At 32.8% G+C, this 117,991-nt stretch overlaps 2 protein-coding genes and 2 long non-coding RNA genes across 5 annotated transcripts; 1 reads left to right on the top strand and 3 right to left on the bottom strand.

The window, feature by feature from the left end:
* Window positions 1–37,633: 37,633 nt before the first annotated feature.
* Window positions 37,634–40,438, top strand: LOC126884485 (uncharacterized). The gene is made up of 3 exons (XR_007698062.1): window positions 37,634–38,066; window positions 38,166–38,416; window positions 39,183–40,438. It is a non-coding gene; the product is annotated as an uncharacterized LOC126884485 (long non-coding RNA).
* A 5,108-nt stretch (window positions 40,439–45,546) lies between these two features.
* LOC126884471 (zinc finger protein 493-like) lies at window positions 45,547–74,572 on the bottom strand. The gene is made up of 2 exons (XM_050650406.1): window positions 74,046–74,572; window positions 45,547–49,434 (listed from the first exon to the last, which is right to left on the bottom strand). The coding sequence occupies exons 1-2, from the start codon at window positions 74,278–74,280 to the stop codon at window positions 47,018–47,020; spliced, it is 2,652 nt and encodes an 883-aa protein (XP_050506363.1). The 5' UTR covers window positions 74,281–74,572; the 3' UTR covers window positions 45,547–47,017.
* Window positions 74,573–76,227: 1,655 nt separating this feature from the next.
* On the bottom strand, window positions 76,228–91,720 carry LOC126884478 (60S ribosomal protein L31). Of its 2 annotated transcripts, none has more exons than XM_050650419.1 (3): window positions 91,416–91,720; window positions 90,923–91,152; window positions 76,228–76,401 (listed from the first exon to the last, which is right to left on the bottom strand). In XM_050650419.1, the coding sequence occupies exons 2-3, from the start codon at window positions 91,144–91,146 to the stop codon at window positions 76,251–76,253; spliced, it is 375 nt and encodes a 124-aa protein (XP_050506376.1). In that variant the 5' UTR covers window positions 91,147–91,152; window positions 91,416–91,720; the 3' UTR covers window positions 76,228–76,250. The 2 variants fall into 2 exon arrangements, with proteins under 2 accessions (XP_050506376.1, XP_050506377.1); XM_050650420.1 differs by lacking the exon at window positions 91,416–91,720 and adding an exon at window positions 91,325–91,399.
* A 16,408-nt stretch (window positions 91,721–108,128) lies between these two features.
* LOC126884482 (uncharacterized) lies at window positions 108,129–111,888 on the bottom strand. Its single transcript, XR_007698059.1, has 2 exons — window positions 111,644–111,888; window positions 108,129–108,410 (listed from the first exon to the last, which is right to left on the bottom strand). It is a non-coding gene; the product is annotated as an uncharacterized LOC126884482 (long non-coding RNA).
* Window positions 111,889–117,991: the final 6,103 nt, after the last annotated feature.

Raw genomic sequence — 117,991 nt, 5'->3', positions numbered from 1 at the left:
ACAGGGAATTCCGAATTTCAAGGAAAGAACAGTATGATTGTTACACCCGGTATAAAATGATATTTACCTGAGTAGCAACATTATTATTACAGAGATATTGTTAAAGAATAAAGCTATAACGTACTAAAAAATCACTCAAGTCGGACAACAGGTTTAGGAAATTCGAGAAATCTAACGTGTATAATTCATCGAGTGAGTCGATTTTTTTGCTCGCAAGGGTATAATTACAAAATATTGAAGAACAAAGGATTTTTATTAAATCATCAAAATTAATATGCACTGTCCAAAATATAATTGTTTACGTTTCGTAATAATTAACTAAATTAGCCGGCCACACATGTTTGTATACAATAACAATTCGTTAATATGATATACTACTGAGTGTCCAGAAACTCTCCCGACAAACGAAGACCGGAGATTTTTCAGATAATTTTAAGACAATTTAACCCAATTCACCTAGTCCGAAAATGCTTATTAAGGGAGCCTAGAGCTCCTTGAAAATGGGATCTTGAAATTAGTTTTTCCTAAATATCTCAAGAACGCTTCTATTTAGAAAAACGAAAACTGGTACGTTTTTTTATCTTCCAGAGATAAATTGATTTCCTCAATTGCAAAATTCTAGTACCGGTCATATGCGTCCGTTTCGGGTAGGTCAACAGTTATTTTATCGCATAACTTTTTTATATTTAATTTTTAAGCATTTTTGACACTTTCTAATTAAATTATGAGGTATTCTAGTACAACAAGTTACTCTTGTTTTAAGTCGGTAAAATAATAGGTGTACATTTTTAAGCATTTTTGACACTTTATGATTAAATTATGAGGTATTCTAGTACAAGTTACTCTTGTTTTAAGTCGGTAAAATACTAGGTGTATTTTACCGACTTAAAACAAGAGTAACTTGTTGTACTAGAATACCTCATAATTTAATCATAAAGTGTCAAAAATGCTTAAATATGAAATGTAAAAAAGTTATGCGATAAAATAACTTATAAAAACAAACTGTTGACCTACCCAAAACGGACGCATATGACCGGTACTAGAATTTTGCAATTGAGGAAATCAATTTATCTCTGGAAGATAAAAAAACGTACCAGTTTTCGTTTTTCTAAATAGTTTTTCCTTTTAATTTTTTTTTCAATTTCCACAAACGAAAAATTTTCAAATCGATTTTTCTAGAAAATGGTGCATCCTAATGACTTAAGGTAAGAGCACCTTTTAGTACAATACCTCACAATTTAATAATCCAGTGTCAGAAATGCTTAAGAATTAAAGACAAAAAAGTTATGTGATACGCCTATGACCGGTACTAGAAATTCGCAATTGATGGAATCGATTTATCTCTGGAAGATAGATATGCGTACCAGTTTTAGTTTTTCTAAATAGAAGCGTTCAGAAGGTATTTTACAAAAACTAATTACATGACGCCATCTTTAAAGAGCTCTAGCTCCCTTAGGAAACGTTTTCTGACTAGGTGAATTGGGTTAAACTGTCTTAAAATTATCTGAGAAATCTCCGGAGAAGCTCTGACTGAATATAACAAAGCTCTAAAGAAAGCCAAAAGAGAATCATGGAGGAAGCACTGCGAGGAGATAGAACAGACTGCAGAAGTGGCTAGACTCCAAAAGGTTCACTCGAAAGAACCTAAGAGCAATATCGCCACCCTCCAGATAGTCAGGCGACTACACACATACCAGTGAGAAGACGCTGAGGGAACTCTTGTTCACTTCCCTGGGTCAGTAACCAGAATGTCACCGGAAGTTCTACAGCAAGAAGGACCAGTTACCATGAAATAATATAGAAATAGGGGAAGCTGGAGAGCTGCAAAAGAGATGGTGACACCATACAAAATAAAATGGCAGTAAGTTCATTTAAACCATATAAATCACCGGGAACGGACGGGATTTATCCTGTACTTTTGCAAAAAGGTAGAGAAACAATGTACAAGCAAATGTGTACAATACTTCGTGCAAGTATTGCGCTCTGGTATGTGTATGTACCAGTTGCTTGGAGGTCAACAAGGGTAGCATTCATTAAAAAGCCTGTGAAGGGTGGACATATGACTGCAAAGTCCCTTAGACCAATAAATAAGTCTGATGTTTTTTTACTAAAGACATTGGAAAAACTGGTAGATAGACATATTAGAGATGGAATATTGGTTGAAAGACCAATAGAACAAGACCAATAAGCATATATGCCAGGTGTATCAACAGAAATAGCACTGCACCATCTAGTAACAGAGGGTGGAATATGTTCTGGAAAACAAAGAGGTGATGTTGGGAGCCTTTCTCGACATAGAGGGAGCCTTCAACAACACTTCATTCGATGCTATCACTCAGGCCATCCGTCTGAAAGGAGTGGATGAAATAAGATGCCGGTGGATAAAATGCATGCTTAAAAACCGCGTGGTATATTCAACACTGATGGGCGAGACCATGTCAGCACGGGTTGCCAGAGGATGCTCACAGTGAGGTGTATTATCTCCGTTAGTGTGGAATCTGGTTATGGACGGACTGATTGGAACGCTCGACAGGAAAATATATAATGCCCTGGGCTATGCAGATGATTTTGTCATTCTGGCATAGGGCTTATAGTCCCTTCTTTAACGTTAAAATATTGCAAAACCTCTAAATTTTAAAGAACCGCTTGAATTGACATGAAATTTGGCATACACATAGCTAACAACTCAAAGAAAAAAAGTGATATTGTGCCGATATGTGCTTTTGCCCTGGGGGTGGTTTTCACCCCCTCTTGGGGGTGAAAAAATATTCGTCCAAAGAAAGTCAGGAAATGGATAAACTAGCTAATTTTAAGCAACTTTTGTTCTATAGAGTTTTTCACTAAGTCAATACTTTTCGAGTTATTTGGCAGTGAATATGTTCATTTTTTCAACAAAATAACCACGCTTTTAGACGGTTTTTCGCAAATAACTCAAATAGTACGTATTTTGTCGAAAAAACATTCTTAGCAAAAATATAGCTTGTAAAAAATTAAAAAAAAAATGGTGTATATATCACGTCTCTACACCTAGTAGAAGCAGAGTTATAGCTAATGAAAAATAGCTTCATATTCGTCAAATTCCAAATGGAATGCTTTAACGTGAAATAACCAAAAATGAAGCACATTTCGGAAAAAACTCATTTCAACTTATTTAAAGTGTTTAAAAAAAGCTTCATTTTTGTTTTATAAAAAAAATTTCTATCATCAAAATTAAACAAGTTACGCTCAAAATAAAGTTACTCCCTTTTGGTTTTGTTAAAAAAATCGAGAAAATCACCCCCTAATTAGTATCTTAAATGAACTTAATCGTTACGACTTCACAAGTTTCTTGACTCGTGTATATATTGTTTATATGATCTGTAAGTTTCATCGGTTCAAAGTCCTTATTATTGAAAGGGCTGTAGTTAAAAGGGGTTGAACGAGTCACTGATCACGAACGTATGCAAATTTAGAAACACCAAATCTTAATCAATTTTTGTCTAACAGAAAAACAAAAAAATACATGATATTCAGAAAAGCAAATCTGACTTTTTTTGTTTTTCGAGATTTTTGGTATCTCTAACAATTTTTAAGTTATTTTGAAAAAAAGCATATTTTTCAAAATTAAAATTTTTAAAAATTTTACTTTGAAACCAATTTTTTTCAAAAATAAGCACTTTGAATTGATGAAACTTACAGATCATATAAACACAACATAAGTAAAGTAATTTGTGGAGCGGTAACGATTAATTTCATTTAAGTTGCTAATTAGGGGGTGGTCTTCTCGATTTTTTTTTGCAAAAACAAAAGGGACCAACTTTATTTTGAGCGTAACTTGCTTAAATTTAATGCTTGAAACTTTTTGTAAAAACAGAAATAAAGCATTTTTTAAACACTTTAACAAAGTTAAAATGGGTCTTCCCCAAAAAGTGCTTAATTTTTTGAATATTTCACGTCGAAATATTCTATTTGAAATTTGGTGAATATGAATCTATTTTTCATTGGCTATAACTCCGGTTCTACGAGATCCAGAGACCTAACGCGTACACAATTTTGTTTACTTTTTTATATGCTATATTTTTGCTAAGAACGTTTTTTTCGACAAAATACTTACTTTTTGAGTTATTTGCGAAAAAGCGTCTAAAAATGTGGTTATTTTGTTGAAAAATGAACATATTCACTCGCAAATAACTCGAAAAGTGTTGACTTGGCGAAAAAGCTCTATAGAACAGAAGTTACTTAAAATTAGTCAGTTTACCCATTTCCGAACTTATTTTGGACATATGTTTTTTCACCCCCAAGAGGGGGTGAAAGTCACCCCCAGGACAAAAGCACACATCGGCACAATATCACTTTTTTCTTTGACATATAAGCTATACGTATGCCAAATTTCATGTCAATCCAAGCGGTTCTTTAAAATTTAGAGCAAAAACCGTGAAAGAATGGACTATTAGTTCAATACTGTAACGGGTAACAGGGTCTTTCAAGGCGACAGACTGAGTAAAACACAGGTTAAAAACAAAGTAAATATATTTAAGATAATTATATACAGTTCAAAATAAATAAAATAACATAATTATATCTTCTGCAAAGGAAAAATAACAATTATGCTTATTACTGTCATTCGAACATAACAGAAATATTAAAACGATACAATACAGAACACAACATATACACAATAACAATATCGCTACGCGGAATCAACATATCTACACATTCAGACCCAGAGACATCGCATTTCAATGCGATAACATTGAACAGTGACACAGTCACCCGTCCATCGTTACTACCGCTAACTGCGGTAAGGGTTACGGTGGAACGCCACGTCAATACTGTGGCGTCTATCTAGGCATAGGACCACCTCAACCCGGTGCATCTCTGCCATCGAGCTATTGCTAATTCAATACGTAAGCAACAACTGATTCTATGATTCTCCTGGCTCGTCTTAAATACTCTCGATACCACTTCTCCTTCGGTTTCGCCCAGCGGTGGTGGTATGAAGAGGGGATGCGCCAACACGGATACTCCTACGGTCTTCTCTGGTCGACCGGCCCATCGCCCGCTGTGGCATCATATCATTACAACACAACGGTCAGGAATAATATGCAACAGGCCCTGAACGTAGTATCAAAATGGACAAATGAGGTTGGATTGTCAGTAAGCCCTCACAAATCCCAAATAGTACCCTTCACCAGAAGGAGAAAGTTAGAGGGAATAGGACGTGTGAATCTCATGGGGATTTCCCTAAAGGTTAGAGGGAGGCAAAATATCTCGGAGTCATAATAGACTCAAGGCTTACCTGGAATCAACACTTAGAACGAATAATCAAAAGAGCGATGGCCACTATAATGGTGACCAGACGCACACATAGCAGAACATGGGGACTTAAAACGGACATGATGTATTGGATATACAACATGATGGTAAAGTCCACAATAACGTATGCAGCATTGGTCTGGTGGCCAAAGGTGAAGAAGAGAAATGCTATAGAGAAGTTAGGCAAGATACAAAGGCTTGTCTGTCTCAGCATAACAGGTGCAATGAGAGGCACACCAACTCCAGCAATGGAAGACTTACTAGACCTTCCTCCCTTACACATCATAGTGAAGGGCGAGGCAAGGATGGGGTTACATAGACTGCAGGGAAATCAAAGCAAAATTACAGTGGGTAAAGGACACTGCAGCATCAAAGATATATGCGGGGATCCGATATGGGAGATGATAACGGACCATTCTATCCCCAAACATAAAATGGAAATACTTTTCCAGGTGGAAATACACTCCAGAGAGGTATGCGAAGATCCTGGCAGATATCTGAAGTATGAGGGCCACACCTGGTATACAGATGGGTCCAAGACAGAAGATGGTTCGGGATCAGGAGTATATAGTGAGGATAGGAACTATAACGGTTCCATCCCACTAGGAGAATATACCTCTGTATTTCAGGCAGAGGCATATGCAATCCTGCACTGTGCACGGATAAACAGATTGAGGACTTAATACATATGCTTATACTAATAAGAGAATCAATATCTGTTCAGACAGCAAAGCGGCCTTGAGGGCTTTAAAGAACCCAAAGATAACCTCAAGGCTTGTATGGGAATGCTGCGAAGAACTTGACACCCTGGCAGAACATAATGAGGTAAAACTCATTTGGGTGCTTGGACATCAAGGGATCGTTGGCAATGAGAAAGCTGACAAACTTGCTAGACGAGGATCAGCAACAAGATACTTCGGTCCAGAACCGGTACTGGTAGTGCCCAAAAGCACAATCAGAGACCGATTAAGAGGCTGGATACGAAGACAGCACAAAGAATACTGGGAAGAAATTCCCACGCAAAAGCATGCGAAGAGATTTATACCTCAGACATGCGCAAAAAGAGCTGAAAAACTGTTCAAAATGAACAGGAATCAGGTCAAAATCACTACAGGTGTCCTAACTGGACACTTTCCAGTAAAAGGACACCTACACACGATAGGACTATATAATTGAGATCTCAGTTGCAGACTATGCAACAGCAATAGAGAGACCGAGACAGTCAGACATTTATTGTGCTATTGCGAGACTCTGGACCGCAAGAGACAAGCAATATATGGATACTGCAGACCAAGTCCGAAAGTATATGGCACTAACCCAATGGACCTTTACAGGCACTACTATATTGGATTGGGTGTCATGAGAACAAATGGAAGAAAGCACAATAAGATGAAAACCTTCAGTGCGACCGGGGTGCATGCACGAACGGCTTCCAGGAAAAAAATAACTGGCGCTCTAACGCGGAACCTCAACTTGTGAACGGACTCCAACTCCAAAATAGGACTATTGCTCGACTCTTGTGCAATCTACATTGTGGGAATAGTGTGTCTTCCAGATATTGCAGTCAAAATCGTGGAAACAGTGTCTTCCAGATATTGCAGTCAAGACGAAATTAATTATTATGTATAGTAGGGTGGTGCGAAAAAAGTCAAGTTGATAATCCAGTATCGCTATAATGCGTAAAAGTTGCGAATGGTAATTACAAGAAAAACAAAACAAAAATTATTCAAACCGGAATTTATCTACCGATCTCGCAACGGTCCTAAAGATTATGAAAAAAATGAAATTACATATACCTTTTTTTCGGAAATTTTTATTTATTCTCCATGTACATTTTATTTATCGCTATAGTAAAATTTATTTACAGTTTGCATGTTTGAGTAATAAAAACAATAGTTTTACGTACCTAACGAATATCTTCCGATCCCGCAAGGTCAATCAAAATCTATAAAAATTTGAAATTATTGATGATTTTGATAAATTAAAAAACATTTAGTTATCTCATTTTTCTGTTACATTGTGAAGCTCTTCGCCTGTTTATATATTGTATAATAATATTTAAACGACCCAGAACTCACAACAAGAAGGTGGTTGCACTTTTTACTTCACCCACACCCTTCTCTCCATACAACCAATGAGTGTGTGGGTTTTACATTATTTACGTAGTACATTTCTTTTTCATTTGTTTGTATCCAGCTTTTAAACGTCAACTTTGAATTTTGATTTGGTGGTAAAATCTGGCAGCATGGACCTTGATTTAAGTATTGCCTTGATGAATCCATCTCTTGATTGGGCCCCACATACATTAGACGATACTTCCGTGACCAACTCTACGTACCTAGACAGCTTGCGTATGACAGGGATGGTTTTGTACATTCCAGTCTGGCGTGTTGCCTGATATAATGTAGGAACTTATATCTTCATTTGAAACGCTTTGAAGAACTGGTGGAGAAGATAGTTTTGCAACATTCCCATCTAATATTTCAGTGTAGTCCTGTGCTTCAAAATTTAAAGTTGGAGGGATGAAATTTCTAATACGTTTGCCCTTGGCATTAGTCTATCCGACTTTTAACACTCTCCTTAGCCCTAGCTCTCTAATGTGTTTCCTTTCTCCCTACTACTTGAAATTTTGAAGCACGGGACTAAACTGAAATAATAGACTGGAACATAATGTTGCAAAACTATTGCAGACTGTTGCAAAACCATCTTCTCCACCACTTCTTCGAAGTGTCAAATGAAGATATAAGTTCTTGCATTATATCGGGCGACATACCAGACTAGAATGTACAAAACTATCCCTGACATAGGCAAGCTGATGAGAGGTGCCTAAAGTTGGTCACGGAAGCATCGTCTAATGCAGGGAAGGCCAACCCATGGATCGCGACCCCTAGGTCAGTCGATCGATGGCAAGAAAAAATTATCTACCTACCTATCTATTCCAGTCCTAAATATTACAAAAATTCCTAGTCAGTAGATCCCAGAGAATTAGAAAGGCAGACAGTAGATGTCGAGTCCGATTAAGTTGGTCACCCCTGGTCTAATGTATGTGGGCCCCAATCAAGAGATGGATTCATAAGGGCAACACTTAAATCAAGGTCCATGCTGGCAGATTCTACCACCAAATCACAACACAAAGTTGACGTTTAAAAGCTGGATACAAACATGAAAAAAAATTTACTATGTAAATAATGTAAAAATCACACTCATTGGTTGGTTGGAGAGAAGGGTGTGTGTGGAGCTAGAAGTACAACCACCTCCTCGTTGTGAGTTCTGGGTTGTTTAAGTATTGTCATACAATATATAAACAAGCGAAAAACTTCACAATGTAGGAGAAAAATGAGATAACTAAATGTTTTTTAATTTATCAAAATCATCGAAAAATTCAAATATTTATACATTTTGATTGACCTTGCTGGATCGGAAGATATTCGTTAGATGCGTAAAACTGTTGTTTTTATTACTTAACCATGCAAACTGTAAATAAATTTTACTATAGCGATAAATTAAACGTACATGGAGGATAAATAAAAATTTCCGAAGAAAAGGTAAAATTTCATTTTTTTCATAAACTTTAGGCCCGTTTCGGGATCGGAAGATAAAGTCCGATTTTAATAACTTTTGTTTTTCTTATAATTACCAATCGCAACTTTTCCCTACTATAGCGATACGGGATTATCAATTTGACTTTTTTCGCACCACCCTAATGTATAGGTTAATGAGAAAACTTCAGACAGAAAAACTGTAAGTATGGGCTCTATTAGTCTAGGTAACTGGTGGCGCAACTAGTGGGCCCACCAAATTGTGAGCACGGGCAACTGGTGGCCGAGAATAGCCACCAGCAAAAATAATAAAATGAATTGGAATTGGAAAAATAATCAAATGCAATTGGAAACTTGTTTGTTATCAATTTTACGAAAAAAAGTTATTCTTCATAAAATGCTCTTAATAGTATAAAATATAAGATGCAACCATCAGATTCAAATTTTGTGAATTTTATACGAGGTATGTCAAAAAAGATGAATTTCGCTCAAGAGTAAAGTATCCTTATATTAAACAATATCGAAAAATGTTTTATAAAAAGCTGTTCGGAATTAAAAGCTATGTTTGAATATGCAATTACATTCTTCTAATTGAAATATTGTGAACTGTAAAGGAACTTTACTCTTGGACGAAATTCATATTTTTTAACATACCTCGTATAGAATTGATAAAAGTTTATATATTATGATTGCATCTTATATTTTAGACCATATAAAGCTTTTTGTAAAAAATAACTTTTTTCGTAAAATTAATAATAAAATACTTATAGATATTTGTAATAAAATGATGTTGGGTATCCGTAATTTAAAAAAAATTGCATTTTTTTTTTCAATTAGAATGATGTAATAAAATTAATGCGTCCCAAAACATAGTTTTTTTAATTCTTAACAACTTTTCATAATAACAATTTTCGATGTTATGAAATCTAAAGGTACTTTACATACAATATTTTTGACATACCTCGTATAACATAGACTATGCAGAGCGTTTTATAAAGAATATTTTTTTCGTAAAATTGATAAGAAAAAAGTTTCCCATATGGTTCCAAGTTACACAGACATACTGTACCTATATATAAAAGTTCAATTTTTTTAAATTTTCCAATTATAGTGGAGTCAATGAAGGTTTTCACCTCCGATTTCGTTGAACCTCCATCGATTTTCATGAAAATTGGTAAGTATGTAGAGGATACCTCAAGAAACAAAGGTGACATGGTGCCAACTTGCGCTTTTACCCTGGGGAAGGATGCCACCCCTTCTCGGGGGTGGAAATTATTTTATTAAAATTAATACCACTAATCGATAGAGGGACAAATTATAAGTAAAATTTGTTATATAAAGTTCTTTCAATAAATCAATAGTTTTTGAGTTATTAAAGATCAAAAGTTTTGATTTTTCCTGAAAAAAATCCATGTTTTAAAGCAGTTTTTCATAAATAACTCAAAAACCATAAGTTTCTTCAAAAAAGTTGTTATTACCAAAATCGAAGATAATATAAAAATAAATAAGCTCCTTATTCGAACAATCCTTTATTACATACACAAAGTGAGTTATATGCAATTGAATGTATATTTTTTTTCCGCGAGTACTCAAATCTTAGTATTCAAGCTTAAATAACAGGAAAACGATGCACTTTGTTAAATATAGATATTAAACATTTTAATAGTACTTAAAGGTTACTATCAAAAAGCTATATAAGAAGTCGATAGCATCAAAATTAAGCAAGTTATGATAAAAATAAGAGGACCCTTTCAGATTTTTTAGGGAAGAATGAAAAATGAAACATACGTCATTTCCACAAAAATTAAAATTTATAGTAACCCTTTTAAAACTTTATTTATTTTAACATGAGTAATAACTTCAACAATTTTGACCGGTTTAGAATGCATATTTTTGAAAAAAAAATACGATTAAAAAAAATTAGAATTTTTAAAATTTTCGTGAATTTTATGTTCTTTTGATAATAACTCAAAAAATACTCGTTATACTTGAAAAATGGTAGAAAATAAAATTTTAGTTTTAACTTCATTTAAGCTTTTTCTTTTTTTAATATTTTTTTACGACAAAAAATTACCGAGATAGAAACATTTAAAACCTAAATTTTACTGCGAGAACCATGTAACCGGGGCCCTTTCACCTTGTATTTAAAAAAAAAATAAAGGATTTAGAAAATTATGATTAATACAGTATTATAGAACTTTTACTTAGCTTGGTAATGGTTTTTGGATAAATCTCATATTTCAAAATTTAATGGAGTTATTTTAAAAAAACCAATAACATTTTCTTTGAAAAAATTTTATAGCGGAGATTTTGTATGTATACAGGTTGTGGGAAGTCCAATTAGTCGTTTGTTGTAGGAGATACGAAAAAAGTTTATTTAGGTGAGATTGGGGCATAGATAATATCAGAATTTAAATACATTTCCAAATATACAGGGCCACCCATATTGGCAGGGTGAAACAAAATTATCTTTTGTTTAATGGAACACCCTGTATATTTTTACATTTTTGGATTCTCCTCTATGTTTTATTTCTTAAAATATCAGGTTTTGTGATGTTATACGAAGTAGTTTAAAAGATAATTACGTTTTTATTTTCAAATTTCATAGCAATATTCACCCCCTGTATAATTGTAGTGATTTGACATCAGAAAATCAATTTATGTTCAAGTGATTTTTAATATAATCTATTATTGTTAAAAATTATTAATCTAGCAAAACGTTTAATTTTAGCTAATACAGGGTTGGTCGAAACTGAATGAGTGTTTTCTCAAAGTTTGAGAGTATGAGTTTTCTCAAACGGAGCAGCCTGTAATGCCTGTAATGAGCATTGTAATGAAATGTTATTGTATGGCACTTTATTATTTCCCACCCTGCCAGTGAGAACTGAATTTATTTTTGAAATCCCTAATTTTATGTCTTTAATTATTTTAAATATTGTAAACGATTAAAAAACAATCAAATTAAATTGAAATGAATAACGCAGTGTATATCTTCCACATTTACTTCATATTTAACGTAGCCTGTACCATAACATTGCACAGATTATTATCCCTGTATAGCAACGATATACCATGAATGTGAATTCATACTTGAGAAATGTCCTATATCCAGTCTCACAAAAAAAAGTGATTCCTCAAACATAATATATATGCAGACAAAATCAGCCAAAGTGATTTGCGATATCTCATTAAAGGCCCTACCAAGTTGGTTTTGTTGAATATAGCATGGAAGCAGTGATAAGCGTATTTTTCGTAGTAGCTATAGTATGTTGTTTTATATTATGTATTGCCTATATTAAATTAGTTTTATTATGTTTCGTTTATCTAAAAAAATGTAAAACAAACAAAAATTCTGTTTTTCTTGTAGTTGTTTTTTCGTAAAGATCTTGTTTTATATTGTAGTAAATTGAATTTAGTTTTAGTATGTTCCGTTTGTTTGTATAATTATATTTAATTAGATTTGGTTGAATTACTAAAATAAATAAATTTTCAATTATATTTTATGTATTTGTGGAAAAGGAAACCTAGCATTAGCGGCCACATTTCTATAACGGCCAATTGTTTTCTATTTTTAGTGGCCGTTATTGTCAGGTTTTACTGTACCAATAATATTTTATTAAATTATGAAATATTATTTAAATAAAAAATTTATAAACTTGATAAAAGAAAGTTTGCTTAGAATTTACTCCTCTATCTAATTATGGGGTTATTTTTAATAAAATAGTGTTCACCCATGAGAAGGGGTAACATCCACCCCCAGGATAAAAGCGCAATATTGGTACCACATCATTTTTGTTTCTTGAGATATCCTCTAACTACTTACCAATTTTCATGAAAATTGATGGAGGTTCAACGAAATCAGGGGTGAAAACCTTCAGTGACTGCCTTTTTGGAAATATAAAAGATTAATTTTTTTCGTGATTGTCGATTTGCTAATTTTCTGATTTTTGGTTGCTATAAAGGTTTAAAAAATTAATAAAAATTATAAATCATGCACATAAATGTAAAAAAATATTTATTTTACTTAATTAAACGAGATTGCTTGAGCCAGAATGCTGAAATCTGCATTTTTATCATTAAAAAAAAAAGGTGGATTTCACCCCTAAAATGCAGAAAGCGCAACTTGGTGCCATATCACTTTTGTTTTTTGAAGTATCCTCTAACTAATCAACAATTTTCATGAAAATCGATGAAGGTTCAAAGAAATCGTGGGTGAAAACATTCAGTGACTACACTTTCAGAAATATAGAAGAATAAGGTTTTCGTGATTTTCGACTTGTTAATTTTCGGATTTTTGGTTGCTATAAGGTTTGAAAAATTAAAAAAAAATGTAATTCATGCACATAAATATAAAAAAAATATTTATTTTTCTTAATTAAACGAGATTACTTGCGCCATAATGCGGAAATCTGTATTTTTTACAATTTAAAAGGTAGGGGTGTATTACACCCCTAAAATGCAAAAGCGCAAGTTGATGCTATATATCTTTTATTGCTTGAGGTATCCTCTAACTACTTACCGATTTTCATGAAAATCGATGAAGGTTCAACAAAATAGGAAGTGAAAACTTACAGTGACTGCACTTTCAGAAATCTAAAAAATAATTTTTAAAAAAGGGGTGTATTTCACCCCTATAATGCAAAAAGCGCAAGTTGGCACTATGTCACCTTTGGTCCTTGAGGTATCCTTTAACCACTCACCAATTTTTATGAAAATCGATGGAGGTTCAACGAAATCTGAGGTAATAACTCATATCCACCTTCATTGACTCCACTATTAACTTTACATTCGGATTCAGCATAATTAAAAACAAAATAGAAACATTTTTCATCAAGGTAAAGTGAATTCACCGATATTTCTAAAATATAAAAAGAGCTTTTATTGTTTAAACAATGAATAAACAATTAACGGCTAAATGTGCGAGAAGAACTTTTTAATATTGCATATTTATAAATCAACAAAAAAGGTTTTAGAAAAATATACGCTTGTTAATAGAAAATATAGAAGTTAATAGAAAAGAAATACGAAGCACTCGATTACAATACAAATGAACTAGTGGTGGCCGATTAGGCCGATACCAGTTGCTCAGTCTAATAGGTTCCATATAACATAATGCCCCGGCTTGGTGGCGCCACCAGACCCGGTTACCCGGCTGGTGGACTGGTTCGGCCACCAGATCGACAACAATTTCTGGTGGCGCAACCAGTTGCCGTAGTCTAATAGGTCTCATTTACTTAAATGCCCCGTGACGTCATGAGTCACTGGTGGAGCAACTTGGTGGCGTCACCAGTTGCCTAATATAATAGCGGCCTATACCTACATATTTTATGCATAAATATTTCCTCCGGTCAAAGTGCCCACAAGTAGTTACTAGCCCTTCAAGACTCAAGACAATTCTACAGCGGAGACAGTTACACTTAACAGTCGACCAGGGCCCTGATTCTAAATCAAATTTCGACACTAAACAAGTCGCTTTCAATATGGCGACGGTTGAAATGCGATTGTGCGAGCCTTGTGGATTTTAGTTGAACTAACGAAGTGACGGCATGAAATAGCGACTATCGAAATTAATAGCGACTTTAAAAAGGGTGTTGATATTATAATTTCGACTGTCGAAATTATTTGACACGGAGATGAATGATTGGCCAAAAGCGAGGTTAGGTTTAGTTTAGATGTGTTTTGTTTATTTCTTGCAAGGAAAACTAAAGCAAAAGGTATTATAATATAGCTGGGTTTAATTGAAATTTGCTTGTTTTGAGGAATTAGATAGAATAGTATTAAATTAGAAATATAATAATTGAGAATGTCCACAACATGAATCATCAACTCAATGAAAGATGTAAATAATCTGGGAAAATTAGTAAAAAACAAGAAAAATTAATTACCAGCTATTTTATTGCTGGACATGCTGAAATCAAATCTTAAGACTTCCTATATTAGTAATATAGCTGTGCAAAGTCCACAGAAAGTGTGCTATTTTGTTTATAAACAAATTAGTGCTCCGAAATCTTTTTTTATTATTGCTCTATAACTCCGAAAATTTTAACTTTAAACCAAAACACTCACATAAAAATTGACAGTAATTCTGCACATTGATAATTTATTCCAATTTCCTTCGACGGAAATTTTCCTCGGAAAATTCGGGTTTTCCAAACAAAATCTTTAATTTTCAACTAAAATTTGAGGGAAGTAATTATTTATCAATAATTAAATAATTTGGTGACAGTGACATAAATCTTTTTTGTTATAAGTGTCTTGAAGATATGAAAATTTGTATGTACAAAGAGGACCGGAATTAAAAGGTATCTAATGGTTCAAAGATTAAAATCCTGTTGTTTATAACTCTGTCGCAAATGCCGGTCAAATTTGACCGGTTATACCTGGAATCACTCCTCGCAATTCAATTTGTTTTTCTTCGTAAAGGACACAGAAGCCGTGCCCTTTTCAACAGCGTTTAATAACTTAATTTAATTAAATCTAATATTTTCTGAGGGGTTCTATTTGTTTATAAGCCAAAAAATTGTTTCTTTATAACATTCCTGAGACCGCTCAAATGGTCCAATTTCAATCCTGTAAGGAACGTTGAATAGGTATAGTGCTTTTTTATACGAAAATCATAGTTATTCTGGTGTATCATAATCTTTCTGGTTATTATTTCGACCGAAATTTTTTAATTAACATTTTAATTATTGCTAAACTATTGGTTAGATTGTCGCCGGTCTCCTGATATACAGAGAGGGGCTAAATTATGGAATAAATTCATTTTCTCTAAAATGGACGATTTTAGAGAAAAATCCCGAAACAGGTCGATTTTTATTTTTAAATTAAATTTCTTGGCATATATTTCAAACTAGTGACGTCATCCATCCGAGCGTGATGACGTAATCGATTATTTTTTTTAAATAGGAATAGGGGTTCGTGTTGTAGCTCATTTACAAAGGCGTTCAATTATCTATTCAGTATTATAAACATTAATATCATTATTTATACAGAGAGGCCAAAAAAATTTTTGAATTAAATTAATTGACGCAAGAAGAAGAATGCATGTAATTTATTTAACTCAAAATACATTCTATTGCTGTCAGAAAATAAAAAAAAATGTTTATTTTGCAAATAAACATTGCTTTTAGCTTAAATTAAATGTTCAAACTGCCAATAGGTAGGAGGGAGGCTGTTTGTGATTTAATTTAAGCGAAAAGAAATGCTTATTTGTGAAATAAACCTTTTCTTCTATTTTCTGACAGCAGTACAATGTATTTTGAGTTAAATAAATTACATACATTCTTTTTGCGCCAATTAATTTAATTCAAAAATTTTTTTTGGCAACCCTGTATGAATACCTAATGATAATAATGTTTATATTACTGAATAGAGAATTGAACGCCCTTTCAAATGACCTACCACACGACCCCTATTCCCATTAACAAAATTATCGATTACGTCATCACGCTCAGATGGATGACGTCACTAGTAAGAAATATATGCCAAAAAATTGTAATTTAAAAATAAAAATCGACCTCTTTCGGGATTTTGCTCCAAAATCGTCCGTTTTAAAGAAATGAATTTATTCCATAATTTAGCCCCTCTGTATAATCTACTATAATAAATCTTTCATGTCATCAATTATTTAATTATTGATAAATAATTAGGTACTTCCCTAAAATTTTAATTGAAAATTGCAGATTTTTTGGGAAAACTCGGATTTTCTGAGTAAAATTTTTGTTGAAGGAAATCGGAAAAAAAAATAACTTTGTGCAGAACTAAATTACGGTGAATTTTTATTTGAGTGTTTTTGGCTCAAAGGAAAAATTTTAGGAGTTACAGACCACTAATTGAAAAATAAAGAAGATTTAGAAGTGCTAATTTGTTTATAAATAAAATAACACACTTTCTGCGGACTTGTCATACCCCATATTACTAATAAAGTAACGCATAAATTCGTTATTTCGTAAAGTGGTTACTTTAAGGAAAATTCCCGAAACACGTCGATTTTTATTTTTAAATTACGGTTTTTTGGCATATATATCATACTAGTGAAGTCATCCATCTGGGCGTGATGACTTAATCGATGATTTTTTTAAATGAGAATAGGGGTCATATTATAGCTCATTTAAAAGGGTATTCAATTCTCTATCCAAGAATATAAACATTAACATAATTATTTATACAGTGTGTTCAAAAAACATTTTTTAATTAAAATAAGTGAGACAAAAAGAAGAATATAATGTAATTATTTAATTCAAAATACATTTTACTACTGTCAGTAAACAGAAAAAAATTTTATTTGACAAATAAACATTGATTTTCGCTTAAACGAAATGTTCAAACTGCCAAGCGACAGGTGGGTGGCAGCTTTAACATTGAATTTAAGCAAAAAACAATATTTATTTCTCAAATAAACATTTTTTTCCTGTTTTCTGACAACAGTAAAACGTATTTTGAATTAAATAAATTACGTACATTCTTCTTTTTGTTTCAATTATTTTAATTAAAAAAATGTTTTTTGAACACCTTGTATAAATAATTAGGTAAATGTTTATATTAGTGAATAGAGAATTGAATACCCTTTCAAATGAGCTATCACATGACCATTCTCATTTAAAAAAATCATCGATTACGTCATCGCGCCCAGATGGATGACGTCACTAGTATGATATATATGCCAAAAAATCTGAATCTAAAAATAAAAATCGACCCGTTTCAGGATTTTTCATTAATGTCGCTGGTTTACGAAATAATGAATTTATGCGTTACTTTATGGACGCACTGTATATGCAATCTTAAGATTCGATTTTAGCAATAAAATAGCTGGTAAATAATTTTTCCCAAAAATGGCATTTTTTCGATAATTTTCCCAGACTATCAACAAGTTCCAATAAACGGGAGCGCCAACCCAAATTCTGAGCAGTCTCAACATGATAAGATTAATATCCCCAGTTGTAACTAATATCGAAATGAATAAGAATCGCTATATTCTGCGGCTGTCATGGCGGTGTCGAAATGAAATTGCGACTGTCGAAATGAATTAGAATCAGGGCCCAGTTCCAAAAACTTTTGCGAAAAGTGGCAGTGACTACTCAACCACCGCCCGTACAACAAACCGTTAACTTATCAAAATGCTGTTCGCGATTCGACAGATCTAAAAATTCGGACGTAAACGCTTTTCTAGACGCGGTCACTATCTTTAAAGAATGTTCGCAGGTATCGGATGAAAATGCGTTGAAAGTAATTCCAATGCTATTGGACGGTTTTGCCGCAAAGTGGTACCAACTACGGTTAATTCGTGGAATGATATCGTGCAACTTCTACGCACTACATTCGGTCCACAAAAGCTCGCATATCGCGTATATAAAGAACTTTTTGAGAATGAGCAAGACTCACATACCGCTAGTGATATATTTATTTGTAGATTGATTAGTAGAACTATCTGCAAATACGCTAATAGAATCTGTGCAACCAGACATGGTTTACGGTTTGCTTCATAAAAGAATTCGCGAAAAAGTCCCTCGTGACAAAGTAACAACTTTTAACGAATAACTGAAACACGGTTACTCGAAGAACCTTTTGATTATGATACCCAGTTAACTGTTAACTAACAGATACCTTTAAATTTAAACAAATTAAAGATACTAAGAAAGTACGATGTGCCTATTGTAAAAACCCAGGTCATGTAAAGGACAAATGTAGGAAATTAGCAGCGGTAAAAGCAAAAGACACTGATTCCAACAAAGCTAACTTACCGAAAACGTCACGTTTTACAAAACCTCAGTCTGTTAATGCGCCGACGCAGAATTCTATTGCATGCTATCGATGTACTCCAGGTTACGTTTTAATCAACTATCCTAAATGTTCTAAAAATGTTCAACCACCCTCCGTTTCTTCTTCTGTCACTTCCGAGTTTCTGTTAGCTGAAATTGACAATAACAATCATGTCTTGAATTTTCAACCTTCACAATCCAAACCTATAGTTCAGATTAATGTTGAAGGCTACCATCGTCATTGTTATTTAGATTCTGGTGCTAATGTAGCATTGCAGGTTCGATGCTAAGAGACATTCTTTTGAAAGATAAAACGCCTTTCACAACGAAAACAATGCAAATGACTCTTGCGGATAGTCGAACAAATTCAGTCAATGTGCTTTTATTTAACATTTCTATTATATTACAAAATAGATCACATTCTATCACATTGATTTCTGTACCTGAACACATTCAAAGTAGAACGTTGCTAGGTGCCGACTTTCTAAAGAAAGCAAACATAATTTTAGACATACCACGTAACTCTTGGTCTTATAGTGATATATATCAGAGTATCGTTATCCTTTCTCACGTGACCCCCCTCACGGTAATACTTGTACATTTAACAGTATTAGTATGGTTCACTTAGAAATTTCCCTTTATACTCCCGAAAAGAATACACTTATGTTTCTAAGAAAATGCGGATGTATTCGAACGAAGTCTTGAATCTACCCCATTTGCTGAACACAGGATCACCCTCACAGATGATAACCCCATAGCTGTTCCACCATACAGAATTTTGGATATTAAAAAGGAACAACTACGTCACGAATTAGACTAGCTATTGGAAGATGGTACAATAGAGGAATGCTAGTCCCCATACGAGGCCCCTGTTGTTTTGGTGCCCTAAAAGAACGGCGCTGTTAGTGACAGTTAAGTTGGATTTACAGTTTGACGTAGCGTAGACGCAACAGAGACGTAAGAAACGGACTGGAAATGTAAGAAAATAATATGTCAATTTAAAATTCGACGTAGCGGAATTTTTGCGCATGAGTAGAAAGAGTAAACAATGGCTTAATTAGGCATTCCAAATCACGTGATATAATATGGCTGCTGGATGGCGAAACTGTCATCCATAGGCGTATCCAATGTTTAAACCACTTCATATTTAATTTGCTATCACAATTTCACAAATTTCGCTACACAATTAACAAAAAGACAAAACCAAACAGGATATTCTTTACAAATTTGTCAATATTCAATGTAAACATTAGATACGCCATGACCACCCCCCTTAACTATGTCTATGGTCATGTCAGTTTAGCCATCCACCGGCCACCACTGACAGTTCATTGGAATCCCTAATTCTAATTCAACAACATAGCCTATGAATTATATACGAACAGTAAACAAACTTTGTGTTTATTTATTTATACTTATACTCTGTGAGCTCGTACGTAGAGGGGATATTTATAAATTCGTGAGCGCCAGTAGTGACAAGTCTGTAAACGTTTACCGGAAATTTGACATAAATGTCAAAGTGATTAATTTTAAATTAAAATTAAAAACATTAATTATAAAAAATATTAGTTGATCAAAGCTGTGGTTTATATTTTTACCTTAAATATACTTACGTTTTAAATACTGAATTTGCGTTTTTTAATGTTCTGTAATATGTAAAATTATAAATTAATCTTGGCGCCATCTACATGATAATTGTGAAAGTATCCGAAGTAAGAAATTAATATTTTATCAATAGAACGTCAAAATGATTAGCAAAATCTTAAAAAAAATCTATTACAATTTAATTACTTTTTAGCGTTGTAAATATTAAGCGATAACAATTAAATAATACATTTAAAAATAACCGGTGAAAGTTGAATTAGTAACCGCTAGGAGCGACACCAGCGAAGCTCAGAGCGTATACCATCTGTTTTGTGTGTTACATGGATTAGGAAATAAATGAAGGTATGCTCCTTGGTGCCGCATGCCGTGGGATTTCCAACTATTTTGTTTCATTTCCTGGTCTTTAAAATGTTTATTGGATTTACGTATCGTATAATATGTGTGGATAACCCCGAATTAGGCTAATAAACAACTCATATTTATCTGAAATATTGAAATGACTCTATGATATATATTTATTAAATTAATAACTTAACATCCATTGTATTAACAAATAATTAACAAAATTCGAATATGTTGATAAACAACTTTAACTTTACAAAATTGATGAGGGCGTGTCCACTTTGGGTGACATAACAAAATTATTCCTTTTGATTGGCCAGACGTAAGAAACGCACTGTAAAAGATGAAAGTTGGTGAACTCTTCCGTTCCGTTACGTTTCTCTTACGTTCCGTCAGGCGCTTGCATTCATTTATAAACACGAGTACACAAAATTCGGTGTTGATCTTTTGCAGTGCGTCTACGTCTACGCTACGTCAAACTATAAATCCAACTTTAATTATCGACGTTTAAACGCTGTGACCCGAGCTGATAAGTACCCTCTTCCCCAAATCGAAGATATTTTACATGCATCCAAAGAAACCAAATTCATGAGTATCCTGGATCTAAAATCTGGCTATCACCAAGTATCTGTGCGCCCTTCTGATCGTGACAAAACTGCTTTTGTCTGTCCTTTTGGCACTTTCCGATATACCAAAATGCCCTTTGGTCTCTGTAATAGCCCCTCTACTTTCCAAAGGCTCATAGACAAATTCCGTTCTGACATGCAGAACCTAAATATTTATGCTTATCTGAATGACATAATCAATAATCATCCTTTCCTCTGCCTTTGAAGACCATCTAAAAGACGTACTTCAAGTATTCGACCGATTAAGGCTCTTCAAGCTATTTTTAAATCGTGATAAATGCTCGTTCGCATATCCAGAAGTGCATTACTTGGGTCACATAATTTCATCTCAAGGTATTCGCCCAAACGATGATAAAGTTTCAGCCATACTACAGATGCCTCCACCTACCAATGTGACCCAACTTCTTAGATTTCTCCAAACCTGCTCATGGTTTCACCGCGAGAACTTTTCCCATGTTGCTAAACCATTATTAAATCTGACCAAAAAGAAAACAAAATGGAATTGGGACAAGAGCAAACCGAGGCTTTTGATCTCCTAAAATCTTTGCTGTTCCGCTCCCATTCTAAGACAAGCGGATAGTAGCCTTCCCCATGTCCTTCGAACCGATTCGAAAAGCTATGCTCCAAGGAAGACCGATGGAACAAAATTCTCATAAATTGGAGACCGTGGCAATATAAACGAAGCAGAGGAAGACCACAAATGAGATGGGCAGATGATGTCAAGAAGCACGTGGGCTCTAGGTGGATAACTGTAGCGACAGACAGAGAAGAATGGAAAAGGATTGGGGAGGCCTATGTCCAAAGATGGACCGAAGAAGGCTAATTAGATAGATAGATGCTCTGAGGGTATGTTTACTACAGGGGGAGGGTGAAGACGATAGACCCGTCGATTACGCTTCTAGACTACTGACACCCGCCGAAAAAAATTACAGCACCACCGAGCGTGAGGCTCTTGCGGTTGTTTGGACTGTCAAACGATTTAGAGGTTATCTAGAAGGCGCTACCACCACAGTACAAAGTGACCATCAAGCGTTAAAATGGTCGATGTCGTTGAAGTCACCTACAGGTAGATTGACCAGATGGGCCCTAGAGTTAATTACATTTGATTTAAAGATCGAATACATTAAAAGCAAGAAGAATGTCATCGCTGACACATTATCGACACCATCTCGTGACGATTCACTAATGGCCTCAGAAATTAACTATGTCCCTATACAGGATGATTGATTAGTGGGGTAAAGCTCAAAAGATCCGCTACAGTAATAGATAGCAATAAAAGTTAATAACAAAAATTTTAGCCACCTTTGAGCTTCACATTACAAAATTAATTAGAATGTTACAGGGTGTTCGAAAACACAGTGGCAGACCAAACTTATGTTTTTTTAAATGGAACACCCTATATTTTATTTTAAATTCGAAATCCTGTTAACTTCTCCATTACAAAAATATAAAGGTTTGTTATGTTATACAGGGTATTTACAAAGTTATAACCAATTTTATATGAAAATCGTAACAAGTTCAACTCCCTGTATAAACCTTCTTCTTCTTAAAGTCCGTCTCCTATCGGAGGTTGGAAATCATCACAGCTATTCTTATTTTACTGGCGACCGCCCTAAATAGGTCGATGGAACTGCAGCCGAACCATTCCCTCAGATTTCTTAACCAAGATATTCTGCGTCTACCTGTATAAATAAAAATAAGCAAAACAGCAATGGTTTATTAATGCCATATTTTTTTACGTATTGTCAAAATTTTCAACAATGACTGATATTGCTAATTTTCTTTATATCAAATACAGGGTGAGTAAAAACGCAAGTACATTATTTTCTTAGTAATTTTAAATGGATGGTTTTGTACCATAGGACGTCCTCGGTACGTGCCAGGACCTGAAACGTACGTCTTCAGGACATACGAATGTCCCGGTGGTTCGTCCCGGGTACGTCCCAGGGATTTAATTGTGCTGTTTGGGTTTCTCCTTTGTGCGATCTAAAATGTCTTTTCAAATGATTTTTTTCACTAAACTGCTTAAAACAAATTTCACACTTGTACGGTTTTTCTCCAGTGTGCGTTCTCAAATGTCTTTTCAAATGACTTGTAGTAATAAACTGCTTAAAACAAATTTTACACTTGTGGGGTTTTTCTCCAGTGTGCACTCTCAAATGTGTTTTCAAATTACATGCTTCACTAAACTGCTTAAAACAAATGTCACACTTATGAAGTTTTTCACCAGTGTTTACTCTCTCTCCAGTGTGCACCATCAAATGTTTTTGTAAATTAATTGCTTGATTAAACTGCTTACCACAAATTTCACACTGGTGCGGTCTTTCTCCAGTGTGTAGTCTCAAATGTATTTTCAAATTACATGCTTGATTAAACTGCTTAAAACAAATTTCACACTTGTGAGATTTTTCTTCAGTGTGCATTATCAAATGTAGTTTTAAATTCTGTGGACGGTTAAACTGCTTACAACAAATTTCACACTTGTACGGTTTTTCTCCAGTGTGAACTCTCAAATGTGTTTTCAAATGATATGCTTTACTAAACAGCTTAAAACAAATTTCACATTTGTGAGGTCTTGGTCTAGTCCCAAATTTCATATTTTGATTTAATGTTTTTCCCTGAGCGTGTTGACCTGCAAATTTTCCTTTATGAGATGAATGTGATGTTTCCATAATTTTCACTTTAATATTCCCCTGCGGACAACCTAAAATACAAACAAACTATAAACATTTTACTGGAACGAAAAATTATTACAGAAATATACTAGAATGTAATAAATAAAATAATATTGCGACGCTCCCAAGCCGGTCCTGTCTTTTCGGATACTTCGAATTAGCCGACAGCGAGTTGACCCTTTGCAAAGGCGAGGCAAAAAAACTTTTGTTTACCTGTTTTTAATTAAGTCTGTAAACATTATAAAACCTTTAGATGTTTCTAGAGAACTCTCGACTAACTGTATATCGTGGGCTTACAACCAAAAGGAAATAAAAGCAGCTTTACATCAAGGCTATGCAAGTCCGTCTTGCATAGCATGAGACTTGCCTAGCTTGACCTTTTTACATCAGAGCTATTTCTGTGCAATTTTTGATACCACTTTCATTGTTGCCAACAAAAGAAATATACCAAAACATTAACTTTAGATATTTCACTGGGAAATTTCAGTTCAACATTAAATATATGAAAGTATAGATCACAAATTATTTATTAGTTTCAATAAATACCATTTAAATTTACACAATAAGGTTAAGTTTTATTCTAAAATGTAAATTTTGTTATATTGGCGACATGAAATTCGACAACTTGCATCAAAATAGCATGAAAAATAGAATATGTTTTAATTTTTCGTCTAGCACAGGAATGGACCGTGATAGTGTGACGTCAAAAAGGTTTCCAAACAAATCAAACGTTTGACGTCTGTCAATTGATTATACACGTGATTTGTGTAATCATTTTTAATTTTATTTTAACAATCACCTGCACATTTTTTCTAAAGATACAATCCTTGTTAGTCATATCAACCATATTGTTTTTAATTTTATAAATTTCCCTACACAAAATCAAGGATTTACATACTACCATTGATTATAAATATTCCTCTTATAAACTTATTAATCAATGATACTACATAGTACTTACTGCGTTTCTTCAGGATCTTAACCAGTCCCATTTGGAAATATGGTGGGAAATATACTATGAGCATTGATTACAATCACGGGTACCCAACACATTACCATTTTGTAAAAATTAAACATCCTACAAGCAATATATTCCAATTATAAAAACGAAAACAAACACCACGTGTGAATTTTTGACAGATTTTTGCTTTGTTTGGAAACCATTCCAGAGTAGCCAACATTGATTTGACGTCACGACTATCACAGTCCATTGCATGGAAATAGCGCGTGGGCATGCGCAGTTGTATGATCTGTCTTGCACGGCTCTTGCCTAGCATGTAATAGCATAATGTAAAACTGTCTTAAGTCAAAATTTTAACTTTTGAGATAAATGGATTTGAACACTAACGATAATTCAAACAGACATAATAAGCTATTTGAAATAATATTAAATATTTGATGATTATTTTAAGAGTATTTATAATATTAAATATTTGAAGATTATTGTAAGAGTATTTCAAATAGCTTATTGTATGTATGAATTATCATTATATTGTTCAAACTTTCAAATCCATATATCTCAAAAGTTTAAATTTTGACTTAGTGCCTTTTGGTTGTAAGTCCACCCCACGATATGATATAAATAGAGACGATTTTGAATTAGTTATTTAGTCATTGATAAAACCGTATCGCGTAATTTTGAATGTCGTATTTTTGGATGTACCTACATCTTTTTCGCGGGATTTTTGACTTATGGTAGGGGAGCAAAGTATGCTAAATGTGCAGTCACTCGAGCGCTTTGGAGACCTATTGTGTTGTGAAGAGTAGGTCCTAAAACCAAAAAAAGTTAAGTAACATTTTCCATTTTAGTGGGCGCTTGCCATTTTTTAATTTAATTTTCCATTTCCAACAATCGTTTTTTCCGATTATAGCGCGATCTATGCATAATTCGAAAAAATGTTTCGAATAAAACTTACTTATTTTTTTGTAAGGAATCCAAATCTGCAATAAAAATGGGGGCTCCTATTTAAGATTTTAAAGTAACCCCACTACCGTGGGGGGTCGTGTTTGGTGCCATTCGATAGATTTTTTAAAAATATTAAATAAGTGAATTTTACAGTTTTTCGAATCGATGTTCATTTCGCGAAATATCGCAGGATTCGTATTTAAAATATTAAATTTACCCCCCACCCCTCTCCGTGGGAAGTCGTGTTTGGTATCATTCGATAGATTTTTTAAAAATATTGAGCATATATTTTTTAGTTTTTCGAACTGTCATTCATTTCGCGAAATATTCGCTTTTTTCTTGTGAAACCCATTTCCTTACGCCCGGCTCAAATCGTCAGATTTTTGAAATATACACTCTTTTGCATGTACTTAACTTACCTTATCTTAATCTGAAAATTTCGAGTTTTTTAAGGATAGATTTTTTTTTCGGGCCCCCCTTAACGAACTCCCCTGTGTTAAGAGCCAATATATGGTAGAGGTACATCTGCAGGGTACCAGGTTTCTCCCCATATGATAATCTGACGCGCTCGAGTAACTGCAAAAATCCCCGTTTGGGCTCCCCTACCATTATTTATTTTCAAATTAACCAATTTACAATAGTTCATGCATTTACTATTTATCATTATACAAATTTATTATATTACAAAAGTAGCCTCCTTTCTGATGCAACACTGCTTTTTGAACATCTGTCAGATACGAAGGCTGAGATTGAAAGTCCATCTGTCACAAACGCCCCCCAGAAAAGTAAATTCCTAATTACACAATACTACACCAACATCCATATTTACTTCAATAAAAACAAGATCAAATATAGCATAATACATCCAAAAAACTGAAAACTATAATATTCCTTACGATAAATCAAACAGGAGGGTACCAAAGGAGAAAAAGCTCATCACCGAGTATGGTTGAAAAAGTGAAGAATTTGGCACACATATTCGTATCGTAATATAGTAAAGAATGGCGGTACATAGCCCAATTTGAAAAATATGTTTCTATAATTAAATAAAATATTACAAAAACGAGTCTGTACCGCCATTAAGAAGAACAAAAAAATATGCTTTCTTCAAATAAACTTTTTTATCCAATGCCTAGATTTTGTGTCACATTGGAATTACTAAAATTCGATTATCTATAACAAGAAATCGAACTTGACTGACTTGGCAACATTTAGCGCGCCTATGAGTATAATAATTATTAGTGTTAAACTAAATTCGCTCAGCCGCGATTCATTTTGACACATTCATAGTAGGAAACATACAACACAAAAATCCCTATCTTTTACACTATTAACTGCTCAAATCAACTTGACCTATTAACTCATACAACTTTGTGGAATTTATTTCCTTAAAATATTTTTTTGTACAATAAATAATTTTCTCATTTGTTATCAATACATTATAATGGTGTAAATAAATAATTATATTGCTTGGCGCGTAAGGTTTATGTTATTTATATCTGTTTAGTATTAATAATATTGGTTATGAGCAGCTATGATTGGTCGTGTAGTAATTTCCAGTCACGTCTAACAACCTAACTTCCCAAAAAATTACTAAAATCACTAGACACATATCTCAGTTTAGCGAATTTAGTATATCCCAATATTGGGTCTTCATTGTTGACAGTATAGTGTCACTGTCACTGTCGTATTGCCGACGAACTGTTGCCGCATTATTAAAAGTTCGCAAAACTTTTGAAAAAAAAACTAAATTGATGACGCGCTGATGTAGCCTCTTAAAAAGTTTTATTATTATAGAACTTCAGTATTGTTGTGAAAAAGGAACTAAAAACAGAATGAAACAAAATCCAAACAAGGTAACAAGAAGAACTCTGAACAGTCCTACTGCGACGTTGCCGTGCCTCCAAAAAAGTTAAAGAAACAAGTACGAAGTAACAAAATTGAAATATTGTCAATTAATACTGGGACGGTGATAACAAGCAGCTTTTCGACTTCGCAGCAAGTTTTTGATTGGAAGTTGGCCTTTTTTCGCGCTGTCACGAGACAGAAATGGAGATACAGTAGAAGTGGAAACTTTTTTCGCGGTGTCACGAGACAGAAATGGAGATGCAGTAAAAGTGAAACAGTTTCCGAGAAATGATGCTTATTAGAACGCCAATAAAATTAAGGAAGAGGAAAAGAGAAACAGGTTAAACAAACTCTAACATGAAGTAAAACCACTTTTATGTGATAGGTATAATTACTAAAATTTTAAAAATCCCAATGGATTGAATAAAACATGTTCATTCAGAACGTTTTCGGACCTATCAGTCCATCATCAGTGAATCTAAAATAGAATAAGTAATCCCACTATTAAAATTTAAAAGATGGTTGAAATTTTGAAAGTTAAAAAATTGTGGTTAGGATTACTTACTCATATATACTTGCTAACTAGGCCCAGAACCAAACAATGGTTGTAATTATAATTCAATCTGCATTATAGTATTGTAAAATTGAAAATGCTAAACGCCGATGTAAAAAGATAACCTCTGGGAACATGGTGAAACTCTAAACGAGAACCTTAACCAACCATCTTGGGCCAACGAGGTCTGCCAAGTGTCAAAAGTTTGTAAGGAACTACTTGTAGTGACAGTGACAATAAAGGAAAAGGTAGTCGACTTTCAAAAGGTAATGATCCAAAACAATGATATTATAAAGATTTTAATATCTGAAAATGTCTGTTATTTAAATCTATTGTTTTTAAAAAGGAAAAGACAAATGTGTTTTACAGAATTTAGAATTTAAAATAATTTATAAATAAATGTTGACTAAAAATTGACTATTATAAAATTAAACTGATCAAATTAATTAAAAAGGAGAATGTGAACTGATTAGTAATAATGATAAAGATAAAACAGATGGTGATGAGAGAAGAAAAATTAAATTTTGAATTGGTATACATTATGCAGAAAATTAAAATATAAGCAAACTTCATGTGAACCTTGTATTGATGGTTGAATATATATATTGAATGAAAATATTTTTATTTAAATGTGAAGAAAATTGTTAAAATAATAAATTGGACTTACAGATACCTATAATCAATCTTATAGTAGATATGTATGATTAAAAAGTTGTATTTATTATGAAACATTTTTAACAGTTGAGAATCTCAACGTGCTCAATATTTTTCAAAAATCTATCGAATGGTACCAAACACGACCCTCCACGAAGGTGGGGTTACTTTAAAATCTTAAATACATTTTTATTGCAGATTTGGATTCCTTACGTAAATAAGTAACTTTTATTCGAGACATTTTTTCGAATTATGGACAGATGGCGCAATAAACTAAAAAAACGATTGTTGGAAATGGAAAATTAAATTAAAAATGGAAAGTCCCCACTAAAATGGAAAACTTTACTTAACTTTTTTTGTTTTAGGACCTACTTTTCATAACCCAATAGGTCCCCATAACGCTTGAGTGACTGCACATTTAGTGTAGCTTCCCTACCAATAGTTATTCTTATGTATCATGATTATTATAGCGACCGTAAATTGTTAATTAACAATTTAATTGTTGCTAAACTGTTCATTCAATTTCCATCGGCACCTGGAATTATAATCTATATTAAAAAAGGCTTTATGTCACTAAGTTATTTAATTATTGATAAATAATTACTTACCTAAAATTTTAGTTGAAAATTAAAGATTTTGTTGGGACTACCCGCATTTTCCGAAGAAAATTTTAGTCTAAGTAAATCGGAAAAAACATGTCTTTATGCATAATTTACTTATGGTGAATTTTTATTTGGGTGTTTTTGGTGTAAAGTTAAAATCTTTGGATTTATAGAGAAATAATTGAAAAAAAAAGATTAGGGGCGCGATTTTGTTTATAAAAAAGTAGCACACTATCTGTGGACTTTGCATATCTATATTATTAATATATGTATAGGATTATAAGATTCGATTCTAGCAATAAAATTGATGGTAAATAACTTTTCCCAAAAATGGCCTATTCTCCGATAATCTGCCCAGACTATACTGGGACAGTGATAACAAGCAGCTTTTCGACAAGTTTTTGATTGGAAGTTGGCCTTTTTTTGCGGTGTCACGAGACGGAAATGGAGATGCAGTGAAAGTGGATTTTTTTTTCCAAAAAATGATAAGATGCTTATTAGGACGCCAATAAAATTAAGGAAGAGGAAAAGAGAAATAGGTTACTACCAATGACAGAAGATACAAAATAATAAAGTAAATATTGAACTATATGAATTAAGACACGAGCAAAAATAATTTAAGCTTATTGTCCAGCGTTCGTCCTTGTATGTTGTTTTAATTCATACACTGTGTTAAACGGTTTAAAAGAAATTTCACGCTTGTAAGGTTGTTCTCCAGTGTGCAATCTCATATGCAGCTTCATATTAACTGCTTGGGAAATTTCTTAAAACAAATAACACAATTTTAAGAAAAATATTTAAAACAAATTTCACACTTGTTAACTTTTTCTCCAGTGTATGTCCTCAAATATTTTTCAATTGACTTGCAGTCAGTACCGGATTTACCAATCTTTCACCCTACGCTAGTTAAAAATGCTGCCCCCCCCCCCAAGTTAATTAGGTAAATAGAAACAAGACTCCAAAACTATATTTTTGTAGATCAGTATAATCATTACATTACTTTTCGTCGAGATTTCATCGATGCAAATGATTTGATACTCAATCGTTGTTGTCAAATCAGATTCTATTGTCAACATTGTCAAGGAATCGAGTCTGTTCCATGCTTGATCTTATAGTTATTAAGGTATCAAAAGTATTATAAGGATAATAACGCTTGAGGTCAATGGTGTATAGACCGAGGGCCTTCGGCCCGAGGTATATACGTTGACCGAAAGCGTTATTATTATAATACCCGTGGTGCCTTCAACGTTTAACGTCCGACTAAATTCTTCTTTATATGCAAAAAATTTGAATGAATTTTTAATTAATTAGTTTTCAAATAAGTACATTTACCAGAAATAGTCGTAACGTAATTGTGGTAACCATAGTTTTACTTACGCTCGGTTTCATAATCAGTTAAAGTGGACTTTAAATTTTAAGTTGGTACCTTTATCAATGGAATTCATATGGGTAAATGTGAGCGGCCGTGGAGTAACGGCATATTCGCTGGCCTCATACGCCAGTGCACGTGGGTTCGAGCTCTGCCAAAGACAAACCATTTTCATTTCCAATAATGACACGAGCCGTCTCACCGTGCCTCGGAGAGCACGTAAAGCCGTCGGTCCCCCTGGGCTTGTGTACATCGGCACTAGTTACTTGAAGCAGGGTTAAAGATGTAAATGGCGCCGGAACTGTCCGAAAGGATCTACCCGGCAAAAATGCCATACGATATTATTATTATTAATATATGGGTAAATGTCAACGTTAAAGTGAACTTTACTTTAGTTAATGTTCACTTTAAAGTTGATTATGAAACCGGCGTTAGAGTTTTATTTGTCAACTTGACAGTATTTAACTCATTATTTAAATTTAATAGGCCCTAGGGCGTTATTTTTCAATAACACGTAATATCGTACTTAATAGACTTCGAAATAATGTCATTATTTGTGAAATAATAGACCAGTCGGACATTAAGTACGTTTTTAAACGTTTAAGTATTAAAAAGGAATGCTCCGCCAAGCAAACTGTGACAGCAATGGAAACAAATATGCGCAAGACGATTTCGACGTTAGGAAAAACGAATTATCCCAGCTTCCAAATTATGAAATTATTCCAGCTTCCAAATTATGAGCCCGAATATAATATAATAGCATATTTGGAGAGCTTTTAATAATTCGGAGAAATGTAAACCTTCTTGTGGAAAGGAATCTTCCAGATCGTCCTGATAGCATGTTGTAGGTACTCACTTTTTATTAACTTTTCGGGGGAACTTTATTTGATGGTAAAAAAGATTCTAAATTTTTTGAAAATATTTTCATGTGGTTCATATCTTTTTTTCAATTCTATCGTAACTCTGTCAAGTGTAGAAAAATGTTTCTGCCTTTAATTGTTCCCTGCCAGTCAGAATGGTGTCACCATCCCTATTTTCATCTGGAAAAAGTTTACGTCTTCGATTTCGTTGTCGACTATTATCGTAATTTTCGTCCAGTGTTTGGAAGTTGGGTGTACTGTGCATATAAAGTGTTGTCCAACGTCTTGTACAAAAGACTCCTTCCCTACACCGAACAACTAGTGGGAGGATATCAGTGCGGTTTCCGTCCTAATAAATTAACAACGGATCAGATATTTACAGTGAGGCAGATTCTTGAAAAACCCCTAGAGTTCGGCGTCGACACCCACCACATTCGTGGACTTCAAAGCCGCATACGACTCAGTTAATAGAGGTAAACTTCTATTTGCTATGGTAGAATTTCAAATACCTCTTCATCTTGTCCAATTAAGTGAACTTACACTCACAGGAGCAGAGAGCATGGTAAAAATCCAAAACGATTTCTCTAGACCCTTCCATTGCAAAAATGGAAGGTAGATGGACTATGGTGTCTCTTATTTAACCTGGCATTAGAAAAAAGAATTCAAGAGTCCCAGATTAATACGAATGGTACTATCTTTAACAAATCAGTACAAACTGTCGGATACGCAGATGACATAGACATCATAGGTAGGTCCACAGAATCTCTGACTGAAGCATTTCGGTCGTTAAGAGCATCTGCACAGAGAATGGGACTAAATATAAATGTTCAAAAGACCAAATGTATTGCACTAGGTCAAGCAACCCGACACCTACAAGAATAATAATTGACGACCTAGAACTGGAAGGTGTCGACACCTTCATATACTTAGGCTCGCTGCTAACTAAAGATAACAATGTCAGTGAAGAAATTAACAGAAGAATAGTGCTCGCCAGTGTTACTATGGCCATTGATTAATAACTACCTATGGCTTAAGAAGACAGATGGCCTCAAAAATACCTAGAAAAATTAAATTGACTGTCTATAAAACACTAATAAGACCAGTGCTAATATATGGTTCAGAAACTTGGTCACTTACACAGAATGACCAAGAACTGCTCAAAAGTTTTGTGCGAAAAATCCTAAGACGGATATATGGATGCATAAAAACAAGGTTTGTGGCGCAGGCGTTACAATCTTGAGTTGTATAGAAGTTTTGGAAAACCTGACGTTGTAAAATTCATTAAACATTGTCGAGCGGCATAATTTTACAACGGTAACAGACGGCATAGGTAAAATAGGGAACTTGCATAAAATTTTAAATTCGAAAAAAATGTTATAAATCACAACGGAACAACATAATTTAAAACATGTATCAAAGATAAAAAAGTTGTTTTTGTGTTCCGTTTGGCCTCTAAAGACGATTCTAGATTCAAATTATTGCAGCTAGCCCAAAACGCGTTGTGACGTCATATGATTATATGTTTACATTATACACCAACAAAGTAAACAAAATTGTATATAATTTAAAATTAGACATTATAAACGTTAGTAGAAAATACGTTTGAACTATAGTATTTTTACTACAAAAGCAAAATTACGTAGGTCAAAATTTTTGACGTATGAGCACTGTCAAAACATTAGAATGTGACTTTTCATCATGGCCACGTTTATGTCATTAAGTCGGATTTATAGTTTGACGTAGCGTAGACGTAGACGTAACGTAGACGCACTGGAAAAGATCAACACCGAATTTTGTGTACTCCTGTTTATAAATGAACGCAAGCGCCTGACGGAACATAAGAGAAACGTAACATAACGGAAGAGATGACCAACTTTCATCTTTTACAGTGCGTTTCTTACGTCTGGCCAATCAAAATTAAGAATTTTGTTCTGTCACCCAAAGTGGACACGCCCTCATCAATTTTGTAAAGATAAAGTTGTTTATCAACATATTTGAATTTTGTTAATTATTTGAATACAATGGATGTTAAGTTATTAATTTAATAAAAATATATCATAGAGTTATTTCAATATTTCAGATAAATATGAGTTGTTTATTAGCCTAATTCGGGGTTATATACACATATTATACGATAGGTAAATCCAATAAACATTTTAAAGATAAGAAATGAAACAAAATAGTTGGAAATCCCACGGCATGCGGCACCAAGGAGCATATCTTCGTTTATTTCCTAATCCATGTAACACACAAAACAGATAAATATTATAATAATAATAAATAGTAGTATAAGTATAAATAAATAAACACAAAGTTTGTTTATTACTGTTCGCATAATTTATAGGCTATGTTGTTGAATTAGAATTAAGTCATTGTTTACTCTTTCTACTCATGCGCAAAAATTCCGCTACGTCGAACTATAAATTGACATAATATTTTCTTACGTTTCCAGTCCGTTTCTTACGTCTCCGTTGCGTCTACGTCTACGCTACGTCAAACTATAAATCCAACTTTACTTGTCAGAGATATTTTTCTTTGTTTTTGTTTACTATAAAAATAATATCTATAATTATTTATTCTAATTAATGATGTCAATTATTGGTGTTCGTTACTTGCCGAAATATATTAATTAGCATAATATAGTATTGCCGAAATATATTAATCATATACCAAAATATTTGTTAAGTTGGATTTATAGTTTGACGTAGCGTAGACGTAGACGCAACGGAGACGGAAGAAACGGACTGGAAACGTAAGAAAATAATATGCCAATTTGTAACTCGACGTAGCGGAATTTTTGCGCATGAGTAGAAAGAATGACTTAATTTAAATTTAACAACATAACCCATGCTATAAATTATACGAACCGTAAACAAACTTTATGTTTATTTATTTATACTATTATTTATTATAATATATAGGTATCCGTTTTGGTGTTACATAGATTAGGAAATACACGAAGGTATGCTCCTTAGTGCCGTGGTATTTCCAACTATTTTGTTTCATTTCCTAGTCTTTAAAATGTTTAACGTTTACTGGATTTACGTATATGTGTGGATAACCCAGAATTAGACTAATAAACAACTCATATTTATCTGAAATATTGAAACTACACCATGATTTATTTTTATTAAATTAATAACTTAATTGTAACAAATAATTAACAAAATTCGAATGTTAATAAACACCTTAACCTTACAAAATGGATGAGGGCGTGTCCACTTTGGGCTTTGGGTGACAGAACAAAATTCTTGATTTTGATTGGCCAGACATAAGAAACGCACTGTAAAAGATGAAAGTTAAGTTGGATTTATAGTTTGACGTAGCGTAGACGTAGACGCAACGTAGACGTAAGAAACGCACTGGAGACGGAAGAAAATATTATGTCAATTTATAGATCGACGTAGCGGAATTCTTGCGCATGAGTAGAAAGAGTAAGCAATGACTTAATTAGGCATTCCAAATCACGTGATATAATATGGCTGCTGGATGGCGAAACTGTCATCCATAGGCGTATCCAATATTTAAACCACTTCATATTTAATTTGCTATCAAAATTTCACAAATTTCGGTACACAATTAACAAAAAAACAAAACCAAACAGGATATTCTTTACAAATTTGTCAATATTCAATGTAAACATTAGATACGCCATGACCACCCCCCTTAACTATGTCTATGGCCATGTCAGTTTAGCCATCCACCGACCACCACTGACAGTTCTTGGAATCCCTAATTATAATTCAACAACATAGCCTATAAATTATACGAACAGTAAACAAACTTTGTGTTTATTTATTTATACTTATACTATTATTTATTATAATATTTATCTGTTTTGTGTGTTACATGGATTAGGAAATAAACGAAGGTATGCTCTTTGGTGCCGCATGCCGTGGGATTTCCAACTATTTTGTTTCATTTCCTGGTCTTTAAAATGTTTATTGGATTTACCTATCGTATAATATGTGTGGATAACCACGAATTAGGCTAATAAACAACTCATATTTATCTGAAATATTGAAATGACTCTATGATATATTTTTATTAAATTAATAACTTAACATCCATTGTATTAACAAATAATTAACAAAATTCGAATATGTTGACAAACAACATTTTACACAACACAAGGGATGAGGGGGCGGATCCACTTTGAGTGACAGAACAAAATTCTGCCTTATGATTGGCCAGACGGAAGAAACGCACTGTAAAAGATGAAAGTTGGTCATCTCTTCCGTTACGTTACGTTTCTCTTACACTCCGTCAGGCGCTTGCGTTCATTTATAAACACGAGTACACAAAATTCGGTGTTGATCTTTTCCAGTGCGTCTCCGTTGCGTCTACGTCTACGCTACGTCAAACTATAAATCCAACTTTAGTGAACTCTTCCGTTACGTTACGTTTCTCTTACGTTCCTTCAGGCGCTTGCGTTCATTTATAAACAAGAGTACACAAAACTCGGTGTTGAACTTTTCCAGTGCGTCTACGTTACGTCTACGTCTACGCTACGTCAAACTATAAATCCAACTTTAATGTTAACGAAAATAATGATATTCCATAACATCAACTCTAGAATTGAAATTTGTGGAGCACAGCTAAAATACGACACCAACACGGAACTGCCCGATCTTGTATAAGCGTCCACATGGTATTTAAATAAGAAAAGCGTAATCGCGATTACATTGAGAATTTTAAAATTATATTAATTAAATAACCAAAAACATTTATTATTATCAATAATATAAATTTTCTAAAACAATTATTTAAGTTCAATATTCCAAAAAATAATAATTTTAGTTAAATATTTTAGACATTCCTACACTACTCATACATTCAAACGCAAATGACAGTTCAGTGTTGCTGGTTGCGGTCAATTATGCTGTATGCTGTGAGCTGTGAAATAATCTATTTTAATGATTATACCTACACTATGATAATATTGTTGCTAATTAATTGCCGAATATTTCGGCAAGTAATGAAAACCAATTGACATCATTAATTAGAATAAATAATTATTAATATTATTTTTATAGTTAATAAAAACAAAGCAAAATATCTCTGACAAGTAATGACATAAACGTGGCCATGATGAAAAGTCACATTCTAATGTTTTGACAGTGCTCATACGTCAAAAATTCTGACCTATGTAATCTTGCTTTTGTAGTAAAAATACTATATTTTAAATCCATAGAAAACTTGTACTATTAGAAAATAGCACTAAACAACACTTATGGTGTTTTCTTTTATTTTTCATAGTAAAACTTCTTTCCTTTCCTTCAAAAACTGTATCAAACTCCAATCTCAACAAACTGGTATATATTATTACAATGACATACGATAAATGTCATTAGAATATAAATATTTTCCCTTATTCCGCGACGATGAGCTGGCCAAATACCCAAGTAGGTGGAGGCCAATAAACTAAAGAAGAGGAAAAGAATACACCTAAATGTAACCATAAATATAAATATAACCATAAAGTTAAACTATGTGAGGTCACGGGTCGTTTGAACTATTTTAAAATACAGAAGACTATAAACTTGTACTTCTAAGTTATTATGAATTTTTGAAGCGTGAAATTTTGGAAATCTCATTTTTAAACAAAACTGAACACTATTATGTAATAAAAAAAATTGTGTAAGTTCCCTATTGTACCTGTTATATAGTTTCTTAAAAATTCCTTAATCCAAAGGGAAATATTTGTTAATTTTAAGATAATATGTTATATTATAGATATTATATTTTTATGTTTATTATTGAAATAAATAAATAAGAATATTCGGTAATTTGTTCTTGTACGGATTTACAAAAATTAATAGAAACCGCTTTTACGTGGCCCCTCTTTTCTATCGTAAATTATTGAAATTACTGCAACAATAGACTTGGAAATAGTGGTCGTAAACAAATTATAGGAAGAGTAGCATTGTATTGTATTTCAATTGGAAACATTTCATCCACATTTAGTTGTTGGGTGTTTGTCAATATGTGTATACCTAAAAATAATTATGAGTAATAATGATCCCAGGCAACCAAGTGACGTCAACAACGTCGAGGAAACGTCAGTATTTGGTGGAATATATACACGTAGTTGAACATTACGTCATATCGACGTCTTTTGTAGGTGATTTTAAATACGTAAGATTAATGACGTTAAAATACGTTTAAAAGACGTTTTCATTTCAGCCAGCCCAAGTCTGACGTCACGAAATTGGGAGGAGCTTGGAGCTTAAAAGTTACAAAACTAGGGTTATGTTTGTATCATCGTTGTCGTTTGTCGTTTCATTTCATTGTTTGTTTGTCCTAGTATTTTGCCTTTTTTGGATTCATTTGGATTTTGTTGGCTGTTTTGTGTAAATTTTATAAATTTACCACAATGCAAAGAGATTATTAAAGGAAATTATTAATGGAAACTCCGCAGATGTTTTAGAAAGGTAGGCGAAACAATTTTTTATTTACTATTCATTTTCCCTGATATTTATCAATAATGATGAATTTTGCAAGCAATAACATTATTTCTTTCCTTGTTTTAGATATTCATTGAAGCTGAAAATAATTGGAGATTTAGATCCATATACAATTCAGTCATCAGAATTGGATTTTACAGTGCATTCCATAAATTACTGTTATAATGCTATTATAGATAGACTGGTAGAGTCTCACAGTTACTGCTTTAAGCAGCAGATGAAAGCATACAAAAGCCTTCAGGCACATAAAAGCCTTCACAACTGGATTTGTTTTGAAACATTGATGTTTTGATGATTTCTATATTATTGTTGGAAAGGTAAGTCTTTATTTTATTTATTCACCATTAAGAAATATATGGATAACAGTATTAGTGTCTTTCGGATAAATGGGTTTTAAATATTAGATTTATTTACGTTTATATATCTGTATGAAACCAGACATATTGTCCTAATTTGTAAACTGTGTAACTCCATATTTCTCTGAAAATGAGTTATTACTGCCATTTATTTGAAAAAATCCCTACTCGTTTAAAAAAGGATGCACATGCATATTTTTACCAGAAGAGTAAATAGTGACATCTTCGTATACACTGTATCTCCCTTGCAGCAAATTTAGTACGAAAAATATGTATCTCCCCAGTTTGTCATACCACACGATTGACCTCACTGTTTAGAAAGTGATATTTTCAAGAAAGAGTTGGTGGTAAATAATATTAATACACTCATTAAACAATATAGGTACAAATGTTAGTACCTATCTATAAAATATTCCATTTTAGCATTCTATCTTTTAAAATGGGAGATACATAGTATTCGCATTAGTCATATTTAGAGAAATAATTTTTTGTGCCTCTGTAAAATTTGGATAAATGGAGTTACACAGTTTACAGATTAGGTCGACGACATGTAATTGCTATGATAGAAAAGAGAATAATAAACAGTCATGATCGTTTGTTCTAAAATTATATTATATGAATATCTGATTTTAAAATATTCTCAATCATTGTAAAGAACGCAAATACTCGAATGAAAATAAATTTTTGTACTTGAAGCATTCCCACAAAGATAAAATATTTTTTTTAGGTGAAAAATTCCCAAAAAGCTAATGCTAAACCGCTAGATGCTTCGGTGAATAGCCAGTTCCAATGGCATAGCAAATGCACATTGTATGTGTATGGCCAGTAATATTGAAATTTGCAGCCATATTGCAGCAATCTTATTTGCAGCTGAGTATGCCCACAGCAAGACAGAAGAAGAAGAACCCAATGCATGTACAGATGTTACAGCTATGTACATTCTCAGGTGAAAAACTAATGAGTTTTCAAGCTGTTCGGTCAGAGTGCTTGTTGCGCTCTCTAAACGAACTGAAATATAAGACGGCTTTGGCTTCATGTTGCAGTGATATGAAAATGGTTAGTCATTTTTAATTATAATGTACTTCTTCATCATGAGTATTTATGTATAGGGCTTTTCATTCACAGTCATTTGTTTCGAGCTTCTGTCATGTGTCACATAATATTAATATTATATCTACGTCATACGTTATTGGTATATATCAATGATACACACCAAAGACATATGGCATAGATATATTAATATTATGTGACACATGACACATGCTCGAAACAAATGACAGTCGATAAAAAGCCCTATTAGTCTTTTAAGTGTGTATTATCAGATATCACATGTAAATTGTTTTTATCATGTTAATTTGGTCATTACAGTCCCTTAATCAAAAAATATATTTTTCAGGTGTCTGTGGATCTTTTTGTATGCAAAAATTTGTAATAATTATTTGAAATCATTTTGAGGATTATTAGAGTATGGAAATATATGTGAGAACACATACTATTATAGTTTTGTCCTATTTTTTATCATTCAATAGTCTTCTTAAAATTTATAAATATAAAGCAGATAGTTTTCATTGAAATTCAATATATTGGGTCTTATTTGTATGTATTCATTTTTGACTAAAGGTACGATTCCGATAACGACTGCAGACAGCAACTGCAAACATCAGTTGCAGTTCTCGGCGTTATGGACGTTACTACTATGCACTATTTATCTGTATGAGACTTATTCCGACATCTGACTGCAACTGCTGTCTGGCAGAACGTCAGTTGCTAATAATTATGCAAATTATTAGTGCAAAATAATGACGTCTGTCATGGTGACAACTGTAACTGCCATCTGCAGTCATTGTCGGAATCGTACCTTTAAAGTGTGTGGTATAATTATAATAATTATATATATTATATAACTTAAATGGTTTAAACTTAAGTTTGTTATTACATTGTGACTTAAATGTTTAATTTGTTAATAAATGATTTATTAGTTTATATGTTGTTTCACTTTTGACACAGTAAATACTTATAATATAAAAAGTGAAAATTCTATGTATGTTATATATGTTGCATTGAGGATATTATAATTCTATGCATGTTAACAAACCTTCCATTTGGTTTTACTTAAATGTAAAAATTGCAATACTAACAATGCCCATACGAATAATTGAATGGGCCTGCCGAATAACGTTGTAAGCGCCACATGGTTTGTTTTTGAGAAGTCAAAGAAAGAGTTTTAATATTGTGATGATGGTGAGTTTATACATTTTAAGGGTTAGTAATACAGTTTTTAAATACAAAATACAAACTGTATTACTCACCTTTAAAATGTATAAACTCACCATTATCACAATATAAAACTTTTTCTTTGACTTCTCAAAAACAAACCATGTGGTGGACCCATTCAATTATTGTGTATTTCTAAAACCATAAAATGAAAATTAAATCTAAAAAACGACGCAAAATCGACGTAAAAACTACGTTTTTCATATCACGTATTTAAAACGTGATAAAAATGACGTGATTTATGGTGGGACATATTCACGTGATCTTCGACGTCGAAAAAACGTGATAAACTGACGTCGTTTGGTGATAATAATGACGTTTTTTCAACGTTTTTTAAACGTTATTTGGTTGCCTGGGATTCTACGTCTCGTTTACCGAAATGCCGACAAAAGAGGTAGGTATGCATATAATCAACGAAGAGAACTTGTGTGAGATGTGTAATATGGAGTCTCTGTCACTAATACGTGCAGCGATGTTTCGTGATCGTTCCACGACCATGATAAGATTTATAAGATTTGACAACGAAAATATCAGAAAATAACGCAAAAAAGCTGATAAGGCTGCACTCATACGAGATATCTGGACAATGCTGAATAAAAATATGCAACAAGGCTACAAACCACCCCAATGCATAACCATAGATGAACAATTGTTTCCGTTTAGAGGCCGTACAATATTTACACAATTATAATATCTTCCAAACCCACTAAATATGGTGTTTTGGGTTTGTAATGCATCAAACACCTTATCCCATACAAATTTACCTTTATATTTGAAAAACAGCATATGGTTACCGACAAGTTAACATTGGCGAAGGAACAGTTTTGGATCTGGTCACGTCTTATAAAGGTTCTGGGCGAAATGCTACCACAGATAACTTTTTACCAGTTTTGAACTCGCTAAAATCTAGAATTCATGTCACATGACGTTAGTGAGCTCAGTTAAAAAAATAAAGAGATTTCTACCCACCATTATGGAAAGAAGCAAGCAGAGCTGTTTTTTCCATAAATCTTGATGCTACTGTAGGCTCTTATTTGATTACGTATTAGAGTAATGAGTTATTGAATTAGAGAAATGATTACGTATTAGAGTAAAACTAAAGGGGGGTTGATACCATGGACAAAATGCTGGGTGAATGTACGCTCAAGCGTCGAACATTGAGTTGGTACTTGGCCTTTTTATAATATGATTGACGCCACTGGCTTAGCATCCTACATTATATCGAGAGCACAATCCATTACAAAAAACAAAGGACCAACGCAACAAGTTTTTGAAGGATCTTTCTAAAGAAACGAACGGAAAAAACAACCTAAAACGAGAAAAAGTTGTGACGAACATTCTTTGTCTAAAACGACATGTATGTATGTGTTGCGAAAATCCACACTTACATTCATTTTTGTATATTGGTTTAAATAAACTATCATTTAAATACAAAATATGTTGATTTTTTATAACCATTATTTAATTAAAATATAAAAGGTACAAATGTACCTATGCCGTCGTTTATCAGGGTAAAAACAATTTAAACCCCCTACTGGGAAATGAATAAAGATTTTTTTGTTACATTTCGCTCACATAATCTACTGGATATGTGTAGAGATAACACAAAAGTTTAAGTCTCTATCTCTTTAACAAATAAAATTATCACAATTTGAAAACTCGAAAGTTACAATAAATGTATGTACCTATGCCGCCCGACGAAGGTAACACGCCTTAGATGGATAGGTCATGTAATCAGGCGAGAGGAAGATGCCATAGTCAGAAAAGATTTTGACCGAAGAGGGCCGATAGGATGACAACGAACAAGAGGAAGACCGAGACTTAGGTACCAAGACAACTTAGAAAATTATTTAAAATCTATTGAAATTAGAGCATGGAGAAGAGTTGCCTGAGACAGGGGCGAATGGAGGATTGCTCTGAAGAAGGCTTTGGCTCATAAAGAGCTGTAACGTCACTGATGATGTGATGATGATGAAGGTGTTTATTCAGTGTGTATTTTCTAATTACATGCTTGACTAAATTGCTTAAAACAAATGTCACACTTGTGAGGTTTTTCTCCAGTGCGAAGTCTCAAATGTGTTTTTAAACTACTTGCTTGGTTACACTGCTTACAAATTTCACACTTGTACAGTTTTTCTTCGGTGTGCACCCTCAAATGTGCTTTCAATTGCCATGCTTGACTAAACTGCTTAAAATAAATTTCACACTTGTGAGATTTTTCTTCAGTGTGCATTCTCAAATGTTGTGCTTAACTGCTTTAACCCGGTACCTGCCACGTGGGGTGCTACCAGCACCCCATAACACATTTTAATCAAATATTTGGTATTTCAAGTTTGGTAACCGTGCTGTGCGTCATAGTAGCTTTCTATAATATTATATAGCAGGAGTGGCCAAGCTCCATGATAGTCAGAGCCACTTTTCACAAGGTAAAATTTTTCGCGAGCCGCAATTAAAAACATATTCAAAAAGTATGAAAAGAAAATATGTACAATGTTTTTTAACAGATCCCTTATTTATTGAAAACAGAAATAAAATTATGAAATATTAAAACTTAATTACATTTGTTTTCCTTATTCTTCTTCTCGTTGTCCTTATGCCCAATAAGAGAGTCGAACTTTGCTATCACCTATCCATCTTTTACCCATTTCGTCCACGCCTTCTGGTCTCCTGCCATGTCCTTCACCTGTTGCGCTGTTTTCCATCTCTTGGTCCCGATTTCCTGGATTTGTTCCATCCACCCCTTTCTAGGCCTGCTCCTTCTTCTTTTCCCCGGTCTCTTGGCATCTGTCACCTTCTTTACTAGTCTATTCTCGATCATTCTAGTTATATGTCCAAACCAATTCAAGTTTCTTTTTCATTTTTTTTTCTCTATTGGTTCCTGTCTTAACATGTTTGTAATGTTTTCGTTCCTTTCCCTGTCCAAAATTTGTTTTCCTTCTTTTGGTAATTCTTTAAAATTTGGTGAATAATTTGTTATAGCACTTCTCAGTAATTCTTTCAGATGCTGGTTAGTTAATATTGATATGTGTTAGGATTTCACGAATTTTAAAATGGACTTAAATTGTCCACACAAGTACGTTGTTCCTAATATGGAAATAATTCGACAAGCATCCTTTTTTAACTTAGGATATGTACTTCGATTTTGGTACAAATTTCCAAAATTCGGTAATCGGCGTCGAATTATAATTTTATTTTCGAGCTTGATCTTCTTGCGTCTCTATTAATTTTAATTCTCCAAATGTTGTTTGGGTCATATATTGGTAATAAAAAAGTCACCTTATCGACTATGTTTATTTCAAATGAATTCAAAAAAAAAATGAAAAGACGATTTAAAATATTTTAAGTTTTGAAATCCATTTTGGAGTTCGGTCAATATTCCTTCTGATTTTCTTATTTACTCGTTAAGTTTTTCTAGTTTAATATTAACAACTTTTTAAGTCTATACAAATCAGTGTGGAGTGGGTTGATTACTGACTTTTATGTCGCGCCACTCTTAATGTTCTTTAGCGCAGTTTTCGATGTGTCGTATCACTCTTAGCTTGGATGGAAATGAAATTTGTTACAGAGTTGCATTTGGTCTTTCATATTTGTTGTCAGTAATTTAAAAGACATTCTGAAACACATATAAGGAACGATACTATTTTTTTTAAATAGTAACACAGAAGTGAAACGGACCTCGGGTACATTTATCGAGAGCCACAAGTAATTCTTCAAAGAGCCGCATGTGGCTCGCGAGCCGCAGTTTGGCCACCCCTGTTATATAGCATAGACGTGTTAGTGTTTGAGGTGGTTATTTAGTGTCATTCTGAACTTGTAGCTCTAAAGTCGAATTGGGGTGTCATCATCTGGCAATTTAAGTTTTAATTTTTTTATATTTTTGATAAACAGGTCAAATTTACATTTTGTATTGAAATAACTGATTTAAATTATTATTAATATAGACTCTATACTCACTAAATATACCAAATCTTAATTATTTTAGATATTTTACTTGACTTCATTTATTATGGCTTGATACTTGCTAATTTCCTTATAACACCTTTTTCATTTTATCTTTTAACTTTTATAACATATTAGTGGCTAATAAGTTAATAAAACATGTTTTATTATATTCTTGTGTTACTCAACACATTATTTTGTTTTTTAAACAAGCAGATCACAGAAAATTTTTAAGGGGTGCTGTGAGCACCCCACGTGGCAGTTGACGCCTTGCAAAGCAACGTGGCAGGTGCCGGGTTAAACAAATTTCACACTTGTACGGTTTCTCTAAAGCGTGTACTCTCAAATGTATTTTCAAATTACTTGTAGTAAATTACTTAAATCAAGTGTCACATTTATGAGGTTTTTCTCCAGTGTGCACCATCAAATGTTTTTTTTTCTTTATTTAATGTTTATTAGGCAATCTGTTATAACATATACCAATAGGCACATTTTATCTGTGAAATAATGACATGAAGAGATTGTGATCAGTGCCACACATCTCTATAGGGTTAATATTAAATTACTGTATATACAGTTGAGTCCGCGAGTCTTTACCCGTGCGTAATTAATACCTGGCGAGATAAAACACATACTTTTTATCTAGCATCATTCTCTTCCACGCATGAAATTAATGACAAACCGCTGCGGCCTGTTATTAAGTAAAAACACATGTTATTTTTATGAACAATCTATGACTCAGTGCATTGAAAAGACATAGGTACAGAGAAAGACGATCGGGGATGTTTTCACATATTTTAAGTACAATTTCTGACGTTTTGGTTTGTTTACTTTTGTGGCTGTAAGTTTGTTGAATTTTTTGTTGTTATTTTGTCAAATTTTTGCATTTTGAAGTTTTTTATAGTATACAAACAGTTCAACAGTTGTTTTCACAACTAATTTTATATTGGAGTTAAAAATTTTATGATAAGTTTGTTATTTTACGATAAATTTTGACAACCTACAAATAACCTCATTGTTGACACATGCTTGTGTTTATTGTTCCACCAAAGTGAATAAAATAGCAAAAAGAAAATATGTTATTGAATTTTTTTATAAATTGTTTATTTATTTATTAATCAATGATAATAAAAGAATCTATTAAGCTACTTCAAATGTAGCTGTAATTATGCACCAAAATTTTAAATCAAAACTTAAATTTGACATTCTATTTATTTGATAACGTCAAATTTTATACTATAACCCGTGATCGGAATAATACCCACTTTCTGTCACTTCTACTGTTGCGTTTAGTAAATTTCCGACTTATTTCGTATGCTTTAAATGATGACGCACGGGTAAAGACTCGCAGACTCAACTGTACAAATATTAACTTAGCTATTGTAACAATATTAATGTCTGTGCGGTAAATCTAATGGTGTCAGTCTTTTTAACCGTTTTGTTTCCTGACTGTTGTCTAACAAATTAATTGCAAGCACATTTGCGTGGCTTTCAAGACGTACGACTTATTTTGCACTTAACACCACTATCACTTCACTGACGGTTTTCGTTTCCAGATCATTGTAAATATCCCTGTTAGTAACAAACCACGGAGCATCGATTATTATTGAACGTAACACCTTGGACTGGAATCTCTCAATTATTATGGATACACTCGACTTGGATGCTGTTCCCCAGAGCTGCAGACCATACGCCCAGACTGATTTGAATATTGAGTTGTAGACTAGCAGTTTATTTCTTGTTGTGAGCTTAGACTTCCGCCCTAGAAGTTTACTGAATTTTATGCTCAGTTGTTTCCGTTTGTTCCATATATGGGTTCTCCAGGTTAATCCCCTGTCCATGTGCACACCCTGATATTTTACAGAGGTAACTAAGGGAATTACCGTATTATTTATTGTTACTGTAAGTGATTCACTGTGACATTTTGAAAAAACAATATGGTTTGATTTTTGTTCATTTAAATTAATTCTCCAATTTTGTCCCCATGTATTTATTTGATTTTTGTGTACTGCTAGGACTGCAGTATCGTCCGCAAAGGTGGTGGTTGTTGTATCACGATTTGTGGCTAAGTCGGTTGTGTAAACCAGACACAGTTGTGGTCCCAGAACGCTTCCTTGCGGTACCCCTGATCTTATGGGATATAGTTTTGTATAGGTTGGCTCAAACTTCACTCGAAAATATCTTTCTGATAAATACGATTTCAGGAGTGTATATAATTCCTCTGGTAAGTTCTTTTTCACTTTATACAAAAGTCCTTGATGCCAAAGTTTATCAAAAGCCTACCTAACATCGAGGAATGCTGCTGAACAGTAACTTTTTTCTTCGAATGTTTTATTTATCAACCAAACATTAAGAGTTGCCAGAGACAGAGGCGAATGAAGGATTGTTCTGAAGCAGGCTTTGGCTCATAAAGAGCTCTAACGCCACTGATGATGATGATGGAGGTGTTTCTCCAGTGTGTATTTTCAAATGTTTTTTCAAATTACATGCTTGACTAAATTGCTTAAAACAAATGTCACACTTGTGAGGTTTTTCTCCAGTGTGCACTCTCAAATGTCTTTTCAAATCACTTGCTTGGTTAAACTGCTTGCAACAAATTTCACATTTATGAGGTCTTTCTCCAGTGTGCGTTGGCAAATGTGTTTTCAAACTACTTTTATCGGTAAATTGCTTAAAACAAATTTCACACTTGTAAAGTGTTTCGCCAGTGTGTATTCTCAAATGTGTTTTCAAATTACATGCTTGACTAAATTGCTTAGAGCAAATGTCACACTTGTGAAGTTTTTCTCCAGTGTGTATTCTCAAATGTGTTTTTAAACTACTTGATTGGCTAAACTGCTTTAAACAAATTTCACACTTGTACGGTTTTTCTAAAGCGTGCCCTCTCAAATGTGGTTTCAAACTACTTTCATCGGTAAACTGCTTAAAACAAATTTCACACTTGTAAGGTGTTTCTCCAGTGTGTATTCTCAAATGTGTTTTCAAATTACATGCTTGACTAAATTGCTTAAAGCAAATGTCACACTTGTGAGGTTTTTCTCCAGTGTGTACTCTCAAATGTCTTTTTAAACTAGTTGCTTGGTTAAACTGCTTACAACAAATTTCACACTTGTACGGTTTTTCTAAAGGGTGCACTCTCAAATGTGTTTTCAAATTACTTTTATCGGTAAACTGAGTAAAATCAACTTCACACTTGTAAGGTGTTTCTCCAGTGTGTATTATCAAATGTGCTTTCAAATTACATGCTTGACTAAATTGCCTGAAGCAAATGTCACACTTGTGAGGTTTTTCTCCAGTGTGCACTCTCAAATGTGTTTTTAAACTACTTGTTTGGTTAAATTGCTTACAACAAATTTCACACTTGTACTTGTACAGTTTTTCTTCGGTGTGCACCCTCAAATGTGTTTTCAATTGCCATGCTTGACTAAACTGTTTAAAACAAATTTCACATTTGTGAGATTTTTCTTCAGTGTGCATTCTCAAATGTTGTTTTAAATAATTTGGTGAGCTTAACTGCTTTAAACAAATTTCACACTTGTACTGTTTTTCTAAAGCATGCACTCTCAAATGTGAATTCAAATTACTTTTATCGGTAAACTGCTTAAAACAAATTTCACACTTGTAAGGTGTTTCTCCAGTGTGTATTCTCAAATGTATTCTCAAATTATATGCTACACTAAATTGCTTGAAGCAAATGTCACATTTGTGAGGTTTTTCTCCAGTGTGTACTCTCAAATGATTTTGTAATGTAATTGCCAGAGCAAACTGCTTACAACAAATTTCACACTTGTATGGTTTTTCTCCAGTGTGAACTTTCAAATGTGTTTTCAAGTGACATGCTTGACTAAACTGCTTAAAACAAATTTCACACTCGTGAAGTTTTTCTCCAGTGTGTACTCTCACATGTTGTTTTAAATAACCTGCTTGGTTAAACTGCTTAAAACAAATTTCACACTTGTACGGTTTTTCTCCAGTGTGTGTTCTCAAATGGATTTTTAACTGACCTTTAGTAATAAACCGCTTAAAACAAATTTCACACTTGTACAGTTTTTCTCCAGCGTGTATTCTCAAATGTCTCTTCAAATGAGATGCCTCACTAAATTGTTTAAAACAAATGTCACACTTGTGAGGTTTCTCTCCAGTATGTACTCTCAAATGATTTTGTAAACTATTTGCGTAGTTAAACTGCTTACAACACAGTTCACACTTATACGGTTTTTCTTCAGTGTGCACTCTCAAATGTTCTTTCAAATGTGATGCTGTAATTAACTGTTTAAAACAAATTTCACACTTGTGAGATTTTTCTCCAGTGTGCATTATCAAATGTTGTTTTAAATACCTTCCAGTCGTAAACTGCTTCAAACAAATGTCACACTTGTACTGTATTTCTCCAGTATGTATTCTTAAATGATTGTTCAAAATATTCTGTCGCGAAAACCGCTTAAAACAAATTTCACATTTATGAGGTCTTTCTACAGCGTGCGTTGGCAAATGTTGTTTTAAACACATTCTAGTGGTAAACTGCTTTAAACAAATACCACACTTGTACGGTTTTTCTCCAGTGTGAACTCTCAAATGTGTTTTCAAATGACATGTTTTACTAAACTGCTTAAAACAAATTTCACACTTGTGAGATCTTTGTCCAGCTCCAAATTTCATATTTTTATTTAATATTTTTCCTTCAGCTTGTTGAGCTGTATATTTTCCTTTATGAGATGAATGTAATGTTTCCATAATTTCCACTTTAATTTTCCCCTGTGCGCAACCTAAAATACAAACAAAGTATAAACATTTTACTGGAAGTGAAAATTATAGCAGGAATACAGGAATGTAGTAAATAGCTGAAATTCCTTTATGAAACCCTCTATTTTATCTGCATGTTTATGCCCCCGGCATTCTAGATCGCTGAAATGTTAGATCGCCAGTAGTTGTGATTTGATCTGTCGCGGACTGGTTTGTGTGTGTGTACGCGACGGAAGGTCGACCATGTAGATGATTCATTTAATTAATATCTTGGGAATCGGGTTTCTCACGTTTCTTATCTCTTTCAATGTTTTCGTTAATAGTATACCGTGAAATGTGTATTATGCACATTCCATCAAAATCTTCATTCAACAAATCTAATAATATACATAATTTTAATTAATAAAAGCTAGGTAAATTTACTTATGCGTTTAATTTTAAAATAGATTTTTTCACTTCCTGAAAAAGTGAAATTTGACCTTGTCTGCTTTCGTCCGCCGACGACAATTATGGGTTAAGGGGTGGGCGCAAAATCTTGGTCCAATGCTATTTAAATGCATTATTTTTTATTTCGAATCCCGAGAAAACTAATAAATATTGTTGAAAGATTTAAACTCAAAATTAAAGTTTACATTATTACCGAGGGCCGAAAGTCCCTTAGAATAAACAAAAAAATTATTTTGAATGAAATATTCAAAACTAAAAATCACACCAAATTTTCTCTTTTGTTTCATCCCTGTAACTTATTAAAATAAACATTATATCAGATACTTTCGGCTTCGGTAATAATGTAATCTTAAAATGAATGCATTTTAATAACATTGTACCAAGATTCTGCGCCTACCTCCTTACACACTGCATTAAAGTTACCAAATTTTTAACTCTTTCCGGCTTTTAACATGTCTTCCTGCCATGGAACAACCTGGTCTGTTAAAATACTCTGGTGTATTTTTGACGATATTAGTTTTTGCAACACCGCAAAATTTACAGCAGATATTCTCAAATAATTTTTAAAATCATCAGGCTTCCTTTGTCTTATTCACGGAGTAAAGATATGTGTTCGTATTTTCTCTCTCCTTCATTCAATTTTTAATCCACTTTGATCAATTTAATTGGTAATTCCACCATACACAACCCGAGATTCTTTTCTTTTTTCTTCATTTTTCACTTTTTTCTTTTTGTTCATTTTAGATGACAGTTTATTCCGAACGATACAAAATATCTCTAGATATTTTATATACGCATAAAATATCCAACGTCCAGTCCAGTAAATTGTGACGATAAATTGCTATAATTTATTGATTTTTTTAAAGCTGTTTAGACGCTGCGATATTGATTATAAACTGAAACAACTCGATAGTTACAATAAATTGATGCAATCCGATAGCAACTCCAATTCCGATAAATCGCTGCGATGTACCGTTTACACACAACGATAAATTGAAACAAATCGATCGATATCGATAAATTGCACGGATTTATCGCGGTGTCTAAAAGCTGCCCTTATCAGCGTTTAGACCCTGCATATTGTCCCTTCGCATATAGGTAGGTACTGTGATAAAAATGAAAGACGGAACATTTACGTTTCTGTAAACGTAGGTATAGATCGTTCAGTCCAATCTGATCAGATTAGATTTATAATAGTAACGTAGTAATTTTTGTAATGGTCATGCTGCACCTGCTAAAGTGATGCATCCCGGCCGTGCACAATTTTTGTAACAAACAAGTAGGCACATAATTATTTATTATTACTTGTTTGTTACAAAAATTGTGTATGGCCAGGACAAGTTCAGAGTCGTTTGCGTATATCTGAAATCTCCCGGCGTTGCCAGAATACATTAAAATACATAATTCCAACAGTGCATGACCCTCTTCTTCTTCTTTCTAGCATGATCGATCATGCTAGTAGGCTACTGCCTGTTCATTGCCATCAAGTCTTCCACGGATGATGAGGTATAAGGTCCAGCATTCTTACCATCGTTTTGATGGTCTACCCTAAGGTCTTTTACCTACTGGGTTATTCGTTTTTGAGCTTTTAACGAGTCTGCTGTCATCCATTCTCTTTATATGTTTGTTCCAATATCTTCGTCTCTGTCTGACCCACCTTCCTATGTCCTGTATTCCACAGTTTTGTCTGATATCTTCACTTCTTATTCTGTCACGTAGAGTTTTGCCTTGTATACTTCTTAGCGTTCTCATTTCAACTGTTCTCATTTGTAACGTTCTATTTGTGTCTGGTCCTGTTTCTGCCGCATATGTTAGAATAGGTTTTATTTTTGTTTTGTATATTTTGACTTTGCTTTCAGTATTTAGATATTTGTTCTTTTATATTTTTTTCAGGCATCCCAAGATTTTAGCTGCTTTCATTGTTTGTTCTCTGACCTCTTTTGAAAAATTTTCATGACCATTACAAAAATTAAAGTAAACATTGAACAGTTCATCTTTCTAAGTTTATTTTACCATTAGATCTTTCTCCTAACAGATTAATGCTCGTTAACAACACTAAATGTCTACTACTGTTTTTTTATTATGTTGAGAAGCTACCAAGTCATTAATAATTAGAGCTAACATCTTGTTTTCCGACTTTTTGGCAATTGCTTAGTTTTATAAATATAATATTTATGATTATCAAGTAGCTATCATCAGACAGTGGAAAAATATACGTTTCTGTGCTATGCCACTCCACCTATCAGTGATGTAAATTTTCGTTACTTTTGAATATTTGTAGATAATGATTCGTTACTTTAACTATCAATACCCGGTACTTGATCGCTACCCGATACTAGATCTAAAGTTTTTGATGCATGCATTATTCCGATATTAACATATGGGGCACAAACATGGACAATCACAAAAAAGAATATGAACATACTCAGAGTCACTTAACATGCGATGGAAAGAGCAATGCTTGGCATATCACTTAAGGACAGGAAAACAAACACATGGATAAGACAGAAAACCAAAGTCCCCAAAAAAATACTTGTTACCGAAAGTAACAAGTATTTCTAACAACGAAGAATCGGTACTTTGGGTATTGGACAAATACCAGTTGCTTTGTAACGGGCACGTACTTTTTTACATCAAGATACATGAAATGTTGATGACATAAAAATTTGAATGCTACTTTAAAAAATGAAAAACATAATGCCATGAGGTTTTGAAACTGTTTTCTTGTGGTATGGGTATGATGATTTACAAAGATTTTGAGAAACAGGTTCTTACTCAACAAGACCTGTACAGGGAAGATCAAGATCAACAAACTCCATGGAAGATCAGTTTCTTCGATTTCAAGAGCGGAAAGGTTATTACCACAGATTTGACTAGGAGACTAGTAGATGTTCGTGGTAGCATAATTTCACTTAACACCGTACTTCAAAGTCTAAGCGAACAAAATTTATCATCTTATGTGCGTGCCACTGACAGGCCCTTTATTGAATGCAGCTCATTATGTAAGACAACACTTGTAATTATGTAGTGCTCATGTAGATTGGGATAAGGAAGATTGATGTTAAATGATTAAATGTTCTGCTTATAGACGAATCTTGTTTTACGAGATATGTACCTGATGAACGTCAAAGAGTATTGGAGAACACTATGTCCAGTGTGGCTTAACTCCTATACTTCATCCGACTTCAAGTTAAGCGCGAGGCCATTGTGATCGGTGGGTGTGTAGAGTGTAGTGACGTCGCAGCTTGTCATTAGTTAGAAATTAATTTCCTCTCGCTTAGCTTGGAGTCGAATGAAGTATAGAGTACAGTTTGGTGGTGGAGGTATAATGGTATGGGAAGTAGTCTTTGGAAGCACATACAGAGTTTATGTTAAGAGCAGGTGGCCTTAATGCTGATAGGAACATTAGGGAATGTCTGGAAGAACATGTGTTAACTTATATGCAGTTTGTAGTTGAACATTTTCTCCGAATGCATGATATTGCTCGGTTATACATAGCCAGGATAATGCAATGCTTTACACATGTTGGCATTCGGGTATTCAGGGTCCACGTGGACCCCAGGCTTAACAAGCGATATACTACACTATTTTCCAATTTATCATTCAGAAATAAGTTTTACAGTTTTATTATTATACATTAAAATCCAAATAAACAAAAAACAAATGGCAATTAACTGAAGTTAGATCATAAAGAACAGATAGTACATTCTTTCACGGTTTTTGCTCTAAATTTTAAAGAACCGCGTGAATTGACATGAAATTTGGCATACGCATAACTTACATGTCAAAGAAAAAAAGTGATATTGTGCCGATGTGTGCTTTTGCCCTGGGGGTGACTTTCACCCCCTCTTGGGGGGTGAAAAAATATATGTCCAAAATAAGTCCGGAAATGGATAAACTGACTAATTTTAAGTAACTTTTGTTCTATAGAGCTTTTTCGCCAAGTCAACACTTTTCGAGTTATTTTAGAGTGAATATGTTCATTTTTCAACAAAATAACCACATTTTTAGACAGTTTTTCGCAAATAACTCAAAAAGTAAGTATTTTGCCGAAAAAAACGTTCTTAGCAAAAATATAGCCTGTAAAAAAGTAAAAAAAAATGGTGTACACGTGAGGTCTCTGGACCTCGTAGAACCAGAGTTATAGCCAATGAAAAATAGGTTCATATTCGCCAAATTTCAAATAGAATATTTCGACGTGAAATATCCAAAAAATTAAGCACTTTTTGAGGAAACCCATTATAACTTTTTTAAAGTGTTTAAAAAAAGCTTTATTTCTGTTTTTATAAAAATTTTCTAGCACCAAATTTAAGCAAGTTACGCTCAAAATAAAGTTGGTCCCTTTTGTTTTGGCAAAAAAAAATCGGGAAGACCACCCCCTAATTAGCAACTTAAATAAAATTAGTCGTTACCACTCCACAAATTATTTTACATATGTTGTGTTTATATGATCTGTAAGTTTCATCGATTCAAAGTGCTTATTTTTGAAAAAAATTTGGTTTCAAAGTAAAATTTTCAAAAATTTTAATTTTGAAAAATATGCTTTTTTTCAAAATAACTTAAAAATTGTTAGAACCCAAAAATCTCAAAAAACAAAAAATCAGCATTGCTTTGATTTATAAGACAAAAATTTATTAAGGTTTGGCGTTTCTAAATTTGCATACATTCGTGATCAGTGACTCGTTCAACCCCTTTTAACTACAGCCCTTTCAAAAATAAGGACTTTGAACCGATGAAACTTACAGATCATATAAACAATACATACACGAGTCAAGAAACTTGTGAAATCGTAATAGACGAAGCAACGAAGCATTAAACCTAGGAATTTTGTGCAGTAAGATGAATCGTCATGCAACTTTTTGTATTCGATTAGAGAGAGTGTCAGGCAACTTTGTGAACTAAATTCATCTAGGGCAAAAATTTTTGTGCATAAGAAAATGCATTTTAAAACTGCATCTCGAAGAGGTGAAAATGAAAAATTTAGAACTTGGGGAATATTGACGGAAATGAGTTGAATTTTTATACTCCGGGGTTTTGTGGATCGCTGAGTACGAATTTCATATCGGCGATGGTCTCCAAGGTACCTGGTGTCCACGGTGGAACTCGTCGCCTAGAGTTTTACGTTATAATCATTAAAAATCAGTCAATATCAATTACTCTGAGGGTTTTGGGGATCGCTGAACAAGAGTTTTATGTGGTCGATGGTCTCCAAGATACCTGGTGCCCAGGGTGGAGCTCGTAGTCTGGAGTATTATGTTATAATTATTCCAAATCATTTAAAACCATTGCGAGGGGAGTTTTGGGGCCGCTGAGCACGAATTTCATAACGGCGATGGTCTCCTGTGTACCTGGTGCCCAGGGTGGAACTCGTCCCCTGGAGTTTTATGTTATAATCATTCAAAATCAGTCAATAACCATTACTCTGAGGATTTTGGGGGTCACTGAACAATAATCTCATGTGTTCGATGGTCTCCAAGGTACCTGGTGCCCGAAGTGGAACTCGTCGTCTAGAGTTTTATGTTATAATTGTTACAAATCATTTAAAACCATTACTCGGGGAATTTTGGGGGTCGCTGAACATGAATTTCATGACGGTGATGGTCTCCAAGGTACCTGGTGCCCAGGGTGGAACTAGTCGCCTGAAGTTTTATGGTATAATAATACAAAATCAGTCAATAACCATTACTATGAAGGTTTTAGGGGTCGTTGGGCATCAATTTCATGTTGGCGATGGTCTTCAAGGTAGGTATACAATAATTTTAAAAATACGTGTTAAATTAAATGTAAGTGCACGTATTCATAATCAATTTATTTGTATAATATAATGAAAAAATTAATAAAAAAGTAAAATAAAATAAAAAATATATTTACTTACTTGAAGTTACACAAATTTCTCTCTTCCGCAATTTCGAAAACCAAAATTATAAAACAGCGCAGCTATAGACTGTAGATAATGAAAATTCCTTTAATACCAATCTTAAACAGCTTGATATTATAATATTATTATTTATTCTGTAATTAACAAAGCTAATAAGTATAAAATATATGACTTTTTCAAAACACCATTAAAAACTTACTTTGCTTTAAATATGGTATCACTTTTTAGATGTTTTTATAATTAATTAAATTTTTTTAAAAGAACAGAACTACATAAAAGTTTAGCTTGGAAGTATTCACAATATACTATGCTTTGTTTTTAAACCAGGAGCAGTAAAATAAAAAGACAGATTCACACCCAAGAAAGTCACTAGAAAAATTACCATATACATTTTTTTTTTTTGGTTGATCATATCGGCCTTAGACGGTAATCCATCAACATTATATTATACTAATACGTCGCTAAAGAGTTCTAAAAACCACTGTTTTTTTTTTATATAAAAGCAAACTAGAAATCTAAAAATTAAAATAATACCGCAGAAAACACAAAAAATCGCTGATATAACTTAATTACCCTTGAAATGCCAATTATGTCAAAATTTCATAAATGTCATTAGTGTCAAAACTTAACGACAACTGCTTTAAAAGCGACAAAATTTCAAAATAATTTTTAAATAGGTAATTTTTTAGGATATATTATAAAAGTGTTTAAAGAAAAATTATTAATGAAAAATATATTTAGCGACCCCCAAAACACCGAAGTAATGGATATTTGCTGATTTTGAATGAATATAACATAAAACTGCAGGCGACGAGTTCCACCCTAGGCACCAGGTACTTTGGAGACTATCGGCGACATGAAATTCCTACTCAGAGACCCCAAAAACCCCCGAGTGATGGTTATTGACTGGTTTTGAATGGTTACAACATAAAACTCCAGACGACGAGTTTCACCCTGGGCACCAGGTAACTTAGAGACCATCGCCGACATTAAATTCGTACTAAGCGACCCCCAAAACCCCCAGATTAATGGTTTTTCACTGATTTTGAATAATTATGACATAAAACTCCAGGCGACGAGTTGCACCCTGGGAACCAGGTACCTTGGAGACCACCGCCAACATTAAATTGTGTTTAGCGACTCCAAAAACCACCCGAGTAATGGTTATTGACTGATTTTGAATGGTTATAACATAAAACGCTAGGCAACGAGTTCCAACCCTTGGCACCAGGTACCTTGGGCACCATCGCCGACATGAAATTCGTACTCAGGGACCCTCAAAACCACCAGAGTAATAGTTTTTGACTAATTTTGAATAATTATAACTAAAAACTCCTGGCGACTAGTTCCACTTTAGGCACCAGGTATCTTGGAGACCACCGCCGACATTAAATTCGTACGCAGCGACCCCCAAAACCCCCAGGGTAATAATTTTTGGCTGATTTTGGATAATTATAACTAAAAACTCTAGGCGACGAGTTCCACCCTGGGCACCAGGTATCTTGGATGCCATCGCCAACATTAAATTCGTGGCCGGCGACCCCAAAAACCCCCCGACTAATGGATATTGACTGATTTTTAATGATTATAACATAAAACTCTAGGCGACGAGTTCCACCCGCACCAGGTACCTTGGAGACCATCGCCGATATGAAATTCGTGCTCAGCGATCCCCAAAACCCGCGAGTATACAAATTCAACTCATTTCCGTCAATATTTCCTAACTTCTAAATTTTTCATTTTCACCTCTTCGAGATGCACTTTTAAAATGCATTTTCTTATGCACAAAAATTTTTGCCCTAGATGAATTTAGTTCACAAAGTTGCCTGACACTCTCTCTAATCGAATGCAAAAAGTTCCATGACGATTCATCTAACTGCACAAAATTCCTAGGTTTTACCTAGGAATAGGTAACCGTATATACGCGCAAAAGTTTTCTTGCCTCATATACGGAGGTTTTTGGGCATTGCGCTTCCGTTTAACACTTCTGCGCATCTATGCATTTCCCGACTTTTGTGGTAAACAAGTTCGTTATGAATATACAAGCACACAAGATAAACGTTTTATTAATTATTTATAAAAAAATATAACGTTTCCTGCTCTGGAGTACATTTTGATGTAAGTGAATATATGCGTCTCCCGTATATGGGGCACGGCACGTTTAAAAACTCCCGTCGCCAAAGGGTTAAAGATATAGCTAGTAAAGTTATATACAAAGTTAGATCATAATGGGCGGACCGGGGTATAGACAGACCCCAACTTAAAAATATAAAGTTTGAACACAAACCAGCTCCTAAACATTGACGTTTACTTCATGATTGATCAAAGAAATGAATAATTTGTAGATAGATGAGAGGTCAACACTTAAAATTACACATATGTACAGATATAGGCTTGATTGATAAATACCTATACAAATATATATTTTATCAATCAACGATTTTAGCAACAAATTATGTAAAGGGGTCCAAAAGGAACCCGTTCAGTCCTATGAAGGTTAAAAGAAGAATGGACAAGTTTATCTGGTGTTATAACCCGTTTTAGGGTGTTTGTAGGTTACAACCTTTTACCTTTTATTGGTTGCGTTCGGACGACCACAGCGGCTGACTGTCAGCAGAAATCGGCTGAGTGGTTGTATCCAGCGCTGATAGGGAAAACTTAGTAAATCTCTCAGCGGCTGACTTCCAGCGGTGTTGTCTAAACTCTAAACGCTACTGCTGGCTCAGCTGTCCAGCCGCCGTGGTCGTCCGAACGCACCCACTCTCTCTCTCTCTCTTGGACCATCACTCCTAATGGAGTGCATTTGCGTTTCTTGGCCGATGGTGTAAGATGGCTGGTGGCCAGCTCAGCGCCATCATATTATTATTAACCCATTAACGCCCAAGTTTTTTTGTTTTCAAATTTAAAAATTTTACTTATACATTAGTATAACAATAACATAGTTATACAATTATCAGTAACAGTAATCTTGTTCTTAATCAGGAAATATTCATGAAATTAATTCCTATCTTTGCATTTTTGAATTATGACCCGTCCTATATATAGGACGATGGGCGTTAGGGTTATCATAATTCAAGGTATGTTTGAATTAGTTTCAAGCTTACGAGAATTAAATTTTTTATTTATATCTAATAAAAGCAAGTTTATTTTTTATGATACTGTATTAAACACTTTTTACATAATGTTACAGTACATTTTCCACAGTATGTTAGTAGTTTGGCTCTACAATTTTCTCATGCAGTGTCCTTATCTTTAAGGCTGTATGACACTATGCATTTTCTTGTATCATTTCTAATATCGTTTCTGATATCGTTTCTTGTATACATTTTCTTGTATCATTTCTTGTACGTACATTTGTGTCCTGTATGACACTATGCAAGTTCTTGTATCGAAAACTGTATGAAATTCGGCACGTGATTGGTCGAAATTTTGTTTATCACCCTGTCACGTTACATTGGTATGGTAGTACTGCGTCTACAGCTGATTTTAAGGATTTTATAAAATTTATAAACTTTTAAAAACAAATATTTTAATGTTATAATAACTAGAATTTTTACGTTGACTGTTGATTATTTGTGTTTTTTATTTTGTTTTGATATTTGTGCTAAAATATTTGCATTATAATTATCTTCAGTTTGATCCAAATTGGAACTATTGTATTTTCCTCTATTAAAAAATTATGCAATATGAAACCCAAAGTTATTCTAAATATATGGTTATTAGTAGAACAGTAGTCCATACCAAACGGTATATTAAGTATCAATAAAATATTTATAAATAATACCTACAAAACACAAATAAATTCATCAAGACATAAATCATATGATCTCATTTTCAGCCGCCATTATGACATTTAGAAGTTTTACCAGCAGGTTTTACGTTTTTGCTCTTTGCGCAGAAATTGGCGCAGTTATTGTACAAGAATCTGTGCCTGACACAAATTCTTGTATCGTTTCTGATATCGTTTCTTGTATCTGTGTATGACACTATACATTTTTTTGACATATCAGAAACGATATTAGAAATGATACAAGAAAATGCATAGTGTCATACAGCCTTTACATCCATAAAAACTTTTGCTGATAATGGACTTGGTCTTCTTATAAAGTAACGTTTACACGTATCCAGTAACTGGCGCCAGTCTCACTGGAATGCGAGTGCTTGACTAAGACAGCGCTGGATAGGTTCGTTTACACGTATCCAGTAACTGGCGCCAATCTCACTGGCACTCTTATTAAAAATCCTAATACGGCCACTGAAACCACAAGTACGACAGCGCCATCGACTGGAACGCTGTGTTTACACGTGTCTACAACTACTGGCACGGGGTTAGAGAGGACGCGGACGAGTGCCACTGGCACGAAAAATAGACCAGCCTTCTATTCGAGACAACGCTGGCAGACAGCGCTGGACTGGAACAAAAAAGCGTTTACATGATGCCAGCACTGTCGTTCCAGTGCGACTGGCGCCAGTTACTGGATACATGTAAACGCGCCTTAATACTTCTTGATCTAAAAGTCAATTTTAGGTAGAGAACTGCTGCAGATCGACGGAAATCTAATAAAGTAATATTTTGACTTATTGACTCGTTTGTAAAGAAGCCATGCATCTACTAATGCCATATCAATCAGTCAATCATTAAATATTGGCCAATACCACTTCTTGGCTGATACTACTGATTTTAGTGGTATATTTTCCAACAAACCATTCGTATGGATCCACACCTGTCATGTAGTTATTATAATTTTTTGACCCTTGTGGTTGATAAATTAAACGTTTTCTTTTGAGCTTGCGATTCCATCTACTAGCTTGTGCAAGAGGTTCTACACTCACCGGCACAAAATTCCGCCACCCATAATTTTTGATTAAGTTTGACAATTTATATCTTTATTATTTTCAAGATTTTTGCACCAGTTTGTAGGTACATGTATTGATATCGTTTGGTATTATTCAGGTAACAAAAATTTTTGCTTGCATGGCATTATACAGGGGTGAATGGAAGCGATGTATTTTCTACCTAACTTTAAAAAATTCTGTGGAAAAATGGAAGAGGTAATTTTGTTTTATAGTCCTGTCATATTATCCAAGAGGCAAAAAAATAGCCTGTTGGTGACACAACCCCCTCTAGGCTGAAACCAAATTTTTTGAGTAATATGGACATCTATAATAATAACCTATATATTTCCTGCAGCCGATTTTGATGATATACATAGTTATAAACAAATGAAGATCAAAAACGGTAAATTTTCGCTTTTTTCGTCTATTACTAAGAAAATAGTCATTTTAAACAAATTTGAGAGTAAGAAACTCATAAACGGTATAAAAAACTTCAATATGGCGTTTGCTTAATATGTCTATCCTTATTGGTTGCTTAGAAAATTGCAAAATAAATCATAAATTTTGAGTTTTTATAAATATTTATAACTTATGTAAAAATTAACTTAAAACCTTCTTATTCCACGGAATGCTGAGATTTATGGTGCTTAATTCATACCCTAAATTTCGAAGAAATTGGTCATATAGTTTAAAAGGTATTTAATTTGTTTATCCCAAATTTATTTTTTTTGCAACACTGTAAGTCAGAAAATGATGAAGCTACAGTAATACTTTGGATAGTTTATGGAAGAAGGAAATTTACAGTATTAATTTAATTAAAAAAAATTACAAAAAATAATTACAAATATTGCAAAATTATTTTGCAAAAACATGTGAATTAAAAAAATGGGGGGGCTAACTTTGTCCCTAATTGTCCTAGGACAGTTGTTTTTCTTTCTAAATGTGTATAAAAATTCAGTCTTTCTAAATATGAAAAAATAATTTTTCTACAGGTAACGGTTAAAAAGTTATTCTAATTGTTTATAAGTAAGCAAAAAATCGACATGTTTTTTCAAAATAATTTTACACTGTTTAAAATTATTTTTTGTCATTTATTTTTAATAATGGTAATAGTATAAATGTTCTTCTTTCATAAACTGTCCGAAGTATGATTGCAGCCTCATAATTTTCTGACTTGTAGTGTTGCAAAAAAAAATGAATTTGGGATAAACAAATTAAATAACTTTTAAACTATTTGACCAATTTAGTCCTGTCGCCAGGGGGGGTACAACGGCCTCGTTAATTCAGATGGACTTACCCAAGTTTTTTTTATGTATTTTGACCCGTAGAACCCGAATTTTTTGGGTAACAGTTGATCCGGATGTCGATAAGATTGTTATAGACCAAGAACTTGAGGAATCAAATAACAGCGATTTTTGGCAAAACAAAACAATATTTTGTATTTTTTGGGTCATTTTAAGCAAAAAATATTTCTACAAGTTTTTTAGTAGGATGCACAGTTTTCGAGATAAACGCGGTTGAACTTTCAAAAAATCGAAAAACTGCAATTTTTAAACCCGAATAACTTTTGATTAAAAAATAAAATAGCAATTCTGCTTAGCGCCTTTGAAAGTTCAAGTCAAATTATGTCGGTTTTGATTATTTGCATTGCTAAAAATTTATTGTGTTATTGTTAAACAAAGCTACAAACAACTAGTGCGTGAGTGATGTTTCTATGATTTCTCATTTAAAATCGAACGAGTAGGTAGAATAGGTACTAGTGCAATCAAGACTATTTCTACGTTACATGCGTTAAAACGCATGTAAAAGCACGGGAAACCCTACGTGTTTATAGCTTTGTTAAACAATAAAAAAATAAATTTTTACCAACGCAAATAATCAAAACCGATATAATTTGACTTAAACTTTCAAATGCGGTAAGCAGACTTGCTATTTTATTTTTTAGTCAAAAGTTATTCGGGTTCAAAAATTGCAATTTTTCGATTTTTTTAAAGTTCAACCGCGTTTATCTCGAAAACTGTGCATCCTACGAAAAAACTTGTAGAAATATTTTTTACTTAAAATGGCCCAAAAAATACAAAATATTGTTTTGTTTTGCCAAAAATCGCTGTTATTTGATTCCTCAAGTTCTTGGTCTATAACAATCTTATCGACATCCGGATCAACTGTTACCCAAAAAATTCGTGTTCTACGGGTCAAAATACATAAAAAAAACTTGAGTAAGTCCATCTGAATTAACGAGGCCGTTGTACCCCCCCTGGCGACAGGACTAATTGCTTTGAAATTTAATATATAATTTAAGTACAAGAAGTATCAGCATTCCGTGTAATAAGAAGGTTCTAAGTTAATTTTTACATAAGTTATGAATATTTTTAAAAACTCAAAATTTATGATTTATTTTGCAATTTTTTAAGCAACCAATAAGGATGGACATATTCAGCGAACGCCATATTGAAGTTTTTTATACGATTTATGAGTTTCTTACACTCAAATTTGTTTAAAGTGCTTAACTTTTTGGTAATAGACGAAAAAAGCGAAAATTTAGCGTTTTTTGATCTTCATTTGTTTATAACTATGTATATCATCAAAATCGGCTGCAGGAAACATATAGGTTAATAATATAGATGTCCATACTACTCAAAAAATTTGGTTTCGGCCTGGAGGGGGATGTGTCACGAGAAAAATCTTATTTCTCTGGACTATTTCTGAATTATCCGAATATCTCTTTTTTTGTTAGAGCTGTACCATTTTTTGTAAATAAAAGCACTGATTGACTCATAAAATAGAGGTGGTAGAGAGAATGGCCCGAATGCAGCCCAGATCTCAATCCAATTGAGAATTTATGGGTTGAATCAAAAAAAGTTATTCGCCGTCATCCTAGGCCTCCAGAAAATTTTGTTTAGTTATGGTCCTGGTAGAGGAATATCGGGCTATTCCCCAGGCAAGGATAACACATCTTATTTATTCGATGCCAAACAGGGCCTCGATTTTTGACTCTTCGCTTCGTTATCGAACGTATTCGCTTCGTATACTAAACAGATACGAAACGAATACGTTCGATAACGAAGCGAAGGGTCAAAAATCGAGGCCCAGATGGCAAGCAGTCGTTGCTGCAAGAGGTGGACATACCCGCTATTGAATTGTTTTGTTTTGTTGTTAATTTTGTTTTGTTTTGTTAATTTTAGTGCGCTTGACAATTTTAATTAAATAAACCTTCAAAGCAAGTTTTTAAAATAGGCAAAATAAGCCGTCCAATTTTTCCACAGAATTTTTTAAAATTAGGAGAAAATACAACGCTTCCATTCACCCCCGTATAACGCCATCTAAGCAAAAATTTTTTGTTACTGGAATAATAACAAACGACGTCAATACGTGTACCTACTAGGTCTGGATCCCGCGTATGAAAAAAAAGTTGATTAATAGCAAGCTGAAAATTTGTTAATAGCTTAAGGGTGTCTAGTCGAATAAACTTTGATATGTGTGAACACTGGAACAGGGGCAGTTTTAATTGTGGAACAGTTTAAAAATTTGGAACGGTCACAGCACGAAAACGGCACATTTATTTTGTCCGACAGAACAGACTTAAACTCTTCGAACAGAGATTAAACTCTCATGCAAAAATCAGACTGGTATTTATCACCAAATGGGCGTTTTAATGAGTGGAACATGTAGAATATGTCAAATGACAGGAATTATGACAGGTAATAAATAGCAGTCTGATTTTTTCATGAGAGTTTAATCTCTGTTCGGAGAGTTTAAGTCTGTTCTGTCGGACAAAATAAATGTGCCGTTTTCGTGCTGTGACCGTTCCAAATTTTTAACCTGTTCCACAATTAAAACTTCCCCTGTTTCAGTGTTCCCATATATCAAAGTTTATTCGACTAGACACCATTAAGCTATTAACAAATTTTCAGCTTGCTATTAATCAACTTTTTTTTCATACGCGGGATCCAGACCTATACAAACTGATGCAATAATCTTGAAAATCGGAGTATAAATCATAAAGTTATAGATTGTCAAACTTAATCAAAAATTTTGGGTGGCGGAATTTTGTGCCGGTAAGTGTATATTGTCAAAATTAGATGCTATAGTAACACACTTTATTATCGTTCCATTTTACAAAAAGTATGTCTCCATTTACATCAAACTGAAAGTCATATAAATCACGAGCTTCTTTAGTAAGGGGTTTCTTATCTTGTATAGGACACTTCGATAATCTACTTTCCCACAAGGTTTCTGTTGCTCAGTATCCACATTTCTGGAAATTAATAATTAACAGATCTCTGCTGGTAAATAAATTATCAAAACTCCTAGTGACTTGTAAGTTCAGCAATGCAATCTAACATATCAAGTACTATTCTTGATCCTAAGGTCCTAAACCGTTATGATCATGTTTAGCGATTGTTTTGGCAGTATAAAAGTCAAAATTATAACAATATTCACTACTTCCAGCAACTACTAAAGAGTAAAATATTGACCAAACAAACAAAAACGAATAGGTATATTATACATATTCTTCTTATAGAAGAATAATATATACTTAATGACAAAAAATAATACTAAATAGGGAAATTCAAACGGAAGAAATAAAAAGAAGAAAAAAGTTAGCATGGGCAGCATTCAGCAAACTGAACTATATACAGTAGAACCCCGATTATCCGTGCTCCTCGGGACCGGACGTGACACGGTTAATTGAAAAGCATGGATAATCCAAACAGTTATTTCTTATACAGAGAGCACGTAAAGGTTGGAATAAATTCATTTTCTCGAGAATGGACAATTTTGGAAAAAAATCCCGAAACAGGTCGATTTTTGTTTTTAAATTACGACTTTTTGGCATATATATCATACTAGTGACGTCACCCATTTGGGCGTGATGACGTCATCGATGATTTTTTTAAATAAGAATAGGGGTCGTGTTGTAGCTCATTTGAAAGGTAAGTCAATTCTCTATTCAGTAATATAAAAATTAACATAATTATTTATACAGGGTGTCCAAAAACAACTTTTTTAATTAAATTTATTGGCATAAAAAGAAGAATCTGTGTAATTTATTTAATTCAAAATACATTTTACTGCTATCATAAAACAGGAAAAATGTTTATTTGACAAATAAATATTGTTTTTTGCAAATTCAATATTAAAGCAGCCACCCACCTGCGTCTTGACAATTTGAACATTTAATTTAAGCGAAAAGCAATGTTTTTTTTTCAAATAAACATTTTTTTATATTTTCTGAAAGCAGTAAAATGTATTTTGAATTAAATAAATTACACATATTCTTCTTTTTATGTCAATAGATTTAATTCAAAAAAAATTTTTCGACACCCTGTATAAATAATTATGTTAATGTTTATATTACTGAATAGATAATTGAATTACCTTTCAAATGAGCTATCACACAACCCCATTATTATTTAAAAAAATCATCGATGACGTCATTACGCCCAAATGGGTGACGTCACTAGTATGGTATATATGCCAAAAAGTCGTAATTTAAAAATAAAAATTGAGCTGTTTCGGGATTTTTTTCCAAAATCGTCCATTTTCGAGAAAATGAATTTATTCCAACCTTTACGTGCTCACTGTATATTATAATATAGGGTATCCCACGAACATACGCCTGTTTTGGATTATTGCGACAACGAATATTTTACTGTGCAACTAGAAGTATGAAAGTAAATTGGTCTAATATTTATTCCAATAAAAAGGATCTATTGTTAGATAATTATTTCAGTTTAGATGTATAGATGTTTAGATAGAAGCAAAAATTTACTGTGAAATTTAATCCAAAAATAGCAAAATTTTTTACGAAAAGCTGATACAAATAAATATGTATTGAGTTATGAACTTAAAAGAATTGAACCTAGTGGAGGTGTTTTAGCGATAGTAACTCATAGATTGACATTCTATTGATTGTTTCCCACCTTTAGACGAATCGGACGAGTTTGAGAAATGCCACTGTCACAGTGACAGTTTAGTTGACATACTCCTCTGATACGTCTAAAGGTGGGAAAAAATCAATATATCAATTTATATGTTACTTTCGCTAAATTTAACAACTCTACTAGTTTTATTTCTTTTGATTCCACAATTTAATGTTTTCCATCTTTTGCACTATTTTGCTAGTTATTAGCGCGCTCATCACTGTATATCGCTGACTGATTTTTATTTTAAGGCCGTCCGTATAGAGGAGCTGTCCGGCGAAGAGAGGTGTCCGTCAAGAGAGAGTTTAGTGTAGTCTAGTGTGTTTGTTTATTGAATCCAAATATGCCGAGGCGTGTTTTAGATGTAGATAACTTTATATTTAATGTACTTGCTTATTTTACTGCTGAGAAAAACCAACGGGGGCCCCCTGCGACCAGTTCAATCCGTACATAAACGTGTGTGTGATGAACTCTGTATTAGCGAAAAAAAAACTACAGTCAGTTTTGCAAAAAGAAAAACGTGGACAAAGTGAACAAAATGCCGCACAATGTAAATCTCGCCGTTGCCCAAAGACTGTAGATCTTCCCGAAGGTTGCAAATTTGAAATCCGTGAGACAATATATAAAATGCGTGAAAGGAAAGAACATGTCTCTTTAGATTCAGCGCTAGAGAAATTAAAAGAAAGAAAAACATTTGAAATTTCTAGAACAAGTCTCTGGAGAGTTTTGAGACAGATTGGCTTTAAGTTCAAAAAGGAAGACAATAGAAAGGCTTTGTGTGAAAGAGCTAGTGTCGTTCACAAAAGAATAGAAATTTTAAGGAATTATAAGGAATTTAAAAAAGAATGTTCTTCCTTTGTTTATTTAGACGAAACATGGATTTTTTCTAAAGGTGTTATCAAACGAATTTGGCAGGACGAGAGTACAAAATCCATAAAACATACCGATACCGAGGGAAAGAGATATATTATAGTGCATGCAGGTGGAAAACATGGTTTTATTGAGGGAGCCGATCTAGTGTTTTCATCAAAGTCAAAATCAGCCGATTATCATCACAATATGAATACGGAGATGTTTTTGAAATGGTTGAGAGAAAAACTGTTGCCAAGTTTACATGAACCATCCGTTATAGTACTGGATAATGCTTCGTACCATTCGGAAATTTTAAATAAACAACCAACAAACTCCTGGACCGTAGATAAAATAAAAGAATGGTTAACGAATAAAAATATTACATTTCCTCAATATTGCTTTAAGCCTCAACTACTAACGTTAGCTAAAAGTCATGCACAACCAAACATATATATGGTAGACGAAATTATACATAGCTTTGAACATCGTGTGTTAAGACTACCGCCCTATCATTGCCAATTCAATCCTATTGAATATATTTGGGGGATATGCAAAACATATGATAACCATATTGGATACAAGGGTTACAGTGAGGAGGCAGTCTTGGAAACATGGCAACAAGCATTGGATACTGCCACTCCTGAAATATGGGAAAAAAGTGTAAAAAAATGTGAACATTTAATTGAAGAATGGTGGATAGCGACGACAGTGATTCTGATTATGACTGTGAATCTGATGGATGATGATAGTTTTAGGAGGTTAGAAGAGTAAGAGAGTAGTTAAGTCTTTTTGTTTTTGTACTACTGACTGAATATTCGACTAAATAAAATAAACCATGTCATCACTTGTCTTGTTACACCTTCGTTTAAATCACTTTATTCAAAAACCGATTTGTTTACAAAACTAAACTTAATGACAGTAGTTATAACCAGGTGTTCACTTATATTTTCCCCCATTTTAACTGCCTATAACTTTTAAACGGCTCAAGATAGAAATATGCGGTTTTCGCTGAAATGTTTTATTTTAGTAAAAGTTTTGTTTGAATGGATTGAATCTTTTCTGAAAAACGTTAACTTCTTTTTAATGGAACACCCAGTATATTTGTTGGAAATTGAAATAACGGTCATTCACCTATCCAGCGATATAAAGTTTTTTAAAATCGGTTCTCAAATGACTCAGTAATTAATTTTAAAAGATGCAACGTGGAAATCACACTAAGCAAATTGATATTCTGTTATGCGGTTTCCACAGTGCATCTCTCATTATAAAAATTAATTACTCAGTTATTCGACAACCGATTTTAAGAAACAGGATAAGTGAATGACCGTTCTCTTAATTTACAAAAAAAACCTACTGGGTGTTTCATTAAAAAAAGTCAACGTTTTTTTTAAACTCCGCCATTTTTTAAGCGATATAAAAAATTAAATCCATTCAAACAAAATTTTTACTACAATAAAACATTTCAGCGAAAACCGCATATTTATGTCTTGAGCCGTTTCGAAGTTATAGGCAGTTAAAATGGGGGAAAATATAAGTGAACACCCGGTACATACTTCAAAATCTGAATTACAACTACTGTTCTATAAACTATCAACTCTATGTTTATATCATGATTTCGTATTTATGTCAATGGTTTATATGTCGTGTTTTAAAAACTGGGAGAATTTAGGTACTATTGTACAATTCAGCATATTCGACCATTTAAATTGATACCTTCATAACGAATCCAAGACAGGCGTATGTTCGTGGAATGAACCATACATATTATATGTACGTGTATACATACATACAGTTGAGTCCGCGAGTCTTTACCCGTGCGTCATTAATACCTGGCGAGATAAAACACATACTTTTTATCTAGCATCATTCTCTTCCACGCATGAAACTCATGACAAACCAGCTGCCGTTTGTTATTAAGTAAAAACACATGTTATTTTTATGAACCATCTAGACTCAGTGTATTGAAAAGAGATAGGTACAAAAAAAGACGATTCGGTATGTTTTCATATTTTAAGCACAATTTGTTTGACGTTTCTGCTTTGTTTGCTTTTGTGGCTGTCAGTCAGTTGAATTTTTTGCGGTTTTTGTCGAACTTTTGCGTTTTGAAGTTTCTTTATATTACACAAACAGTTGTTTTCACAACTAATTTTATATTGCGCTTTGAAATTTTAAGGTAAATAATTATATTTTGGCAATTAATATTTAAAACATACAAAGCTAACGTCATTCACACAGTAAAGAAATGATTGTGTTTAGATTTCCGTCAAAGTGAATAAAATAACAAAAATTATATATGTTATTGAATTTTTTTATAAATTGTTTATTTATTTATTAATCAATAATAATAAAAGAATTTATTAAGGTACTTCAAATGTAGCTGTAATTTCTGCACAAAAATTTTGAAGCAAAACTTACATTTGACATTCTATATATTTGATAACGTCAAATTTTATAATAAAACCCGTAATCGGAACAGTAGCCACTTTGTGTCAGTTGTTGTTGCGTGAAATAGATTTCCGACTTATTTCGTATGCTTTAAATGATGACGCACGGGTAAAGACTCGCGGACTCAACTGTATATTCCATCTAATTTACTTACCGTTGCACGTCATTCACGTCATAGCCCGTGACGTCACGTGATACCAACCATAGAGTTATATATTAGCATAGAGAGAGTGTCATTCAGAGCGAAGTGACGACACCATCTTTTTATTTGGATTAGTGCTGTTTCACTCTTACTCATAGTAAAGCTGCTATAGTTGTCCTCCTCTTCCGTGCCTATGTTCACACTGAATGTCATCATAGATTTTCGATACAATGTGTTAGAAAGAGATGCAGCAAACCAGTCCATGAGATCTTGTCGTCATGAAGCGCGGAAGGTAGGCTCCCTCTATGTTAATATATACCTCTATGATACCAACACGAAATATTTAGGCGGTAGGTGTGTTCTTTTTTAGAATCACTTTGCCGAGTACACTGGCATTAGAGCCACTAGACATATTTTATTATATAAGAGTAGAAATAATATTTAAAGAATTCTATTAATGTCAACTTAAAGAAATACACAATATGTTTAATTTAATTTGTAAAAATGGATTATAAAGCGTTTTTATGAAACACATTATTTGTTCGGAATACACTTAACATAAATTGGTAACATTTATTGTTGCTGTGATGACACTTCATATTTGTTTATATTCTTTACTATAAGTATTAGTCCATGTCGTGAGACCGCTCCCGTCTGGAAAAATTTCTGATTTGGTTTCTTTGTGGATTCCTATTCAAAAATGTCCCCTTTAAACAAATCTGAATGGTGCCGGGCGGAATTATTGGGTAGAAATTGTTTAAACAGTTTTTTTAAACAAATACAAAAGATCACGTTTTTTTGCTACGGAACATATATTTTTAGGTTTTTTGGGTCATTTTAAATAAGAAAAGTATCTTGTAATTTTTCTTAAAAATTGATAGTTTTCGAGTTATAGGCGATTTAAAATCTAAAAAATGCGAAAATACGCATTTTCGAGGCTTAAAAACTCATATTTAAATTAGAATTTTTGAGGTTGCCAGATACTTAAATTGAAGATTAAACATTCAGCTTCAAGATTCTAAAGAGTGATAGTGTCTAACCTTAATTTATACCGTTGTGTTTTAATTGTTAAATATGCGTGTTTATCCGATTTTTTTGCCGGTGCGGCGAGCTCTATTTAAAAAATCTCCAATTTTTCTCCGAAAAATATTTTTTCTAGATTCTTTGGGACATTCTAAATAAAATAAGTTTCTTTGCATTTTTTCTCAAAAGTTAACAGCTTTAAAGTTATAAGCGATTTAAAATCCAAAAATGCGTTTTATTGCATTTTTCGGATTTTAAATCGCTTATAACTTTAAAACTATTAACTTTTGGGAAAAATGTCAAGAAACTTATTTTATTTAGAATATCCCAAAGAATCTAGAAAAAATATTTTTCAGAGGAAAATAGGAGATTTTTGAAATAGAGCTCGCCGCACCGGCAAAAAATCGGATAAACACGCATATTTAACAATTTAAAAACTGCGGTATAAATTAAGGTTAGACGGGATCACTCTTCAGAATCTTGAAGCTGAATGTTTAAACTTTAATTTAAGTATCTGGCGACCTCAAAAATACTAATTTAAATATGAGTTTTTAAGCCTTGAAAATGCGTATTTTCGCATTTTTCAGATTTTAAATCGCCTATAACTCGAAAACTATCAATTTTTGAGAAAAATTACAAGATACCTTTCTTGTTTAAAATGACCCAAAAAACCTAAAAATATATGTTCCATAGCAAAAAAACGTGATCTTTTGTATTTATTTAAAAAAATTGTTTAAACAATTTCTGCCAAAAATTCCGCCCGGCACCCTTCAGATTTGTTTAAAGGGGACATTTTTGAATAGGAATCCACAAAGAAACCGAATCAGAAATTTTTTCAGACGGGAGCGGTCTCACCATATTGTTTCATTATATTTATTGTTTTTATTATGTACTTTATCGTAAGATTATAACTTAATTCTTGTTTTCTATTTCTAAAGTTTTTATTTATTTATATTAAATATTAATTTGTTTTGCTGTATAATCCTCTTCCACAAAAATTGTGTGATGTATTTGATTTAAAATGACTTCAAGAATTTTTTGTAATCGGGCAACAATGTCAACTTAGATCTCTAACGTAGATAATGACGTGCAACAGTAAGTAAATTAGACGGACTGTATGTACCTACCATAAAAAGATAACAGAAAAAAAAATCAGTCATTGAGTCATTATGAGTCTCTCTCTTGGCGTGTAGAGTTTCCATCGAGTGATTTATGGTGACACTATTTTGATAAAATCTTAAAAATGCAATTTGAGTAATAGAAAATCTTAGCACGGATAATCTACAGGGTAATCCGCACACGGATAATTGGGGTTCTACTGTACTCAGAAATCAGCAAATTCAACTACATACATACATCTTAGATCTAAAGTTTTTGATGCATGCATTATTCCGATATTAACATATGGAGCACAAACATGGACAATCACAAAAAAGAATATGAACATACTCACGAGTCACTCAACACGCAATGGAAAGAGCAATGCTTGGCATATCACTTAAGGGCAGGAAAACAAACACATGGATAAGACAGAAAACCAAAGTCACTGATGTGGTACAAAAATCATTTAAATTGAAATGGGAATACACTGGACATGTAGCTAGGAGTGATAGTTATTGCGGATCTTTTTGGCATAAAGTTAAGAATATTAGATTCACCATTAGCGTGCATACGGGTAATATGATTGGTCATATTACACATATGTGCGCTAATGGTGAATATTAAATTCTTAATTGTATGTCAAAAAATGTGCAATAACTACGTCTTAAAACCCACCAAATTTTATTGGCATATCTCAACCGGTTTTAAAGCAATAAAATAAATTGTCAGTTTGTAAGAAAAAATTCAACATCCCGTATCTCGGAAATGAAACATTTTCGGACATACATTTATAAAGCCAACTGTCATTTTTTCATGCAGAATTATCCCTTAAAGATGTATTGATGAAGAACATGTGTAGTTGTTAAAGTACCTAACTTTTTTATTATTCAACATAAACGAATGAATCAAAAAACAGAATGTTTAGAAAACTTAAGGCTATAGTTGGGTCTTAATTTCAGTATTTTATAAATGCTAGAATATTCCACAGGGTGATACGAACTTTGAAAAAAAAAATAGTTTGATTGGTACACCCAGTATACAATAAAAATTTACCTGTTGAGCAACAATATTATTACAGTGGTCTTGTTAAACACTATGTATTGATGAAGAACATGTCTAGTTGTTAAAGTACCTAACTTTTTTATTATTCAACATAAACGAATGAATAAAAAAACAGAATGTTTAGAAAACTTAAGGCTATAGTTGGGTCTTAATTTCAGTATTTTATAAATGCTAGAATATTCCACAGGGTGATGCGAACTTTGAAAAAAAAATAGTTTGATTGGTACACCCAGTATACAATAAAAATTTACCTGTTTAGCAACAATATTATTAGTGGTATTGTTAAAGAATCAGGCTATAACATGTTCAAAAAATCATTTAAATCGGCCAACAGGTTTAGAAAATATGAGACATTAAAAATGACCAAATTTTTAGCCGGGCCGACTATGCACGTAAGTTTAGTTTATTAGGTGTCGATGTCAATCTTAACAATGAAACTGGGCTATCGTAAATTTCCTACAATATTTAATATCAGTCAACAGAACAAGAAGAAAGAACTTTATTACAGGCGGTGGAGTATATTTATTACAGCACTGGCCTTGATAAGCACGCAGATGTTGGGCATTCCTGTATACAGACAATTGGGGTATTTATTTATAGGTATTATTGCGCTAAAAACAGGTAAAGAAACATTCTTTGATTTCATTTTCCTCGTTATAGAGGTGTTATAGTTCAATAGGAATTTCATGGGACATTTAGTGTACATTGTTATAAGAGAAACCCTGTAACACCCATGTTCCTTATAGAGTCTACTGTAGGTACCACATGTGGTACATGACGGCTGCTAAGATGAGCCGATATGTACCACATGTGGTACAAGACGGCATGAACGTGTTAAAACTTAAAAAAATTTAATGGTTGAAAAAAGTTTTAGTGTCCTATAAATAGGACGCTGACCTATTTGATTAAATGTTTACTTACTTTCTTCCTTTGTTGTTTGCTTTTCTTCAAATTCAAATGGTGTAAATTTACATTCATCTTGTTCTACTTTAGTGTTTACAGGAAATGCCTTTAAGTCTAAATAATCAAATGCCTCGTATGCAACTTCTGTCTTAGGTTCTTCCTTAATTTCAATTTTGAACGCATCCAAAGGATGAACGCTTGACTCATTATCTATTTTACAACTTTTCTCACTAGTTTCTTGTTTTATTTCCATGTTTCTAAATATAATTTATGTAATTAAGTTTTAAATTTACACCCAAAAAACAAATACAGTGAATACAATACACTTTTTTCTGACGTTGCGGTTGCGACGTTTTAGACATTTTACTTCTTCTTTTTTTAAACATTTTAGGGCCGGTACTTTATGCCTCGATTAACAGCCCGTTAGTTACCGGAGGTTTAATCGGGACCTCTTGCCTTGTAATAAATGCAATTATAATTATTATTATACTTATTTTAATTATTATAATACTGTAATTGCATTTATTACAACGTAAGAGACCCTAAAGAGGTCCCGATTAAACCTCCGTTAACTAACGGGCTGTTAATCGAGGCATAAAGTACCGGCCCTTACAGTCAAATAGGGCATTTCAAGACATTGACGTTTATGTCACCCCTGAGCCAATTAGTAAGTGCCGTTTCCAGTTTCACACACTAATTTTGAACGTGCGATGGATGAAATGTATAGTGGTGCGAGCAATCATATGGAATCTTTCTCCCTTCACCGAACGTTTCAAGCGGTGAAGGGAGAAATATTCCATACGTCATAACATACATATTAAATACGTCATTGATTTATAGTATCATGGGGTTATTTACTATATTTTGACTCCTCTGTAAACTACTATATTTACAGATTTAGAAAAAAAAATGTAAAATACGAAAGTTATTCGATTTTTTGATATATATATATATCATACTAGTGACGTCATCCATCTGGGCGTGATGACGTATTCCACTATTTTTTTAAATGAGAATAGGAGTCGTGTGCTAGCTCATTTGAAAGGTTATTCAATTTTCTATTCGGTAATATAAACATTAAGATAATTATTTATACAGGGTTTCCAAAAAAAAATTTAAATTAAATTAATTGACGCAAAAAGAAGAATGTATGTAATTCATTTAATTCAAAATATCTTCTAGTGCTGTTAGAAAATAGAAATAAAAGTTTATTGCACAAATAAATATTGCTTTTTGCTTAAATTTAATGTTCAAACTTCACAAGACGAGGTCAACGGTAGGTACCCTGGGCACCAGGTACTCCGGAGATCACTTTTGACGTCATATTCGTTTTCAACCACCCCAAAAACCCCCGAGTAACAAAATTGAACTCATTTCCGCCGATAATTGACAAGTTATGAATTTTTTTATTGTCTGTTTGAGATGCACTTTAAGAATGCATTTTTTGTATGCACTTTTCAATATTACATCATGGCTCCGGTTCACAAAGTTTCCTGGCGCATTCACGAATCGAATGCAAAAATAATTATTAAGATCCGTCTTGTCCTTTTTTTCTCGGAGGTAAGGCCGATTTTAGTGCTTTATTGCTTCGTCTAATATGTTATATAATTTGACATTCCACTTTAGAAATCAATGAAAGGACACCACACACATCTTATGGAAAATATGTCACTCAAATGAAATAAAATTTACATGAATAGATTGGTCTCAAAATTACAATCATTTCATACCAACTATTGAATTTTAATTAATAACGGCGCAAATTGTAATTCACGTTTATCGAAATCACATTTTTGAAGCCTATAAAACTGTCATAAATACTATTAGTTTAGCAACTATTGAAAAGAGCGTGAGCTAAGCGGATTAGAGCTATATACTTTTGTACGCCTGGCCAAATTATTTTCACTTTATTATCTATAAACCTCTGCCTTAAAGGTTTATGAAATGGCTATTCTGAAATTTTTTTTCTCTGTTCTACCCAAGCACAATCCCATTTGATTTTAGATGTATGTATTTATATCAATTATGCCGTTATTATGCAAAGTTCGAAGTTGACGCAATTATATGAAATGATTGTAATTTGAGACCAATCTTTATGTAAATTTTATTTCATTTGAGTTACATTATATTTTCCTTAAGATGTGTGTGGTGTCCTTTATTAAGTTTAGTAAGAAGAAATTTAGTAAGAAGAAAAAACAAATTTACTTAAAAAATATTTATTAGTTATTCTTGACTTGCGTCAACATTTTCTGTCTGTAAACCCTTGAATGTTGCTACTGGAACATATGTTACAAGAGTGTACAATTTGTTCACAGAATCTTCATCATCATTTCTCCTTCTGGAAAGACGTACACGTACTCTGAAAGGAACATTCCTGAAACAAAAAATATTATTGATGTAAAAAACGTACAGAAAATATTTATATGCAAAAAATTAACTGTTCTAGACACAACATACTGTTAAGAGGCAACTTTAGCGAGCGGGAAATCCGTTCCGAGATTAAAGCTTTAATTTTGAATATCTTGTTGAGATATTTGGCACACATATTCGTAATATAGTAAAGAATGGCACTACAGAGCCCAATTTGAGAAATATGTATATGTGGAAATTACTCTATAAGTAAATAAAATATTACAAAAACGAGCCTGTACCTCCATTAAGAAGAACAAAAAAATACACTTTCTTCAAATAAACTTTTTGGACATGTTGGTTATTAGTGCACCCTAATATGTCTGTGTAGATTTAGGCATTGGATCCGACCATTACTGGTAACACCGTTGCCGTATCCTCTATTTTTTCATACTATCACGTTACAATTTTTTGTGATATTATACACGAGCGGGACACCCTCAAAAAAGCGCTTAGTTTTCGAGATACTGACCACGGAGGGGTGAATGGCTAATTTTATTCATACTTTATATTTTCGAGGGTGCTGAAACCGAAAATGACGTTTATTTTGAATTTTATGTGGGGGAACATTGTCAAAATCGCAATTTTAACCTAAAAATTAAAAAAAAAAATGAAATCACGTTTTTTGCGTTTACCTCGCTACAACTCTGTTCCATTTTAATATTTTTTTTTTGAAATTTTTACAGTATATAGCTCTAACATTTCTGAAGACAAAGGTACCTGCTTCAAGTTTTTATTCTTATTATGATAAAGGTTATGAATTTTTCAAAGAGGTGCGGATTTATGCATTGCAAAGTTTAATCGCAAAAGTTGTGTGACCAAGTTTAAAATTTAGCTTCTTAGCACGTTTATTTGAAAGTAGAGAGTAAAAAGAAGTTTTCTGGTAAGTTTTAGATCAAAATGTTTTATAGAAAAAAAATAGTGCAACTTTTAATGTCGACATTAGAAATCCCCAATATAACGCTTATTTTTTGAGGGACAGACAATCTAGGTCTAATTTCTCACCTTTAGTACTATCCTTGGATTATAAGCTTTCATTTGACACCTCATTTGTCATTCTACCTAATATAATGAGGGAGAAGTAAACGTTCTTATTCTATTATTCTTCTAGGTACATTTAACATTGATTGAAATTATAAAAGAAATGGCATGGCAACACTGTGACGCACAAACAAGATACAGCTGTGCGTTACATAGGGTGCACTAATATCCAAGATGTCCAACTTTTTATGCCATGCTTAGATTTGGTGTCACATTGGAACTATGTACTAAAAACCGATTATCTGTGACAAGAAATCGAACTTGAGTAACTTGGCAACATTTTAGCGCGCCTACGAGTTTAATAATTATTGTTTTGATAGTATTAATGTCACTGTCCTACTACCGACGTACTATTGAAAGTTCGCAAAACTTTCAAAAAACAAAAATATTGATGACTCGCTACTGGATACTAGCATGAGAATTATACGCTCCGAGTTTCGCTGGTGTCGCTCCTAGCGGTTATTAATTCAACTTTTACCGGTAATTTTTAAATTTATTATTTAATTGTTATCGCTTAATATTTACAACGCAAAAAAGTAATTAAATTGTAATCGATTTTTTTAAGATTTTGCTAATCATTTTGACGTTCTATTGATAAAATATGAATTTTTTACTTCGGATACTTTCACAATTATCGTGTAGATGGCGCTAAGATTAATTTATAATTACATATTACGGAACATTAAAAAAACTGAAATTCAGTATTTAAGACGTAAGTATATTTAAGGTAAAAATATACACCAAAGCTTTGACCAACTAATATTTTTTATAATTAATGTTTTTAATTTTAATTTTAAATTAATCACTTTGACATTTATGTCAAATTTCCGGTAAACGTTTACAGACTTGCCACTACTGGCGTTCGCGAATTTGTAAATATCCCCTCTACGTACGAGCTCACAGCTTATACCAGTGACAAAATAAATAAGGTGCACATACAGCTGGAGTATCATGTATGTAGTATACACAAACCATTCAGTTTGCATTCTCCTACACCCCTTAAAGGGGTAGGCGCAAAATCTTGGTCCAATGCTATTTAAATGCATTATTTTTTTTCGAATCCTGAGAAAACTAATAAATATTTTTGAATAATTTAAACGGAGAATGAAAGATTACATATTACCAAGGCCCTAAAGAATAAACTAAAAGTTTCTTTTGAATGAAATATTTGAAATTAAAAATCAGGCTAAATTTTCTCTTTTTTTTTTACCCCTATGACTTTATTCATTATAACAGAAGTTTTCAGGGACTTTCGGCCCTCGGTAATAATGTAATCTTTCATTCTGCATTTAAATTTTTATTAGTTTTCTCAGGATTTGAAAAAAATGAATGCATTTAATTAGCATTGGGCCAAGATTTTGCGCCTACCCCGTAACAGGTCTTACACGCACCTGTGGCAATTTGTCACAGTTTCAAAAAGTCTCAAATCATGTCGCATCATTTATCCTGTCACATAAAAAGAGAAACAGAACAATAAATATTTGTTACATTTTATCTTTGCCCAAACGTCATGAGTCGTGATTAATTTTCAAACAAGTTACATCAAAACATTAAATGAAACATAATATATGTTGATTTGTAATATCATTGATACATACTGTTAACCCCTTAATGCAGTCTTTTTGAAGAAGATGGGTAAAAAAAATAATTAATTTGTTTTTAATGAAAAAGGTAATCCTAGTGCTCAGATCAGCCCAACTAGTATTGTGTTTATCTGACTACTGAAATAATCATCACGAAACTGCCATTGGACGATAACAATTTTTGTTGGAACAATCGGAAGGATGATGCAATCAACAATCATCTTTTTGTTGGAAACAAACATGACTGTTTTTCGTAGTGTCAAGCCGGATCGACACCAATAAAAATTTATGTTGTACATTGTACTTGACACAAAATTGCTCGGGTGCGTTGAACTTTTTGTTGATGTGGACTGTGCACCGCACGGATTAACGCAAAAATAATTTTATGACGAACAACAAACGCTATTCGTCGTGCTGTCGGTTTTTCAGTCGACTTCAAAGAAATTTTCGCCGCACAGCAGTGTTAATGTGGACTTGATTATCCACTTGCCGCTAAGTGGATTTGGCGGTACAACACACTAAATAAATATTTACGTCGTAAAAATACTCAACCAGATTTAAATTTATGCCGCAAATATTTTTTCTGTATTTTAAAATACATACAACAAAAACACAAATTTTTATTGATGTGGATCCGCCTTTAGAACAAACCTATTATTATTATATTATATTTTACATTATATTTTAGTAAAATATATATTGAAAAATGAGCGATGCAGAATATAAATATGCACATTTGTCGGAAAGTAGCTCACAAGGAAGAAATGAAGTGACAAGTAGAAAAAGGGTATATTTTTCTTGCTTTGACATTTTTATTTTCAATTCTCAATTGCATTCGAGTGTGAAAAATTATAGCAACATAAAATACAATGCCGCTCGAATTATCTCGAGTGTGCACAGTTTAGCAGTGGTACATAGAGTAAAGATAGTGATGATGATATCCAACCTCTGATTGGGAGCCAGTGGAAGAAGAGTATGGGCATAAGTAGTGTTGGAAAATTCTCGAGATTGAAAAATCGGAGAATATTCCCGAGAATATTTTCGAGAATATTCTCGATATGGAGAATTTTCTGAGAATGAACCTTATGACGCGCTTATGGATATTGTTAAAGATGAAATAGGGTATTAAAAATCATTAAATTACATATATACAAAATTATGAGACGAAACAACAGTGTTCTTTATATATAAGAAAATACAAAAACAACAGAAACAAAATTTATTTGACAAAAAAAATTAAAATTTCTTTTTAACAGCAAATACTAGAGTTGGTGAGCTAATCTGAAAAAGATGAGGCCTCAGATTCAGAATCTATTTCTATCATTAGCTCATCCTGGTCATCTACATTCTGCATTTCAATGTACTTATGAGAAGTTGTGGGATTTTGTTTTTCACTAGTCGCCAGCTCAGTCATGGATTGGTCTACGTCTAACTATTTTAAATTGTGAGCAATAAAAGTTACCGTATCAGCCCGTTTACCAGTAAGCCGGTTTCTTTTGGGAGTGGATAAAACCATAAGTACTGAAACTTCTTTCACTCGATGCACTGAATGAAGGCATGCTAACCATCATTGGACGAAACTAACAACTGTGTTGGCTGAAAAGCAGTTGATGAATGTTTCTGTTGATCCTTTTCAAATAATTGTCACGCTCCCACTGGACATTTAACACATTTTACTAAATGTTTTGTCATTCTTGTTGCATTTTTCAAGTATTGACTATCACAAAATATGCAAAAGTACTTGTTTTACCTTGTACACTTTTAATTTTACAGTAATTCCATATGTTCCTTTTAGCGAAAGGCCACACGAGCGATAATTTACGGCGCCGTAAGAGCAGTAAACCCATTGGTTGACTAACTCCTCCACCAATTGCAGATGAAATAGGAGTTAGTCAACCAATGCCTCGTCAGGCTTACGGGCGTAAATTATCGCCCGTGTGGCCTTAGCCTTAGGTTTTTTAGTAAATTATGCTTTACTTCGATCAATTGTAAATATTTGCACATTAATATAGCACCAATATTTGCACATTAATATAGCACCAAAACAATAAATACTGACACTGTAAACACCCTAGCTAGTGGTTCATGGGATTCCTCTGCCCCGGCTACTTAGTTTTTCGGGGATTTGATCTAAAATCGCGTGAAAGCGAAAAAGCATTTCATGAGCAGAGAGGCAAGTAGGTGTTTCAGCTTTAAGAATAATAATGTTTGGGATGCAAAAAATATACTAGGTGAATTGGCAAAAACAATATGCATATCTAGTTTTTATTTTTATTTCGGTTTTTGTAAATATAGAAAATTCTAAAATTCTCGAAAATTATTTTCTGGCCGAGAATATTCTCGGCGAGAATTTTCTGGCCGAGAATATTCTCGTTCTCGAAAATATTCTCTCGAGAATATTCTCTTCTTACATCACTAGGCATAAGGCATATGATTGTCATTTACATACCTTCATTCTTGTTTCACATGAACTGTCTTATTAAAATAATTGCTTAGTCCGAAGTTAGTCTCGGACTAGTTAGTTCGAGATTAAGCGAGTACTAACTTCATTTTAAGAATGCTATTAATAAACATGGACTAAGCTCAGACTAACTACAGCTTCCTTAGTCCTAGCTACAACAAATTTATGTTGGCAACCCTTGCAAAAAGAAGAAAAATGTAGAGAATTTTACAGTAAGTGACTGCAGAAGTTTCAGAATGTTGCCACATTTACAATTGCTTTTTCCGGAGTGCAAATGTAAAATAAATTGTATTAGAAATAATAATACAAATTTGAAATCATTTTTTTCTTAACATTCTTTAGTGACTAAAATACTCTAACCCAACGTAATCGAAAATAATATAAACAAGTTAATACCTGAAAATTAAAGTGACGTATTACCTAAGTTTTACATATTCCTTAGTGACTAAAACATAACCTGAACAAACCCTACCTAACCTAATCGAAACTAATACAGTAAAACCTGCCATATCCGGATCAATGTGGCGACAGACCAATCCGGATATGAAAAAATCTGGATATCAAGACCACTTCTTTTATAGCCTCTGAAACGTTTTCTCCTTCATACATTCCAGTAATCAACGCCGTTAATAACTTTCGTCAATAGACACGTTTTATAGATTCTATAATACATTATTTCTCCATCTTTTAGTTCTTTTGGGTCGAGATGAGAGGATGCGTTGTCCAACAGCAGGACTGCTTTTCTCAGTAGATTTCGGTAGATCTGGACGGCGCAGAACCGTCCGGATATGGGGAGGTCCGGATATGACAGGTTGTACTGTATAAACATAATTGATGAAAGACCAAAATTACAACAAAATATTTTTTTACAAAATTATTTCTTTTTATATTTACATTTTTGTACAAAATTTTGCAAGAAACAATATTTTAAGCTAAGGCAGAACAATTAACAATCAAGATGGATGATATATATTTGAAAATAATTGATGTCAAAACAGGATTTTTAAATGAGAATTATAGAAAAAATATGCATTGAAATATATACTCTGTCCACTATAACGTTTCCCATGCGGTACGATTCATTTTCAATCAAATTAAGTCAAAACAGAAAGTGAAACGTTCGCTGATGTGTGTAGTATAGTATACAGTATACAAAATGTATATACACATCGACGTTTTGACTTAATTTGATTGAAAATGAATCATACTGCATGGGAAAAGTTATAGCGGACGGACTATAGATCCCGTAATTTTTAGATTAGGCAGTGGTTCCCAACCTTTTATGTCGGGCAAGGAGACCGGTCCTGGTAAAGAGACAGTGAGGTCGATTTAAATCCGCTCCGCAAAAAAACTTCAAATACTGAAGCTTTGCGAGCAGAAAAATCACCAAATTATTTGCAAAGTGTAAATAAGTGAGTTAAGAAACTTACAGTGTAAATTTAAAAAGAATATTGAAAGTAAGATCCATACATTATTAATCTAACCTAGTTTTAATAAAATTATATTTTAACTACTAACAGTAAAATAATTACAGTCATAGTCAAGTTTTTTGGCACTGATAAGAAGTCAAGGTCCTATGGGAGGACTAGCCGAAGCTGCTTTCAGCAGTGGTAATTACTAATAAATTGATTTAATTATAATTAAGGTACTTCGGTATCTATCAATCGAAAAATACAGAGTCGGCTTTCTGAACGAAAACAAGAAGATATTGAAGAATAAGAAGATATTGAAGAATAAGAAGATATCGAAGAATAAGAAGATATTGAAGATAAGAAGAAGACATTGTTGATAAATCTAATTTATTCAAGTGAACATTAATTGTTGATATAAATAAATAAATAAGATATTAAATGGTATTTAAATAGTTTTATAATTAAAGTAAAAAATTGAATAATATATAAATATTTTGTAATTAAAGTAAAAAATTTAATTAATTTGATTTAATCAAGTAGGTTTTAATTTGATTTAATATTTGTATTTATAAATACATACCTACTTTAATAATTTGAATAGGAAGAAAGATGGCGGATGGTAATGATAGCATTAATGAAGACGGTAAAAGAAAAAGCAAAGAGGAGCCAGATATATTTAGCAGGAGTAGAAAAGTGAACCGAACACCAGACAGGTCGAAACCATCAACGAATGAAACCAGCAGCCAGAACGAAATGATGGAACTAATGAGACAATTAGCAAGCGATAACAAAAAGAAAAACAAGGACCTGGAAGATATAAAAAATACAATGGGTAATATGATTGAGGAACTAAAAGAAATTAGGAAGGAAAATAATGAATACAAATTGCAAATGAAAGAAATAATAAGAGAAAATGAAAATCTAAAGAAAGAAATGGCTACGATGAAACAAAAAATAGATAAAATAGAAATAACCTTGGAAGCATGTCAGAAAGAAAAGAAGAAAAATAACCTAATAATGAGAGGCTTACCACTAGACACAATAGGAACAGAGCAAATAGAGAACTTCATAGAAGCAAAAATGGGAGTAAAATCAGAAATAAATAGGGTACAAAAGATAAATGAAACAATGTGTGTTATAGAATGTAAAAAATTCGAAGATAAAATGAAAATACTGAAAGCCAAGGGTAAACTAATGAGCTATAAACAACATAGAGTATATATAGAATGTGACCTAACATTAAAAGAGATAGAAATACAAAGAAACCTTAGGAAGATAGCAGCAGAGGAAAAGACTAATGGGAAAAGGACAAAAATTGGATATGGATTCATAATTATTGAAGGCATTAAGTGGAAATGGAACCAAAAAACAAGCCGGATAGAAAAAGTAACATACAATACAGAACCAACTTGTTCAAAAAACTAGCTGTAGAAAACACAATGATGGACCGAGAAACAAAACAGGCAAAGAACAGGGACATGACCAGATTTAAAGATAATAACACAAACGTAAGGAAAAACAAATTGAAGTACAACTTAAACATAGAAAAGAACAGAACAATTTTGAAAATGGCATCATGGAATGTAAGAGGTATAAATGGGAAAGAAATAGAACTGGGGGAAGAAATTAGAGATAAGAACATTGAAATAGTAGCTATAACAGAGACAAAGAAAAAAGGAAGAGGATCAATAATATTAGAAAACGGAATGTTACTAATATACAGTGGAGTGGAAGAAACGAAGAGAGCTCAGGCAGGAGTAGCGTGCCTGATTAAGAAGGAGAGTATCAACAAAGTAAAAAATTGGATATATTACAACGAACGTATACTAAGAGTAGACATATATATGGATACAGAGGAAACCAATACAAACCTAATCATATGCTATGGACCAGATGAAGACGCAACAAAAAACGAAAAGAATGAGTTCTGGGACAAATTACAAGAAGTGATAAATGATTGTACAGAGAAAATGGTGATCACAGGAGACATGAACAGTAGAGTGGGGAAAGAAGCAGAAAAATGGAACAATGTCATCGGACCGTATGGGGAGGAAAAAATAAACAAAAATGGAAAATTACTACTTGAATTCTGTCTAGACAATAACCTGGTGATTATGAACACACACTTCCAACATAAAAGGATACACAAGATCACAAGAGAAGTCAAATCAAGAGACGAACAATCAATTATAGACTATACTATAGTGCAAAAAACAGAGAAGAACTGGATAAGAGACGTAAGGGTGAAAAGGAGTTATGAAATTGGTAGTGACCACTATCTACTAGAAACCACATTCAAAAGCAAAAGAAAAGAAATAAAAAGAAATGAGAACATAAACAGAGAACACAAAGAAATAATAAAAATTTATAAACTAAGGGAAGAAACAACGAAAATAAGATACACAGAAGGGCTAGAGAAAGAAATAGACAATGAACATATAATAACAGAAACAATAGAAGAAGAATGGGGAAAATTTAAAAATGCGATGATAAAAACAGCTAAATCAATATGTGGAACCACAAGAAATAACAACAGAGGGAAACGAACGTCTTGGGAAGTGAAAAGAGAAATAAAAGAAAAGAAGAAATTATGGAAAGAATACATACAAGACAAAACACAACAAAAATATGAAAATTATAAGAGAAAAAGAACAAAAGTTAAAGAGATAGTTAGGAAAGAGAAAAAGAAAAGTTGGGAAAAATTCGGAGAAAAAATGGAAGAAAACAGCACAGAAAACGTAAAATTATTTTATAGAACACTGAAAAACCTAAGAAGCAACAAAGAAACGAAACTGAAACAAATAATGAACAAGGAAGGAATAATAATAAATGACGATAAAACAATAATGGAAAGATGGAGGGAACATTTCCAGCTGTTACTGAATGGAAATCAAGTGAACACAATGGAGAAGGAAAGCCACATAAAGAGAGTATCCATAAGAAACACGGAAAATCCAGAAACTATAGAAAAAGAAGAACTAGAAGAAGCAATAAGAAAGATAAAGATTGGAAAAGCACCAGGAAGCGATGAAGTAGCACCAGAAATGATGAAATATATAGGAATAAAAGCAAAAGAAAAATTGTTATACATATATAACCTAATATGGAAGAGAAAAGTAATACCCAGAGAATGGACAAATGCAGTAATTATACCTATATACAAAAAAGGAAACACAAGAGACTGTAAGAACTATAGAGGTATATCACTACTATGCGTAGCAGCAAAAGTATACGAAACCATAATAGAAAGGAAAATCAGAAAAGAAATAGAACATAAATTAGAGGACGTACAAAGTGGATTCAGGAAAGGACACAACACACAAGACCATATATTTACCATGCAACAAGTAATAGAAAAAGCATTAAAGAAAAATAGAGAAATATACCTGAGCTTTATAGACATGGAAAAAGCCTTCGACTCAGTCAAAAGAAAAGATATATGGGAAAGCCTAAAGAAGAAGGAAGTAAGCGAAGAACTGATAGAAGCAACAAAGAGTATATACATGAAAACAACAAATACAGTAAGAATGTTAAATATACAGTCAGAACCATTTGAAACAACTCAAGGAGTTAGACAAGGGGGAAGTCTCAGCCCAGTGCTATTCATAAATGTAATAGATGAGATAGTGAAAGAATGTAAGAAAACTTTCAAGAAATACTGCATCGGTTGGAACAGAATGCAAATGATAAACGCTGAGATGTGTATATTTGCAGACGACATAGTATTAATTGCGGAAACAGCAGAAAAACTGAAATACAACTTAGAGAAATGGAACCTAGAAGCAAGCAAATACAACTTAAACGTAAACAAAGAGAAGACTCAGATAATGAAAATATCAAGGAAACAAGGGACGGAAGATCAAATAGAAATAATGATAGACCAACATCAATTAATACAGACAAATTCATACAAATACTTAGGAACAGTAATCAACAACAAAGGAGACATAGAGGACGATCTTAACAACAGAATGGAAAACACAGGAAAACTATTCCAAGCACTAAATAGAGGATTCCTTAATAACAAAGAAATATCAACAAAGACCAAGATGACAATATACAAAACAATATATAGACCTACGGTGACATATGGAGCAGAAAATTGGATATTAAACAAAAGACACCAGAGCAGAATACAGGCAGCAGAGATGAAATACCTCAGAAGAACGATAGGAGTAAAAAGAACAGATAGAATCAGAAATGAAGAAATAAGAGAAAGACTCAAAATCAAGCCGATACTCGACTCAATCAAGAAGAAAAAATTGGCATGGTTCGGACATCTAACCCGGATGGACAATGATAGACAAGTGAAAAGAGTGTGGGAAGCCAAACCAATAGGTAAGAATAGAAGAGGAAGGCCCATCAAAGAATGGAACAGTGACATTTCGCAGATACTGCAGAGTAAGGGTAAGACTTGGCAGGAAGCAACACAGATGGCATCCAATAGGAAGGAATGGAGAAAGTTCGTTAAGAGCTAGGACAATTCAGAAGATTGTAAAATATTGTAATTTATTGAATTGTAATTTAATGAATTGTATTATAAATGGCCCTACACCGAAAGGTACTAATGGGTCTACTGATTAAGTAAAGTAAGTAAAGTAAAGTATGTCGGGCAAACCATCTTCCGATGTTTTTTCATATTCGCGACCCATCACTCACCCATGATGATAGATAAAATAAAGAACACAGTCACCATACCGTCGGCTTAGGGACACACAAACCTAACTACATTTCAGGTAAGGGCGAACTTCCTATGATATTATCAGGTCCTGATAATATTATTATCAAGATATTATCATAGGAAGTTCGCCCTTACCTGAAATGTAGTTAGGTTTGTGTGTCCCTAAGCCGACGATACTCTCCTCAGCTACAGTAAGAGATATGCAGCGACCCATCTGAAAGTTGCCCCCGCAACCCACTGGTTGGAAAACGCTGGATTAGAGCATTATAAAGTAAGTAAAAAGGCATACATAATAAACAAACACTGGACTAGAGCATACATACAAACGCTGGATTAGAGCATTATAAAGTAAGTAAAAAGACATACATAATAAAATTTCTCTAATTTTACCTTAACCTTTTCAGTCACTAAGTTCATTTAAATGAACATCAACTTTTAAGCCCCAACGATATCTAATTCCCATTTTTACGTTGAATCACCATGAAATTTGTTATTTATAAATCTTTAAAAAAATCATATTTCAACCTCCAAGTTTTAAATTTTTTTCTTTGCCAACAAAAACTCATGACTAAAAGGGTTAAATTTAGTGTACACTTCTTCGAGAGTACAGTAAAACCTCGATATAACGGACTAATCGGGGGACGGGATGTCTGTTAAAGCCGAAAGTCTGTTATACAAAAATAGGTTTAAAGTAAATCAATTTTTTTGAAATATGTACTGTATTTAGATACAGTGTACTAATCTGTAAGTTAAAAAAGGTATCAAGTTGTTTTGCAACTTTTTAACTTTTCAACATCATTTAAAAACTTTCTGGAATACACTCGTTTGGTTGCCAATATTCATTGATTCATGGGTTGAATAAGCGATGAATTTTTGGCAATAATATTCTTTAAAAAAATCCTAGTTTTGAAAATATCTGTGGTGAACCATGCTTATTATAGCTATAGCTAGGGTTACCATACGTCCGGATTTCGTCTGAACAGTCCGGATTTGAAAGACATGTCTGGATATGAGAAATGTCCGGATTTTTTTCTTTATTAAAAAAATGGAATACACTTGGCCCAACGCAACAGTGGGAAATTTCATTCTGCGCTAAATCAAATGGTTAAAGTTAACGCTACAAGGCTACCTGGAAAGAGATGGAAGAGAGCGCTTTAACTATAGTCAGCGTTGTACCGAATTCTGTCAATGTGGATGAATTATTTGATGAGCACTCGTCACTTCTCCAAGTTCTAAAAAAGCTGAAACCTAAATGGACTACTACCTAACAAAGAAACCCATGACAAATGGCAAGAAATATTGGAAGCATTTTCTAAAAGCAACGTTTCCTTTACGAATATTTTTAAAATAGTAGAATTCATCTTTTGTCTGCCTGGTACTTCGGCTCCTACTGAACGTATCTTTTCGATGATGAATTTTATATGGACAGCTGAAAGAAGAAGATTATCTCTGCCTGTTGTAAAGGAGCTTCTGAATATTAAAGCAAATTCTGTAATGTCATGTTCCGAATTCCATGACAAAATAAAAAATGACGAGCCACTTTTGAAAAAAATTGTGTCTTCTGAATAGTATGAAAGAACAGATGAAGAACATCCTATCCCTGGGCCCAGTACAGACTAAGCATTTCGCATATATGTACAATGTAGAGGTAGCAACACAGTCAAATTCACATTTTACATTTTTTACAACCCCTTGGACTACCCCTGTCTGGATTTGGCCTTAATAAATTATGGTAACTCTAGCTATAGCAGTATGAAACGGGCAGATGATGCAATATATCTTTGACAATGACACCTCTAGGTTTACGAGATTTGCCAAGAATTATAACAGTCAATCCATGAGATCCATCGGCGTTAGCACAAAGCAGTGCCGAGATCGACTCGATTTTTCATATTTTTTGCATTCGAGCAGTGTAATTCGATTTTTCAAATTTTTTTTTACATTTGATAGGATTTTTTGTCCGTTATATCGAGGTTTTACTGTAGTACCCTATCCTCATTTAATTCGTCTATTAATCTTAAATAATTGATAAAATAATCTCTCTCCATTATCAATAATAAAATGTTATTATATAAAAACAAGCAAAAGCAAATAATGTATTTGGCAAGTTTTTACGGGTATGAATACAAGATGTCTGATTTGTCTTAGTCTGAACCTCGGATTAAATTAGTCCAAGGACTAGAGTTAGTCCGGCGTTAGTCTGTGTTTATTAATAAGCGTGAAATTGTTTAATTGATCTAACCTACTTACTAAAAAACCATAAAAACATTATGCCATCCCTTACAGTTGAGTCCATGAGTCTTTACCTGTGCGTCATTAATACCTGGTGAGATAAAGCACATACTTTTTATCTAGCATCATTCTCTTCCAAGCATAAAACTAATGACAAACCAGCTGCCATCTGTTATTAAGTAAAAAAACATGTTATTTTTATGAACGATCTAGAATCTAGACTCAGTGCATTGAAAAGAGTACAAAGAAAGATGATTGGGGATGTTTTCACATATTTTAACACATTCACAGTCATGACTGCATATGAAGTCATTTACTCAATAAGAATACGTGTATACAATCACAGCGTGTCCATGAATGTTTTAAGTACAATTTCTGACATTTTGGTTTGTTTACTTTTGTGGCTGTCAGTTTGTTGAATTTTTTGCTGTTATTTTGTCGAATTTTTGCATTTTGAAGTTTGTCATTATACTAATTTTTTGTTTTCACAACTAATTTTATATTGGAGTTAGAAATTTTATGATCAGTTTATGTTGTTTTATGATAAATTTTGACAACATACAAAGCTAATTTGATTGACACAGTTAAGGAATGCTTGTGTTTAATGTTTCGCCAAAGTGAATAAAATAACTTAATCAATGATAATAAAAGAATTTATTAAGCTACTTCAAATGTAGCTGTAATTATGCACCAAAATTTTAAAGCAAAACTTAAATTTGACAGTCTATTTATATGATAACGTCAAATTTTGTACTATAACCCGTAATTGGAATAATACCCACTTTCTCTCACTTGCTGTTACGTTTAGTAAATTTCTGACTTATTTCTTATGCTTTAAATGATGACGCACAGGTAAAGACTCGTGGACTCAACTGTATGTAAATCCATAGTTTGCATAAACAGTAGTAATGACTTGACAGCCTAAAAGTCGAATCATACATCAAGAATAAAAAGTTTTTAAAATTATTTCCAATCCAGTGTTTAATAATGACAAGAATATTGAGTTCCACAAAAGACGAGTAATAGATTTTCTAAATAGTTTCATTAGTTATTCGTACTAATTACTATTAACTTACCTAATTCCTTTGGACCATAGTTGTTTGTTAAGTCTCGTATCAACTCTGACATCTGGGGTACCCATCTGTTTTAAAGCAAATTGACGAATAGCCTTAATAGCACGAGGGGCACGTTTTTTGAAACTAATACCATGTAACCTCTTGTGAAGATTTACGGTATATTCTCTAGTTACTACTTCATTTATGGCAGATTTGCCTTTTTTATCACCCTTCTGCTTGGCCATACTTAACTAGAATAAAACAAAATACATTAGTATAACAAGAATGTGTATAAAAGAAAAATGTCAAGCTTGAAAGAAAGAAACAAAACAGTGTTCATAACCTATATTTGCCAAAAATTAATTTGCTTGAAGTAAAAAGGACTTAATGTATAAAATATATATTTAAAAATGTCCAACTAACTTTAAACTATTGATTACAACTAAAAATAAGTCTTTTCCTCTATTATTTTGAAGGATGTTAGTGTATTTTAAAAAAATAAAAATTTACCTACCTTACTCAAGCTACTGACGTTTGAAAAAGAACAGTGCTGCCAACGGTGCCAATATACAGGAACTAACAATTAATTTTATTTATTTTGTAAACTCAAAACTTTTTAGAACTTATTAAATTTTATAAATAAGGTACGTTATTTCTAATTTTCGTTGTTATTACTTAGATCTAATTTAAAGTTGAATGGTATTCGAAATAATAAACGTAAAAAATATAATTATAAAATATTAAAATTTTTAATGTTTATTTTTTTAGTAGAAATCTGTAACAATATACGAATTTTTTTTGGTTGTTCTGAAGCTATTTTCTTGTGGCGGTTTTGTAATTAACTATTTTTAATCGGAAATAAGCCACAATTTTACCAAAAAAATGATTTTATTAACGATTCGACGTTTTTTTTTGGGTTTATCACAAATTTTAACCATCCCAAATTAGGAATCGCCTCGTCCATATTCGACAATAATAATTCCATATTATGGGTGTATATGAATAGGGTCATATCCAACTTGGTACTTATTCATTTTGCGACCTGCGCGTGACGATTTCTGTATTACCCATTCCAGTGACAGTTGTGAAAGGTCCCCGAATACTCATAGACGTTTCACGTAAATTGTCAAGGTCAAGACAGCAAATTGGTTACTATTCCAATCCAGAGATGTCGCTGTCAGTCAAGTCTCTCAATTATTTTATTATAGTGGTGTACGTTTTTAATTAGATTTAATCACAATTTTAATCAAGTGTATTAACCTCTTCTCCGTTCTTATGAGTAGAATTTTTAGTTTACATTGATTATCCCATGTTGTGTTTCTCCACATTAAAAAACAATATAATGGATCCTGAAACAGTTTATTCCAATAGACAAGTAATGTGTCATCAACATTTCGGACCTATATATTTTTGGAAGTTTGTAAAAGATTATAAGGTAATATTTATATAAACAATCATCCTACAAGATTCTTTCAAAAATTTTCATTCAACTCGATACACATCAGTGCTTTCACGTGACACATAGCAGTAGTGTTAACATTTTGAAAACAAATTGGAATATTTGAAGTTTTCAGTAAAATATGTAATAAAACATTGAATTGTCTTTCTGTTGTTTTAATTTCCTGCGAAATTTCATCAAAAATCCCGCAAAATTTATAATTTGAAATTTTTTTTTCTCTGATTCTGGCTTTGGTTTAGAACTAGAACCTTTAGCCACGTAATTGTATAACTTATCACTAAGTCAGGGGAGTAATGTGTAGTGTGTGTGTGTTGAGTAAGTGTCGTTACTTTGCAAAGTCGACGTCATTGTCTTTGCAAAGAGACGCTAATTGTTTCCGAACGTCTGCGGTCCCTCCGGTGAGTACCGATCCCACAAGGACAGAAACTATTTTCCATTTATTAATTTATAATAAATGAAAAATTTCTGCCCCTGGTAGGATTCGAACTCCCGACCTTTCGTTTCAAAGGTAGGCGCTCTTACCACTGCGCCACAGAGGGGGTAATTTGAAATTCTCACCTAACTAAAATTTGTCAATTTAGTTCCCATTCCAATCAAGAGATGGCGTTAATTCGATCCGAAAGATTAACATGGTCGTGAAACGTCTATAAGAACTACCCACGTGATATCTGTGTTCGTATTGGTCAGAGTGACAATCAGCTGTTAGACATCATTATGTGATGGAATTTTTATTTTGATGTAAATAAATATTTATTACTGATAATTTGTATAAGCAAAATTATTGTACTGCACTGCACCTACAGTGACTCACAGCCTCAATTCTGAAATGATACAGTCGCTACTCAATAAAACTGTAGCTTGTGTCAGTGACTCAATATTAGAAAAAAATTACATACTGAAAGTAAGTTACTAACTATAAGTCCTCTAAAATAGCATAAGCTATGTTTTGGGTTTCAGATATACCATACTTAAATAACAATAATCCTTTAATTATTTTGTGTATGATTTTGATATCAGCTAAAATTAATAAAGAAAACAAAACTCCTTGTTGCTTATTTCTTTGGCTGATAGATTTATTTCTTGCAGTTCAGCTATGTCGATTATTATTTTGTAATATCCGTCTAATTGTTTCAGGGTTACATCTTTTTCCAAACTGTCTTTCCACCTCATCTCTCAATTTTGGTGCACTTTTTTGGGATTATTTGCTATTTCTCTGACAATACATCTTATTGTTTGTCCGCTATAACTTTTCCTATGTGTCACGATTCATTTTCAAGCAAATTAAGTCAAAACATTAAGTGAAACGAATGTTGATGTGTATATACATTTTGTATACTGTATACTATATACTACACACATCGGCGTACGTTTCACTTTATGTTTTGACTTAATTTGTTTGAAAATGAATCGTGACACATGGGAAAAGTTGTAGCGGACGAACTATAGCTATTAGGACTTTGAAAATGGCTGCTCTGAAAAGTTAGTTTGATGTACAGCGTATAGCATCTCCCTATGCTTCATTTTCCTTGAATCTTTCCCTGCATAATGAGTTGGAGCAAGTTGTTTTGGCTCATACATGGCAACATTTTTCATACGAATTTCTAGTTACATACAACCTATTTTTTCATGTTGTAAGGCCAAACCCAGTTATACCAGGAAATTGGCTCAGGCGATAGCATTATTCTCTACATATAAAAACTTAAGAAAGTGTGTCCTTTTAGGTGACACAACAGATCGAACACAACAAGCTATGTGTATCTTTTTCGGTACACAGTGTTGAGGACAGTGTGTATCAAAAAGCATACACTGGCGCTGGGAGTGTTAATCATTGCATATTTGAAACCCAAAACATAGCTTATGCTATTTTAGAAGACTCATACTAACTTACCTACAGTAGGAAAAATGAAAGAATACCCATGAACGAACATATAAAACACGCTGTATTTTCCTGTCACCGTGTCACACAAAAAATTGGCCATCGCAAGTACATGTAATAATTATTATTACATGTACTTGCGCTGGGCAATTTTCTTTGTGACACAGTGACAGGAAAATACAGCGTGTTTTATATTTTCGTTCATGGGTATTCTTTCATTTTTCCGACTGTACTTTCAGTATGTAAGTTTTTTCTAATAAATATTGAGCCACTGACACAAGCTAGCTTTATTGAGTAGCGACTGCATCATTTAAGCTGTGAGCCCCTGTATATGTTTATCAGTCGTGGCCTAGCTACACATTAAAATTGTTTCGTTGATCATTCCCTGCTTTGCTTTCTTCAGCGTGCACACTGATTTTTGTACAGCAGCTTTTGTAGCCAATAGTTACTCTTGTTTGTTTTCTAGAGTTTTCCTAATCAGGACTTGATTTCTTTTTGGTTAGTTACTGTCTCCCTTCTACAATAGAGAGAGAGTTTGGGGCTTATTATTCGTTAAAGAGTTGGAATGCTTGTGGGTTTTGATATATGTACATACTACCACAACTCTCAATACAAAATTTGATCAACCTAAACTGATAGTGTGACCACTAGATTTTTATAATTTGAACAAACTGCAGTTGTGACGTCACTTCCTGAGTTTGCTCAAACTGTTTGATCAAATTATTTGATAGTGAAACCACGACTTTAAGGATTTAAGTAACATCAATTTAATTTGCAATAAAAAAGATCATGAAGATTTGACGATGCTTGTAAATACATACACCCGATTTAGATAATTTAAGTGACAACAATGTTTAGATTGTCATGTCAAATATACATGCAACAAAAAATTTAATCAAAATTTGCATAAAAAAAATTGACGTGTTTTAAAAGTTTCAATATGTAAAAACATTGAATGAACCACAGAAACGGTTTTTCTCCACAAAGAAACAAAAATCGCAGCAACATATTAAGGTGATACAGTAGCGATCAACAGGTAGCCAAAACACTTTCCAAGATTGCGGCTGTAATTTTGAATATTTTTTCGAGATATTTGGCACACTTATTTGTAATATAATAAAGAATGGCGGTACAGAGCCCAATTTGAAAAATATATTAATATGTGGAAATTACTCTGTAATTAAATACAATATTAAAAAAACGAGCCTGTACCGCCACTAAGAAGAACAAAAAAATACACTTTCTTCAAATAAACTTTTTTATCAGATGCCTAGATTTTGTGTCATTTTGGAACTACTAATCCCATATAGCACACAACGTCCGATGTACGTCCATATAACGTACATTTAAAGTCCAAACGTCCATGGACCAAAACTGGACGTACCCCTAATAGCACACGACGTCCTTTGGACGTCCAAAATAGGTCCATTTTTGGTCCTTACGTCCATGGACTATAAACGGACGTCCTTTGGACGTCCCATGTTGGACGTCCTTCGGAAGGAATAAATATGGACGTCCTTTGGACGTCCGACGTTGGACGTCCTTCGGACGGAATAAATATGGACGTCCTTTGGACGTCCGACGTTGAACGTCCTTTGGACGTCCATACTGGACGAAATACGGACGTTTTATGAACGCTTATATATTATATTGGACACATTATACCAATTACGGGATCAAATAGCAAAATAATTCAATAAAATATTAACTTAGGCGTTAACTTTACGTTAATGAAATACAGTCAAACCTGTCAATAACGGCCACTAAAATGAAAGAACTATTGGCCGATATAGAAAGGTGGCCGTTATTGCCAGTTTTTGTAGTCTAGATATACAGTAAAACTTGTGTTACTGGCCACCTGTACTAACGGCCAGTTTAAAAATTCCCCAAACCAATTATATCTAGACTACAAAAACTGGCAATACCGGTCACCTTTCTATATCGGCCAATAGCTTTTTCATTTTTAGTGGCCGTTACTGACAGGTTTTACTGTAATTGGTCTGGGGAATTTTTAAACTGGCCGTTAGTACAGGTGGCCGGTGTTTGCAGGGGGCCGGTAACACAGGTTTTACTGTAGTTTAAATCGAAAAGATTAAATCTTAATTCAAAATTGTATATACAATTATTACAATAATTATAAACAATAAAGTTTAATATCCAAAACATGTTTTTGATTTTATGTAATGTAATGAAAATCTTATTTGTAAATTATTGGTTACAAATGTTTAACAATAGGAAATATTCAAGAATAAATAAAATAAAAGTTTAATCCTAACAACACAAAACATTCCAGGAATGAGGTACTACCGTTCTATTCCGTGAACATCTATCTGATTAAATTATGGGTGGAAAGTTACCACAAGATATTCTATGAACATAGTACAATGTCTTCCTGGAGGGGTAAAATTTTCCATTACAATATTTTAAGAGAGGCCATTTACTGTTCAATTTGCGTTCATTTTCAAACTTGCCGCGCGAGTATCTATTTAGCATCGCGTGGTTATTGGTCATCACATTTCATATACATATTTCATTTTCGTAATCGTAAGATAACATAACCGATAACCTAAAAATTTAGTAAAAATTTTTATTGGAAAAAAATGAAATGCATCGATAAGGGGGTGTGGGAAATGGAAATTAGTGGCTTTTTTGCTGTACTGTGTGCTAGTTTTTGCTCTGGGCTCTGGCTGGATCTCTTGTTTAAACAATTTTGTAAGTATTATAAAATCCGTTTTCAATTTGCTTTATTCTTTATGAAACGAATCATTTATGCATGCATATTATTACCTGTAAATAGTCTCTATTTTTTTTGATTTTTAATTGTAAAGAATAGAAAAATTACCGTTTGATTTTTAATTGTAAAGAATAGAAAAATTACCCTTCATTTTATTTTTTTTAGAATCAGCTGAAAGTGGTCTACAAAAAAACCAAGAAGGAAATGTATAGCCTTGTGGCTATGAAAGGCAAAAGAGAGATATAAAAAGTGTATTGGCTAGTTGGAAGAAAGTCCACATTGTCCATGCATAATAAGTTATTACTTTATCAACAAATATCAAGAAGAAAGCAGGAAGTCACGAGCAACAGGAGCAATTGAACAACTTCATAAGTTCAAGAATATCGAGGAAATCCAGTTCCTCGATACTACTGGGCAAACTAGAAGATTGAAGAGGACAAAGCCTTTTGAACTAGTTTGAGTGATAGGTGATAGTGAAAAACGGAGCATAGTGCTTGTGTGCTGTGCCTGTGTATGTTAGATTAGTGCACGATCTTGTTAGATTAGATAAGAGACGCTATGGGGTAAGCTCTTCATTTTAAGAAACAGTAGTAATTTAGGTTGAATTAAAATTACTCATTGGTCAGTTATGACCAGATTGTTTTTTATGTTTGGCAAAAAGGACTTAAGTCAGAATTGCACATTGATAATGTTTTGATGATTTCTGGACCAGAAAAAACTGTTGTAGATGTAAACTGTATGTACAGTAGAATCTACTACAGTACTGTAGAAATCATAAAACATTATCGATGTGCAATTCTGACTTAAGCCCTTTTTCCCAAACATCAGAGAATTGTAATGTACAATAATTCTCCTATCTGCTTTTTCATGAATTTTGTAGGAGACGAAAAACCATTTTTAGGATCATCTGCTTTCACATGTAAATTTTGACATGTTTTGTAGTAAATAGATAGTTGAATTTACTACAAAACATGTCAAAAAATAAATGAAAACAGGAGGTGACTATAAAAAATGTTTTTAGTCTCTCTTACAAAACTCATGAAAAAACAAATCGGAGGTATGTCACATCAGTGACTATATTCAGGGAATGTTTAAAAAATATACTTTGATGTCCCAAGAACCAAATATAACCTACAGTCCATCTAATTTACTTACCGTTGCACGTCATTATCTACGCCAGAGATCTGAGTTGACATAGTTGCCAAAGTATAAAAAGATCCTGAATCCATTTTAAATCAAATATATCACATAATTATTGTAAACGTGGATTATACAACAAAACAAATTAATATTCAATGTAAATAAGTAAAAACTTAAGAAATAGAGAACAAGAATTAAGTTATAATCTTTTAAGATTTGCAGTGCAAGCGTTTTTGCACTGCATTGTTAATAATTAAAAAACGGCTTAGGTTTCTTTGTATAAGTATGTCTACAATAACAACTAAAAAAGTTGTCAGATACCTCGATGATTATTCCAAGTCGTTATAAAATTAGGTGAAATTTATATTTTTATAGTAGAGGATCTTTTTATAGTAAAGTAAATAATAAAAACAGTAAATATAATACAGATACTTATAGTAAAGAATATAAACAAATATGAAGTGTCATCACCGCAACTGTCAAATAAATGTTACCAATTTATTCTAAAATGTCACCTTCGTTCAATTACAGTTACAGTGTGATCCGAACAAATCTGCTTCATAAAAACGCTTTATAATCCATTTATACAAATTAAATGAAACATATTATTGTGTATTTCTTTAGGTTAACATTAATAGAAATCTTCAAATATTATTTCTACGCGTATATAATAAAATATGTCTAGAGTCTCTAATTCCAATGTACTCGGCAAAGTGATTCTAAAAAAGAACACACCTACCGCCTAAATATTTCGTGTTGGTATCATGTGACCTCACAGGCTACGACGCGGATGACGCGCAACAGTTAGTAAATTAGACGAAGTATGTAGATATATACAGGGTGTAACAAAAATACAGGTCATAAATTTAATCACATATTCTGGGACCAAAAATAGTTTGATTGGACCTAACTTACCTTAGTACAAATGTGCACACAAGAAAAGTTGCAGCCCTTTGAAGTTATATATATATATATATATATATATATATATATATATATATATATATATATATATATATATATATATATATAATAGCACTAAGGGGCTTAGAGGCCCATGGCTTGAAAAGTTTGTTTTTTTCTTCATTTTCACGTTTCTTTATGTACTGAGATCTTCTTTGGCTTGATAGGTGATTTTTCTCCATTCCTTCCTGTTATTCATTTTTCTTTTCTGACCCTGTAGCACCATTCTTTCCAAATCTTTTTCGACTTCTTGCTTCCATCTATTTTTCGGCCTTCCTCTTCTCTTTCTTGAAGCTGTAGTGTAGTTTAGTACCATTTTTGGAGTCCTCGTGTTTGGCATCCTTTTAATGTGACCTCGCCATCTAAGTCTCTGTGCCTTTATCACTCATTTGAAGTTACAAGATGAAGTGATTTTTTCCAATATATCGAAAACTATTAGAGATTTTTTATTGAAAATGGACATGTGGCATTATTTTTATTGAAAATGGATATGTATCTTACGAAAAAACTATAGTAAAATTTGGACACCCCATAAAAATTTTATGGGGGTTTTGTTCCTTTAAACCCCCCCAAACTTTTGTGCACGTTTCAATTTAATTATTATTGTAGTACCATTTAAACACAACGTTTTAAAAACTTTTTTGCCTCTTATTGCTTTTTCGAAAAGTCAATTTTTATCGAAATATTTTGAATATTTGTCAAATCCACCACATATTTGTATATGGTTAAGTACGATTATGGAGACTTGGTAATAATATGCAGACTTATTTATGCTTTACATGTTTAGGTATATTTTGAACCATATTAAAAAAGAAGCCAGATCTCGATAAAATGTGCCTTATCGAAAAAATACAAAGAGGCAAAAAAGTTTTAAAAACATTCTGTTTAACTAATGGTACCTCAGTAATAGTTTAATTGGAACATACACAAACATTCGGGGGGTTTAAAGGAACAAAACCCCCATAAAATTTTTATGTAGACATGTTAAAAAAGAAGTCGCAACTCGATAAAAACTGCCTTATCTGAAAAATACTAAGAAACAAAAATATTGAATTTAACTAATGGTACCTACCACAATAATAAAATTGAATTGGAACGTACACAAAAGTTTGGGAGGATCTAAGGGATCAAAACCCCCATAAAATTTTTATGGGGTGCACAAATTTCACCATAATTTTTCTTTAAGATATTCCTGCCATAATACATGTCCATTTTCAATAAAAAATCTCTAATAGTTTTCGATATAATCGAAAAAATCGATTTTCATTTTGTAATTTCAAAGGGCTGTAACTTTTTTTATGTGCATATTTGTACTAAGGTAAGTTAGGTTCATTCGAACTATTTTTGGTCCTAGAATATGTGATTTAATTTATGACCTGTATTTTTGTTACACCCTGTATATACAGACGATTACGCACCACCTTAAAAATTGGGCATTTTTGATGTCTCGAATTTCCTAAACCTGTTGTTGCATCTAAGTGATTTTTTTATAATATTCTAGCCTAGGCCCTAGGCTATAGGTTAAGTTCCTCCTTATGCTTGTCATGCACGGGGAGCTATACTGTAATATATATTATATCACATCGCTCTCTATAGTAATGAGTGAGCTTGCACATATGGAACCATTTGTTTCCTGTCTGCAGGCTCACTCATTACTATAGAGATCGATATGATATAATGTACATATATTACAGCATAGCTCCCTGTGCATGACAAGCTTAAGGAGGTAACCTATAGCCTAGGCTATATTATTATAAAAAAATCACTTAGATGAAACAACAGGTTTAGGAAATACGAGACATCAAAAATACCCCATATTTAAGGTGATGCGTTAATTTCTTGGAGAAGTGTATTGTAATTTAATGTAAATAATGTAATATCCAATAATTGTAATTTAATATAAGATGTAATATAAGTTCCTTAAAAAATATATTTTTTATTTCCCACGACATTAGATGGATGTTCGGCAGCAAGACAAGACATTGGACCAAACTGGGACGTCCTATGAAGGCCCAATTGACGTCCACCGAACGTCCCTTCGGATGTTAAGTGGACCTCCATTGGACGTTTGGCAACGTGGCATTTGGACCAAAATTGGACGTCCTGTTAAGGTCCAATTCACGTCCCCTAGGACGTCCGGTTAAGGTCCAATTTACTTCCGATTAAGGTCCAATTTACGTCCGATTAAGGTCCCATTTACGTCCGATTAAGGTCCAATTTACGTCCTATTAAGGTTCAATTTACGTCCGATTAAGGTCCAATTTACGTCCGATTAAGGTCCAATTTACGTCCGATTAAGGTCCCATTTACGTCCGATTAAGGTCCAATTTACGTCCTATTAAGATCCAATTTACGTCCGGTTAAGGTCCAATTTACGTCCGATTAAGGTCCCATTAAGGTCCAATTTACGTCCTATTAAGGTCCAATTTACGTCCGATTAAGGTCCAATTTACGTCCGATTAAGGTCCAATTTATGTCCGATTAAGGTCCAATTTACGTCTGATTAAGGTCCAATTTACGTCCGATTAAGGTCCAATTTACGTCCGATTAAGGTCCAATTTACGTCCCCTAGGACGTCCGATCAAGGTCCAAATTACGTCCGATTAAGGTCCAATATACGTCCCCTCGGACCTTAGATGGACGTCCAATGGACGTTCGGTAGCGCGACATTTGGACCAAAATAGGACGTATAAAGGACGTTCCTCGGACGAAAACGGACGTCCAATGGACGTCCCTAAAGTCCGTGAAGGACGTCCAATGGACGTCCATTGGACGTCCTTGTGCTATTAGGGACTATGTACGTACAGTACGTACATTACGGGACGTCCATTGGACGTTTGATTTCAACGTACATTGGACATCCATTTGTGGTCCATGGATATTTTACACAAAACGCGACTATTATATTAAGTCCCAATACAAACTAAATGAGAATCTTCTTGACAACGTTGTCGCTCTTCGCGCTATCGGTCGTGAAAGGTAGTATTAGGCAGGTACTTTTAGGGGATTATCGCTGTTAATAGTTTTAATCGCGCTGTACGTCCTGGGTATACCCAGAGGGAGAACGCCTGCGCATTGCAAAATCGAGCGTTCGCGGAGTTCAAATCTTTCCCTCTGAACATCCTCCGGATTTTTAATTCGGTGTTCGCGCAGTACAGAAAAAAGATCCTGAACGTGTCCGGGATACGCTCTCGACGTTCGAGGATTTTGATTCGGATTTTAAGTTCGCACAGGCGCACAAAATATTTGGGAAGAATTTCTTGACATTCTGTTCTTCCTCCTTCCAATTCTTAACCTAAAATATTGTTTTGTTAAACAACTTGTAGATGTAGATCCTGGTTTTTAAAGTTTTAAAATTATGTAAAGTGTTGTATCATTTAAATATCCTTCAAACAAATTTTAATATTTTTTATATTAAAGCTTTTTTAGTTGTGTTTGTCAATGTTTTCCATTAGTATGTTTATAAATAAGTAGGTACCTTTTCTAGTATTATTTTCATTCGATATTCGATAATTATCTATTACGGTAATGTATTACAATAAATTGTACTCTGTTTTTACTTAATTTCTTCTATCTAGATGAGCTTAATTATAAGTACCTACATATTCTTGTGGTTTATTTTTCAGTTTAATTTATGAGTTAAATTAGTCTCTTATTGAATATAATGAAACATAAACAACACATCAAACTTATTCATTATATCTCATTATTTTTGTGGTGTAATAAACCACAACACAATGCCACAACCTATCAAATTCAATACATATATTATATCAAAATTGGAAATGATTGCTTTACTAAATTATTCCTTCCTTCAGATAATGTTAAACTCCCAGGAAGTTAAAGGTAATTTTTATATCTAAATATCAAACTGCCATTTCCAAGTAATACATAACAATCTTTTACTCTCTACAAAAATGTGGAAATACCAAATTATCGAAATAATGTGGAAATAATAAAGAAAGACGCTAATCAAATTTCTAACTTCTAAGAAAGGCATTGATGAATAGAAAGTTAATCCTTTGCCTGTTGCTTTTATTCTCTTTCTCTTTGTTGACATACAAATTTGTTGCATTTGCATTTTTTTTGACATTGATTTCGAAATAAGAAAAGGACAACAAAAGGCTTCCTTCTCTAACCTTAATGTATGCAACCCGTCATTACATTACGAATCCGAAAATTAGGCATTCCAAATCACGTGATATAATATGGCTGCTGGATGGCGAAACTGTCATCCATAGGCGTATCCAATGTTTAAACCACTTCATATTTAATTTGCTATCACAATTTCACAAATTTCGCTACACAATTAACAAAAAAACAAAACCAAACAGGATATTCTTTACAAATTTGTCAATATTCAATGTAATCATTAGATACGCCATGACCACCCCCTTAACTATGTCTATGGCCATGTCAGTTTAGCCATCCACCGACCACCACTGACAGTTCATTGGAATCCCTAATTGACCATTCCAAATCACGTGATATAATATGGCCGGCAGTGGGCAAAATTTAATAATATAGGGTTTACATCAGTTTTTGTAAAGAATATCCTGTTTGGTTTTATTTTTTATTGTTAATTGTGCACCGAAATTGTGATAGCAAATAAATATAAACTAGTTTATCGCCTACATAACTGAATTATCCCATAGTAGTTATTGACACAAACTGGTAACTAATATGGGATAATTCAGTTCTGTAGGCGATAAACCACTTCATATTTAATTTGTTATCACAATTTCGCATATTTCCCTACACAATTAACATAAAAAAACAACCAAACATGATTTTCTTTACAAATTAATGTCGATGTAAGGTTAGATTTTGCCCACACCCGGCCATGTTTGACGTTTCATTGGAATGCCTAATTGTAGACGCGGCTAAACACAGTATAGGCACAGAATAACTAACCATACAGAAGCGAAACTCAGGCCCAAAATGGTAACATAATTTTCATGCTCAATTGTCAACGTAACTGGTATAACCTCACTTTTAGACTGACAGTGACAGTTGTTTTTAGTTAAATTTTATATTTATATATGTTTTATTTTATAGTTTATTTATATTTTATAGTTAAATTTTATATTTCAAAATTAATTAATAACTACTTGTCAAAAATATCACATCATTTGAATTGGTCTATTCCTTAGAACATCAAGTTCCATTCTGTAACTAGGGCTCAAGGTCAAATATTTAGGTTCCCACACAATCAATGGAAACGACAGTCAGTTTCGCTTCTGTATGGTTAGTTATTCTGTGGTATAGGTAATAGCATAGCCACCTTTACTTTACAAGCCATGAAGTTGAAACTTGGCAACATCTAAGCGTAGACCGGTTAATTCTGACAGTTCTCATTTATTTTTAAATGTTTTTAAATAATATTCACTGTATTTACAGAAAAACTCAAACATTTTACAATATTTCGTGCTCCAAATTATAAAGAATATTAAAAGGTATGTATTAAGATGATTTTAGTTCAATATAATATATTTTTATATAATATATTTTATAGTATAATATATTAATATAATAAACTTACGTGCATATAGAAATGCGTCCACTTAAAATTTTTGTCATTTTTGATGTCTTATATTTACTAAACCTGTTGGCCGATTCAAGTGATTTTTTTAATATGTTATAGCCTGATTCTTTAACAATACCGCTGTAATAATATTGTTGCTAAGCAGTTAATTTTTTATTGTATAACGGGCATTTATAAAATAGTGAAATTAAAACTCAACTATAGCCTCAGGTTTTCTTAACATTCTGTTTTTTATTCATTCTGTCAAAATTTTCAATGTATTTTAAATGTAATCATTTTTTTTCGAATCTTGAAAAATCTAATAAGTATTTTTGAAAAATTTAAACGCAGAATGAAAGATTACTTTATCACCGAGGGCCGAAAGTCCCTTAGAATGAATATTCCATAGGGTGATGCGAACTTTGAAAAAAAAAGACAGTTTAATTCGTACACCCGGTATATATTATATATACAATGAAAATTTACTTATTTAGCAACAATATTATTACAGGGGTATTGTTAAAGAATCAGGCTATAACATATTAAAAAATCAATTTAAATCGGCCAACAGGTTCGGGAAATACGAGACATCAAAAATGACCAAATTTTTGAGTGGGCTGATTTCTATGCACGCAAGTTTATATAAATTTCTTTAAGTTTGGTATTTTACATACGGCATACCTACTTATAATTTTTGTTTTTGTAGATGCCAAGCCGTTGCTGTGTGCCAGAGTGCAAAAGCAATTACGATAGCAGTCTTAAAAAGAATGAACAACCAGAAAGCACTTTTTTATTTCCAAAGGATCCAAAGCTGCGAGAACTTTGTTTACAGTGTATCCACAGGAAAAATTTTGTTATTGGAACATCAGCGGTAGTATGTGCCAAACATTTTTATTCTGATGACATCGAGAGAGTTAGAGAATGGGTAGATAAGGAAGGCAACAAACATGTAGAGAAATTAACGAATCCTAAGTTAAAACCTTCTGCAGTTCCTCGCGGAAAGTGCGAAAAACTTTAAAAGGAAAGGAACAAAATGCAAAATTTTGACGCCTGTCAAAATTTTCAGTGTATTTTAAATGCAATGATTTTTTCGAATTCTGAGAAAACTAATAAGTATTTTTGAAAAATTTAAACGCTGAATGAAAGATTACTTTATTACCGAGGGCCGAAAGTCCCTTAGAATGAATGAAAGGTTGTTTTTGAATGACATATTTGAAACTAAAAATCACACTAAATTTTCTTAATTTTTCGCCCCTGTAACTTATTAAAATAAACATAGAAGTTTTCAGGGACTTTCGGCCCTCGGTCCTAACGTAATCTTTCATTCTGCGTTTAAATTTTTGAAAAATACTCATTAGTTTTCTTAGGATTCGAAAAAAATTAATCCCATGTATATTCTTGTTATTGGTTTTTTTTTTGTATAATAAACGTTACTTACAAGGAAGTACTTTTAATTTTATTTTGTACAAACTTCTAATTAATAATATTTTCTTGTTCGACTCAAAAAATACTATAAATTTTACCAGAATTTCTACTTTAAAATTGTGTTTTCAAAAGCGGTAGTCCGAAAGTCGGACTACGCACGTCATCAATTGCGATGTTGCCTTTTTCTCTTCATGGCTTGTAAAGTAAAGGTGGCTATGGTAATAGGTATTTAGTCCATTCCGAAGTTGTAGTTTTGTTTTGACATTTCCCTTCTGACATAACCTATATGTGTATCATAAAATAATATAATATATTATATACAGGCATATTATGCCTTTTTTGCCTTTACACTTACTTGTGAATTGATTTTTTGTTTTATTTATTTACTGAATATAGAGAGACTTTTAAACTGTCCAAGGTTGTTCTAGCTTTGTTGTTTTAAAATTTGTGATGTTTGTTATAATGATAATAGGAGTCTTATTTAAATTGGTGCATTAAAAGGGATTTATTATATTATTAGCAGTAATTCCAAATGCGAATATTAGAGCAGGGCATTTAGCACAAAATAAATCGATTTTTAAATACAGCACCTAGAGATTTGCAACTTTTTGTATTGTGTTTAGGATGGTGTCAGAAAAAAGGTATACTATAGAAAAATGGGTGGAAATGACCCCCGGTGCTCAAAAATCCTCCACACTCCAGAAGACAACATGTCTTAGCAGTGATCTTGGGCACCAGGTAGTGCATCCAGAAGGTGACGTGACCATAGACATGTTTAAGTCTCTAGACACGAAAAGTTTAAAGTCTCTAGGTGCTGTATTTAAAAGTCGATTTATTCCTATGTTTTTAGTGCTAATGGTCTATATGTTTCAACACTATATCATGCCCAAAACACGCCATAATAATGTGTTTTGAAATGTCATAGAAACCTCATTTGTGACATTATTTACTTTTAATATTATATGACTACTGCATATGCATCCAATTTTCTGTAATTCTTGACGTTTTCGTAATCGAATTTTATCTGCACATTCTTTTGGCACCATCCCTAATTCCTCTAATTTAATCTAATAGCCTTTTAATAGTCTAATGAGATATAATGTAAGGTCCATCTGCACCGATCTGTTTAATGGATTAAAATTATTTGATGTAATTTAGTATGTTTACAAATTATAAAAAAAAGGGTGCCCGATATAATTTTGTTTTGACTATAATTAATGAATAATTAAAAAATTACTTTTTTTATATATTAAACAGTTATTTATGTATCAAGGGCATTAAATAGATGTTTATATCCTAAGGGCGACAAGCTTATAAATTACATAATTATGCATGTGGTGAATATAAAATTTTATGTCATAGCGGTTCATTGCGTCAGTTAAAGTTTTAATTTTATAATATAATAAATTAGAAGAAATACTGTATCGCAGCAGGTATTTAGTACTGTTGGTAGAAAAGTGATGTTGGTTAGCAATTTGGTATTAACATAAACAAAGTTTTTCTATGTGAAATTGTCAAAAAAGTCAGAATGCAAGAGAAATTCGATATTTCTGAAAAAAAGCCAATAAAGCGACTGAGAATCTATTACCAAATAAACGTATCTATGACAAGGAATACGCTAAATTTCAACCATGGATGACAGAAAATAATACTGAGTGCGTAAATGAGACTGTACTACTGGCATACACTGTACAGGACGACCAAGAAAAACATGGAACAATAGGATAAGCAAGATTCTCAAAGAAAGAGGGAAGACATAGAGTGAGCCGAAGGAACTAGCTAGAGACAGAAAAGAGTGGTGTACATTTGTAGAAAAAAATTTAAGAGAGCTTGTACACCTCGACACCTTCGGGTATAAGAGGTTTTCGATTATGTATGCATGTTAATTATAGTCAGAACAAAATTATATCGGGCACCCCTTGTTTTTTATAATTGTTACCATACTAAATTACATATCCAATAATTTTAATCCATTATTAAACAGATCGGTGCAGATCGACATTATATTGGATCCTCTACTATAAATAAAAGATCCAAAGTACCAACAATACTGTCAGTAGTCTTAAAATATATTTATTAAAACATACCAACTGTAGAAAAATAATATAACTTATCAAATCTGTTTATTTAAAAAATACAGCTACTATTTATAATTATTATAAATATGATTTATACGTAATCATTTGATTTTAATTTCACACTATCACTTTGGACGGTTATAGTCTTTCTGGCATTATTCGAATTTCACTTTTATCCAATTGCGGTTGCAACTCCAATAGAGTCATGTAACAGTTTTGTAACTTGATTTGTGGACGTCCGTGAGAGCGGTTGCAACTCCACTGGAGATTCCTGTGGCAGTTCTGTACTGGAAACTGTGTCAGAGAAATCCTAAAAAAATATTTTTGTTAGATTCCAAAGCCACAAGAATAATGGAAACATATAGCAAAGGAATTTGAAGCAAGATTGAACTTTCCCCATTGCTTCGGTGCCGTTGACGGCAAATATGTGCAGAGTATTCTACCAAATGGGCAAGGTTCCTATTTTTATAACTATAAAGGATTTCATAGTATGGTTTTGATGGCAGTTGTAAATGCTAATTATGAGTTCATAATATACGAATTTGGCGTGAATGGGAGAATTTGTGATGGAGGTGTTATAGAGCAAACAATATTTTACAACAAATTAAAAGAAAATACATTACAAATTCCAGTCTTTGATCGCCTCAGTGGTTCAGATAAAATGCTTAGTGACGTGTTTATTGGTGTTGAAGCTTTTGCCTTAGCTCCACATTTCTTAAAACCGTTTAATCAAAGAGAATTAACAAATGAACGCAAAATATTCAATTACCGCCTGTCAAGGACAAGGCGAGTTGTAGAAAATGCCTTTGGTATTTTAGCTAACAGATTTTGAATTTTCCATACCACTATTAATTTAAATCTAAAAACTGTATATATCATTGTCATGACATATTGTGTACTCCATAACTTTTTGAGAATTAAATATGCTTCAACCTATACTCCCATTGGAAGCTTAGACGTTGACAATAGGAATGGTTTAAGAACAGAAGATTCTAATCTCATTGATATGCAGAGATAACATTATATAAGTATTTCCAGAGACGCCAAGCAAACTAAGGATAAACTTTTTTTATGGTATTTCAATAATGAAGGTAGTGTACCATGCCAAAATAGCCATGGTGTAATTCATAATATAGTTTAATTATAGAATTTAATTCAAGTTCTAAATATTGTGAACGTAGATATAGTTTAATAAAGAAATTTTTTTAAATTAATCATGGTTTTTAATTGATAGAAACTTACAAAATACCTTTTCAGGTAGATATGATTATTCCACAAACGCAAATATGCAACAAATATGTGTGTCAAGTGTCAACAATAGAAATAGCAGGAAATTTCTTAGACAGTTAGAAATTCGATTAGCATCTTTTATTTCGACAAAAATTTGGCATCCATGCCCAAAATTCTGCTTAAATTTTTGTAGAGAGTAGAAAGACTTCCGGAGTGGAAATTGAAACACCAATCAGTAGTAAATTAAGAAATGCAATTTTCTTTACACCTACAACAGTGGCTCAATCCCATATGAACATAATACTACATTAAATATGCCACAAGAAAACAGTGTCAGAACTTAGCAGAAATACATAAGTTGATTAATTATTATATTCTATTATTATAAGTATATAAATTTTTTTTGGCAGTAGTACCCCAATATTGGAAAATTAAATACTAAAATGGTAAAAGAAATTTATATGATTTAAAAGAATTCTCTATTTTAGAATGAACTAAAAATATAAAAATAAAATATTGCCTCTTTTAATTTTTCAATCATTAAAGTGTATGCTTCATTCTCTACTTTTCACCTTCCATAATGCATGCCAGCTCAAAAATTTGTACAACTCTTCAATTAAGAATAGGTTTGCAATGCTTCTAATATCACTCATTTCGACTGTCCACCTTGAAAACTTTTGCCGGACTGAACTTCTGACCACACTTCAAGTAAAACTGCACAGGTAAAATCTTCAGCATGTTGACGAGAGTACAGGCGGCGCTTGGAGGCTTACATGTGATACCGTCTTGCTGCTCTTACCTGCGCAAATGAGTCTCTGCAGACATGGTCTCAGGCAAAACGTAGTGTGTAGCCAGTGTATTATACTACAGACCTCAAGGCTCTGAGGATAGTCGGCATAATTTAGATTGCTCAGATTTCTGCATTATCATTATGAATGATATATGTACAACGTTATGCTGTCATGACATTTGCAAAAAAAATTGTTTGTATTGATGGTACCTATGGAACTAATATTGGTGAAGGCGTTGCTGTGACATACATGATTTCAAATAGAATGAATACTACAATTTCTACCTAATAATATCACTACAGATATGTTTATGAGAGATATAATGGAAACTTTTTATAACGGATGGACAGCAGTGATAATGTGACAGCTGTGTCTAATCGATTATTTTGTTCCTGGCACATTGATTGTGCCTGGAAAACTAATCTAACAAAAATTTCTGTAGTTGAAAAAAGAATGGAAGTATGTATACAAGTGCTTGAAATTTATACAAAGTACTTTAGAAGTTAACAACTTTTAAATAGATTTGTTGAATTTTCCAACTGGAGAATGATTCTGGTACTGTTAAATTTTATGAGTACCTGAGTAAAAATTATAGTTTGAATACTAAGTCGGGGTTCTACTGTTATAGAAAGGAATTACTAACAAATACAAATATGTACTTGGAGAGTATGCACAGTATTGTAAAAAGGTGAAACAACTAGATAAAAGCATGCATAATTTGACACACTACACTCGAGATAAACAAGTGGAAAGACTAATTCAGATAACAAAAGGTTTGTAAATATGTTTTGATTTAATTTTGTCAACATTTTTGTGGCTTTCAGGAAAAAGGACTGATTGATTGACTGCCATTAATTGTAGCCACAAATTATAAATTTGATATTGAAAGTGTGGAAGGAAATGATGAATTTAAAAAATGGATAATTAAAAATAAAACAAACTCAAAAATATGTACTGTTACAGAGAAACTGTTTAATGTATGTTATCTTGTCAGCTACATACTATGTAAAATATGCTACCATTCCTACTCATGTACTTGCCTTGATTATTTTATTAAATTAAATTCAATCAAATCTTTAATTCAATCAAATATTTGCCAGCACATTCACTACCTTTGTATTACATGAGTCACACTAAATAATTAAGTTCCAAGCAGTGATATTTGGGAAGAACTGGAGTCTTCAGCACCTACGCACACATCAAAAACCGAGGGATAGATAGAAATTACATGAGATACTATCTGCTCAGCACTGTAAGTAATTGCATTAGGTCAAAAATGCAACAGTGAAGATATTTTAATGACAGCCGTTAATCAAATTAAAGCTGTGAAAGCCAACAAATTTCACGTTGATCCAAATATGAGACTTGAGAAAATTCAGAAAGGGTGAAACAGGTGTCATTTTCTACCAAGAAAAAGACAGTGTCTACGTCTGGTAAACTATTAAGGAAGCCCAATATCGCAGAGTCCTCCAATTTGAATGAAGTATCCTCTAAATGGTATGTATTTGCATAATGCCTGTACCTATGTGTTGTGAGTACACAATTAAGTAATCAGCAAACTGCATGTCCATTTCTTGTTTAAGTTCACCATTATCTATAAATAGTTTTTCGCAGATTTTAAAACAACAAAACTAGAACAACTTGCAACAGAACAACTCCTCTATATTCAATGAAACAAGAATCAATTCAATTTCAATATACAACTCCTTGTATACAACCAATGAACTGTCAATACGGATGGAATAGGCACTAAATGCAGCCACGATACAAGAGAGAGGTCCTAGAGAGAGACAGACAAGGTGGTGGAAACTTTGACAGGCCGTGTAATTTGAGTTGCCTATATCAACTTAAATCGGGGAAATATAAAAGTCTAAATATAAAAGTAACATAAAAACATAATCAAGGACTTCTTCACTTTGTATAAAACAGTCACTAATTTAGTATTTAAATAGTTTTAAAATTATTTAACTCCCAAATACTTTAGGAAAGTAGGTATTTGTTTTGATAAATACAAATAACAATTCTGAAAAGTATCTAAACACCAAGTATGGCACTGTGTACTCTATTTATCCCCTAAATACAAAAAAGTGGTTAAATTTTGAAATATGTACTGCCAATCAGCATTAGGACTTAGCCAAGTTAAAATATTCAACGAACTGTAAATACTGATTCAATCGGGTCCATTTATATAGGCAACTCAAATTACACGGCCTGTCAAATTCTCCACCACCTTGTCTGTCTCTCTCTAGGACCTCTCTCTTGTATGTTGGTGTCAATCTTGCTTCACTATTTGAATGGGACATGGTTATGAGATGTTAGCACCTCATTGATCGAATTTCGTAAAAATAATTATACCATCCTTTTGCTCACGGTTTGTACAGCAATGATCACTAGGTTTCAGATTTTGATCACCTGTAGTTTATTTTTTTATTAAGGGTTTAAAATTCAAGGACGAAAAAAAAGATGTTGGCACCTCATTGATCGAAATCTTTAAAACAAATGACTGTATTCGATAGGAAATAAAGCGCTGAGGAATGATCACCTATTTTGAACATTGATCAGGCTTTTTTTTGCACTGAAAATAATTATTAAAGTTGCAATAACATTACCACGCACGCGCAGTCCATTAAAAATTTTATATCTAACAGGGGCCCTGATTCTAAATCAAATTTCGACACTAAACAAGTCGCTTTCAATATGGCGACGGTTGAAATGCGATTGTGCGAGCCTTGTGGATTTTAGTTGAACTAACGAAGTGACGTCATGAAATAGCGACTATCGAAATTAATAGCGATTTTAAAAAGGGTGTTGATATTATAATTTCGACTGTCGAAATTATTTGACACGGAGCATAGAGGTATACACGGAGATGAATGATTGGCCAAAAGCGAGGTTAGGTTTAGTTTAGATGTGTTTTGTTTATTTCTTGCAAGGAAAACTAAAGCAAAAGGTATTATAATATAGCTGGGTTTAATTGAAATTTGCTTGTTTTGAGGAATTAAATAGAATAGTATTAAATTAGAAATATAATAATTGAGAATGTCCACAACATGAATCATCAACTCAATGAAAGATGTAAGGTAATAATCTGGGAAAATTAGTAAAAAACAAGAAACATTAACTACCAGCTATTTTATTGCTGGACATGCTGAAATCAAATCTTAAGACTTCCTATATTAGTAATATAGCTGTGCAAAGTCCACAGAAAGTGTGCTATTTTGTTTATAAACAAATTAGTGCTCCGAAATCTTTTTTTATTATTGCTCTATAACTCCGAAAATTTTAACTTTAAACCAAAACACTCACATAAAAATTGACAGTAATTCTGCACATTGATAATTTATTCCAATTTCCTTCGACGGAAATTTTCCTCGGAAAATTCGGGTTTTCCAAACAAAATCTTTAATTTTCAACTAAAATTTGAGGGAAGTAATTATTTATCAATAATTAAATAATTTGGTGACAGTGACATAAATCTTTTTTGTTATAAGTGTCTTGAAGATATGAAAATTTGTATGTACAAAGAGGACCGGAATTAAAAGGTATCTAATGGTTCAAAGATTAAAATCCTGTTGTTTATACCTCTGTCGCAAATGCCGGTCAAATTTGACCGGTTATACCTGGAATCACTCCTCGCAATTCAATTTGTTTTTCTTCGTAAAGGACACAGAAGCCGTGCCCTTTTCAACAGCGTTAACTTAATTTAATTAAATCTAATATTTTCTGAGGGGTTCTATTTGTTTATAAGCCAAAAAATTGTTTCTTTATAACATTCCTGAGACCGCTCAAATGGTCCAATTTCAATCCTGTAAGGAACGTTGAATAGGTATAGTGCTTTTTTATACGAAAATCATAGTTATTCTGGTGTATCATAATCTTTCTGGTTATTATTTCGACCGAAATTTTTTAATTAACATTTTCATTATTGCTAAACTATTGGTTAGATTGTCGCCGGTCTCCTGATATACAGAGAGGGGCTAAATTATGGAATAAATTCATTTTCTCTAAAATGGACGATTTTAGAGAAAAATCCCGAAACAGGTCGATTTTTATTTTTAAATTAAATTTCTTGGCATATATTTCAAACTAGTGACGTCATCCATCCGAGCGTGATGACGTAATCGATTATTTTTTTTAAATAGGAATAGGGGTCCGTGTTGTAGCTCATTTACAAAGGCGTTCAATTATCTATTCAGTATTATAAACATTAATATCATTATTTATACAGGGAGGCCAAAAAAATTTTTGAATTAAATTAATTGACGCAAGAAGAAGAATGCATGTAATTTATTTAACTCAAAATACATTCTATTGCTGTCAGAAAATAGAAAAAAATGTTTATTTTGCAAATAAACATTGCTTTTAGCTTAAATTAAATGTTCAAACTGCCAATAGGTAGGAGGGAGGCTGTTTGTGATTTAATTTAAGCGAAAAGAAATGCTTATTTGTGAAATAAACCTTTTCTTCTATTTTCTGACAGCAGTACAATGTATTTTGAGTTAAATAAATTACATACATTCTTCTTTTTGCGCCAATTAATTTAATTCAAAAAATTTTTTTGGCAACCCTGTATAAATACCTAATGATAATAATGTTTATATTACTGAATAGAGAATTGAACGCCCTTTCAAATGACCTACCACACGACCCCTATTCCCATTAACAAAATTATCGATTACGTCATCACGCTCAGATGGATGACGTCACTAGTAAGAAATATATGCCAAAAAATTGTAATTTAAAAATAAAAATCGACCTCTTTCGGGATTTTGCTCCAAAATCGTCCGTTTTAAAGAAATGAATTTATTCCATAATTTAGCCCCTCTGTATAATCTACTATAATAAATCTTTCATGTCATCAATTATTTAATTATTGATAAATAATTAGGTACTTCCCTAAAATTTTAATTGAAAATTGCAGATTTTTTGGGAAAACTCGGATTTTCTGAGTAAAATTTTTGTTGAAGGAAATCGGAAAAAAAATAACTTTGTGCAGAACTAAATTACGGTGAATTTTTATTTGAGTGTTTTTGGCTCAAAGGAAAAATTTTAGGAGTTACAGACCACTAATTGAAAAATAAAGAAGATTTAGAAGTGCTAATTTGTTTATAAATAAAATAACACACTTTCTGCGGACTTGTCATACCCCATATTACTAATAAAGTAACGCATAAATTCGTTATTTCGTAAAGTGGTTACTTTAAGGAAAATTCCCGAAACACGTCGATTTTTATTTTTAAATTACGGTTTTTTGGCATATATATCATACTAGTGAAGTCATCTATCTGGGCGTGATGACTTAATCGATGATTTTTTTAAATGAGAATAGGGGTCATATGATAGTTCATTTAAAAGGGTATTCAATTCTCTATCCAAGAATATAAACATTAACATAATTATTTATACAGTGTGTTCAAAAAACATTTTTTAATTAAAATAAGTGAGACAAAAAGAAGAATATAATGTAATTATTTAATTCAAAATACATTTTACTACTGTCAGTAAACAGAAAAAAATTTTATTTGACAAATAAACATTGATTTTCGCTTAAACGAAATGTTCAAACTGCCAAGCGACAGGTGGGTGGCAGCTTTAACATTGAATTTAAGCAAAAAACAATATTTATTTCTCAAATAAACATTTTTTTCCTGTTTTCTGACAACAGTAAAACGTATTTTGAATTAAATAAATTACGTACATTCTTCTTTTTGTTTCAATTATTTTAATTAAAAAAATGTTTTTTGAACACCTTGTATAAATAATTAGGTACATGTTTATATTAGTGAATAGAGAATTGAATACCCTTTCAAATGAGCTATCACATGACCATTCTCATTTAAAAAAATCATCGATTACGTCATCGCGCCCAGATGGATGACGTCACTAGTATGATATATATGCCAAAAAATCTGAATCTAAAAATAAAAATCGACCCGTTTCAGGATTTTTCATTAATGTCGCTGGTTTACGAAATAATGAATTTATGCGTTACTTTATGGACGCACTGTATATGCAATCTTAAGATTCGATTTTAGCAATAAAATAGCTGGTAAATAATTTTTCCCAAAAATGGCATTTTTTCGATAATTTTCCCAGACTATCAACAAGTTCCAATAAACGGGAGCGCCAACCCAAATTCTGAGCAGTCTCAACATGATAAGATTAATATCCCCAGTTGTAACTAATATCGAAATGAATAAGAATCGCTATATTCTGCGGCTGTCATGGCGGTGTCGAAATGAAATTGCGACTGTCGAAATGAATTAGAATCAGGGCCCTGATTCTAAATCAAATTTCGACCAAAAACAAGTCGCTTTCAATATGGCGACTGTCGAAATTATTTGACACGGAGACACAGCATAGAAAACGCAATTTCGTTTATTATGCTGTGACGGAGATGAATGAATGGCTAAAAGCGAGGTTAGGTTTAGTTTAGATGTGTTTTGTTTATTTCTTGCAAGGAAAACTAAATCAAAAGGTATTATAATATAGCTGGGTTTAATTGAAATTTGCTTGTTTTGAGGAATTAGATAGAATAGTATTAAATTAGAAATATAATAATTGAGAATGTCCACAACATGAATCATCAACTCAATGAAAGATGTGAGGTAATAATCTGGGAAAATTAGTAAAAAACAAGGAAAATTAATTACCAGCTATTTTATTGCTGGACATGCTGAAATCAAATCTTAAGATTTCCTATATTAGTAATATAGCTGTGCAAAGTCCACAGAAAGTGTGCTATTTTGTTTATAAACAAATTAGCGCTCCGAAATCTTTTTTTTATTATTGCTCTATAACTCCGAAAATTTTAACTTTAAACCAAAACACTCACATAAAAATTGACAGTAATTTAATTCTGCACATTGATAATTTATTCCAATTTCCTTCGACGGAAATTTTCTTCGGAAAATTCGGGTTTTCCAAACAAAATCTTTAATTTTCAACTAAAATTTGAGGGAAGTAATTATTTATCAATAATTAAATAATTTGGTGACAGTGACATAAATCTTTTTTGTTATGAGTGTCTTGAAGATATGAAAATTTGTATGTACAAAGAGGACCGGAATTAAAAGGTATCTAATGGTTCAAAGATTAAAATCCTGTTGTTTATAACTCTGTCGCAAATGCCGGTCAAATTTGACCGGTTATACCTGGAATCACTCCTCGCAATTCAATTTGTTTTTCTTCGAAAAGGACACAGAAGCCGTGCTCTTTTGAACAGCGTTAACTTAATTTAATTTAATCTAATATTTTCTGAGGGGTTCTATTTGTTTATAAGCCAAAAAATTGTTTCTTTATAACATTCCTGAGACCGCTCAAATGGTCCAATTTCAATCCTGTAAGGTACGTTGAATAGGTATAGTGCTTTTTTATATGAAAATCATAGTTATTCTGGTGTATCATAATCTTTCTGGTTATTATTTCGACCGAAATTTTTTAATTAACATTTTAATTATTGCTAAACTATTGGTTAGATTGTCGCCGGTCTCCTGATATACAGAGAGGGGCTAAATTATGGAATAAATTCATTTTCTCTAAAATGGACGATTTTAGAGAAAAATCCCGAAACAGGTCGATTTTTATTTTTAAATTAAATTTCTTGGCATATATTTCAAACTAGTGACGTCATCCATCCGAGCGTGATGACGTAATTATTTTTTTAAATAGGAATATGGGTTCGTGTTGTAGCTCATTTACAAAGGCGTTCAATTCTCTATTCAGTATTATAAACATTAATATCAATATTTATACAGGGAGGCCAAAAAAAATTTTGAATTAAATTAATTGACGCAAGAAGAAGAATGCATGTAATTTATTTAACTCAAAATACAAATAAACATTGCTTTTAGCTTAAATTAAAAGTTCA

This window comes from Diabrotica virgifera, chromosome 5, assembly GCF_917563875.1.
Source record: "Diabrotica virgifera virgifera chromosome 5, PGI_DIABVI_V3a".
Taxonomy (NCBI): Eukaryota; Metazoa; Arthropoda; class Insecta; order Coleoptera; family Chrysomelidae; genus Diabrotica; species Diabrotica virgifera.
This window is presented reverse-complemented; position numbering and strand designations above follow the sequence as displayed.

Bases quoted from the DNA above. Each gene is read 5' to 3' on its own strand.
- LOC126884471 (XM_050650406.1), bottom strand. From the start codon at position 74,280: ATGGAAATAAAACAAGAAACTAGTGAGAAAAGTTGTAAAATAGATAAT. The intron at 49,435-74,045 runs GTAAGTAAACAT...TTTGTATTTTAG, and splicing joins GCAAACAACAAAGGAAGAAA to GTTGCGCACAGGGGAAAATT.
- LOC126884478 (XM_050650419.1), bottom strand. From the start codon at position 91,146: ATGGCCAAGCAGAAGGGTGATAAAAAAGGCAAATCTGCCATAAATGAA. The intron at 76,402-90,922 runs GTAAGTTAATAG...TTTTTGTTTCAG, and splicing joins CTATGGTCCAAAGGAATTAG to GAATGTTCCTTTCAGAGTAC.